General features: G+C 37.1%; 1 protein-coding gene across 1 annotated transcript; it reads right to left on the bottom strand.

Annotated features, from left to right (window-relative positions):
• Positions 1 to 39,347: 39,347 nt before the first annotated feature.
• Positions 39,348 to 107,264, bottom strand: VEGFC (vascular endothelial growth factor C). The gene is made up of 7 exons (XM_058024701.1): positions 107,183 to 107,264; positions 56,959 to 57,172; positions 54,809 to 54,999; positions 47,482 to 47,633; positions 44,456 to 44,565; positions 43,893 to 44,223; positions 39,348 to 40,103 (listed from the first exon to the last, which is right to left on the bottom strand). Exons 1-7 carry the CDS (start codon positions 107,189 to 107,191, stop codon positions 39,989 to 39,991), a joined length of 1,122 nt encoding a protein of 373 aa, XP_057880684.1. The 5' UTR covers positions 107,192 to 107,264; the 3' UTR covers positions 39,348 to 39,988.
• Between the last annotated feature and the right edge of the window lie 36,915 nt (positions 107,265 to 144,179).

Below are 144,179 nucleotides of genomic sequence, written 5' to 3'. Positions count from 1 at the left end.
TTTTTATTAATTAGTGGACCCTTATCAATGCTTTCTCTCTACCTTGTTTGTGTGCCCTTTCAGAAATTGCTCTACTATACATACACTTCTATAAAATACCTTTTATGTGCAACACGTAGTATTTTGTACTTAGGCTCACATGTATATTTAGATGGTGTTAAAACTGACAATTTTCTACTTTTTCTTATCTTGTAGGTTTTCATAGAAAATATAGCAGTTTTCTCTCAAATTTGCCCTAAACCAGGACACCAAGAACGAGATGTTAACTACAGTAAGTAATTTCTAATTTCAGCTCAGATTCACCTTGGTCTCTATTTCATTAGGGTCTTTCACTGTAAGACCTTCAATATACCAAAGTAGTTGATAATGTTTGATTTCTCTAGTTACTTTGGTTTTAAAAATGTAAAGGCAAAAAAAATGTGCTATTAAAATAATCAAAATTCATTGAGTTAATATACTTAGGTAAGTACATGTATACAATAAATGTATGTATAGTACAAATTACTCTATATAATTTAACAATATAATTTAACATATGTGTTAATATTTATTCACTTGTATTCTGTGTATTTTACAATATTTTTTAACCCATCTCAAATATACATAAATTCTATGCTGTTCTAGTACCTGTGACTTTTTCGCTAGAATAATTCTTAGTCACGTTTTGCACATTTGGAGGGATTTGGTTTTTTTTTTTTTCCCCTTCTATACACTATTATTTTCATCAAAAATAAACCCATACCAAAAAACTGTTGCTGTAGAAATATGTTAGTATCATTGGAAATCATTGACTACACTTGACTGGCTTATGATCTTTTCTTGAAATACAGAGAAGTCCAACTCACCTGCCAAGTGTTCTCTGACTAATACGTATGCAGATAACCAAATGCCCTTCATCATGTGTTTTTAAAAGTGATTTATTGAACAGTTTATACTTTTCCTGACAATTTTTTGTCGCCTTTTTCCCACTGAGCAATATTGGAGCAGCTACTTAAAATCACTTGTCACTGATGTAAGACAAGCTAATCTGGTAACATGATGGCTCCTGAAACAGTGGGAAAGTAAGAGTTTTGTGGGATTTGGGCTTGGTTGGTTGATTGGTTTTGGATGGGTTCTTTGGTTTTTATTTGTCTTTGGTTGTGCATTTTGTGTGTTGTTGCGGGGGTTGGGGGCAGGGGAGGGCTCTGATTGGGTTTTTTAAATCTGTGTTTCTGAACAAGACAGTTCCAGAGAACACTGCACTGGTTAACTGATGCTATTAAGCATAATTCCATGGAAAATTAGGACTTAGTACCTAGGTTGGCTGAGATCTCCTTTCCTTTCCTTTGTATCCCTCTAGACCTCTGCCCTCAGGAACTGAGCTGTGGATTTTACTTTTAAGAGTAGGAGGAAATGGGACGTCATATTCTCTTGTCCTCAGTGGCTGAAGGGAGTTCACCTGCAAATTGTTTGGTCTAAAATTTCAAGTCCTGTTGCAAGACATTTTGAAGTAGAGAAAGAACACTGTATAGTGAGTGTCTTCCTCCCGTTGCTTCCTGAGAGCCTTCATTAGCAGCCTCGTAAAACCCTGTGTTTTATCAGATTTCATTCATCTGCATTAAGGATGACCCCATCATGTTTGCCCATTGTCTGCTTGCTCATGCATTAACCCAAGGCTGTCAAACAAGCAATAGGTGGAGGCCCACTGGGCTGGCACTTCCTGCTCCCTTCCAGATGTACTGATAAAGCACTCTTTGCATGGATGTCTCTCAGGGTTTGAGGAGCTGCCAGGCTAAAGCTGAAGGGCTGGTTTTCCTCCTCACATGTCTCAAACACATGTACACACATATCTCCATATCAACAGCGTCAAAGCAAAGCTTCCAAATGTGAGCTTGTTTTGATGCACGTTTTCAGTCAGCATTTCTTCTTTCTTGGGTCTGAACAAAAAGTAATACTCATGTTCTCTTATTATCTCTATGAAACCTCTAATCAGAGGCAAGAATTGCAGTTCTGATTGACAAAAGCACTGCTTGCTCTTTTTATGCTTATCCTCATGGCTGAGCAAGAAAAGTAAATTGAGCGCCACTTATTCTATTCAAGTAATGTTCTTTCTTTCATAATAACATTATAATAATTACAAAACATTACAATACTGAAATATTTTGTGATGTTTCAGAAAATTTTTCAACAGAGATAATAAAAAAATAATATTTAATGGACAAAACCTGCTATTAATTACAGAAATTATAGAATATTCTGAGGTACAAGGGACCCAGAAGGATTATTGAATCCAGCTCAGAAGTGAACGACCCTTATGGGGATCAAGCCTGCAGAGAGGCATCTGAGTGATAATAGGAAAAAAATAATGAGTTTTTATATATTGACATGATTCGAATACTCAATCAATTTAAAAGCTTCAGATTCAGGAACTATATGAATTTTTACATTAAAATTGAATATACTTAATATATCTGTCTGATTAGCTTGCACTATAATAGAAAATAATTTTAGAATAATCTTGGCTCTGGAATACTGTATTGGAACTTGGCAGTTCTCTCTAGCTATTGTAGCATTTGAATTGTGCTGCTGAATCCCCATTAGGGTGTTAACCAACTTTATCCATGAATAAATTGAGAAATTATAGGTAATGATAAATGCACACTGCTGGCTCTATATATCTGCAAAACGTCTATGGAGTTTGAAAGTCTATTGTCAAATTCTTTTTCTGGGAATTAGAGGGTGGGGTGTTTAGTGCTTCAAAAATAAATAAATAAGAAAGGAAATGGGTGTGCTGTTCCTCTGTCAATTGCAAGGCCAGGTTGGTAAATTGGGACCTTTTTTCACTTGGATGTTTGCAATGGATTGACTAGATGTGGACATTTATGGGGAAATGCTAAATGTGCCTGACTGAAATTTTCCCCTAAGGTCTTATATTGCAGGGATTAATGTGCGTTCTACTTAAAGAGATGTGTATCAGTGGTAATAACACTTGGGACAGTCTCTCATTGAGTTCTGCATTTAACTGTAGAAAGAAGTGAACTTCTGTTAACCTTTTCACAGCACACCCAAGAGCAGATATTTACACTTAGGGAAAGTACAAAGTGATGCTTTCCATTACTGATGCTTATTACAATACTGAAGACATTCTGCCCAACTCCAGCCTGGAATGTCAATGTTGTTGATATTTCCATGTGGAATGGAGAGATTCTGTTTGGCTTGTTTGGGAGTCTGGTGCTGAAGCTCATTTGAAGAAGAGATAAAGCATCATCTACTGAGATGGCTCAGTAGATAAAAAAGCAAGGCTGACAGGGAGATGCTGTGTGGTCAGGCACACATCAGAAGTAGGGGTATGGTCTAAGCTAAAAATCAAGAAAAATTGTCATTAAAAATGATTCTATGGATCATAGAACTATATATCCATTTAAAAATCTTTAATGAAAAACTTTTTCAAAGACTGACTTGTTTTTTTCCATCATGTTCCTTCCTTCTGAGTTGCAGAGAAAAGCATTCTTTTTGTTACAGCTGAAATATCAGATGCACTTAGGAATGCAAATCTGAGCTTACATAATAGCAAGCTTGCCATTCAGCAAGAAATTGAACTTTGTGAAAAAAATCTATTGATTTTGTGGGATTACAATTAATGAAAAGTGATCTGCAAGACTTTCAGAAGTATTCTTCCTGCATTTTCAGCGTTAGGAGTATGAATCAAAGATGTATTTCCACTTTTTTAGTATTTGGATAATTTTTTAAAATGACAATATATCTGACTATGACAGATAAGTATGTAGGTATCATCTGAAATTAATTCTGTGGTAGTTTATCAAGGTAGAAGGAAACAGCAAAAAATTCCTTGATTGATGAATGTTCTAGCTCCTCTTTGTAAAAATGGGTGTTTCCAAATATTAATCAGCTTTCATCACTTATATGGAAGTTGAAAAATGAGGAAAAATAGCTGGGCCCATTCTTTCCAAGCAGAGATATTTTCTTGAGGGGAAAATTAAACAGTAAATGTCCTTAAATAAGTCCAAGCAGTTGCTGGTAAATATCAGATGTTGCTTAACAACTAGACTTATTTAATGGTAAAAAGTAGTTAAACATTTATAACAGAATTAAATCTATTTAAATTTGCAATGGAATTTAATTTGTAGTGGTCATTTTCCTGTCTTCTTATGGCATCTGACAGAAGAGCTATACTCTAGCATGTAGAACTATCTAAAAAGGGTTGCTCTTTAACATTTTGTTGAGAAAATTTTAAGTAAATTATGTGACTGTTTAAAGAAGGAGAGCAAAAGACAAAATTTATATGTTTCTTTTCATTTATTCTTGGATTAAAACAGTAGTGGGTTTTTTTCATTTTGAAATGTCCATTTCCAATTTAGGCATCAACTAACTATAAAAGTAAGGGAAGAAAAGGGAAAAAGAAGCTATAACAAAAACTGCATTGAAATGTTACATCTTGAATTAAGCTTAGCTTAGAATAAATTTCTCCTCCTTGCTCCTCTCCTCTCAGTCAGCATTTTTAGAGCTGGAAGGTGTTTTTCCTGCTTATGTCAATCTTAATAGCCAGAAACAGCTCTCACTGAAATTTTTGCAGTTTTGGTACAGAAGGAAAGACTATAATGTAGTTCCATTCATTCTTCTTTGAGACATTGCAGAAGATGATTTATAGGCAGTTACTTTTTGCCTTTCAAAAGCCTTAACCTCTGAAATGCTCAGAATAACAGGCATCATTTGTTCCTTAGGGGTTTTTAGTTTATTTTTTTCCACTTTTAAAAATATTTTCAATTGTTACAGCAGATCTATGGGGGGATGTGGGCTGATACTACTGTAGGTTGGCATTTGTATTTCAAAAGTTTGATTTGTTTTATTTCTTCTTCAGCTGGAACTGTTGCCTTCCTTTACATTTGGCTGATTACATGCTCTGTACAAAAGCCATCTGACTTAGTTGCAACTCAGATGAGTTTGGCAAGGCAGAATCTTTTGAGCAAATGGCAAAATCTGTAGCTTCTCCCTCAGCTGTGAGTCTTCTTGCAAGCTGGTCAAAAGATCTTACAGTAGTTTAACATTTTTCACTGTCATATTTCTTTCTTACTCGAAATACACATTTTCTTTAAGTCCTCTGAGGATTTTTGACTCCTACTTAATAAGTGGCTGAAAGAGAGATGCCTTAGGTCAGTTCTCTGAAAACTTTTGGTGGGCAAACAACAACTAGAAAAGGACTGAACTTGATATATTTGTTCTAAAGAATAAATCATTTGGTAAATAGCATCCCTTAGGGAATTTACTCAAGGTCTTGGGAATAAAGCTATGTTCCTCATATTTATAAGAACCCACTCAGTTTTGATTCATTATTGTATTGCTGTTTTAATATTTTGGTCTAGGTTTTTTTGCTGCTTCTTGATTTCATTTTTAGTCAACTTGATTTGAGTGTTATTCTTGTAATCCTTGATTGCAATAGTACTTTAGAATTTTAAAAATTTTCTTGTTTTCTGTCATATGCTTAGAGAAACTTTTCACAGCAGTTCAAAGATCCAGAAAGTCAAATACACCTCTCACTGATACATTTTCAGGCTTTATTTACAAATCAATACTTAGCTTCTTTTACACAATAGTGACCACAATGTCAAGTAAAAACATATTTCAGCAGGTACTTAGCACATCTTCACAGATGATCCATCTTTCAGCAATGCAGCTACACAGTTTAAAAAAAGAGGGCTTCAGGTTAAAAATAGGTTGTATTGTAAAGACAATTACATCTTCAGTTGCCAGCATATGTTTATACTGGGTGGGCTATTGGCAATGAACTCTTTTATTAAGTGTGTTTTTCCTGTAAGTTCCCTGTAGCTTGTTCCATTTTAGTTGACACTATACCTCAGCTGTCTCTAAGGCAACCAGACTGGTTTTTGTCTTCTAAGAGAGGAAATCATAAGACACACATATGGATACACTAGAAAAAGAGACATCTGTAAGGAATTTAAATACTAACCACAGAATTTTCATTCCTATGCTACTGCCTGATTCTCCTTATTTATTTGTGGGGTCCATTCTTGTTGATCTGACCTGGATGAACAGATTAGTCATAAGAGTGAAGACTATCAAATGATTCAACAGAAAGGTATGCAAGGGATGGAAGGTGAAATGGAGCAGGCATTTCATATACCCTATAGTGGGTAACTTAAAGCTCTCGGAATTTGACTGAAACCACTATGAGGTCGAATCAAGACAGAATAAGTACTAACTAGAGAAAATGTCTTGTTAAACCAGAAAAAATCTCAGACTTCAAAGACATCAGCAAAAATCTGGCGCTAAGGTGGAAAAGGTGTTAGGTGAACAAGTGGTGTATTGTAATTTTAAGGCCTCTTTTAGCAATGGTCAATTCATTACGAGTAAATGATTGTATGACGTGATTTCATTTAGAATTTCATGTTTTGCTTGTAGTTTCACTTAACTGACTTTGCTTTATCACATGTATGCAAAGGAAGGGCATTTATAGTAGGCATTTACATCAGGGAGCTTCCCCAGCATTTTCTGGTAGAAGAGAAAATTAGGAGGAAGAGCTTCAAGTTTTTACCTATGCTAGTGTTTGGATTTTTTATTTTATTCATGTTATCTTCAAAGAAAAACTATTTTCTGTGTGGTTGGATTCTAGTAAATTGGAGGATGGTAAATTTACAGACTAGGTGAAGTTGTCTTGATGCAACTTTCCTGCAGAAATCTGTGCCATCAGGAAAGTGTATTAATAAACTTCTCTATTAAACAACTCTAAGAATTTCACATTCTGCATTTTCTATGGTAAATGATACAGCTATGTTAATAGTTATAGCAATTATTAGGAAAATCATTGAATAATGACTGGACAAACAAAGCAGTTTTGGGCAGTGAATGCTGCTGCAGTGTAGTATTTATATTTCAGTGCAATTCAGTCAATCGTCTTTCTGTTGGAGAAGGTTGCATTCCTGACCCTCATCTGTGAAGATCTGAAAAATAGTTCAAGAGAAGTTAAGTTTTTAATTCAAATATCTTCAATACTATACAAAGAAAAATGGTCTCTCCTCAAACTTTACTTATTCCCCTAGAAAACTTTAGATGAAATTCAAAGACTAGGCACATCTTCTCATGGAAACAGGCTCACAGAAAGGGATTTTTAAATTACATTTCATGGTTCATTTATCTTTAATGAATACAATTGAAAAAAATTGGGGCCTTAGCTGTTCTTAAAATATGTCACTATACTACACTACTGTTGAATATTGCCAAGTTTCTGAACTGTCATGTGGTCTTTGTAATCTTGGCTTCATGGAAAAAAAAATTGATTTCATGCCATATGATGACATATAAATAGGAAGGCCTGTTTCCTTGGAGGATGTAATTTTCTTTTAACTTGAGAGAATATTTTATCATCACAAATAATTCTAAATGTTATCTCACACTTCACGTCTGTTTCTTTGTTTTTGTGTTCTGTCTTTTTTGATGAATATGTTCTCCAGGGGTATTGTCTGCATGCATCTCCTTTCTGCAGGATAAAAATGATGGCTAGATTTGATTTTGATTGTACAACTGTTTTCAGTCTTTATTCAATTTCCTTTCATTGCTTTTCTTTCTTTGCCATGAGTCAAATATTAGTGTAACTCAAAAAAAAAAAGTTCTAGTATATGATTAAACTATGGTCTTTTATATAATTGCATAGTCTCCAGACATGTTAATTTAAGTAATTATTTCCAAATGGGTATAACTGTATTTTTTATTGTTCCATTCTTTCTACACCTCAAAAAGTCCTACTTCATGTATTCAGTGGAAGATATTTTCTTATTATTTATGAATTGTTGCCTATCAGCTTCTGAACAGCTGGCCTTCTTCACCTACTTAGTACTTCAGAAAATTCCTTTTCTCCAAATCCTAAATTGAATTAAAATTTGGTTATCTATGCAGATAAAATAAAAATTATATCATAAAATATTTAAAATAATTTCTATCTTCTAAGCAATTTTTCCTAATCATCACTATTTTTGAAATATTGAGGTTCAGAATCCTTGTATTTGTCAGATTTTAAACATGCAGAAGATTTTCTCTCCGTTTCCCACTTTGTGCTGTTGGGATGTGTTTTTCCTGTTTTCCTTTCCTAAGCCACACTAATAATGTATAAGGTAAAAGTTATGGTTAAGATAAGTGGTGAGTGACCCAATATAAGATAAATGGTTAAGTGACCCAAGTCACTGATGTGATCAGGCATATATTCAAGATAAAACAATTGGTATTTCTGCTGCAAGGATGGTACTATTAGTAAAGACAGTTGGTTTGGGATAAAACTGACCAAACATTTACAACCATAATACAAATATCATAATCAGAATTAGTCACCTGGGCTCATTTATAGGCAGAATAGAGAAATAGGCATTCTATGGCACAGCTAATCTCATTCTAAAATGGATTGAACAAACCACATACTTTCAGTGCTCTCCACTGTCCGTGAAGGGACACAGAGGCAGCTCAGGTAAAGCCGAGCTGTCGTGGGAGGCATCTCCAGCCAGCTCCCCTGCACACCGTGTGGAATTGAAGCCAGATGTGAGTACACACTACTCTTCATATATAACACATGCTTCTATTTTGTTGCTAAGAATAAAATTTAATTAGATTTTGTTTTTTTATTTTATTATATCTCTTTGACCTGCTGGACTTCTTGCCAATAAAAAACCTCAAGAGTAACTTTTTATGAACTTCTTAGAATCCTTTCTTGAATTTGAATTACAAGTACTATTATAATTCTTATTCTGTGTTCCTGCTAGAATTTCAGGATCATGATCCTGCTATGAAGTTCAGGATCATTCTGACTTGCCAATATAAATTTTGGAAATGTATAAAAAGTTATGCATGAAAGCATCTAACTGTGTGGTGGAATAGTGTTGCTCCAGAAATTTATGATCAGTGATGAAAAATAAGTAATTTAGGTAAAGCTGATTATGATGAATGCCATTACAGTCAGGTTTGCAATTTCCCCCTTATATATTTAGGCTGTCTTTGGTCTCTATTTATTTAAGATTAATAAATGACATATGTTTATTCTTGAGAAAGTTGAAGATCTTCGGGTTTGTAATGAAGTAAATTCCATTGAACAGAGGTGACTGCATTTCTCATTCCTTCATAAGCCATTCTTGGGAGCAATTTACTGAGGCATTGAGGATGTGTGCACGAGGGACGCAGTGAACAAAAACAAGATCTCAGAGCTTCCCATGGGAAATGTCTTTCTTGTTAGGTCACACAATGAGGCTGTCACTTGTGTATTAAATACTTGAATCTTTTCAGCACAGATATGCATTTACCAGAGAGGGGAAGGAGACTGGTCCCTTTATAGCCCACTCACAGCTTATCAGTTATGGGGATATGTTGTTTCCTGGAAAGGTGCTCTTATCAGAAGATGATTGCACAGAGATAGGTAGTTCCTACCATTTGCAACTGGTTTTCTTCTTCTTTTAGGCAAACCCTCTAATCTAGAAACCTGACTGGCTTTGTCTTCAGCTTTGGGTTTGAACAATGTACAGAAGCAGCAAAGTTTTACATAATGCCTCTTTCTTCTTAGTCTTTTTTTGAGCAGCAGCCAGTCATGTTTAGCCATAAATTCAATGTATGAGAGCGTAGTGCAATGTCTTGTGCAGGCATATGCCTAATCCCTTTTAGGAATGGCATAGATTAGTCTAGGCCACTTCAAATTTGCGCTTGTGTATTAGGTTTTAGTGGGTCTTGTCAACTTCCAATTTTTTAAATAAATTTAAATAGTACAAAAACAATGTATGTACACAAACATAACATATGTTATGGAATGCTGGAATGATCTGCCCGGGGAGGTGGTGGAGTCAGCATCCCTGGATGTGTTTAAAAAAAGACTGGATGTGGCACTTGGTGCCATGGTTAGTTCAGGTGTTAGGGCTGGGTTGGACTCAATGATCTTGAAGGTCTCTTCCAACCTAGTGATTCTGTGTGTGTGTGTGATTCTGTGTGTGTTTCACAGGTTTTCAGTCTTCTCAGCCTCAGTTCTACTGATCATTCTCATGAAAGGACAAGAACCCTCCACCAATTTCATTTGAAATTTGAAAGTAATCAGGTGGTAAAAGTGAGCTGTGACATCAAAATATGTAAAAATTCAGAGGCTTACACTGTGTCTGTTCTTCCTTTTTAATTCTAGCACTGTTTTTCCATCTTGATAAGTATGTAAATAAATAACCTACCTTCCTTATCCAGACCTTTCACTGTTCTCCCTTGTATATGCACAGCAAACAGAGAAAAAGACTATGAAAGGTAATTTTTCATTATCAAGTATGATTATCAAATTGTGTCCAGGGTTAACTAGGAATATTCTGTTCTGCAGGGTAGGAAAAAGCCCCAACAAGTCGTTGCTTGGTGCAGGGCTTATTCCATAGTGTCTCACAATGCTCAGGATCACCAGAGAGAAGAGGGTGTCCTTGCACTTCTTGAGAAGTCTGAAAACCTGGAGGGCCCAAGTTTGGGTGTTTATGAGGTACTCAGTCCCACTGCTGGAGCATCTCAGTTTCTGCAGACAGGCTCCTCCTTCCATACCTGAAGACTTAAAAAGAGGGTTAGAGGAAAAGAAGGACTCGTAGATCCTTTCATTAGGAAATGAAATAAGTACTTTCTTGGCATCTGGAGTGGGAATTAGTTTAATATTATGTAACACTTCCTCTGGTGCTGTTTTAATAGAGCCAAACTCATGCTGCAACTTTATAAAACAAATTGCAGGAATTATGAAAAACAAAATGATAGTCACTTGATTTCAATTCCAAAGGCAAACATAAATCAAAATTAAAAAGTCACCCCAGGAGCATTTCCAGAGCACACTAGGTGGTGCTGTAATTCCAACAGCAATTGCTGAATGCGCTTTATTTCTTCTGCTTTCCTGTAAAGGTATAACTTATTGCTTTTCTTAGAGTTCTAAGTATTTTTAAATTATAAATCTTTGCAGTCAGTGTACTTTTAAGATGATCTAATGGATCTTTATTTGGTAGGAACAACATTGAAACCTCTATTTTTCATATTTTGAGTTTTGCTATGGCGAAATAAAGTCCAAAGTCTTTCATCCTCATTTTACTTAGGACTAAGGCTTCAGACATGGGTTTTCCTTCTGTTGGGTATTTTTGGGTAAATCCTGGATGTCATGCTCAAAAAATTCTATTGGAGACTGTTATAATCAGTGCCTACATTGGTAGCACAACTTTACCAATATCCAGAGAAGTGGATCACACTGCACAGTCTGGAATGGGTCTGTCAGAGGAAGGAGAACACACGGGCTTTAGATTCCCACTACTACCCGTGTTACAGCTATGTAGCCTTATGACCTCATGTGTAGGACTTGCTATTACTTGAAAAATGCCACTGATCTTTGTGTTGAGCTGGCAGAAGAGCTTCAGGCTTATCTGGCTCTGCCTGGATCTTGTCTTCATCTTTCTGGAAGTTTGTTTTAGCTTGTTTAGCTACTACAGCAATTGGCTAATGAGAAGATGACCATAAACAGCTCATTCTGTCTTTTGCTTAGCTTTGTGCAATTTTGTGGTGCAGTGCTTCTTGTTACGTAAAGTGCCCAATAATGGGCAATAATAAAACTGTTCTATATAGAATGAACTATGATTGACCCTGGAATAAAATGTAGGGTAGAGGGGACAGGGAATGACAGTAAAGCCTTTTAAATTATACTAGAGGCCCTGGTGCTATAAACCACTCTGTGTGGTCAGTCACTGGTCACCACAGAAATGCAGCCTTGGGACTGGTCAAAACCAGTGTCAGGAATTGCAAGGAGAACAGGGGAGAAGTGCCCAATACATTAAAATCTGCTGTGTGCAGGGAATTTGGTTGTACTGTGGAATTGCAAACCAGTGGAACAAGCAATGTGTAGAGCATGTTTAAAAGTGCATCAAACTTGTGCTATAGAGACCTTAGAGGGGAGGAAGAAAACCAACATCACACTTCTCCTTGAGAAGACAAGAAAGCAGTCATCAACTTACAATCTTAATCAAAGGAAGGGTGGGATAACACCAAGAATAAGGTGTAGATACTAGTAACTGGGTGGATTCAATTTTAACTGCTACTTTGGAAGACTTTTCTATAATAATATTTTTTCTTTGATTATTCTCTTTTTTTTTATTTTTCTCCCTGTAATAAGGAGTCCTGGGCTAATAATAACTCCTTGATTAGACTGTTATGATTTGAGATTTACAAAAATGAGGTTTTAAGCCATAATTTTTTTAATCTCATGCAAACTGTACAAGTTGTAGCTCAACAACCTGATGGGCAGATTAGATTGTGATCTGGAAGCAACATCTCCAGCATTTTGGAAGCACTGTGTTTTACTTCCCCCTCTTGGAGATCATTGCATGAGCCAGGGAAAGAAGATAAAGAAAATAATTTCAAGTGGAAATATGAGTGATTGATACTTAATACCTACTATGTATGTTTACAGACAATTAGGAACGCTTTCACAGCACTTTCTCACCCTTCTGTACTCCAAGTGTGTGTATTTAAGCAAATATTCATAAGGTACCATTGGCATACATAATGTGATTAATTTCATTGTTAGTAAGAATGGAAATTGAGTACAACTTTCAAAGCAAAAAAATAAAAAAGTCACTGCAGGGCTGGATGAAATTATTTTGGAAATATTACCCATGCTTCTTCTTATATGTATGGCTTTAAAAAATGATATGCATTCACAGTGGTCCTATTAACATATCAGTAACAGCTGGAAATACTCTCCAGCCTTGATGTGAATTAGGAATCATGTGGGAAGATGTGAGAGCATTCCAGTTCAACATTTAGATTAACAATTTCAGACAGTTTGAACCCATACCCCTGGAACAAATCAAAAGGCATATATAATTTTTAGCTCTACACAAGTCATATATTACTTTACTGTATCAGAGTTTGTTCAGGTTATTTACATAGAGCCTTTCCCTTGTCAAGTGTCTTGTATTAAACTGTAGTTCCATGTTGACATTCATTAAGAAGGAAAGATTTCATCAGATGTTTCCTATCACATCAGAATGACTTTGCTTTGGGTAGGCAAATATTGCAGAAATTATCTCGGCTTAATTAAATCTAAAAATAGTGAAGATTTAGGAGAATACCTATTAAAATACTTTGCATGCCGTCAGCACCGATTATTTTTGAGTTTTCTAAATTGTTTAAAACACAAAAGTGCCAACTATCTTAGGAAAATGTTGCTCCTACTTTTGCCTTTGAGTTTTCTGTCCAAAAACTTGTTTTATCTATTCACCTTATTTATTAAGGGGTGTTTCAATTCACCTTTTTAAAGGTGCTTTCAGCTTATAAAATATTTAATTTCTGCAGAATATTTTGGCTTTCATGTTTGAAATGCAAAACTATGTGCAGTTAAAATAAATGTCTACTTTCCAAATTGAGCTACAAGTGGAGCAATATATCCCATTTTATTATTGCTTTCCATTCTAATCAGAACATAATCATGCAGCAGTATCTTTTCTGTTATTTCAAACTTCATGTAAAAAAATTAAAAATTTCTAGTCAATCATGCTCTCTTTTTCTCAAAAAAATTGACTCAGTTGGCTTGCTTAAACTGATTTTGTAAGACTAATAGAAGCCTCAAGACTATTAAGTCCATACAGGTTAATGAAAATTAACCTGAAAACTGGATATGGGTAATGCTTCCTGAGTTAAATGCTGTGGTATAAGGTTACTGAGACCCATCCCAGAGTAGATTCATCTGTGGGAAAATCCTCAACTCAGTAGACACCTGAACATCTAACCATGAAACTCCTAGCCATAAGGCTGAATTCCACTATTTTTTAAGAGTTTCAGCAATGTGTAAAGGCCTATTATTTTTTCATTCTACAGAGTGAAAAAAGATATATATATATATATATATATATATATAAAATTCTCTATTAATGAATCAATAGAAAGCAAATGTTTTACCCAGCATGCTTTTTCCTACCTGCAAAGATGCTTCTGCTTGAAACTAAAATCTTTACATCAGTCTCTGAAACAAAATGTTTATTTCCAATGTATCACAAAAGCCTAACATCATTCTTTTTTGCATCAGCCTAAAATCAGCTTCCTTAAAGTATTGTGGTGCTCCATGAGAGTTGAGATCATGTATCTCTTGCTTTCACTGTCTGTCTGCCAGGTTGCTCCTCTAGGCTATCTGAGCTCTGTGGCTCACAGATTGCATCCAGTAACTATGAAAATTTATTTTTTTATCACATTTTCAGGGTAATTTCATTAGATGAGGAAAATTAGATAACTTTTAGTTAAGTGGAATGAGATGGATTGTTACATTATGAAATATAGCATGCCAAGGTAAGGAAATGCCATTTCCCCATAGGAAGTTGAAACAATGAACACCTATTTTGAGATGAGAAAGATGCTATCAGCTTATGTAGACAAAAGCTCATCATATCTCATAATTTTATGATTACACAATAAATATCATTAAAGATAAAACAGTCTCTTGTAGATAGTGTTTTTTACTGGTACTTTTCTAACAGCTTAATGAAGCAACACTCAAAAACCTCTATAGGCACCTTGGAAAAGTTCATATTGCATCCTTCCTTGTTCCATAACTGTTCCTGCAAATTTTTGCCAAAACCATTTTAGCTTTAGTTTCATATCCTCTATGTTGTTTTCACTCAGTTGACAAAAGGTGAAAGTTCTTTCTCTTGGCTTAAGAAGTAAAATGGATCCTTAGTTATGTTCTTTTTAAATCCAGATGTGACAACCCTGTAGGGTTTTTCTCTAACATTTTGTCTTTAAAGCAAAGGTTGAACACAGACTGTCATAAGCAGTCACTTCAGGTCAAAGGGTCCATCAGACTTCCTTCTCTTTTGTGCATCTCCCTTTGCTATCTGTCATGGTACTAATATTCTGCCAGAAAAAAAAATCAATACCAGTACAATAAGATTTGGGAATACCTAATGTTTAGGAGAGATTGACCAAATTTATAGAATTCTTTGTGCGAAAGATGGTGAGATTCAGTCATTGCCAACCTTCAGTAAAAAATACCATGTGTGCTTTAGTTTATTTCCTTAGCATACATCAAGGAAAATCTAAGGGTGCAGGGAAGCAAAACCAGAGAAAAATTAGGTGCAGCCTGTTTTTCACCTCCTCTGTCTGCCTCTGCCCCTTTCCCTAGGATTATATATGAGAAAAACAAATATGGCTTTTGTGACTCTAAGACACAAAAGGTTTTGAGAATGCTCAGGCAAGGAGAAGTTTATAGTAGTTATGTTCTTCTAATGCTGCCTTTAAAGCAAATAAAAACATTAGGATGTTATTATCTTCATAACTTGGCATAAACCAAGCAAAACCTTAACCTAAACAATTCAGAGGTCTGGCAATCACTGGCTGTAGGAAGCTTAAGAAAGACAAGTGCCAGATTCTGCACCAGGGATGGGGCAACCCTGGACGTACAGACAGGCTGGGAAATGAGGTGCTAGGGAGCAGGGATGTGCAAAGGGACCTGAGGGTCCTGGCCAGTGGCTAGTTGAACATGAGCCAGCAGTGCCCTGGCAGCCAGGAGAGCCAACCTTGTCCTGGGGAGCATCAGGCACAGCATCACAGCTGGGCAAGGCAGGGGATTGTCCTGCTCTGCTCTGCCTCACCTTGAATATTGTGTGCACTTTTGGTTGCCTCAATATAACAAGAAATATGTCAAACTTTTAGAGAGCATTCAAAGACAATCTACAAAGACAGTGGAGAGCCTGAGGGAGGGAAGCCATAAAAGGAACAGCTGAGGTCACTTGGTCTGTTCAGCCTGGAAGAGACTGAACAGACTGAAGAGACTGAGTTGCAGTGCAGTCTGCAACTTTCTTGTGAGGAGCAGAGGAGGAGCAGGAACTGATCTCTTGTTCCTGTTGACTAGGGACAGGACCAGAGGGAGTGGCCTCAAGCTGTTTAGCTGGGATATAAGAAAAAGGTTCTTCACTCAGAGGGTGGTTGGGCACTGGAACGGGCTCTCCAGGGAAGAAGTCACAGCACCAAGCCTGACAGAGTTCAGGGAGCGTTTGGACAATGCTCTTGGGCACACGGTTTGATTCTTGGGAATATTCCTGTTCAGAGCCAGGAGCTGGGCTTCACTGACCTTTGTGGGTCTCTTCCAACTCAACATATTCCGTGATTCTATGGTTCTATAACAAATCAATTGTTAGCTTGAATAGTAGCAATCCAGATATGCAAACAATATCGTTTCCATCTGAGAGTAGTTTTTAATTAACTCATCTGTTCAGGGATTTTTGTCAAGTTGCCGGGTAACTTTACCTCTTTTCAATTTAGACTTATTAGAAAATAATAGTAAGATTTAAAAAAAACCAGACAACTCTGAGAACAAATCTGCCGCTTTATAGAAATCTGTCAAATTTAGGGCAGGGAAACTGTGTTCAGAATCCATGCCATAACAAAATTCCTAACATATTTTGCACGCTAATCACAGATATCAAGGTGGCCTAAATGTGTTAGTCAGGCTTATCCTTCAGCTTACACTTATTTGAAAGTATAGGTTTCCTCCTTTTAGGTCCATACTTTATTGAAGTTACTTAGAAACTTGCATTATTAATGCAGGATTGCAGTAATTTATATATATATATTTAAAAGTTTTTAAATTTCTTTACCAGTTCTCAAGTTTTGAAAAGCTAGAACCACTGTGAATTCTTAAAAAAAGAGAAGAATTTGGGAACTTAAATTCAGCATTGGGCTCACTTATATACGCCATCAAAAACAATCATCATTACTGCAAGATAACAATGGATACTCAGGCTATGTCATATTTATTACTCTTACATCTGTAGAGACTAAAAATGAACATTCAAAAGCCCTTAGTATAGAAGTCCTACAATGTCACTTTTCATTGATATCACTGAGATGGAGAATGGGCCATAGAAAATTTATTTCTGCGGAAAACATACAATGTACAGGAAATAGGCAAATATACTCATTCTGTTAACAATTTTCATTTGCCTTTCAACCCAGAAGAGCTTGGAAGTTTTAAAACTTTCACAAGGCAATTTCTAAGAGCAACTTAGATCTGAATTGTGGTCAATTTGCCAGATCTTCATTGCTGTGACACTCAGAGTGTTTTACAGTAATTTAGTTTATTTTAAGGTGCCATAAAAGACACGGGATGAAAATACTTAAACTGTTAAACTAAATTTTATTTCTGTGGGAGTGATGGTTATGCATTCACTTTATGAAGAAAACTAAGAAGGATCACTAAAACTAAGAAGATAATTTATTCGAATAAAGCATGTAATATTGCTTTGAATAAATACAAGTTTTAAATATTTCAAGTTCTGAAGGTCAGGAAGTAACTCACATGATCAGTTTAATTTCTTCTCAAAATATGTTAATGGGGTGTAAGCATAAAGTAGGAAGAAGCAAACAAGGATCGAATAAATACTTGTATATATGACAGTTGCACTGGCTTGAAACTTGTTAACTCAAGGTGAACTAAGTATTTTCTGCTTATTCATGAAGATTAGGAATGGACCTTGCATAAATTTGCCATATTTCAGGAGATCTATTGATTTTCTCTTTGATTTATTTCCTAACATCATCACCAAGCAGAACAGGCTGTGGCCCACTTTTTGAAGAGTTTTCTGGCTTGTGCAATCGAACTGCAATGATAATAGTCACAGGACTATTAGCTGGCCTGAAATGTAACCCTGTTAAACATCAAGCAGAGCCTTCCACAGAAGGCTGCTGTGTTCTGCTGGTGCGTGACTTTGCTGTTTACAGAAAGCTGACTGGCTGGTTCTGGCTGTTTACAAAGCGGCTCTGAAGGTTTACTCAGCAGCGGTCTGCTTTCAACAAAGCTGGGTGCACCATTTCCGACTGCTTTTTATTTTTTTTCCCCCTCATCTTTTTGGACTTCCATGAAAAGAGGGAGCAGTTTAAATTTATTTAGGACTCTGTTCCACTTGGTCTTCGAGCTTATTTTGGAAGAAAGCATGTGCCGTTTTAGAGGAATTATCTTCTGGGCACTTTTGAAGGCTTTAGATTTGTTGTCACCTACCTCAGTTTTAAATCCCAAAACTGACCTGAATGGAGCTGCTCCAGGTTTACTTTTTATATTTTAATACTTGCATTTAGTGGGATCTAGTATTGTTAGAAGGTCCTCAGTAAACAAGTAGGTGACAGCAGCACACATTTTTTGACCACTTTCGCCCCACAATCCGCAAGAATCAGTTGTAGTAGTTTGTCTTTTTTTTAGATTCTTCTGAAATGTAATTCTACATGTCTAATGATGTATTTTACTCCTTAAAAATAGTTCTTCACTTGACTGTATTTTTTTTCCTCTTAAGTTTATTCATCAGTTCACAACTCTGTGACATGATACCATGGCTGACCTCTCCTGATATGTCATCTCTCACACTCCTGCAGCAAAATTGTCTCCCCCAATGATAAATTTAGGTTAGAACAGTTCTCTCCATTCACAAATTTGACCATAAAAAAAAAAAAAAAAAAGTCTGTACTTTCTCCTGCTGAATCACGTAGAAAGGGGCTTGGATTGTGAGGAAAAAACCTTTTGTAAACAAATCTGTTCAATTACTCCATTGCATTGTAGGAAGTACCTAGCTCTTATTATATCCTCAATAATATGATTTTTTTTTCCCCTTGGTTTCACAGAAATGAAAGTTAGTCTTTATATTAATTAAGGAAATGATAAAGTGAAAATTGAAGTAGACATGCATTACTTGTTTGTTATTCCATCTCTGATGGAATCCACTGAGGCTCTTTGAGGTGGAGAGGACAGGCTGGAGGCCATAGAAACCTTATTTAAAAGGACCTAGCTGTCATATTAAGTCAGAACTATAAAATAAAGGTAGGTAATTTTATATGTTGTGAGAAAAGTATTTTAGATTATTCCAGTACTTTATTGTTCCAGTACTAAAATTTTAAAATTTCTTAATGTGTGAAGAGTTTTGGAGCATGTCTATTCTTGGATAGCTATTTTGAGATACATTTAACCATGTGACAAAATGTGATGAATGCATAATCTCATTTAAAATTTTTGGTCTTTATTATCCTTATACCTTGGATCTGAGCAATGAAGGCAAATTACTTTTATGAGATACAATATAATTATCATAGAATGTCTTGGGTCAAAATGACCCATAAGGATCATAGTAAATCTTTCAGTGTGTTTGCTGTTTCAGGTTGTGTACCTGTGGCGATTCTTCAAATTTCCATATTCTCTTCTTCTTACAGTATACAGAATGGAAATTTAATTCTTAAAATGTAAAGAAGGAAAAAAATAGTAAATAATGGCAGACATAGACAATTTCAACCTTTGTTTCACAGTAGTTTGTCTCAGATTTATCACTTGGAATCATGAGTATCATATCAAAAGTATGTGGTGGGGAGGGCAAAAAAAAGTTAATAATAAAATCAACATTTGTATTTCTCACCATTATGAGATTAAATAGATTACTGCTTCAAGGTTGATTTATTAAATAGTATTCCTCAATCATCTAACTTAAAACCAATACTACTTGATATTAATTAATGCCTTGAATAACAGAATAAAAAGAATATGTAGGATATTTTCAGATAACAATGACTTAGAAGGAAGTCATAAAGCATAGAGGGTGAAAGATTATGATGTTTTTTTTAAAAAAACATGAAAATATTTCAGAAACGTGTAATAGAAGGAAAAGGTTAGTAGAAATGTTGAAGCTGAAATACATTTACTTAATTAGAAACTATGGCAAAACAATTCAAATTTTTAAAGATAGTAGTCTAGCTCAATACAAATATTGAAGAGATTAAGTATTTTTTGTGAAAAATACATGTGCATGGAGCTGGGAAAAGTGATCTGAACTCACTAGAATGCTGCACTATGTTGCTGACCCTTGGAAAACAGGTGCTCTTCAGCACTGGCTTAGGATGTGTATCCATGTAGCCCTCCATAAAACCAGTTTCAAAGTCATACAAGCGCTGAAATCCCAGTCCTGAAAATTATGTATTTGAATGGTTGGTTAAATGTCATTGAAAATGGAAAATAGCACTGAAATTTAGGCACATATAAAAATCTTGTTGTCAGCCCTGTCCATGAAGAACAATGGACAGCTGACATAGCTTTCAAAAGACAACAGAAGGAAATGCCTTCAAGGGAACTGTTAAAGAAAAGCTTTTTAAAATAGCCCTTAAGACTTTTCTGACTCTGCCTTCAGTTCTGCCATAAGTATCTCAGGACCCGACTGTAATGGTGGTGCTGAGGAGCTTTGTGTGTGGATGTTAAATAATGTTATGGTGCAACTTTAGATTGCAAAGGAGCATGAACTATTTCTTCATGAAGCCACAGGCCCGAAGAGGGAAATTCTAATCCATTTTCCTATGGGTACCAATAGGTGAAATAAAATCAAATCATTGCCCTGAGACTTTGTTTCAGAGGAAGTCAGTTATGGGGTAAGAAATTTGCCTAGACAGAGCCATCCATGTAGTAGGCATCTACTCCTGTTAACCCCATACAGCTGTTGGCATGAGTCTGTGCCACCGGCAGATAACTTCTGCATGCTGCTGTCTAGTGGCAATGTCTTGATGTCACCACAATGTATCAGTATGAAACTGAAAATGTAATTTTGTTCGTAGGCAAGCATAAGGATAAGTTACATAAATTTTGAAAAGTATCTTCAATTAAATTTAAAAAACCCATCAGCTTTTATCAGCACTCAACAGCATTTCTCATCAGACTGTGTGCAATCAGTATTGCCACCTATAACCTTTTGACCACAATTTTTGTAATTCCTTCCTCCTCTCTACTGGGAAGCTTTAAATAATAATTACACTTACTGTCTTTACTCAGAAGAATGTGTACAGGATTTATTGTATTGATTTGGGATTATTATTGTATTTCATTTCTCCTCTGAGCAGATTTTTGAGTCTTTGCTTTTCAAAGAACAGATTGTTACAAGCCAAAGGAGGAAACTTGACGTATTCCTTGCAGTTTAGAAAGTGTATGAAGTTTTACGTACTGCAAATAAATGTGTGTGGTTAGTTGACCCTGGCTGGATGCCAAGTGCCCACCAAAGCCACCTTATTATTCCCTTTCTCAGATGGAGAGGAGGGAGAAAATATAACAAAAAGCTTGTGGGTTGAGATAAGGGCAGGCAGAGATCATTCAGCAGGTACCCTCATGAACAAAACAGACTTGACTTGGGGCAATTAGTTGAATTTGTTATCAAATCAACATAGGGCAATGAGAAATAAAACTTGTAGGACTAGTTGTAGGTAGGATTGTAAATGTCTGTGAAGCCAGCGTGTTGGTTGGGTTCACTTGTGAATATCAGGATTTTGGATAGCTCCATGGGGTGAAAATGAGAGAGGAAGTAAAATCTCTGACAGCATATGCAATGTCTTCTTGGGAGACATTCTGGCCTCTAAAACTCACTTCTAGACTTGCTTTTGGAAAATCATTGAAAGGAATCCTTTACCTGCAAGAAATTAATGCAGTGTAGAGCTTAGCTTATGATAGTAGCTCAGATGCTTAATTTCATTAGCCACATTTTAAATCATGTTCTCCACTTTCTGCTTTATCTGAAAGGATGGTGGATCTTCTGGAAGGATGAACATCTTCAGTTTCTCCTTTGAAATGCATATCACAAATCTCCTTGGCTAAATGTACTGCTCCTTTTCAGGCAGCATGCTTTGGTAATTCTTCCTGCTCTTCTCATTTTATTCACTTTCAAGATAAAAGGTCTACTACTGTGTTTTTTATATTCTTTTGGGGGCCTTTTCAACGTCTCTCATATAGCATGTATGAGATGTATGAAAAAGCTTAGATAATACATGTTCTGGAAAAGCAGCAGCATAAAACATGGCTTCCATTAAAAAATATTTTTTCATTCACTTTAATTATAAATTAAAGTTTAAGGTTAAGAGATTTCCTCAACAGAGATTTGCTTAAATACTTACATTAGTGATTTGATTCTGTAATTGTCTCCAGAAGTTGTTTAATTAAACAAATGCTTACCTTTAGTTTAGGAACTCTCAGAATATGTACTTTTAAAGGTCAGGGCTTAGGTAGTTTCCTTATTAATGTTGTAGGGAGGGAAAAAGAGGAACAAAGCTCACTGCTTAGCTACTTTGCCTTGCTTTGAATGGAAAGAAAAACCCAAACAAACCATAAAGTCTTAACAATCATTTTGCTTTCATCACGTTTTAAAAGGCTTGAGCAAAGCCTTTCTCCTCTGCAAAGCCAAGCAGGATTTGTCCCTTTATGATGATTGCCTTAGAAAATTTAAAATGCAGGGAAACGAGTTTAGCAGCTGTCAAAATTAGTGCAACTCCTGGGACTAATAAAAAGAAAAACTGTAATGTTGACACATCAAATGACATCCTCGGGATGTGGGACAACACCTAATGTGCGTTTTGTCTGACCTACAAGATGTGTGAGTGGCAGCCCTTGTGCACGGTCATTAACATGAAGAGGGACATTATGCTTAGGTCTCAAATTGTATATACTACTTAAAGGAGAATAAACATTATACTGTAAGTGTGGGGAGACCAAAACAAACCCTGAATTTGTTGACAGCTGCATTGCAATACTGATGTGTGCTTAAATGTCCCTTTTAACGTGTGTGTGTGTGTGTTATTTCTTCAGTGTTTGTATGCGGATATGTCTAATAATGCTCATCTTTATAAAATATTTATTTGGCTTAGATACGTATCTATTCAATGCATAGTGAGAAACTATAAGAATTACTAAGTATGTGTTTTTAAAAAAAGATGTTAAAACAGACAAAAAGATCATTAGAAAATATAAGTATGAAAAAAGCAAAATGACGTTTTAAGAGAAATTTGTTTCCAATAAACTGATTTAATTACCTTGAACTAAATAGGTCTAGGGCTCAAATGCAGAAAACGGTTGCAAGTCAAAATGTAAAACACCCCAAACCCATCACCCTTCAAAGAAAGGTTTCCAGGCTTATCTGGATGAATCCTGACCTGAGAAAGAACTTCTTCCCTCCTGCCCTAAAGACAGCATGAAAGAGAGGTTTATCTTGTAGGTCAGAGAAAGTAGGAAGAGGTTAGAACTGCCAGAAGTCAAGCTGAAGCGACCTTTGCAAGGAAATTAAATAAACAAAAAGATTCCTTAGATAAGGAAGAGAACAAGATCTGTTTGCATGAGGTAACCTGTATTGGCCCCAAATAAGAGTAGTATTTCGAATCACTTTTAAATAATGATGCTAAGAATCTGCACAAGCCAGACAGCTAATGATTATGGACATGTGGCAATGGAAACCATCTCCCTAATGACAGTACAATAAGCTCAGTATGTAACATATGCTAAATAGATTATGGGTAGGAATTGGATAAGTGCTCTCAAGAGTTTTGCCATTTCAATCTGGTAGCAGCTATTTAGGAAAATGGGATGAGAAGTAAAGGGGAAAAAAAAGTAGAATGAAGTATAATTTCTGTTTTTCAATTACATGTCTTCCTACAGTAATATAAGCTTAGATAAGATACCCAATCCCATTACCAGAAATAACTTTTATTTTTCTAATATCGCTAACTCAATTCTAGCATAAGGCCTTCTGTGTCAGCTAAGGACATTATGCTTTGTCTTTCTATTAAACATTCTAAACATGCTGTGGAGCAGTGGAGTCTTTTATGGCTCATTTTGTGCTGAGAGAGTTAAAACTTTTGTTTCATGGACTCACAAGCTTCCTTTTGTTGGGTCAGTTTGATTCTGGGAATGGAATCTGATGCCTGTATAGGGTGCTACATAAACTCTCCATTTTCCTCCTACCAAAACCCATGTTCTATGTATGTTCAAGGTCTGGAAGTGCATCTTTTGTCCCAGGTAACAAGCAAAAGGACAAGAGGAAATGGCCTCATATTGTACCAAGGAAGGTTTAGGTATTGGATGTTAGGAAAAAATTTCTTTACTGGAAAGGTGGTCAAGCATTGGAACAGGATACTCAGGGAAGTGGGAGAATCCCTGTCCTTGGAAGTGTTCATAAACCTGTGCCCTTGGTGCTGGGGATGTGATTTAGTAGTGGGCATGGCTGTGCTGTGTTAATGGTTGGACTGGATGATCTCAGAAGTGAGTTCCAACCTAAACGATTCTGTGTACAAACACATAAACAGCTAGCTTTGCCTTTGCTACTGTGGCCCAACTCATTGGACAACTCATGGATACAAAATAATAGTAAACGGCTTGTTGCTTGGAAAAACTAGGCAATGATGCCTGGGAGGGTTTTAAAGGCTGTGTTATGAACACTGGTTATTAGTAGAAGTTACTGCACCGGCTACAGCAAGAAACTATTGTTCTCCAAAGAGCTTGGAGAAAATTTGCTTTCCAAAGGCAGAATTTAAGAAACTGTGGAAAAGAGCCAACAGCTCTGAACTGCTATTGCCTATTCACAAGAAACTGGAGACAAATTTTATTAGAAATTTTATTCCAAGAGGTATTAGCCACTGTATTCAGAGAAAGGAGAGGATAGACAACTCGACAAAAAAAGCTTTCATCACATTTTCACTAAGGGCTGTGGTGCCTGCAAATTTTTGTTTATTTTATTTTCGACAACTATTATCTGCCTGTCAGTATGGAAGTGCCACACAAGAGGGAGAAAGAGATCACCTCCTGTACATGATTAACAGCCAACTTGTTCCCTAACATCATCTAAACTCATAATTCTTACCATGTTTGACAAATATACTTTGTCCTCCTGGAATAACTTCACAGTTAATACATGTTTTGGTGGGATTGACCCTCCTCCTTGCTGTTGACTGATATATGTCCTAACCTTATAACTCCAATGTGTCCTATTGCACACCCTGCCACAGCATTTTAGCACTAGGAAAAGATATTCTGCCTTATCTAAATCTCTGTGCTGTGCTGCTTAAGACATCCCTTTTTTCCCAGATTCTGCAAGAGCCATTTCATAAGGCTGCTTCGTGGGTGGCAGGGGATGCAGGAGGAGTGTGCCTGGTATGCCATTGCAGGTGGGACTCTGCAAAGCTCTGCACTACAGAGAAAAAAAGACTCTCATTACTTGTTTAGGGCTACTTGTGGTATGTCCTTCCTATTCCCTTTTGTAGAGAAAGCTGAGCATAGACTAGAAGTAGTTCAGCACAGCTCCGTCCAGACAAACGATGAACACTGATGCATGGAGCAGGTGAAGCAGTGCAAGAGCTGTTGGGAGTCTTCAAGGAGGGTCTACTTGAGATTTGAGAATTTGAGAATTTGCAAAGCAGGTTTACAGTGTCCTGAATTCTAGCCATTTTCTATACATGCATAGTGGTTGCATATTGGGTGAAAAGCGCATTATCTTTTCTCTCCGAAGTGAAACATTCCAGAATTATCCCCAATTTCATTAGACACAGCCACAACATTCACTGTATAACCTAAAGCTTGCCATTCTCAGAGCCAGCACTAGTAGAGTGCTGCAGGTGGTCTATTGAGGGATGTGTGCTGTAAGCATGATGAACCTTTATCTTTGAGAATATTTTACCTTAGTCTTTGTCACTTTTGTTCATCTACTGATTTATCTGAGTAATACAACTTGCAGGTTTTTAACTGTGGTGTTTAATTGCTGTGGTATGTTTATATTTTTCAGCTTTGGAGGATTTACATTCCAGCATTCCAGACTGTCTCCTATTTAGCAGAAGCTAGGGCTCAAATGCAAGTTTGACTTGGAGGCAAAGCCTGTTGGTATGGTGGTTTTGGTCTCTACTGTGTTCACATTTGGATTAATTATTTTTATGGTCTTCTCATAAATAAGAATTAGCTTCTCATAAATAAGAATTAGCTTGCTTTTTTTTTTTTATGGTGAATATCTGTTTGCCATTGACAGATTCTTGAAAGGGGGTTACACACTAGTTTTGCTTTAAGAATGTTTTAATTTGGGTAATTAGGGTTATATCTCCACAGACAAAAAAAAAACAGAAAAAAATTGCATTGCATTAAATATTTTAATTCCAAATACAATTTTCATTTCAGAAGAGAAAACTATCTGAAACTTTTGCGAAAGAAAATAACTACTGATATGCAGAACATTTTCTGCGCAAATACGCTCCTTGTATGTTTAAGGAAATGAAATTTCATTAATGTTCGGCATATTATATGCATAATCCCATAGAGTTCAAAGTCTTGTTTTACACTTCAGCACTGGGAATCAGGATTTCCCAACACAATGCAGTCAGAAAAAATGAATTAGCACTGACGCAGAGCTCGTGACCTCCTTGGCGCCAAGGGGCTACATTTAGCCAATTTCCTGCAAGGATATAGCTCAAGGAAAATTTCTCACTGATGCCTAATGTAACATATATGATCACATTTACCTTTTTGTTTTAATTTTTCAGGAGTGACTTAAAAAAAAATCAAGTTTTTAATACTTACTTGAATATCATTCCCTTGCTGAAAATAAGATTTATTTCATTGCCTTTGTATATGCCCTGTTTGATGGTTAAGTCCAGTGTTTTGTTATTTCAACAAACTTCAAACATGTCATAAATAAATTTCCACTGGGTTGGCACTTCCTTTTTGCTTCCTGATGTAGGGATTGATTGTTCTTTGCAAGTCTCTTGGGATTTTATGAGCTTTCTCAGAATGACTGACTTGACCACAAATTCAACCATCATAATTTTCAGAAACCGTTCACACAGAAAAGCCAATAGAGGCAATTTTTAGAACAATAGCAAGTGCTACGTATTGTATGAGATCAAATGCCTTCTCAGGTGTAGCAAGAGACACTGACAATGATGGAATATATTCAAAATGTTATTAGTGGCTTAGAGTCAGTAGCACAGAAGGTTTTTAATATGAAAGTTGTATGAGATAATATTCCTAGAATAAGTGTTTCTCACAAGGGGTGTCTTTGTATATGCATAAAAATACTGACGTGGTTAAATAGATTACTTGGCATTTGGGAAGTTTTTCAAGTACTGTGGAGATGAAACAATATTAAAACTACTTAGTCCACTTAAGATAAGAATGTAGTAAAATTTTAATAATATCTAAATTAGTTAAGTAATACAATTGAATAATTATCTCAGACCGAAACAATAAAAGAAATTAATGTAACAAAAAGAATTAACCGAGAAAGTAAAAGTTCAATGTTCAATCCAAATCTTAGTGAGAGAGATGTCCAGTGGCATCTTGAATATCCAAGTGAATCCTGATCTTCTCTAGGCCTTGCATTTATACCGGACAGCCTTGAAGTGTCACCTATGCTTGGTGTCTGAAACAAGACTCTTGCTATGTTTAGTTTAATATTCTACTAACTATTCAATAGTATTGCTGTATTCTGGTCAGTACTTAATGAAACAGCACGAATTAGATCACTTCTGGATAGTTCAAAAGAAGTGTTAAACATCTGAGATTTAATTCCACCCCCTTTTCTTAAGTACTTTTGGCCATAGCTGGATATAATTTCTCTTCTGTGCCAAACTCTTCTGTGTGAAGTGTTTGAGAAGATGTCTGTATCCAAGGAATCATAGAACCCTTTAGGTTGGGAACAAACCTCTAAAATCATCAAGTCCAAACTAAAGCTAGAGCTGCCAAGTTCATCACTAAACCATGTCCTCAAGTGCCACATCTATGTGTCTTTTAAATATCTCCAGCAAAGGTGACTTAACCACTTCCCTGTGTCAGCCTGTTCCAGTGCTTGAAAACCCTTTTGGTGAAGAATTGTTTCCATAATATCCAATCTAAACCTCCTCTGGTGCAGTTTGAGGCCATTTCCTCTCAGCCTGTTGCTCGTTACTGTCACTATAACCCCCTCAGAGAGAGCCAAATCATCTCCCTTGAGCCTCCTTTTCTCCAGGTTAAACATCCCCAGCTCCTTCAGCTGCTCCTCATAAAACTTGTTCTCCAGGCCCTTCACCAGCTTTGTTGCCCTTCTCTGGACTTGCTCCAGCCCCTCAATGTCTCACTTGTACTGAGAAGCCCAGAACTGTGATGGCAACAGATGCACAATGACTTCCAACTCCTCCTGGTTGCTGTACTTTAGTTAGGCTATCAATACCATCATCCTTTATGAGTTTTTGGATGTCTGATTTGGATTTCCTATTGACTTTTGAAGTGCTTTAACCAATTAGAAGGTTTCTCTGGAGCCAACTGGGCACATGTCTGGGTTGGACTGCTATTGCCCTAGAAGATCTTAAAGGCAGCTTTTTTTTTTTTGAAATTTATTTTTGCCAATACGTTGAAGCTGAAAATGAGATTGTTCAGTTATTTCCTACTCCAAATATTGGGTAAAACTGGATTAAATATTTAAAGACAGTAATTGCTGAAAAATATGTTTTGTAATGCTGAATGATGCATAATTAGCATTCCTAGACTTACTATTTAAAATATTTCTGGAAAGCATTCTAATGCAGAACTAAGTGTCAAACATGCATTTAATTTATGTTCAAAAAATGCTGCTGGCACAGTCATCCACTTAGGAACAAGTGGTTACTTTACTACTGAGCAAACGTGATACTAATGAATGGAGTTTAACATCACATAATTTTCCTGTGTTCCTACCACAGAAAAAAACGTGGAGGGCTTTAATCCAAAGTAATCATTTTCCTGTTTTCATCCACAAGTTGTACAGTTTCACCATGCTGTGTGGAAAAGCAGCTGGAATTACATACCCAGTGTAAGTAACTACTATACAACTTTGTACTTGGGCAGTCAATGAGCTCAGAAATATTTATGCATTTGCTTAACAGAGCCAAAACTACTCTACTGATTTTTCAGTGTATTTATGCCCTATATAATCATGAGAATCATGCCATTTTAATCAGAATTTTATGCCCAGTGGCGTAACTTTCAGTCTTCAGTTTTAACTGGTGTGCAGCTAGCACGTAAAATGAAATTGAAAAGGCAAAACTGCATTCAGCAGAGCACTTTCTTATCCTCCTGCACAAATTTAGAAATTTGCTACAGAGAGCAGAATTATGAGTTGCATCTCCATTGCTTAATAACTAATTCAAACTGGGAGAAGCTGTATGTAACATAGTGGGAAGACTGATATTTTCATTAGCACATCTTATTAAAGAGAAGGTGAGTCTCATTAGAGGAGGTGCTAAATGTCCTGCAATGTAAATATCTAAAGTTTAAAATCACTGTGTTCAATTCTGGGTCTGAGCTGCTTCATTAGGAGAGAAACTATGTGATGCCACATTCAGGCCTTTCTTGTGACAGCCTGCTATCACTGTAGGCAGGGAAAATATCCAAGAGGCTGGATGCTCCAGCACTGGCTGTGGTGTAATCCAGGAGAAAACAGCAGCTGGTATCAGTTTTGGAAGTGGGGAGATGAACAGGGAATCATCAAACAACTACAGAAACAATGCTGGGAGAGAAATTCCTATAGAGAGATCGTGCGAGAAATTAAGTGGTGAAGCTAAAAGGTGACAGGAACTCAGAGAGACTCGATGTACCATTTAACATAAAATTAATTTCAGGTAATACTGCTTAAAATGGAATGTCTTACATATGTTCTCTAACCCATTATATAATAATAGGAAAAAAAACCCCATTGTCTGTAAGTCATTCATAATACATACTGAGGAGATCACGTATCATGGGACACACTTGAAAAGGTTTGCAAAGTGCTGCAGTATCTGAGATTATCTGCTCTAAGACCTAGCAGAGGGATCATTTCTTTTCTTAGGTTAAAATTCTCATTATTACTTGTAAGGACATTGTGGTACTTGGAAGGAGATTTTTCTTTCCTTGAAATTTTATTTTTGTATGTATCTGTACTGGTATTTTATCTAGCATTATAATTTTAATAGGAAGGCATTCAAAACAACAGTTTTACCCAAGACTTCCCTTCAAAATCTCTATGATTTTTTTTTCCTCTAGTTAACTGTATATATACTTAATATTTATTTATTGATATATTTATTTCTCTGTTTATTTCTATGGAGATATATTAAATAAGCTTTATTAGTTATCAAAATGTATCTGTAGGAATTTAGCAACTGTTGTTAATATTTAGGAAAAATAGTTATATTCTACACTTCTATGTTAATATTCCATTTTTTTAAACAAAAAATAAGAACATAGCTACTCTCTTGATCAGTCATTGAAAAAAGGACATAATTGTGAGAGGTCACTAAGAACTATGCTATAGTTGAAGCATCTTTTTGCTTGACTTGGATGTTAGAATTTAATTTCTGTCTGGAAGCACTTCCCAATTAAAGCATTCAAGACCCATTTCTTCATACAAATTGACTAAAATAATTAATTTCAATAGAAAGCAATGGGAAGAAAAGAAATAGCCTTACTGAGCTACAATTCTGGCACCCTTGGGGGAATGGGAACAGATGGTTTTACTACAGATCCAGAACTGTTCTGCATTATTTTTCCTCACTGTCTCTTGTCCTGTCTTTCAAAGCAAACTCCTTTTCTGGACCAAAATACAGATTTTTGGTTTTTGGATACTTCTTAGCAAGATGTGTATAGACGTGGGGTTGTGGGCTGCATGAAGCCAACTGAGCCAGAAAGGAGATTGTTGTTCTGCTCTTGTGAAGATACTGGTGCTTCTCTGCTTCTCACAGAAACAGTACCTGCAGGAAAAGGATAGAAATGGATCAGAAAAGTTGGCCAGTGGCTGTATTGAAAATATTATAGGGAATCAGACTGCATACAAACTGCATATATTCTATCTATGATTTAGATATAATATAGTGAGACAGCCTGTCTCACTAGTGCTGGATGCCAGTTTTTAGCACCTGGTTGTGCAAAACTAGAAGTATTTTTAATTCTCATCAAAGTTTGTAGTGAAATAGAGGATATGCCTCGTTCGCATCTTGTCATGGGAATTAGTCTTTTGTTTATGGACTGTCTAGAAAACAGCCTTATTCTGGTCTGAAAGGGCTTATGCAAGAGAAAGATATTTCTATTGTGTTTATTTTTCAATTAAATACACTTTTTCATCTGTTGAAAATGTACAAAATAGATGAATAGTACTGTAATGATGTTTTTATAGAATTATATGAAAACCTTGCAGTGCTCTCTGTCTTATTTGTAGTTAAGTATCTCTAGAGAGTATGTTTAACTTTTTTTTTTCTGTATTATGGCATGAGAGGGAGATTGGATCTGTTAGAAATGCATACTGTTTGGTGCAATCTGGAAGTAAAACAGAATGTATCAGAATTTAAAGAAATAAATTAGCTTTTGTAACATTATTTTTCAGTGCATTAAGGGCATATTTAATGCTTTTCTCATTCTCTGTGTGTCTTAGCAGATGTAATGATCCCACTGAGCAACCTTCTCTGCTTATAGTTTTCTACTCAGCAGATGACAGTTTAGGTCAATGATTGTTTCATTTCATGTAAAGACAAAAGAAAATATAGGCAGTGTAAATAATAAGGATAAATTAACTTTATCAAAGGAAAAAAACCCCAAACTTTAAAGGCTTTAGAGGTAGAAGAGATCACCTCTCATCAATTCCTGTATGTTGTTTTTGTCTTTGAAAGGCAATTACTTTTGTTTTTTCATTTCTGCTAAGACAAATTTGGACATGTGAGTGTTAAGTATTAATTTAGGTCTTGGGTTGGGTCTTGAAGACAGGCAAGCAGAACATTATCTAATTGCTTCAAAGATAATTTTTTTACTGCAAAACATGTCAAATTAAAAGTTTTCTCATTTAACTCTTTAATAGATTTTAAACAATTGAAGTTTAAGTAAAGAGGCTTTTTTATTCAAAATGTTTTCCTTTTAAAAATTGTTTTAGTAGTTATACCTTACTATGCATGAAGATGACAGCTTAAAAAATGGAAATGTATTGCTTTCATCAAGATATATATAGAGTATTAAATAATCATTAAAATAAATAAATTAATAAATTTAATTAATTTATTAAATCATTAAATAAGCATTGTAAACCAAGAAATATTCCATAATAATCAAATGCGCACCTGGCAAGGCAGCTGAAAATTTAAGTATAAACCATTTATTACTGTGTCAATTTACCCTACAAATTAATGAAATCACAGCAAAAATACAAAAATATGTGGAGTTTCTTTGCCCATAGAAGAACCATTGCATCTCACTTTCTCGAAGAAAGCAAAGCATGTCATATCCTACAGAAGAAAAACATGACAAAAGCATTTCCCATGAGAGATGAGAAATAGTCACAAGAACTAGATGAAAAGGATTTATTCCCATATTTGTCACATTTCCAGAACTACTGGCTTACAGCAGGTGGTAACCTCCCGGACAGTTCAGCCCCTTCTCTAACATCTGGTGTTCTCTTACAAAAGCATGATGGTCAAATAAATAGCACTGGGATCCTGGTCAAGTCAACCACACTAGTTTAGAGTATTATGGTCTCCATTTCTGACTTGAATCTTCCTTGCTTATATGAAGTATAATAACTTAAACAGAACTAAGAGAACCTTTCACTTGAGTTTTGGGTGTAAAGCTGTTAGAACTTTGAGTATCTACTGAATTTTACCTCACAGATTAAATAGAGAAGTCATCAGTTTACACGCCTTGATAAGAGTTTAGGTATATACACTGCATTCTAGGCACTTGCCAAAGTGCATCTTCAGGTTAGGGACAATTACTTCAGAAATTGCCTCATATGAATTGGGAGCAAATTAAAGAAGAATCCTTTTGGTCTAAGTTTAGGATTTAGGTATCACTCACCGCGACTATAAAGTCATCTGTGGATCTAATTCATTGTGTTTTTTCCTTTATGTATCCTTTCATCTGTCTCTTCACAGATTCTTCAGTGAGAAGGAGATTTTCAGCACTGACTGGTGAGTATGCTTAAGGCTTAGCTATGTTTTGGTGTGGCATTTCACTGTGTTGCAAACTCTCATGGCAGGGACAAAACAGTGGATGGAGACCACAATTTGGTTTAAGCTGACTGTTTTACAACTTCCCAAACCTCACATGAATGGTTTTGCTGTCAGTAGAAGTTGTTTCAAATGCTCCTAAACTTAATTAACACTTCATAAATTGTGAGATTTTTCAGTTTTCTCTGTCTTATTCTTTCAGTACTTTTTCCATGAGGCATGCTTTGAGGCTCACAATGTTTCTGGCTCTCTCAGGGAGGGCTAACAAGAAATCCCAGTAGATATCTGCTGCTTCATTTTGCATGGAAAAGGAACAAAACTACGGGATGATGTCTTCTCAAGCTAGAGAGTTGTAACAGCTATAGTTACCAATCTGAGAAACCTGGAATTTTCAGGTAAAATATTCCTGAGTAGCTCTTCCCTTCTTCAATAATCAATGATAGAACAACCTGTAAAGAACACGAGTGCTTGATGATATTTACCAGGCCTTGCTACTCTGAAGACTGATCACAGTCTTACAATGAAGCCATTGAAATGAGAAATGCCATTCAGATCAGAAGAATTCAGATCAGAAGCTCATCCTGCAGATGTATTGACTTGTCTTCAGCTAACCTCTTCTTGGTGTTCTTTTCAATTGCTGAGATTATTTATTTATTTATTTATTTATTTTTACTTTTTTGAGTATTGATTTTTCTTCCTGGCAGTTTGAAGAAGCCCCTTAAGCAGCTGATCTTCATTCCAAGCTGGCCCTAGAAGCTGCCTGATGGGAAAGTCACAGAAGAACCCAGAATCTGTCAGCACTGGTGGCTGCAGCTGCATTCCCAATTCTAAACCACTCAGAGAGAAGATGCTGGTTTGGGAATCTGCGTGCACAGTTCTGCAGGACTCTGACTGGAAACAGAGTGAATATCTGAACTGAGCCTGTAGGCCAGGAAAGGTGATGTTTTCTTCAGCCACTGGTTGTTTATCATTGTTAGAGTTACTAAATTGAAAATAGTTATTTTAGAACTGTTTTTCAAATTAAGCTACAGTTTAAGAATATGAGATATACTTTTTACATGTTTCAAAGAACAATGCCATAATAAAAGGAAATGGTAACTTGTAGATATTTGAAACATAAAGACCTCTGATTATGAACGCTGAATGTTTTTAAACTTATTGCAGTAATGTACTGAATGAACAGATAAAATTCTACCACTTGGATTCTCTAAAGTGTAAGCTACTATTACTAATCTTTCAAAAGAATACTGATCTTTTATACATAATACTTGCTGCAATATCAAGACATCTCATTGCTGCACAGCCTGTTCTTTCAAATAAATATGCAAGTGGGCTGTCAGACACTTTCCTGACAGTTAACACCAATATGTGTTTGAAAACTCACTCTCTTATTTTTAGAAATTACATTTGATAAAATATTATTCTCTACACAAAACATATATTTGTATTTTGGTCATAGTTTGGAAGTGGAGATCTTAGTACTAGTTCAAGTTTATTTCAAACTAAGCCTCCAGGCTGTGTATCTGCTCATATGATTAGGGGTTTTTTTTTGTTTGTTTGTGGTTGGTTGGTGGTTTTTTTTTTTTTTTTTGTTTTTGTTTTTTGTTTTTTTTTTTGTTTTTTTTTTTTTTCTTTCTGAAAGCAATACATGTCCAAGGTATTTTTGTCCTTCAGTAAGAGGTTATTTGCTGCACTTCAAAATAAGTGTCTCTTAAATGGTTTACAAAAACTGATTGGATAAGCTGAAACCAACAGTATCTACTCTGATTGTACCCCATGGGCTGACCCAAAAGTGCTCTCCAGCCAAATTACTGGACAGTGTGCAGGTTAGTGAAAAGTGCATCAATAGATATAAGATTCGAGCTTACAAATAGTATCTATCCTTAAAAATAGCATTATCCTTCTGGAAAAGATTCCATAACCCCATTTCATCTGTCTTCACAGTGCTGCAAAGCAAGTGGTGGGTACATCTGTCCTAAGGAAGAGCACAGACCTCGGGGTTTTCGTGGGATAGATGAGAAGTATCCTTACCTGCCCTGGAGCCCAAGATTTTATTCCCCACACAGCATGGGATGTGAATACAAACTCAGTAACAAGGCTGAATTTAGTTTCAAATGCTGCGCTGGACATCGAGGGCTGGGTGAGTGCACTGTTAGACTGCAGAATCCAGCAGAATTAAAACTTGAATTTTTTTTACTGGGAGAGTGATATTATAAACTGTTTTTTTGTTTGTAAATTATCCTTTCTGTTTCAAGTGGCATCTGCTAGGGTGATCAATATATGTGTTATCTTTTTTTGCAAGTTTGCTTTGGGGAGCTCTCAACTGTAATTATATTTATTATTATTATTTGCTTGGACAGATTGGATTTGCAAAATTGGAATGTGAAGTTTCAGACTTTATTTTTAACACTTGCTTTCATGTATGTGTAGTGAAGAGTAACTCTAGGTGTCTAAAATGAGATTAATCCCAGTGTTGGCATGATTATTTAAGAGAGAGAATAAAGTGGTGTTAATGATAACAGAGAAGAAAGCAATGCCATTTTTAGGGAGAGACTGGATAAAAAAGGGAAATAGAAGGGTTAGAGTTAACAGTGATATGTGGAGAAGGCTGACAGGGAAATAGACATTCTCTTACAGGGAGACTGAGATATGGTGCAGAAATCCAAGAGAAGTAATTTGAGAAAGAGAGCAAAGGGGAAGAGCTCAGTGACCACGTACAGCTGATTGTAAATGTAGAGAAGGGATAAAGAGTTTGCTGAAATGCAGTTGAAAGGCAGTGACTGTCATGAATGGATACAATATCCTTACTCAGGATCAGGAAAATTACCTGAATCTATAAGATGTTATTTTCATGACAGGGTTTTGCTGAGAAGAAAAGGGAATAAATGGTACTAAGCATTTACTAGAGGTTTCTGTTGTTTGCCAGAAGCAGAAATGCTTATATAAAAGAGCAAAGATTTTTATGTTTTTTATGTGTTTTAAGATTTTTATTATTTTTTTCTGGAATGTGCTACTTGTAATTTAGTACATTCTCAAGTTGAAATAAGGTCCCCTAATTCACAGATCCAGACTACAGACAAATTATAATTTTTTAATGATAAATTACTAATATTTTTGAACTTTTAATTATAAAATTGCTGACCTCCTAATGTTTTCTACTGCCCACATTCCATTACAACATTTGGACAAGAGAGTAGAGATAAAATGAGTCCAGACATGTGTTCTATAAAAAGGTTGTCATCTCTCCAGAGCTTTTGAGACCTCTAGTGTATTGTGGAGTCTTAAACTTGTATTTAAGTGGCCTAATTTCATTAGTTACTATTAGCCATTAATATTAATTAAATTTAAAAAAATTTAATACATCATTCATTTGATCTTAATATTTCATCACTCAATTAGAAGGTTGTCCTGTGTTCTTTCCCAATATTTTTATCTGAAATGCAAAAGGAAAAGAGAAAGAGAACAAAAAGAAACTATTAAATAATTTATCAACTATTATTTTTATTTTCTTTGAGGAAGCAAAACCCCTGTAATATTAAGAATTCATCCTATGTCATATTTTCTAAATGAAAAAGTTGTGAAAATTCTGAATTGACCATTTTCAAACTTTTCTACCTGACAGCAACCATTTGTACCTCCAAATGACGCAAAATTAAATATACTTATATCAAAATATTTTAAGAATATATCCTTAAATTAAATATAAAATAAATAATATTTGAAAGAACATAGTCTGTTCCTCAGGCTAATCTGTTGATGAGATCACTGACTGCATTAATTATTCCATTCCTGTCTTTTGGTATAGATGTGATGGGTGGTTATGCTTGAAAGAAATGGGAGATATGCTAAAATTCAAGGGCAGCTGGAGTTGTAACTGAGATCTTAAGGCTGAAAATGAGAATACTGAAAGCAATCCTCACACTAAGCCTTTCAAGATGATGCAGTACATATGCAAGATTTCATGCTGGTCTTTCAAATAGAGGTGAGAGACCTGATTTACTATCAACTTGTTCAGCATGAATTAAACAAGCATGCCAGCTGACCAGCAGCACTGACACTGTAAATAGCATGTCCCTCTGGTCGGGCAGGTAGAGGGGGCTTACCCTGCAGAATTTATGGTCTCCCTAGAGTATAGTATTGAAAGAGTGCAGAAACTGCTGTAAATTCCCGATGAAATGCAAGCATAAGTCTGTTTACTATTAAATGTGATTTACTGCAGTTACATGCGCTCTCCCTCTCCCAACCACCTTGTAATTTTTGTACAAGGTACAGGGATTTTAGACAAATAACAATACAAGCTTTTTATTTGGAGTCAGTGCAGAATAACTTGCATATAGAATTATCTATCTAGCAAATCTCCTTTTAAGCTGTATAAACTATTTTTATATTTTTTTAAGAATATAAAGGTTTGAAGTGAAGATGATAATTTCAAAGAGATCATAATCAAGTATCACTTCAAAACTGAAAACAGTGTAGACCTTTAAGCTACTTTATGTAATAAATGCAAGGAAGACCTACCCTAGAGATTATTTCATGACAGTATGGAGATAAATGGAATCACATTTATCATATTGTAGAGTCTCTCCACTAGTAATGATAATAATTCTGATGTTTGTGTTATGTATAATGCATTTTTATAAAACTATGCTCGTGGAAAGTAGAACTGGAGATTTTGATTATCAGAAAATGTTATCAATTGCTTGTATAAATTATTCTATGCATCTACAAAATTTTGTGAATGGCTAACCATTCACTTTGCTCAGACACAAACCTGACTTTGTGGTAACTTTGACAAGTCAGGAATTTGCTCTCTATAAATCTTATTTTACTTAGATTGGCATAATTTATGCTTAAAAGTCTCAGTACTTGGAAACTTAGGAAAAATGGATTCAAGAATGTAATTCTTATTGGATACTAGTGTTTTGTGATAATGTTGAAACTTCTTGTTCACTGGTCTTTTTTGAACTTCCTGCCTTCCCTTCCCTTCCCTACTCAGATGGGTTTTACTATTTTTGAGTGTAGTATGCTCACTCAGTAGAAATACAAGTACCTGCTTAGCCACAATGGGTTTATTAGCTGTTTTCATGAACCCTTTAAAAAAATTTAGACATTTGATCATTGCTCAGTTTTGCAGGGTTTGGTTTTTTTATGTGCATATTGTTTTAACATGCAATTTTTATAATCTCTGTGGAATGTAGATTTTGTTCTGCCTTCACTTGTGCCCTTCTACTTTATAACCAGAAGTATATTTCTGATCTGTTAGTTAGATACCTGCTTACTTAGGCTCTGCTCCTGGTATCAGATTTGGTTTGTCTTTCTCTTCACTGCCTCTCTTCTGTATTGGTCTGGGACAGAAATTTAAAATCTTCACCTACAGTGGGGTTTTTTTCCCTCATGTCTTTTAAAAAGTGTAGTGGTTTTGGTTCATCAATACAAGTCACGGCAGTAATCCAATTTGTTTTTCAATTGTTTCTTAAGGTATTTTAGGCTTCCTTCAAGCAGGTAACCTATAGAAGTGGATGCTTGAATTTTTTTGAATACTGAATTAAATTTCAACATTAACCTCTAGCTATTATGTCAACATTGCCAATTTAGACTCTGATGATTTGCGTGACTACCAATCCTACTGATGGAAGTGTGAGTTGTTATGACAGCTAAAGTTGTACATCAGTGTTAAATTGTCATCCACATTTCTACCTGCATTTGATTGCTGAAGCAATATGGTAATAAAGACATTGTTCAGAATTTGCATGCCTGAACTTCATCCTATTATCCTGTTTGGATAATAAACAGCTGGCCTCTTAAGAAGAACACTGAGAACAGCAGGCAGACAGTGGAAAGTGCTGAAGTCTCAAAGTATCTCTGATCCTGTTACACTGCCTCAACCCACCATGGAGACTGAGTAATCAAAACTTATGAAATACAAAGAATCTAGAAAAGCAACCCCTCCTGGCCAAAGTTCTGGAATATAATACTATTTCATCAATAACTCTTTTAAGAAAAGCTGTTTAGACCCAGCAGAATTATTTTTAGAGCTCTGACCACTCCCATCACAAAAATTTTGCTTTGCAGCTTTGCTTGCTCCACTCTGCACCCAACAAAGTTTCTGTAAGTAAAAAACTTCCTTCCGACTTCTAAGTTAAAAATCTTACCTTGTTTTAAAATTGTAGGTGTTTGATTTCATATTTTCTGAAAGAGATTTTTTCAATGTAGAGACTGTGTCAATCCACAGCAGACTGGTACAAGTCCTTTCATGTTCCCATTGGAATATATTTTTTCCCCTTTAAAATATATTTGCATCTGTATACATTGATCAAGAGATCTGATCTGACTACATAATGGTAAACTCATCCAAGCATTTTGAAAGACTTAGCCGTAAAAATTATAACGTAGCCTGTAACACTAAATAAAAAGCAATCTTGGTATTTCCACTTACATGCCAATAATCTTGAACAGACTCTGTTTTATACTTTTCCTTGACACCAAGAAATAAAATAGGAGATGAATATATTAGAATGTGAGTAGTTGCTGCTGTGCTTTAAACATAGTCCTTATACTTGGGCAATGTACAGAATCTCCAATGTTCTCCTTATTATTAATTATGCCTTTTCTACTTTCATTCTAGAGACAGAAGTACCATTGGCTCACAAAACCCTCAATGTAATTCTGCCACATGGCAAACACAACAGGTACAAGAAAATGTCTGCAGCCTTCTTTCATAAAAGTGCTTTCTCCTTACTGCTTCTTTCCATGTTAAGAATCCAGAAAATAGAGCTGAATCTGAGTTCCTTTTTTAGGCAGATGATTAAACATTCTCACCATTATATAATACGATTTCCATTTTATTTTAAACATACTTTGCATGATATAAAAATATTGATCACAGTGAGCTTTAACAATTGTTACTGCTATAAACAGAAATGCTGCACGATGGTTTTAGTGGAAATAAATTATATAGTCATTATCTCTTAAAAAAAAAAAAATCACAAGAAGGAGAACCTAGGCATTTGGTCATTGACAGAAAACAAGTCCTTATTGAGTTCTTTACAAAACACGAACCCCAGTTGTTTTCTATATTTGCTTTCCACGTCTTGAGAAAAGCACGAGTCTGTCTCTGAAAGCCCCACAGGGTCTCTGGTGAACATTTAATTCCAAATATTAGCAAAGTTTCTGTTGCTCTTTTGTTCTAATGGAAAAGTGTACACCAGCGTGGCAAGTAGTGCTCTCTTGGCTAATTCATAAGTGGTCTTTTCCAATATGTAGGTACACAGCGGCACACTTCTTCGCTGAAGTAAAAGCCAGCGTCGCAGCGTCTCGTCCGCACTGTGCACGGAGGTCTGTAACAACTGAAGAAAGGGGAAGAAAGGGGGCATTAATACAAAACCATTGTTTATGGTTAACTGGAACAGAAAGCTGTGTGCCTTCACACTGCTATTTCTCAACAGAATGTTTAATTCCTACAAACACATATATTTTATGTTCTTACAAACAATGTCAGTTGAACTATTCTTTACAAAAGACAATGAAACAATAACAAATTATACTGAAATTATTCTATTGCAACAGATACATATGGATCTTTTTTTTATCACACTGCTGGCTGTAGTTGCATTCTAATCTTGAGTACTATTTTTTAGCTTTAGTTTGAAAATAGAATCTATTTCTGTACTCAGATTGGTTAGTTGTAACCTACTGCATGCTGCAAATTGGAGGTGGTAATCCAGAATCATGTTATAAACAAATCTCTCACTCTTCTACCCAGGACTGTTTCTCATCTTATTGACTACTTCAATAAGCCTGAGAGAGGTTTGCCTACATATGTTACACTGTGATTCTGATCTTGAAAATGAGAACAAACTTCCTTTCAAACTGCAAATTCCCACAGCCAGTCTCTGAGCCAGTGGGAATATATCTGCATTCATATTGCATCTGTGTGCATTCGGAAGAAAAATCAGAGCCTATTTATCATGTTTCTGATAAATCTTAATGGAGAAAGAACAGAATTAGTATCTATCTGATTAAAGTAAGTTTAATAAGTAATACAGCATTGAACCACAAATCACATCTCCTTGTGCAGCGGCAGAAGTTTTCCTCACCAATTCCTTGACTGAAAAATAGAACTTATACAAAGATAATATCTCTGGTTGTCCCTGAACCCTTCCTTTTCCTATTTAATTTTTCTATTAAAACAAGAACTTGACCCAAAATAACCTTACAATAACAATGCTAAATACTTTGTGGTGTATAATAGAGACAAAGTACAAGTCTGTGATTTTTTTCAGACACTGGCAATGAGTCAAAAGACAAAAGTATATGTCTTGAATTTCAGCACAGTTACAGTTAAAACTTGTATTGAAATTATGTGTGCCTGTTTGTGAAACACTGATATTATGATCTATTACGATAACTTTTACTTGCGTATATACAGCACGCTCAATTGTGCAATGTCACTCTCCTCTTCCCTTGGTAATTCTTGTTTCAGGCTTGCAGCGACTCTTATTGTTGTTGCAAATAAGTTAGTATGTTGCGTGCCTGCTTTGGATACTAAGTTACTACTTTGCAATAATTTGTTTATGATATCAGGTCTCCACTACAGTTACATTAATTCACACCATCCAGTTCAACAAATGAATGAGGAAAGCGATAAGGAATGAGGAAGACTGCAAATGGGACATTTATTAACTAGTCACATCATGTTCAGTGTTTTCAATGTCATTTATCACAGATTAGTTCACCACTGTGGTCTCTGTAATTAAGGGAGTAACACTGTTGTGTGCCACCTAACAGAAATTTGAAATCAGTGTAGTAGCTCATGGGAATCTCTCAAACCCCTAGCGATCTATTGCCCCGAAAATTTGGAAACAGTGGTAAAAGGCAACTAAAAGGTCTGTGGAAGGACCTAATATTCTAAGTGAACAAGCAACCAGCTAGGGGTCCATTCTGGGAAAAAGGTTCTCCACAGAGATGCAGTGGATGAAACATTGAACTCACCTTTTCGCTGTCTCTGCCATGAAAGTTCAGACCATTGTACTAAATGACAGCAAGATTAAATAAGAAGAGAAAGTGGCAAAGCCAAACTCTTCCACATGTCTGTGACTGTACACAATGAAAAGCGCTCATGAAAACATTAACCATGAGGAGTTCACTTTGCTTAGGATTCATGCGTCCTTGTGAACTTCAACTTGCAGCTGGGAGTGCTATATAGCACCTCTCCCATGTGAGTTTGTGTCTAGCAGCAGTCAAGGTCAGGTTACTTCAGTCTTATCCTTATTTGGGACATTTCAACAGAGCAAGAAAGTCCCTCTCCTCCTCTAAAGTGCTTAACAGATGAAGTTCCCAGTTATCTGGCCCAGCCAAAACTGACCAAAATAAATTTTAGAGGTGGTAGCACAAGGTGAATAGCAGCAGAGTCATTGTAACGACATAAAATGTGGTTTCCTTAGGAAACTGCTGAACAATAGACCAGGTCTTTCAAGAGATTTGGTCTGAATGCTGTTTACAGAGTGGTTTCATGTGACAGAAGTCTGTTTCAATGAGGAAAATCTGAGCACACTCGAGCTAAGATAGATGTTTAGTCACTATTCATAGAGCTGGGCAAAGCAGTAGCAACTTTCTCTTTATGGTCAATAATTGTGAATTTTTGCTGTGCAGAATGCCCAAACTGTTACCGTGGGCACTCTAAGAACTCCAATAGACGAAATGAGGAAATACTACTTCTTGAGCAGCATAATCACTTTAAAAAGCAGTAGGCTAAAAGCTTTTTTCCCTTCCCATCCTGTGCTTTGTAGATGATTTTGTATTCCTTTCATCTGAAGCAGGGTGTAACACTAGAGCCAGAGGCATTTAGCTACAGTGCATAAAAATATTACTGCTTCAAAGCCAGAAGCTACAAGCATTACTTGTAGGACCGGGAGCTGACTAGGACTGACTACAGGATTATGCTCATGTCTAGGGCTCACATGTCCAGTACAAATCTCAACACTCCATGTATTTTTAATAAATTTGTATCATAAAAATATTTTATATTTTTATTATATAAATTAAATTGTGTAATTGATGCTGTTCTAAACGAGCAAGGGATCTTTCAGAGATAAAAAGGATGTTGCAGGATTTTTATTCCTTTTAGAAACAGCTTGTGCTGGACAGAACCAAAATGTGAGAAACCTATGCTAAGTCGTTTCTTAAGGAGGAGTGATTGTCCCCTCTAACAGTGCTAACATCTACAGGACTATTGGTTCTAGAGATATAAAGTAACAACATATATAAACCTTGCTTTCCGCACTCAAAGACAAAAGAAAAAGAGCTTAGAAAAAAGGTAAAAGCATCCTATATCATACTGTCCTGGGAAGTGAGAAAATGATTCTATCGTATTCAACCACAACACAACAGAGAAAGGCTGAACTTAATTTCCTCCCTCAAATACTAAGTCTTTAAATCAACAGAGATATTGAAATCAACATCAGATATTTATTATGGCATTTCTTAGCTTAAGTGCCTGACTTCTCTAGTTGTGAATGTTCTTTCAAACTGTTAGTGGGTTATGTTTGTAGCACTGCTGGAAGTGAAACCTACAGTGCAAAGGCTTTGTAATGTGTAAAGCTTATGAAATCAGGCTGGTTTCTTTCTCTATGCAAACATAAAATTGAATTAAAGAGAAGAAATAATTTCTGATGTTTCTAACAACTCTTCTCTGTCACTTAAAAGGCCAAATACTGATAAACAAGTAATGCCAGTTAATAATCTGTTCCCTCACTTTAGAGATTTCAACACAAGTATTTCTACTTATATTTGACATTTTTCTTTATAAAGATGAACAAATGTATATATATGTATATATGTATTTTTTTTTAATTCCAACTAATTACATTTTTTCATTTTCACCAGGGAAAAAAAAAAGGAAAAGGAAGAAAAGTACCAGGAGCAGTCTAAGAGCACCAGAAACTAAATATGCTTTAGGATACTTACTATGTCTAGTAGCTTCCTCTTAGAGATTATAGAAGTCATAGAAGATAAAAACTGAACTGACAACAGGCTTAGAGTTTAAGACTACAAAGCAATTCAACAAGTCAGATAATGTCACAACCCAAAATTTTAGGCCTTGAACACCATAAAAGAAATAAAAACTGTGGTTTTACCTGCATGTCTGGTGATGGAACCTTTTTCCTTTCAAGAAGCATTTATTGGGAGACTCTATACATTCACAGATGCATTTTGCAGGATTTAGCGGTTGATGTCTAGGACAGGTCTTTTTGCACACACACTGGCACCTCTCTTCATCAAATTCCTTGCTGGGCCCGCAGGATGCAGGGATCAGTTTGTTTTTGCACGTGCACTGACACGATGATCTGTCCAACTCTTTGTGAGGTCCACAGCTCGAGGGCCGCACGCCTCCCTTGCAGACACACTGACAGGTTTCTTCATCCAGCTCCTTGTCCGGCCCACAGATATGGAATCCTTCAGATGTGTCTGCAAAAGCAGCAGAGAAGTCCCACTAGTACCAGAATTTTGTGTCTACTCTCTCATCTATCTTTATGTGGAGAAATGAGCAAATCCATACCGTTTATGGTGTTTCAAAAACAAGCATTTATCAAAAGACAGCAACAAGCAGTAGTAGCAATGATACAGAAAACGATACAAATAATTACTACAACTTCTTGTCTTTAGGAGGACAGTTGATGCTTTAAGGGGAAGTGCTTACCAGATTCTCCAAGGTAAGAAGAGAAACCAAAATCATGCTGTGACAAACATCTGCAAATTTGATTATTCCAAATATGATTTTTCGGACAGGTCTTGTTTGCCACATGACACCTGCGAAATTAAAAATGCTGTTGATTTACTACTATAAGAACTCAAGGGGGAAAAAAAACCTATTTCAGTTGTTGATTGCTTTAGTTTCTCACTATTGCAAATATCTTTCTAAGAGTGTCAGCTCATTCATAATTTTGTTTTTTATTCCTGTCAAGTCTGCTACTAAAGTTTCTCCCCACTTCAGAGATTTTCAACCATTTGTTGAAGAAACCTTCTCATATATCAAGTTTTAGCTCCAAATTCCAGAAGATGGCATTTGTACTTTGCTGATGTTGATTTGAAACAGACCTAACCGCAGAACATAAGCCTCATATAGACAAGTATAAAAATTCTTTTGTATGCCAAATACTGCATAGTAACAGGCATTTTCCATGTAGTTCTTTGAACTACAAAAATGTTTTCAAATTTAAGATGTCAAAAGACAGCAATAATAGTTTTGTAATTAATTGTGTAGGCAAAACTTTAAAAAAATAAAATCCGTTTATCAGATTCCATTCCACTTTATGTGAAAGATATGTGCCATTAGCTGACAATTTCTCATCAGTCACTCTCGAATCTAAAGAATTAGACCTTCAGCAGTGATGCCTCTTCACTTTAAAAATAAAGACAATAAACAACTAAACACTTTAGTCCTCTTTTCCTTCTAGAGTTTGCAGCCAAGGTAGTAGTATCAAAGAAAGCAAAAAATCCAAACAGCAGCTGTTGCCTTTTTAAAGAATGAGTGAACTGAGCTGTCTGGTGAATCACTGATAGAATATTTATGTGTATTATCTCATCTTCCTTGCTTGCAATTTCTTTATCACCACAGCTGACATTACATCTTTGAACAAATCAAGCCTAGCTTCATGTATCCGGGCTATGTAATTTATTCATTGTTTCTGTAGTATTTCTAAAATCCTACTAATCTTTTAAGACAACACCTATATTACACATTTCATGCACTTTTCATTCCCCTGAGCACCATTACTCACACATTCAAAAATGCAGGTGCTGGGATATTCTTCCGTGATCATCATTCAAGTAGACCACTCCCCTTCAACACGCTAAATCACTGCACTTGTAAAGACTGCTGTGGTTTAACATCGCCCTGCTTCACCCCAGTACAGTTATAGTTTTATCAAACTAGTGTTTCCTGATTTCATCCCAGTAATGATCTCACTCTTGCATACGTTTCCTTGGCATATGCTTCCTTTAGCCTACCTTCCAATTCTGCTTGAGAAATTATATGGATAATCTACAGACATCTTATTGTATTCCATTAAAAAAAACCCAAACCAAACCAACCAAATTAAACCAAACAAAACAAAAATCAAACCCTCCTGCTTTTTTATTGCATGAAGCCACAGATTTTAAACTTAAATACATTAAGTAACAGTAGAGAAGACCTTTATATATTCTCATCTAGTACTATGTTGTCTTACCTCTGTTGAAGTGTGATTTCTTAGTCACAGGACAAACTGCTGCTACCTGTGAGTGCTGGTCCAAGTCTGGTGTCTGTACTCTCACCTCCCTCAACTACACTTAGCTGTTTCCTGGCTAGAATAAACTCTTGCACTGATCACTTCAACTGCTCTTAACTTAGAAATACAGAGAAGCTGGAGAGAGTCAACACAATTTGACTTTCTTAATGACTCTTGGGTTTGTTTTTTAATAATCTGTTAATTATGCAATTAAACTAATTATGAATAGATTTATTTCCAAGCTACTGTTTATGATCCATGTTTTGATGAACAAATTAGATAGATTATATTCTATTTGAGTTTAATTTATGTTTAGGAACATGTCAGAAAACATCCAGACTTAAACAGATTGAAACCACTGAGGAAAATGCTTAACACCTCTGAGAAATTTGTTCTACTCACTCACCTTATTACAAAATGTCAATTCATTCCAGACTGGCTTCTAGTTATTGACTCTTCCTCAAAGCAACTGCTAGTCTGTTATGTGTTTTTGACCTCCTACATATTTATACATCATAAAATCATCGCTGAAAACTCTAAATTAAGGAAGGAGATCTTCAAGTGTTTTGATAACTTAAAATCAGATTTGTGGTGCCAGATTGTTCTGTGAAATTTCTCATTCAAAATTACACACATAAAAAAATAAACATGCTACTTTTATGGAATGTCAATTAACCCTTTATTTCCCCTTTCCATTCTATTTTATATGCACCTCTGGCACGTGAAGATGTGAAGAAAGATTTGCGAGTTAAAGATTCCCTAAAAAACAAGCCTTTAAAAAAAGCATTCGAAATATGAAAATATAGATTGAGAGAGAAATATTGTCTCCTAATTATTTACAGAGATATTTTTTAGCTTTTCTTTGGAAATAAATTTATTTTGTTGATTTTTTTTTTTTTTAAGTCTCAATTGGACTGTAGCTCTTTCATCAAGCAAATCCCACATACATTACTCTTCAGTTTTAAATCACAGAATCACAGAATCACAGAATAATGAGGTTGGAAGAGACCTCTCAGATCATCGAGTCCAACCTATGCCCTGACACCTCAACTACAGCACCAAGTGCCATGTCCAGTCTTTTTTTAAAAACATCCAGAGATGGTGATTCTACCACCTCCCTGGGAAGAGCATTCCAGCGCTTTATTATTCTTTTGGTGAAAATCTTTTTCCTAATATCCAACCTATCCCTTCCCTGATGTAGCTTGAGACTGTGTCCTCTGGTTCTGTCAGTGCTGCCCTGTGAAATCATGTTGCTCCAGTTAATCTACTGGGTAAAAAAGGTGATGTTAATTTAGTAAAATTGTGTAAACTAATGGCAGCTCCCTTGCAGAACGCATTCTGCTACTGCCACGCATAGCTCGCCTATGTAAGCTGTGAGAACTTCCCAGCGGTATTTTAATTCTGAATTATACAGGTTTGCTCACAAAGTGAAAGGCAAGGCAAGGCTGATACTTACTGAGTTTGTGCTGCTGGCAAGGAGCGCCGTATGATGGAGTGGACCTGCCTGTACACGTCCAGCTTGGACATGCAGCGGCAGGACGTGTGGTTGGCGAAGCTGACGGTGACGGGCTTGGGACCCTGGGACAGCGGCACCGTGATCTCGAACAGCTGCAAAGGGCAAAAAGCAAAACACCTCTGTCACAGATCCAGCTGAAACTAATGGAAGGACATACAAAAAACATATCAAGAATTTAAGCGCAGATTTTTTTGTTGTCCTCCAGCATTCAATTATATTGCTAAATAATTATTATGCGCAGAATGAATATAATAGCTATGGTGTGATAACTAACATTTTTAGTGTTAAACCCCGTTACATGCCAGTTTGCTTACTACAACATTTAATATATGAGAGGAAAATGTACAAAGAACTCATTTCTCTAGAGGAGATGACTTCAAACTGGCAGTATTTTAAAAAAATCCAAAATGAAACTTTAGGAAGGTGCTTTGAAAAACTGAAGAATAATATAAAGAAGACAGTAAGTTGTCACCTAATATATCAGTTGCACAATTACAAAAGATTATGTAACACAGCAGTATAGTGGACCTTGATCACACCAGTTCTGGATGAATAACATTTGAACTACAGCTTACCACATATTAAAAATTTTTAGTATTTGTTTCTGTGCAAGTTATATGCCTATCCTGATAAAATATATCTTTAACTATTCTTTTTTTTTTTTCCCCAAAGTATTAAGAAATATCCACTACTGATAAAATAATCTGTAAGTGAATTAACAAGATCTTAATTTTAGCGGAAATTATAGTTCAACTGGTGAAAGAGAAGAACTTCAGCGATGTCTTGTAGTAAAACTGAACAAGTGATAACAGAAGAACAGTTCAGTTTTCAGTTCAGGACATCTACTTCATCAAATTAAGTAGGTTTTGCTATAAAATTAAAGTCTCAATAATCTCCTGAAAAGCTAGGACAAATACACTAGGTCAAAGTCTGAAAAGCTGGTTTTTGATGGTCTTTAAGAAGGGCAACAGTGCACTGCTGCCTTTTAGGTGCTCAGTCATTCTTCCAAATACATTTGAGAACATTTCTTCATCTTCTGGGGACTTTACTACCTTTAAAAATGGTCATTGGTTTTTTTATTCCAGTTCCACTTGGTAAGATTGTATAAAAAACCTTATTTTTAGCTGAGATGTATTTGCAATGCTCTTTAAAAATCTGTAACTTTAGAGTATGTCATTTACACAGCATGCAAATATATTCAGAATACTGGTAATTTTAAATGCTTTAAAATATAGAATACAGCATTATGGGATGTATTCACCTGTTTAGAAAGCTGATTCTTAGAAAATATGCATGAATTGATGGGCAGAACAAAGAGTATGAACTTAATTACAATATTACACATGTAAGGATAATTTTTTTTTCTGTTCTCTCATGACAGTATGACCTTGCTTTTATGAAGCTGAAATAAAAACCTGCTACAGAGAGAACTGATAAATCTTAGAAAGTGAAATAAGCATGAGTCTGTGAATGGACCTAACTGCAGCTGGAAAACAAGTGCATGTTCTTCCTGTATTCTTGCAGTAGATCAATTTGCCGTGCTGCAAAGTATAGCAGACTCCAGACCACTGGAGATGGCAGCACAGGACGACTGCTACATTTCCAAACCACCTAAAAGAGGTAGGTCCCTGCCCAACAGTCCAATTCAGCTTCAGGAGATCACCGAGAGAAATTTCACAAAAACAGCTGAGACACATCAATCACGGTAATGGAACTGGAAATGATGGTGAACGTGAATTAATCTTAATTTACATTTATCCTTCCACTGTGAAAGGTATCATTTGGAGATGAATATTGCTAACAACTATTCCTATCACCACTTCAGTGGTGCAGTGAGAAAAAAAGTCTAGTTATATAACATAAAGGTAGACTAGCTTCCTTGACCTCCTCAAATTACCCTCAGTTTGTTCAAATAAATTCTCTTAATAGTAACATATTTTACCTCACCCAATAGCTACTACTGTTTATTCAGTGAAACTATTTAAGTGAATAAACTCAACAAACATCAGTTTTGTCTGAACCTTCATCTAAGTAAAACATTACAGATTATGTAAAACCTGGCCATGAACAATGCTTTATGGTTTTGATAACATCTACAATTTATTTTTTGCTCCCCTTCCTCATCCAACAGAGCAATAAGCTCAACATCTGCTGTCACTATAGGGCATGTCTGGCAACATTTAACAACCAAATGTCAACACGTAGAAAGGATATTTCTATGAAAAATGCCTCATAACATCTGTGTATGAGGCTGGTTCTCAATTCCTTTTCTGGCACCACTGTTGGCTGTGGCTACTATTGCTGCTACCCACACGGCCCAAATGGGCAGTTCTTCTTGGAGACCAAATGGCTTATAGTTCTGTTTGATCCTCCATTCTCTAAAAGACTGGATTTACTGCCCAAATCTTCTCTTCCTTTCCAACTTTAAATTTTGATTAAAAACACACTAATTCACTCTAAAGGGAGAAACCATTTCCTTCAGGTACCAATCCCTAAAGATAGATATTCGGTACCAAAGACTACAATGAATGAGCTTAAGTCCCCAAAAGAACATAAGATCTGATAGCAGTAGGGATTAGAGAAGTATTTGAAAAGTGGAGAGCATTTATTGCTCTGAAAAATGTTAGTAGTTATAATAAATAAAACAGCAATTCATGAGTATTGCTCCAGTCAGAGGCAAATAAAAGACAGAAATAGCCTCAACTGGTCCATGCTGCCCTGTGCCTTTTTGCCACCAACACTGCATTTTCAAGAAACCAGTGGAAAGCCTCAACAGAAGCAATAAGCGATTGTATACCTAAAGAATAATATATATATATATAACAAAAATAACAAATCAACCAAAATCAAAAAACCAAACAAACACAAAACTCCCCCCCACATAATCACAAAGCCCTGTCCTCCTCCAGAAAAGCTGCTAATTGTAAACATAAATCAGTTACACATTGTTAATCTCAGAGTACAGCACATACTGACAGAAGCTCTGTGTAATTGAGGAACAATTGAAAGCCATTAATAATTAAAAGTATTTAATAAGAAATTCAACACCTGCCATTCAGCCAGTCTAAGGCTGTTTTATATAAACACAGAAAGCCAGACGGCAGGTCTTCCAGTTTTCACACCATTTCTAGGGTTTCTCTTCCAAGTACTGTCCACAGCCCAGAACATAACATGATTTTGAACTTGAAAGAAAAAAAAAGAATCTAACAGAAGATGGAAATCTCTGAATGTGTTGAGAAAAAGCACTATCAGAACTCCTGAAAAAGCCATTTTCCATATATTCCTTCTCATTGATCCTTAGAAACGCAGAATGGTTTGGTTTGGAAAGGACCTTAGAGATCATCTAATTAGAACCCCTCTGCCATGGGCAGGGACACCTTTCACTAGACCTGGTTACTCAAAGCCCCAAAAGACATAAAATTTTGATCCATGGCCTTGATGGCTTCTTCTTTACACTAGAAGGACTTCATAGTGTACTGACCAGAAAAACTGAGGCTTTTCATACACAGCATTTCTTTGCTTCAGTGGCTAAATTAATTTATTCAGCACTATCATCATATGTGCCAATATCTATTTTGTCATCACACATAAAATTATTAATATGTTCCCTGACTCCTAAAATATATCAAAACTGTTATTGTGTGGGAAGGCCATCATTCTAGATACTTTTCAAATACAGGATTTATGTATGTTTTTTTTCCCAAGATTTACATTAACTACACCATGTTCTTCAGATGGCCTGTGGTTTATTTTGGCAAGTTTCCCTTAAATTGATTGAGTCTAAGTTTCCATCACTTGTGATCTTTGCACTTTCTAAAGTGTCAGTAAAGCCAGCCAAATATAACCAGTGTAACACAGTACAACGTGTCTAGAGGGATTTTTAAACTAAGGACATAAGACTGATTTCAAAACTGAACATGCCTATATTGAAAAGAATGAAAATAAACTATTTGAGAAATGGCACATCATCATAACATTACTGTTGAACTTTCTTGGAAAACTATTTCAAGGCTTATGTGGGATATAACAACAGGTATTTTATATAATAAATTAATATTTGTTTAATATGCTTGGGTTCCTTATTCTATCTTTTTCTATTTTAATTCCTTTCTTTGCCCAGAAATATTAACAAAAAACATTTAGAACTTATATATCTCCCACTATTAAAACTACCTATTATATCACTACAATAATTAATCTAACAGAAAAATGCATGGGAAAAGGTAGAAATTGTAATGTTGAAAACAACTGAATATTCTTATGGCATATCTGTGAATTGTGAAAAAGAACACCAAATACATCCCAAACTGGGCAAACAATTTCAAGCTGTTAACTTGTTTCCTGTGAGAAAATCTCCTCTAAATCTAATTTTGATCTGCTTGGATAGATGTTTTCCCTGGAGGGACTATAACTGTAACTGTGAAACAAGATGATTTAGGACCCTTTACAACAAGTGTTCTGAAAGAAGCCAAAAAAATGGCCATCCTGACAGCCAAGAGGAAGAATGGGATGAAACAACTCTTTGACATCAGCTCTCTGCTTCCCTTCAAGCTACGAGCACGTGTCTGTAGGTGGGGCATTAAAAAGTGCTGCTGAGGGACAGCCTGTAACTGCCCCAGGTACTTCCACAATCCTTGAAACCACTGTTGAATTATTTGTGCCATGGAAACACAGAACAGCTGCTTGATAACAAATTAGAGAAAAAACCCAAACAACCGCACCACAAAATGAAAATCCAACCAGTCACATTTCCCAGAGATCCTTACCAGCCAAGCCACCAGTTAAAAACTGAGCTACTGCAGGCAGGAAAGGACCTACTGCAGTTTGTGAATTAGCCTAGGGAGCCTTCAAATATTGTCACAGATCTTGTACTGTACTTTTAATTAAGAAGTTGTCTCGTATGTAAATCCTGCTTGTATAAATATCCCTTAGCAACTACAAAAACAGAGTTTGGGAAAAAATTGTATTAAAAACATAGCAGAATACATTTCTACTTTTCTCTCAATAAAGTGAAACAGCTAGAAAGGAGTAACACAGCCTGAACTAGAAACTATTGACCTTGCTCAAGACCACTGCCACCAAGGCAATCTGGGAACATCTGATCTGGTCCATTCTGCTGGAAATCAACTATTTGCTCCCTATAAAAATAATTTCTGTGTTTAGTTCTTTCATTTTTAAATAATTTTGATGAAAGCTGATATAATCTTTCTTTATATTTTAATGTCTGGAACCAATGCTAGAGCTTGCCCTCACAGTAAGAACTCCAGCTGAAAAATTAAGTTTCCCATTAAGCACTTTTTCTGCAGGGTGAACAGTATGAAGTTACCTTATGGAGTTTATGCACAAAAAATAAAGCTAAAAATTGGTGAATTATGAGAAAACTATTTGTAGTCATTTCTTTCAGGAAATAAGGGAAACTATGGTGAAAATAGATGTGTAGGGTACCTGAATTGCACAGAAGGTCTTGAATCCAATACTTTTTTTCTTTCTAATTCTCATCTGATATGAGTTAAACTGTGGTCACATAATTTTAAAAAATTTGACATGGTGACAGATGAAGATATATAGCTATAGGTCTGTTCCTTTATTAAGGGTTCTTTTAAAACTGCATTCTGTCAAGGACCAGATAAAACTGGAAATCAGAAGCAAGACAGAAAACTCATAGATACATTTGCTCACTTTTACAGAATAAGTAAGAAAACAAAACAGTGTTATTGCCTCTTCTTTCCAGTAAGACCTTTAACATTTTCCTTTTCAGAGTCTCTCAAATCTTTAACTACTCTACATCAAATCATCACCAATAACAACAAGAACTTCAAAAAGAAACTCAGTGCTAAACATTTTCTACTGGGTAAAAAATTACTTTGCTCAACAGATATGAACAGTAAGATGAAGAGAAAGATTTGATTTGGCCCAAACTGACACAGTGCTCAAAAACCAGGAAATCTTTGTTATGTGGAACAGCTCTCTCTGTGATTAGATAATTCTTTATTTTGGTAAGCTAAATTTTACCAATACATGGAAAGAAAAAAAAAGTCCCACTTCTTGGGTTTTAAAATGAAATTTGTATTTGCATCTTTCAAGCAAGTGGAATTGAGAAAATGATTTCTCCTAATAATGAGAAAAATGGTAAAGCTTGCACAACGTCAGTGTTGTAGTTGTCCTCATTTAAGCTATGTGAGCTACATTACTCCTGTGCAGTGTGGCTGTCTACCAATAGCCTAAATTTAGGATTAAAAATTCTTGGAAAGATATACCATTTCAGACAGAGATTGGTGAGAAATGAGGGCAGAAAATGCACTCTACAAAACTGGTGGCTTTTGCTGTTTTCTTTACATTCCCTTTGTAAGGGGACGTAAAGAAAATTCCCCAATTCCCCCGAGAAAAGGCTCAGAGCACTAAGAAGTTTTTTTATAAAGGAGTGACATTTCTAAGGGCTTCAATTTTATAACTGGCTATGCAGTTTTTGGTCTTCATTATAAATATGTACTGCATCTTCAGCTAGATGAATCCTCTAGAAAAACAAAGCAAGATTTACACTAAAAAGTGAAAAAGCCCACAACTAACAAAAACCCTACCAAATACTATAGTAACAGGATAATACCCTAGGAAATTGTTTTAAGTATGACTATTTTTACATGATTTTTGAGGAAAATGTTGAAAGATAATTGAGATAATTCCTGTATCTACTTAGAATAATGTAGAATATACTGTTTTAAAGGCAGGTCACAGGCTCAGTGCATGAACTCTGCACACTCCTACCTGATCCCTAACCCTGAACTTGAAGAACAAAACCTGCACATACATTGGAATAAGATGCATTACAACAAAATAAATAAATAGGTACATAATGCTAATATGTCTTAATATAGAAAAACAGCCCTCCTAAAAAGGCTTCATTTGAAACATGCATCCTGTCTGCACACATCCTGCAGCAGTCTACACTAATAAAATTACAGGCTAGTTTTCCATGGAGTGCTTGGCCCTTAGAGGCATAAGGTAGATGGGAAAAAGAGAGAATTAAGTTTCATGGATAATCTGAAAATTGAGAATGAGACATCATAAATTATTTTTTCCCCTGAAAAATAAAAATATTTTGGTGACAAGAGCGTTAAACACGTTTTTTTCCCAGGTAGTAGTGTCTTCAGCTGTTTTTCCTGCGCATTTTGGAATCAACTATTTCCTTAGCAATAAGAAAGTTTAAATTATGCACGATCATAAATGTATTTGCAAGGAGTACAAGAACTGTAAAAGTGTGAGAACTTACTGTCTTGCTGATGTAATTTGTGCTGATATTCATACACTGAAGTCCTTCACTATTGCAGCAACCTCCACATCTGTAGATGGACACACATGGGGGTTTAAAGAAGGTGTTTGTAGCTGCTCCAAACTCTTTTCCCACATCCACACACACTTCACGTGGCGTGCACTGAGTTTTTCTCCATTCAGTATCGATACCTGCCAAGTTACAGGGAATTTCACGTTATAAAGTAACTGTTTAAAACCAAAACTATCTTTCAGTAAATCAGGATTCCTTACTAAACTTCAAAACCAGAATATGAATTTCTAGAGTCACGGCCTTTAGTCAGTGAAACACACATCTCTCTCTGCTACCTTCTAACCGATTTTTCTCCTTCACAGGGACATGACATATCATCATGGAGCAGACGAAAAGTCACAGTGGGACTAAAAGGGAATCCAACAGGCAGGGGAGGCCTTAAAGCACAGAATCATAACCTGGCTTGTGCAGGAACGGACCTTTAAATGTCACCTACCACCTAGTTCAATCCTCTTGTAATGAGCAAAGAGATCTTCAAGCAGATCAGGTTGCTCAGAGCCCCACCTAAACTTGAATGATCTTGGATGTTTCCAGGGATGGGGCATCCACCAGCCCACTGGCAACCTGTTCCAGTAATTCACCATCCTTACAGTAAAATTTCTCTTCCCTTTATCTAGTATGAATCTATTTTCTTTAGTTTAAAATTATTACCCTTGTCCTGTCACAACAGGATCTGCTAAAACATCTCTCCTCAGCTTTCTTACAGACCCCCTTAGGCTCTGGAAGGCTGCTGTAAGAACGCCTGGGAGTTTTCTCTTCTCCAGCCTGAGCAGCCCCAGCTCTTTCAGCCCATAGCAGAGGTGCTCCAGCACTCTGAACATCCTCACAGACCTCTTCTGGACCTGCTCCAACAGCTCCACATCCCTCTTGTGTTGTCCCCTGAGCTGGACACTGCGGGCTCAGCGCTGCTGATGGGTCTCACTGGAGCAGAGGGAGGGGCAGAATCACCTCCCTCAAAGTGCTGGCCAGCAGCTGAAGCTGCACGCCTCCTTTCTTCACCTGGGGCAAGTCTCATCTTGAGTAAAGTCTGCACTTTAGCTCTGCACACTTCTGCAAAGTAATTCTAGCCAGCCCCACACAGTACTTCACTTGGATATAAAATATTATAATTTTAAAATTTTATAGGCGTAATGTGAAGTTCATTTAAATACATGCTTAGTTTGTTAACTGGAAGGGTATAATTTAAAGCAAAAGTATTCAGCAATTATGTACAGCACATGGTTTAATCTGATGGATGATTTTTGTGCCCAGATTATCCACGCAAATTTGGGCAAAGACTTTGTATCATGCTATACAGCATTTTACTAAATATAATCTTACACTGAACAGCCCTGAGACTTACAGCTGTAAGTTTATTCCCTTTTGGCACTAGATTTTGGTAACCTATTCAACAAAAATGGAAATTTTGCCTTATGTGTACTTTAAACTCTCCATTAAGGTACATGATTTCCAATATCATGTCCAAAAATACACGTTCTGCCATAAATCCTGCATTCTCTGCCTACAAGCACTGGCTTAAACTGTAAGTTAATACATTTTCATCCAAGCTATCTGAAACACTGAAGGGCATTCAAACACACTGGTTTGAGAACTATTTTGCTTGTTTTAGCACAACATCATTACAACTATCCTCTTGTAACATGAAACAGTTACAAGTGGATTATTTGGTGTTCCAAAGTCGTAATGCATAAGTGAAGAAAGCACTACCAGCTGTGATGCAATTGCAGAAAATGAGAAGAAATAGTTCAATGAGCCCAACTATTAGCATCCTCTTTGATTTCTGCAGAATTGTTATAGCCTCCATGAAGTAGGATTCCTTATACTTTAAGACAAGCACTTCACTTTCTCTACTGAGCCAAGAAAGCAATTTTATACGATGGACATACCTAAATATGTCTGCATTGATTTGCTTCAATATGAAAGGCTTACTATCAAAGATTTTCTAGTATAGAACACACATGCTATCAAACTGCTGAGGTTGGCTTACTGACAATTCTTAGCTTTTAAAGCGTTTTTGACACAACTGAAAAGCCCTCAAAATTTCATTTTTTGTGCGTTGGAATGCGTCCTGTACTTACTTTTCAGGATCTCTGCATTATAGTGCGCTGCAGCAAATTTCAGGGAATCATCTGATCTTGTGTCAAAGCTGGCGTGCTCCCTGTTGTGTTGCCAACCTCCTCTCCTCAACTGACATTTGAATATTTTCCAGTATTCCGGGTAAAGCACTGTCATGAGTTCATCCACACTGGACACAGACCGCAACTGCTCTTCCAGGTCTTTGCTTCCATGACCCTGCCAAAGTAACATGCAGGATTAATTACTTTCTCTGGTACACAAGGTTTGCTGGAAGCTAGCCCGAAAAGCAAGTCATGCATTGTAAAATAAAGGGGTCATCATCATAAAAACTGCTTCTGTCATTCAACGGCAACATTACTATATTGACAAACAATGAAATGTTTTGCTTCTTCCACCACTTCTTTATCACTCTTGCAGTTCAAAATAACTGTGTGAGAAAGGAGCCCACACAATTAAGCCTACACAAACACAGTTTGCAGATGATATCTATTTTATTTTAAAAAAGCATTTTTATCCTGGAAAGGTAAGTTTTTGTGATGAAATTTTGAATGCTTGAACCCCCAAATACTTAAATGATGTTCAGATTATTTAATATCATATACTCCTGAAGTAACACTAATTATTTACCATTTAATCTCTTAGCCCCAGAAAATAGAAATGCCCACAACTGCAAAACCAGTTAAAACAAACCCAAAAAAACAAACAAAACACTAAACAAATAAACTAAATAATACTATTTGGTAGCATTCTAGGAAAAATCTTAATAAGCAAATTATATTATAAAGCACGACTTCCTAAATCAGTAGGACATGAGGTTTTAGGTACCTTGAAGAGTGCAAACCTCACACTCCCTTTCTGTTTCAGGAGTAGCCTTAAATCCTGTAATCCTGCTTTGTTATTCTCTGGCCTTTATACAAACTCATTGCAACTGTAGTTTTCTGAATGACTGAGATTTACATTCTATTTTATCACTTATCAGGAAGATTCCTCTGTTCCTCTTAGATAAAGCACACTGCATCAAAAGACTGGTGCTTATCCCCTGCTCATTTCTCATCCATGGATTGCTGACTTCTCAAAAGTCAGCATGGAAAAAGAGAAGTACTGAAGAACCTTTAGCCACCTTCTCAGCCTACATGGCCCTTAGATGGCAGTATGAGACACAAAATACAGAGGTACAATCTAGTACAAAATCCGTCAACTGGCTGGAGACTCTCTACAGTTTACTACAAAATTGTTGCTCTACTCCAAAAACCTTTAAGAGTCTAAAATATCTAAATGCAGAAATGCGAAGCTACATAAACTGAAATTCACAATTTCTCATCTGACTCCACCACTAACAAAAAAAAAAACTCTTTCAGTTCAATGATTTAGAACATTACATGAGTAAAGCAGGTAGTTTAGAACTAGCCCAGCTGAATCAAAACTGCTCCGTGTCTCATGGACAACTGCAAGGGTATAAAACGGCACGTGTGATTTCATCTAGCCCCTTATCTGGAGTCAAACACAGCAGAAACACCCCAGGATAAGGCAATTCACAGACCTCATTCCTGTAAACACAGCTATATACAGAGCTGTGAAGAGGATGAGGCACTGAACCAGGTCACCCGGAGAAGTTGTAGATGTCCAATCCTTGGAGCTGTTCAAGGGCAGGCTGGATGTAACTCTGAGCAACCTGGTGTAGTGAAAGATGTACCTGCCCATGGTAGGGAGCCAAAAGTTAGATGATCCTTAAGGTCCTTTCCAACTCAGGCCATTCTGTGATTCTATTATTCCAATACCAATTGTAAATTCGTTTAATTTAACAAAGTGTTATGAAGTTCAAAAAATGTTTTCACTTAAGCCTCACTAACCACAGTGACCTTGCAGAGACTGTCCTGGGAGGTTTCAACAATCAAGACATTGTCTCAGAAATATGCCCATACAGGCCTTCATCTCTTTCCTTGTCACCATAGGAAGGACCATCCCTGACCCAAGACATGAATCAAGCAGATTCTGAGACCTTTGACTTCAAATTTAATGGTAACACAGAGAATTTCACTCCCCCTCACCCCTGCTCTCCTTGCAGGATGCCACTCAGGGTCTCAATCAGTGGGTAACAGACAAAAATCCAAGCTTAACAAGCAACTAATTTGGCAACTCGCTGCTTGCACCTCCTGAGAGGTGAGGAGTGCAGGGTTTGAGCAGCCTCATTCCCTGCCAAACTGTTTCCTGAGGGTGCTGCAGCACATGGCCCTTGAGTAATGGGAAGCAAGTTGCTGCAGCAGCACAATGCCAGCGTTGCAGATGTGCGTCTGCCACGTGATGGGAATAGACATGGCACAGCGTGTATATCCTGTCACAAGGCTGGGAGCCAGGCTGTTATGTAAAAGGCAGAGGAATAAAACCTGTGGTTAGCCATCCAGCAGCTGATCCTAGGAAGTCCTAGCAGATCATGGGGGTAACATGGAAAGAGAATTCAACCAAAGCTTTGCCACCTTTGATGAATCCTTGAGCCTGCACAGCCCACAGCAGACAAAACATCACATTGGCGGCTGATGTTGCAGATATTCAGAGTGCAGCCTAGAGCATCAGAAAAATAAGTAATGAAACTCAGTATTACTTTGTTGATAAAAAGTCAAGCATGAAGCAGAAAAGTGAAATTATTAGAAATAATGCATGCTGACTAATTCCTCTTTGGTCAGGCAATCAAGCTGCGTCTTTTCAGCTGGACATAAAATTTTTTGCACATATATTAAATATGTATGAATAAAACTCAAAATATGAAGAAATTCATGCCTTTAATTAAGCATTGTATCAAATATAATAAAGTTTTATTTTACCCTGGATATTCGACAGGCCATAGTGCCATGTGGAATACAACTTGAGACAAGGCAGTCGTGGTTGTGTGTACAGATTAAGGAAGGAGAGGCTGGAGAGCAGCACTCTGGAAAGGGACCTGGATGTCCTGGTTGATGTCAAGTTGAGTCAGCAGTGCCCTGGCAGGCCAACCCTGTCCTGGGGACATCAGGCAAAGCATCACCAGCTGGGCAAGGGAGGGGATTGTCCTGCTCTGCACCAGGGCAGCGTCACCTTGAATATTGTGTGCAGTTTGGGGTGCCTCAATTCAAAAAAAAAAAAAAAAATTAAAAAAAAATAAACTATCAGAGAACATCCAAAGGAGGGTCACAAGTCTGGTGAAGGGTCTGAAGTTATTGAGAACACTTGGTTTGTTCAGTCCAAAGGAGACTGAGGGGAGCCATCACTGTGGTCTTCAACATCCTCTCGAGGGGAAGCAGAGGGGCAGACATTGATCTCATCACAAAACCAGGGACAGGATTTGAGGAAATGGCACGAAGCTGAGTTGGGAGAGGTTTAGTTTGGATCTCAGGGAAAGCTTCTTCCCCCAGAGAGTACTTGGGCACTGGAACAGGCTGCCCAGGGAAGTGGTCACAGCACTAAGCCTGTCTGAATTCAAGGAGTGTCTGGACAATGCCCTCAGGTACATGGTGTGACTCCTGGGTCTGCTGTGCGCAGAGCCAGAAGCTTCAATGATCCTGATGGGTCCCTTCCAGCTCAGCTCATTCTATGAGTCTCTGAGTACTCCCTTAATATAAACAAAAAGGAAAACAATTTCTGGAGCAGACATATAAAATTACTTTTAAAAAATTATCATTATTGCATCTGAAATATTTTCTGCTTAGCTTAATTTGCTTGTAAAGATGGCTTCAATTCAAATTTATACTATGGAAAAACAATCTGTTCACCAGAAGACTTTTGTTCTCTCCCTTCTTCCAATTTAGAAAGAAAAGGAGAAGGAAATTCATATATATACACTGCATCTATTGACCATAATTAGGGAGGGGAAAAAAAACAATTAAAAAAACACACAAACAAACAAAAACAAAACAAAAACAACAAAAAAACTCCCTTGAAATGTTGTTTTTTCAATATGCTTACAGTGCTACCTTGAAATACAGATCAACAGTCTCTTCCTATACAGCTATGTATTTTTTAGCTGCAGCAAATTACTCTCATATTACTCTCATCTGTGGAAAACTGTTTAGAAGAATATATATTTAAGGAACTTGTGACTTAATTTTGTAGAACAGCCAAACATCTTGTTGACATGAACATCAATTGAAATCTTGAGTTCTGGATGATTACAAGAGTGTGTCCTGCACACAGGATAAGCATCAGATCATTAAGGATTTTTAGAGACAGTTTCATACTTTTTAAGGGAAGAATGAATCTGCTTCTGTAAATATAACAGTGGTCCGGAAAGATTTTGATTTTGTGCAAATTTTTGTAATTTGACAAAAATATACTGTCTTGGTCCATATCTTTTATTCTTTGCTCTTTTTAAATTGTGCATTGGCTTGTAGTGTGGGACAATGGATTTCCATTGCAAAACAATTTTGAGACTTAAACACATTTAGAATATATGACGACACAAAGAAAGTTACATCAACAAAAATGTACTAGAGATTAGAGGGGCTCTCATTTTTCATTCTTTTTATGCAAGTGCAGATTAGTGAAGTTCAGAAAGAAATATGGCTTGTAGCTGCACTTACTGCCACCAAGCTAGTTACTCCCAAATGTGAAGTTCAAAGGGAGGAAAAAAAAAGTAATAGAACATTATCACAGGTTGTAATGAGAGAGATTCTATGACTTTTAGGACTGAAGAATACTTTTTGATAAATTTAAACAGACAGTTGGTTTTCATATAATTACAGAGCGCTCCTGATGAAATTGTGGACCAACTGCTTAATGTTTTACTAGCAGGAAATAGAGCCAAGAGTGACTGCACAGGAAGGAGTTTTCTCTATCCCAGGCTTTTCTATATTCTTGGCATTTTCAAGTCAGTTAAGGAATTGGGGTTTGAACTTTTTTTTTTAACCAGCACCACTCCCTTCATAAGTGTTTATCCACTCTGGTTGACCATTCTACTATTTTTTTTGTCATTTTTAGCTATTATCAGTGTTGTCCTGCATGAACATCTGAAAAGGCTAGAAGGTGTATTCTAGAGAAAGACACTGATTAAACCCTTGACTAGCCAAACACTACAAGATGATAGGTGATATTAAGCAAAATAACAACCTGAAAATACAAGTGTGAATGGAGAATACAATAAAGTTACACTTCTCCATTTCAATTATTTCACATTTTTTATGAGGAACGGGGGAAGTGACAAATACATATAAATAAAGGTGCAAAGCTTGATGACAAGTGCTCTCTTGCTATTAATTAACTTCAGAATATTTCATTCTATCAAAGTATGTTTTTCACAACGTGGCTTTCCATTACATGGTATGCCCAGTTTTTCATAAAATTACGGCTTGCAAGGAAAAGGGCAGGACACCAAATAGGCTCTGTATCCATTAACAAAGTCAAATGTATAACAGATTTTCCATGCATTACATTACTTATCTTTCATATGTCCCCAGTGCTTGCCTCTATTATTAATAACAAAGGTCAGAACACTTAATATTTGGCAGCACGCTTGACACATAATTGATGGTGCAATATGCTATAATGGTACCTTATGTATCTGTCCTGACTACAGCTGTCAGCTCATTTCATTTTCAAGGATTTTGTGGACAATTCTGAAGAGGAAAATGCTGTCTATAAACCCCTCTGTTTTAAGATGCTTATATTCTGTATTTTTTGATTGAGTGAAATGGGTTAAAATCAAGTACTTAAATCTGAATGTTGAAATTACTGGTAAGCAAATGGGAATATTACATAAGTATTTATAAACACTTCACTTGCATAATAATTTATTGCAATTTTCATGTATTTCAATGCTAGTATTTTTAGAAGTTGATGCCAATAAAAAAATAAAATAAAAATTTTAGCTATAGTTAAGAATTAAATTCAACTTTTATGCCCACTTCTATGGTCTTACTAGAAAAGCCCTGATTTGAATCTCCCATACACTCATTTGTCACCAGCAAACTTGGATGACTGTATTTGAGAACTTTTAAGTTACCATTCAATACAGTAACAAAACAGAGCCTTACAGAAGCCAAACAGTAACAGTGAACATACATTTTATTTCACATCACTTCAAATAGATGTGATGTGATATAAGTAGAAATAAGTAGAAAGACCACTGCAGTTAATATGAACTAAATCAAAACATCACGACAACAGCAGAGAGATTAGAATCAGTCTCTGCTCCAAAGAGCTTACAAAGCACATCAGACAAACATAAAAAGTAAGAATCAAAGAAGAAAGAAAATAAATAAATAAACAAATCAGTCAGGACTATATTTTGCTTTAAGTGATTTCTACTCACTATGAAATTTTAAATACTAAGAAAAACATCAGGACAAGAAAACAAATAAATGGGAGGAGTAAGGAATGTACAAACTAGATAGGCAAGGAAAAATAAATTTCTTTTTGGGAAGAAATTCGAAAGAATTTGTTAAGAAGGAAGAAAGACATAGGCTATAAGGATAAACTTAAGACTAGAGAAGTGTCACTTCTATATTATATATAATGTATTTTTTCTCTTGTTTTGACCATTTTTTTGACAGGAAGATCATAAACTGCTAGAAAATCATCCTAGGTTTATACTACTTAATATTGCTCCTCCAGTTCATAAGTACAAGTATTTAGGCTAAGGTAATCAGTAATGCAAAATTTCCATGTTAAGGGAAATTAAATTTTATGCATGTCAGCATTTCTATGGCAATATTTTATTTAGATATTCTTAGGCAATGCTGGAACAATACCTAAGTTTATAGATTTGCAAAAGGGTACTTACATTAAGTCCTTTAGTCAAACATTTAGCTGTTGCTGAGGTTCTGAAACATGCTTATTGGCTGGTTCTTATTCTTCAAGTACCTGCATTCCTCAGTGGTTCTCAACCTTTACTAAAAAAATGCAGGTACTTTCATATATTCAATGGGAATTACTTATGACAATACCCTTTTTTTTTTATCTGAGTTCCTTGGGATGCAGAGAGAAAAGAAAAAAAAATCTAGCTGCTTTCTAGAGCAGCACTGTAGGCTGCTGCCTGATTGCTTGAGAAACTCATTTTGGACAGCTTGTTCTCACAGGTTTCTACAAACTTGGGCAATCAATACCATTCCTGACTATAACAGAGAGCAGTTTTCAGAACAAGGATTTGTGGCACCTTAGCTAGACTCCTATTTTGGAAGAAATTTCACAACTAGATTATAGTAACAGGAAAGGTTTTGTTCTCACACACTTCAGCCTGATCTTTCAAAAAAGGTCAAAGGCTGCAAATATGTGGATAACCCTTTGCTGTCTAAGAGCAGCTTCATCTGCATTGTTTAATTGATTCTAAGGCTTGTACTGAAGCTTCCAGCTAGCATTACAGATAGATTTGGAATCAATAAGGATTTGGATTATTGCTGCTGAAAGGCTTACATCTGATTAAACCTTGGCAACATCAGGCAGTGCAATCAGCACCAGATGAGATTTGTGCATTATTCTCTTGGTCACCAGCAGCTCCAGTGACCGAGTGGTGACAAATGTGTGCAGCATCGTGCACATCCAGATGCACAACCAGAAGAAAGGGGAAGCTCTTTGTAAGAAAAAAAAACATTTGTAAAGGGAAAATAAAGGACAACACTGTGATGATTGCTGGGACATCAAGGTGATGAGCAGGCACAGACCCCTGCCAGGAAGGACAGAGCAAACAGAATGAGAATGCCAGCACCCTCTGCAACCCAGCCAGGTTCTGGTGCCGATTGCGTGCGCTGCCTCTACAAGACATCTGGGTGGCTGTCACATGGCAGCTCTGCAGAATCTGACACATTATAAAAACAATATGTTCATTTTGAATGCTTTTAAGCAACTTTTAACTAACATTGAGAGAAGCAAAGCACACAATTCTGAAAAGACAAGCTTGCACTCCTGCTAGAAATCTTCCTCATTAAAATACCTTACTCTCTCAGAAAAAGATAAAATGCCAGTTAAGCTTTTTTTTTTTCTTATACGGGTTGAATGTTGCTGTTTTTTCAAAATACTCTGTAACCTTGTTTTCCTTTCAGCAGTCACATGTATTCCATCAAAATCAGTACAACAGAAAAAACTATCAGGCCATTCAAAGAAGGCTGCTTATTCTCAGTCTTTGCTTAGCTTTCACTGGTATTGCTTTTATTAACAACTATTATTAGCTTTGCCAAAAAAACCAAATATAGAGTCTTTTTTTGAAGATAATTATTAACATGCTAGCACTGCAATGAGCTGCAATCCTGAGCAAGTGTAACACTGGCAGTGAGAATTAAAATCTTTCTCAGTATCAAATGAAGGGTTACTAAGTGGGGAGGTAAGGGGTAAATTAATTTTAAATGAATTTAAATTAATTTTAATTTGAATGCCACACATTCTGAGACACTGTCTGAGCACAGTACCTGCTCTACATGAACACATCCCAGATCCCAATTAGTCAGTGAGTAGGAGCTCTGGCTGTGTATCAAGGGACTGCCTTCAAGAAGGCAGCGGGTAGTTTTTACACCATGTTTTCTATTCTGCAGGACAATCATTCATAAATGAAGGTTGCACTAAGGGCAGGAATAATAAATTGCACATTTGTAATAACATTTCTGAGTTATGCTGAACACATAGGTTCTCACTGTGATGAGACTATTTAGTTTATAATTCAACACCTTTGCTTATTCTTGAATTTTTGAAAATGCAGTCATTTACAGGAGGGAAATATTACATGAACACACTGTGTCTTATTGTTGAATAATTTCTCTCACTACTAAGTAACTCGCCTTTTCACCAAGTTTTTAAAATCACTATTTGAAACACTGAGAAAATATAATTAATCCATAGTCTAAATATTTAGCAACAGGTCACAGAAATTTCTTGAATTAGTTGTACTTTTAAAATGGTTCATAAAACAAATAATTTCACAGGCCATGAAACTACATCATTGAATTTCAAAGACAAACTTGAACTTTATTCCTAAACAAATGTCTTAATCTAAAAAGACCATGATTTCTGTTTTGTTAAACAAATCTTGCACAGTTTACAGATCTGTACAGAAATATTAATTACAAGACCACCTACTTTGTCACTATTACAAAAAAAATTCCAGCCACAAACACAACACACTACTTAAAATTCAAAAATAACTAAAGAAAAGTGAGCAAGTAATAACGCAATAATTCTATTTAAAAAATCTTAGTTTTTGTATCTATGAAAGAGGAAACAAATAAAGGGGCTCAGAAACCTGCACATTTTCTTTCATTTTAGGGTTTCTAAGTATATGTCATTAAAATTATATTATTATTGGCTTATGCTATTTAGCATCATGTTTTTTCAGTTAATTTGACACAAGCCTATTTAATAAGCCAAAGTAACACACCAGACTAACATATCAGACAGGTTTTGGAAATGAAGCTATTAAATTGTGAGATTTCATTAATAAAAAAAGTACCAGAAGATGCTTTTATTTTTTTATCAAGCTATTACTTAAATATTTTATGTAAAGGATCTCTGCTAATCCAGGCAAAAAGAAACAGATAATCTCAAATTTTTTAGCCTGAGTAGTTACACAATTCAGAGGATGAGCTACCCACAATCTACTTGTGCCTAACCTGATAATTTGTGTTGGAAATTTGTTCTACTCTGAATTCTGTGTGAAATATCCTTTGGACCACAACTTGACATCTGTAACAGATAAGTTATGCAGAGACAAACCCATTTGTTTAGACATTGAGCCTGTAATAATTTTCTTTTCCTTTTTACTTTCCCTGATTGCCAAACTTCATTGCAAACTACAGTATAATAAAAATCAGTAGTTCTGTGGAGCTGTCACACCTGTTCTGAATGATGGGGAAGAAAAAATAAAAATAAGAAACAACAAGGGTCTTTGATTGCAAGAAGAGAAATCATGCTTTTGTACCACTGAAGGAGAAAGCTTACTGTACCATGTAAAACCTGACAGGTATTAAGAGATTTGCCAGCAAGGCATGAGAGATAGGGAAAGGCAAATGAAACCCTGAGAATGGCAAATCCAAGAATTAAATTGAAACTTGGTCACAATTCCCTTTCATGCAACTAAATCAGGAGAAATGTATGTTGCCCATTATTTTTGGCTTAAATTATTCTGAATAGCGTATTGTACAGCAATGTTACTTAAAAAGGATCAGGGAACATCAGCAGTATTAAAACAGATCCTAATTTACACTGACAGGACATAAGAGTAATCTGATGCTGAACACAGTATGCTATCAGAAGAGTTTTTGAATGAGGCTTGACTCCAGAATGCAGTTATTGCAAGAAGTATGCCCTGAGGACTCAACTTCTATTGAATGGCAAGACATATAACCCCTGATGGAAGATACAATATTGCATCTTGTAATCCATCATAATTGCCATTAGCTGAAACTTGTCCTATACTACCTTGTTGAGCTGCCTCCATTCTTATCCAGGCCCAGAAACTAATGAAAAATAGATTAATATGGATTATATATATTAAAAGGAGGAATGCAGAGAGCAGGAGAAAGGAAGAAGGAGGCTCTGGTTATTCCAGGTCTCTGGAAAGATGTAAGGAAGATGTTTAAAATTAGGCTAAGCATAGGCATAAGCCCTACTGTTATACTGAAATATTTACTAAGGTTAATCTTTTCATCTGCTCTTGGAAGTAAAGAATTTTTTAATTTAAAAGAATGGGTTTGTGTCATTGCATTTTGTAGTTACTCGGCCACAAAGTCTTGAACAGAAGAACTTTAGGTAAAGAAACCCAGTCAGATTTGTGACATGAAAACAGGAACAGGAGAAGAGGTAAGGGAGTAAAAGTGTGTTGGTACTATGACTGTGTAACACCCATCTCCAGCCTGGAGCACCCTGAGATTTTATTTTCCAGGAGGAAAGGTGCACATCTTGAGTTGACAGATTCTGATACAAAAAGCAGAAAAAAAAACCAACAAAAGGCTCTCAACTTTCTGAAAAAAAAATTAGATCCTATAATTTTCATTATCTTCAAAATCAAAGATTCTAGAGGTTTTCTTAGATTTTAGCAGGAGAAAGGGTCAAAGCAGGAGAACTTATGCAGAGAGAAATTTCAAATTCTCCAGCACTACTGGCAACCTTTCAGGAATTGCTTCTCAAAGCATATGAAACTACTTCCTAAAGACAATCTGGAGAGATTACTTATAATGGTTTTCATATAAAACCACGATGGAATTACGTGCACACAAAAATAATGCAGTAGAAGAATTCCTTTGACTTTTTTCCCCAATAGCTTATGGCACGTACCACAAAGCATACACATGTATTTACAGGATTGCAGTCCTGGACACTGGAATTTTGGACACACACTTAGTAATACCAAGAGCCCATTGTAGTCACTGAGGTCACCATTTACAGGACCAGACCATGAAACAATTTCTGTTTGTTCTTGTATGTTTCTAACATTTCTTTTACTGGGAACTGCAATTTCCTCAATGCTTTAAGAACAGTTCTTTTCAAACAAAGTAGATTCAGACGCAAGGAACACATGTCTCATTAGAGTAACTGGCAGTGAAAATGACATTTCTGAATTAAATTTTGCTTCAAAAGAAAGTGTTTTGTTGATTTTCAAATTTATTTGAACTAGGATCACAAAAGAAGGAAAAATGTAAATGGATGAATTTTAAGAACATTTTGTTTCACACTGAAATAGTTCTAAAATGATTTGGAGAGCAATTATAATTTTAACTCTATAAACATGTAAGGCAAATGCTATTAGATATTTTTATTAATTTAACTAGAGGATATTTCTGATACCTCACACAATAATCTCCCATGCTCTTTTACATTCAAGAGAAGTCAAATAGCTGCCTTTCAATTATAAGTGCCAAAATTTGAACAGTATCTATTAAATTCCTGTTTTTCCTGAGAAGGAAAGGAACAAAGAACACAGAACTTGCTGTTTCAAAAGACTTAGATTACAGAAGTGTTGCCTTAATATGTCTCTTTGCAATTATTTGCATTCGTCATTTGGATCCATTAGAACTTAAACTATGGCATAATTGTATTTCTTTTTTGAGCTGCCATTAAAATTGACTGTGCCTTTAAACAAATGTGCCCAGATGCTCTGGGTACAGCTAATCACAGGCACAAAGGCCCAGTCAAGGTCAGGCTGCAACTTTGTCTCTAATTGCCTGGTTATACATTCCTTGTTCACGCAAATCTTCTACTGACTTCAATGGGATTTTTGTTTAGTGAGGATTACAGGATTCAGCCTCCTAGCTTAACTACTGCATCCATACATCTCTGTGTGTAATATGCTTCAGTCCCTACAGTTACAGTATCTGTAGTTTTACCAGCCCTAAATATCATGTTGAGCTTTTTAGGACTTTTAACGTTCCAAAGCCGTAAAATGCAGCTTCTGTTTTTAATCCTTTTCTTTTTTTGGCTCTTCCACAGTCACCACTATTGGACTTTGAATAATAGTTACCTGGGAGCCCATCTTCGTCTTACTGCTGCTTTACTTTTCAATTCAAACATTCTAATTTGCTTTCTAAACCTGCTGACATAACTACCGTATCGGCCATTCTGCTAAAACAAAGACAGCATGTTTCCTACTCGGTTACATTTCAGGTCCTTATTAAAGCAATCTGGTGATTTTTTCATGATCTTACCAGTGCCTGTAATAGCTTTTGTTGACTTCTCTAAACATTTTTGCTTGCCACAGCATGTTTGTATTATTAATTCCCAATTCCAGTTTTTTTTTTTTTTTACATGTTTACATCAGGTTGCTTTGCAGTCTTCCTAGTTTACTCCACAACATATGTCCATGAAACATTTTTCCATCATTATACAAACACTACAATCTAGACAAAGTGCATGCCCTCATTTTTTATCAGACCAGCTGTACAACTGAAAGACAAGGGTGTTTCTATGTTGTCAGTTCAGGCCTGTTGGTCTCTTCCTCATCCAAACTGAACACATGAGGAAACCCAGACACAGCTGACAAGACAGTTCACTCCAGTGCCTGATTCTAACAGCACAAAACAAAACACCATGAGCTTGTCCCCAGCTGCTCTAGCAAGAAAAAACCCTTTTTGTCACCTCCTGGAGCATGCAACCTGCAGTATCACACTACACAAAGACCTTTCCAAGGGGCTGAAGCACATACTTTGACAATTTAAAATCAAAAATACACTCAAAACCCCAAAAAACCCCAAGTTTCTCTGAACTGATGGACCCTCCAAAGCAACAAAACCAGTAATTATGTCTCAGAGACATTAAACAGGAGCTGAGGTACTGACAAAATGCTCTGACAAGTGTGTGTGCTCATCCTGCTCTGGGCACCATTGACATTGGGCGGACCTATAACCAAGGGGCCTGAGGGCTCACGTTTGCTCTCTACTACAATCCACAAAGCTCACCTAGATGGAGCCTTTCCTTCCTTAAGAAATGCCATGAACATGAGATACATCTGGTGCAACCCTTGCCAAAGCCTTGATTGACTCCTAACACCTCCCAAAGTAAAGCCTCTGGCACATGGACTCCCTGGAAAGTGAAAACAGATCAGTGAAACTACAGGACAGCACATATAATTTACAGCTCAGTAACCTCCCCATGCATCTCATATCACAACAAAGCCAAGCAGCTTCAGAGGGCTACAGTTCAGTCTAATCAAATTTATTGATACATGTTAAATCCCTGCTGCACTTGTGTATTTACCAAATAAATTTTTATTAGGAAATGGGCTTTTCTCCACGCTCCCTCCCCATGCAGGGTCTTTGTGGAAATGTAGCTACCTCAAACTCTCTGACCCCTGGATTCTAAACTATCTGCTGGATTTAAGAAAAAAACATTAATTCTGGAAGACTTTATACGTCACAAACTTAGCCTCTGTCATTGCAAACACTTCAAGCAAAATACCAAAAATAACCCAAGCAAAGCTGTCCAGGTAGAAAGTCAAGTACTCACTGGTCTTACCACAGGGAAACATTACTTGACTGTTTCACACCCTCTGAACTCCCTCACACTTGTAATCCTACCTTGGGTCATGCTATTTATGCTCTTGTTCTCACTGATGTCATCTCCATTTTGCAGCATGACACTTTTGATAGAGACGTAGCAAATCTTATGTTAGAGGATTAATTGTGAAGAAAAACTTAACTATTTCTTTTCCTACTGATTAAAAGGTGTGCTGGTGAGCACTCAATATTTTTATTATGTTAAACATTTATATTTTTAAACCTATAGACTTTATTTCCACCCAGGCCCGAGCTCATATAGGTCATTGGGTAACTTCAAATGTTTCTGCTAGCCTCAATTCTAAATATTAATTTCTGACTTCTGAGCAATATGTCAACTGTGAGCCAAAGTCCAAGAAACTGAGTTCACCGATTTTTGTCTTATGAGAGGCCAATATTCCAACATGCTTTCAGTAGCATTTTACTGTAATTTATTAACAAAATGTATTGAGCAGCAGAGAAAAGATGAAGAATTGCTTACCTGAGGACCAGAAGCATAAACTAAAGTGACACAGTGGGTAAAGCATATTCATTTAGTTAAAAAGTCTCTAGTGAGTTGCAAGCAGCAGCAAATATATAATTGCTGCTCAAGGTTTGCAGTTTCTGTGACATCACTATAGGAGTGATAAGAATACTATTTAATGGCATCCACTTTCAAGGTTACCTTATGTTCCCACAGACTTGGAAGCAGTCACTGCCAAATGACATACAAGCTGGTATTTGTCATGCTTGAAAGGCACATGCTAGTCAGAAGATTGTATCAGCTATTTACTTTAAATGCAAAAGAGCACTTAACTCCCACTGACAAAAAGGGATGCAAACTGGGTAGGTTTAGGACACTGCTACAGTCACCAGGTGCTACCCTCATATGCAGAAACAGCAGCTAACTCCTGGGGCTCCAGCACCAGCCACTGTACTCTTTTTGCCCTGGCATATACAGCTACAGTGAAGAGCACAGATAATTTCCAGGTGAGGTACAGATCAGTACAGATCAGCCTGTGGGCTTTGCATAAGGATTTCTTACTCTTCTTCAGTATCATAGTGCTCTGTCCCATCAAATAAAGGAGGCTGGATAACCCAGCAGAGAGATGCAGTTTAAAGTCTAGACTGCTGGAATTTACATAAAAGCCATGTTAACTCACTATCCTCTCTGTAAGCAACATGAAGCACACACATGGAAAGTATGAATTAGAACTGGTCAATCCAAATTTTGGAAAGTAACAAAGTTCATGTCACCCAGCCAATAAGTGCATGTCTTCAAACTGAACTCAAAACCACGTCTTTTCTCTGAATTGAAATTCTTGTCTGTCTTATTTTGACCCTCTTTCAGTAAAGCCTGCACTAAGTCATGGTACTTTGCAGCCCGCACACAGAAGAGAAAATAATTCTCTGAAGTGTCCAGATGCATACTTTCCATTCTTGGCCTTTTTCAGATTTCCAGCAAATACTCAACATTTAAGGATGGATCCCTGTTCTCTGCAGCCACATGTGGCTGGCTTCCTGAGCTCAATGCCAACATTTCCTTGAGCATTCCTTACGTGAGCTGCCTAAAACTTCTCCCTACCATCTTTAAGACCAAATGACACAGGTACTAAAGTCTCCCAGCTCTGACTGTCAAAGCTATTTGTATTTACTGATTCTGCCCACAGATAGACTCCAGTGCTGGCAGACTCAGCACCCTTCTTAGGGAAAGGCTAAGTGATCCTTCTCAGGGCTAAACACACTTGAAGGTAGTTTTGAAGAGCACACAGACATTCCTTATACGAACAGCAACATTTCATTAGACTCTCCCTGTACAAAATTAGTACAAAAAGCGCATAGTAATCACTTTAGTACAAAATCACACAGAAACTGCAGCAAACACATGGAAAAGGAATCAATAAGTCTTCAGTTCTTAGAGCTTTCCCAATGCAGGTACACTCTGAAGCCCCAAGTGAATTCACTGAGATAGCCATGTCAGGCAAACAGGCTAGCATGCAGAATTATACCTATTTAGCAGTACCTCCAAATTTAAAGCTAAAGAACTTCTGGGAAAAACAAACAGAAAGCAATCTTTAACTTACTATACCAATATTCCTGGCAAAAGGCCTTACATCTGCTAATAAAAGGTAGAAGTTACACTTGGTATCATATCCTGAATCAGAAGGTATAGTATATCAAAAAGATGTTGATTTGCCATTGTATTTGAAGTCATTGCCTCAGGATTTATACTTAATCCAGTTTTCAGAAAGCATGAGCTATTCTAGATAGAAACAGATGTCAGAAAATGCACTGTCAGACAGAAAATATGGCACATTATTCTAAAAAGAGGCTTATGATTTTTTCAAATAAAAATTAAAAAGACAATTCAATATAGTCAAATCCAGCAAAGGTATAAATGACATATAGTTATATGTGTGTTCTTTCATGACTTCAGATTTATCACTGGTTTATTAGTGACTCTGATTTTCATGATTTAGATATATTACTGGGTCACATGGCAGTATTTTTGAAAGTAAGGGAAGACTTAAAAACTTAGAAATATAATTTTAATTTAAAAGTCTTCCAGATTTGAGTCTTGTCAGGAGGGGGGAATGTGTGTAGGTTTTTTGTTGTTTTGGTGGTTTTTGTTTTTTTTTTTTGGGCCAGGGGAATATTCTTTTTTTTGTTTGTTTGTTTTGTTTGCTTTCTTATGGCCAACTAGTACTTTTTACTTTCTAATGCTCCTAGAATAACATATTGGAAAGGTCCCCAATAGTCATCTAGTCAACATCCCAATCAAACTTTCAAAGACAAAAAAATTCAGAATGTCTCTAAAAAACTAGTTCTATTGCTTAATTATCCCCATAGAAAATATATTTTCTTATTATGTCCTTTGGAAGCCTCTCCTGCTTCAAAATACGATAACTGTCTCTGGTTCTAAGCCTGTGCACCTCAGTGAAAAGCCTGGTTCCATAGCTGAAGTAACCTGTAAGTGGAAGACCACTATTTGGTGCGGTCCTCTCAGACCCTTCTCATAGAGCAGATGTTCCAGCCCATCTTGGTGGCCCACTGCTCGACTCCGTCAAGTTTATTAACATCTTTCTTGTTGTTTTGTTTTCTTTTTCTTTTTGCTGAAAACCAAGCACAATATTCCACATGCGGTTTAACAGTCAAGTAGAGGACAACCACTTAGCTCAATTTAGTGGCCAGACTCCTCTTGAGGGAGCCCAGGACACTGTCAGCCTGCATGGCTGGTGTTCAGCTTCCACCAGGAACCCTAAGTCCTTTTCCACAGAGCTGCTTCCCAACCACTGAGCCTCAGTCCCTATCACTGCAAGGAGCACTTCCACCCCAGGTTAAAGACTTGCATTTGTTTTTATTGAATCTCATCAGATTCCAGTCAGTTGATTTTTCCAGTGTACCTGAGTCCATCTGAATGGCAAGGCCTGCAAGGAAGTCTATCAGCTCCACTGCCTCCACACCTCCAGTTCGTTGCTACACAAAAACCATATGAAGGTGGGCTCTGTCTCACCAGCATGTACCCTCTTCTCCTGTAACTCTCAAAGGTATAAAAACATGGTTAGAGCACAGCAACACCAAGGTTGTGGGTTTGATACCTGGGTCATTCATTATTGAGTCCATTAAGAGCTGGACTCAATCCCCGTGGGTCCCTTCCAACTCAGAATAACATGTGAATCTGTGACTGTAGTAAAACAGGACAAATCCCAGGAGAGGGCTCTCATCCACAAACCTAATAATTTCATTAGAAAATGTGATCAGATTTGTCAAGCATGATTTACTCTTGGCATGCACAGTCTAACTCCAAAAATATCCATTTACCAGTTCTCTAATTAAACCCAAAGTTGGCTCTTTTTAAGGGCAGGATGATACTCAGCTACTTGAATTCCTCACATGAGCTTCAGTAATTCATAGTTGCTACAAGCCAAGGCTGTCTTTGATTATTGCCTTCTTGGCCAGATCTTAATTTGTGAGGACTCTCTCGCTCAGATACATTGCACCCTCATTAGTGTCCTTTTGACAGTCTCCAGAAACATCCTGGGCTGCTTTAATGTGTGGCCCTTCCAGAAGGCAGGAGGGAGGCTAAAATCTATCCCAAGAACAAGGGTCTCAGAGCTGCCTAAATATGACATTGTCCTATTCCCACACTAAGCAAGTGATCCCTAAAATAGGCTCACCATTATGTCACTCATTGCTGCCCCTCCTCCGATCCTGATCAACAAGAAACCCATCCACTCAAACTGCTTCTACTTGCAAAGGAAAACTCCCATTCCTCTCTTCTCTGCCAGTCTTCCTACATCCATCCATCATAGTTGTTCCAACAATGCCTTATTGATGGGTCTGCATGCAGAGGTCTGTCTCCTCCTGATTGATTCCTATGCTGTGTGCATCTCTCTGCAGGCAATTCTTCTCTGACAGTCTATAAACCAGAAGATTTATGTTTTGCTTTGGAGTTGTTCTTCCTCAGATTTGACCATCTGCTGGTAGTACTTTTCTGTCTGTCATCCAAATTTTGCTTGTTTTCTTCCAACAAATTTTTTCCTTCTCTTTAAAATCTGTGGCAATCCCTCTCAACTCCAGCAACAAAACATTAATTAAAAAGTACCTACAGACAATCTCACAAAGTTTGTCTGTCAGCTGTCACACTTTCAAATTAGCACTGCTACTTTGGGAGAAGCTGTACTGCTGCAAATTAAAATTATGAAAAACCCATGGAAGTCTATGCAGTAACATGTTCAATCAGTATCACATATGTAGGCAATGGGAGGAAAGGTTTTATCCTAGCCAAACAAAGATAAAATTTCATCTAACAGAGTGAGTTTAAAGACCAGAACAGAATACTGAAAATACTACCTGGAACTGAGCAAACAGCCACATAAGTACAGCTATCCTGCACTGATACTCCAACCACCTCCTTTAAAAGTTACCCTAGGAATATCTAAAGATTGCAGTCCTGAGACTGCCTAACTCGATTTCACTTGGCACAGGATGCACTCTGGATCAGAACATGGGCACCCTAGCTGGGAGGCGCAGCTGATTCCCTTGATGGACAAGAGGCCTTGACAGAAAACATTTCCTGAGACAAAAAAATCAGCAGGGCCTCAGTTCTGCTGAGGATACTGACCAGCAAGACACTGAAACATTAATCAACAGTGAGGATCACCAGCCTCACATCTTGAACTACACTTCCACTTCCTTGGCTAAGCCTGCAGAAGAGCTTTAGAGAATAACAATACAGGCTACCATTTATAAGAAGTGTATGCAGTTTCTCTTCCAGCAAGCCAATTGACTGATGGTAACTTAATATTTGTTTAGCAAATGGAGGTCACTTAAAAAAACAAGATGTTATTGACCCCTACAGTTAGTACAAAAAACCTCTGAGAGAAGGAATAGACACACAATTCAACGTGCTGGAAAAAAAGTGTTAATGTTGACTACTAAATGAAAACTCTACCAAACAACTCCCACTGATGGGTTACTGCTATAATATTGTAAAAAAATGTAGATCACTTGTGGTTCCTCCTAAACAAAATACTCACAATCCAAATTTCCAGTTGAGAATCTTCTTTCATCCAGACTTAATTCTGAGCACATCTTTTTGAATTAAACCAAGAAGATAATCCCCAAGGTGAATATAAAGTGATATAAACAATTGTAGGGCTGGAGTTCAGATTAGCCATAATTTTAAATTTATTTTTGAAAAAAGCTTTCTATTACAAGGTGACTATTCCTATATTTACACACACTCTTAAACAACACATGTAACTGTTAAGTATAACTTCCTATATATTGCTTGGTTAGACAAACTTTTTTTAGAAGCAAGATCACAGCAGAGAAAATGGTATAGAAAAACCAAAAATGCATGACCAAAAGAGGCTATTTCATGAAGGCTTTTTCCAAAATGCAGACAAAAGAAGGTTGTGTACATTATAAAACTGCTAGACTAAAATAAAAATTGTTTCTATAGCTAAGTTCTGCTCCTTTTCAAATCTGGAATGAAAAGGCAGTCCAACCCCTTTGCTAGAAGTGCTTGCAAATAAAAAAAAAAAACATAATTGAAGGAGCCATTTCTGGCTGTTGTGACCAGAGCTACACTGATTTTAGTGGAGTTGGGACTATTAAGAGCAGCTGAAGATCTGGTCTTCCAATTTAAATTCTGTCTTGACTTTGAGTAATTCTGTTGAGGTCACTAGAACAGGGTTACTCAGGACATAAATTTGCCCCAAGGGCTTTTGTTGCCTGAGATATATTTATATTACATTAATGTATAAACAGAAAATGCCTAGCAAGTTCCAGTAAAGCAATTAATGTAATTAGTTTGTAACTTGTGCTCAAGTCTCTCAAGGGTTACTGAGGGTCAAATTAGGGAAACATTTCTGAAAAGCACAGGTCCTAAAATAACAAAGTTTCATCTGACATCTTTAAGTGGTAGCACCTCTGTATTTTGACATCTAATAATCTTTTTAAAGAGTAAACAAATGCAAATGAAAGAATAAAATACATCTGAAATGCTGGAATGTCAAATTTAAAAGCAAATGATAATTTCGTGTGTTTCCAGAAATAAAAATGCTTTAGTTAATTTCTATTTAAACTTCAGAACATTATAAAGATACAAATAACAACAAAAGCAAGATTTTTTTTTCCCCATATATTCTAAAACAGAAAAATTCAGGTGCAAACAAAAAGTGACCACTTTTTACTGTCTGTAACCTCTCCCCATCTGGAGTTTAGGGTCCAGTAAATCTTGCACCATATGAAGCACACACAAGTTAGCAGGATTGGGCCTAAGCACGGAACATCAGTGGACCACAGCAAGCTGTTTAAGGAAACTGATGCCACTTGTCATACATGTGAACCAAGCAGCAGCATGGTTTCATTTAGAAAGGCAAAAGCTGAAGGTTGAGAAACACTCTAAGACACTCATTATCTATAAGAATGTCAGGGAGAATATTTTTTTAATTAACTAAACCTGTCTGAGAACCCTAAACAGCCACTAAAATATAATTAAAATGAACTATCAAAGGTCACCATGGACCATTTGTTCATTTGGATAACAACAGAGGCAGATACCAGCCGTTGATAACTCCCATTTATTGAATTTATTAACAAGCTGCAGGAATGTGCTTCTTGCATTACATGACTATGCATATTGAGCAATTGGTTTATTTCAACTTAACTTTCTTCCATTTTACATAGTTCACAACCCTTTATGCTACGCAAACACAAGACTTTATTTTTAGATCCTGTTATGTCACACATGACATTTATCAACATGTCAATTAGTTACAGAAAACTGAAGAGTATGGAAATGCAGTCTCCTTAAGGGCTAAAGAGACCAGATAAATCATGACTTTACAACAACTACTTGTAGCATGTAGTTCTGACAGCACATCAAAACTGAATTTTTTCACGCCAAATATGTAAATCTGTTATTTAACAGTTCCTAACAAAGCAGGAACTTTCAAAGTGGAGATTAAAAGGAACAGAATAGTAAAGTCTGTCTCAGTTCCATTAACAAAAACACGATGCTTCCATATACAGCTAGAGTACCAAGGGATGTGAGCAGCCAAATCCACATCAGCTTTAATGGAAAAAGACAGAAATACGTATTTCTGAAGCAGAAATGGAAAAATGCTTTTGATCTAGCTCATGAAGGATAACAAACCCTGACAATACACATTTGGGATGCTGCTCTCAGGTTCCATTATAGTATTATAGTGCAATGTTTCTAATTTGTTTGCGTAGATATATTTCTAATTTGTAACTGCAAATACAAAGTTCTTTGAATTAAAAAGGAATTCAAGCAAGTCAGATAGTTCACACTGAAATAAAAGGAAATATTTTTGTTTCTGATTTACAGAGAAGTAACAGCTGGCACTTATTATGTCTATGTACTACATCAATCACCAAAAACACCAACTCCAATAAATCTACCTTATGTCCTTATAAATATAAAGCTGTTTTTCCCTTCCTAGACCAGATTGCTAGCTTATGAAAAGTGGTACAGCTCTAAATCCAGCACTCTATCTTCTAATCAGTTCAAATTATGTACCAGACACAAATTTATCTAGTTTAGCTTTTACAGATGGGGGTGGATTTTGGTCTTGTTGTTGTTGTTTTATGGGGGTTTTGTTTGTTTCTTTTATTTTTTTTAACAAGTGACTTCCACAGAGAGCATGAGACATGGTACCAGTAAATCAGAGTATCAGCAAGTACTGCTTTTTTTTTTTTTTTCAAAGCTCAATCTGCAATAGATGCCAATTTGTGCATCATTATCTCTACTACAGCACGTGTTGTTTTTAAACAGACAATCCACTGCAACTGGATAGTGACAAGAATAAAAAGAATAAAGGCAGTGGAAAGAACGTTAACCACAGAAAGATGAGTAGGACTCGGCCTCTCACGTTCCGACCACCCAATGAATGGGACATTAGTGCTGAGAAACAAACGTGCTTTAACTCTCCCATCTGACAAAGAAAGAATGAAGCAGAACAGATTGTCCAGCAAGCTTCTGTTAAGGGCTTATCACAATTTTCAGTACTGGGGCTAGAGCAAACCACTAGGGAGCAAATATTTCTGAAGTCTACTCAAACTACACGGGAGGATTTAATCCAGACTGTGAAGAAGGAAATAGTTTTCCATTAAATAGAGCATTAACCTTCAAAGGAAAGTTGATCTTCTACCTAATCAGCAGAGGAGCAACTTATGGACAGATGGTGACGAGAAGACATATTTATGTCTTTCAGTCTTCACATTTCATGTTTAAAAAAGGTCAGCGGTAACCAGGCAGCTGACATGGGTAACAAAGTAACAAAGGGCTTCAGCTAAAATGGGGAAAGCGTTCTCCTATGTGTTAATCTGGATGCTAAAATACTTTCAAATTTGTCAGAAGGGACAACAGAGCTATTACTTGCCATCTTTGAGAACAATCAGTCTGGAGGACTGCTGGTTTCCAAAGACTATGAAAGAAAACCAGAGTTCCTACCCCAGGCTCAAATCCAATTGCACAAACATTAGAGCAAATGATAAACAAACAAGTTATTTGCATTTTCTTAGGGAGGAAAATGAAAAACCATCCTTATCCTTTATGCTCCAAAAGATTGTAATCATCTGTTACAACTGTGTGTAATACACTAATCACATCAAATTAATGCCATTATCTTTTCCTGTTATGGCAGGGAAAGGTTTCCTGATAAGGACAGAGCAACATGGATTAGATGAGTTAGGATAAACCTTCTACGTGGTAATAAGCAGCACTGTTGCATTGTCACAAGGGGAAGAGCCAAACTTTCCTTCTGCCTCTTGCCTGCAACACAGCCTCACTGCTCCCTTCTCAAATCCAGATATCCTCTGCTGCAAAAGAGATCACACATACTTTTAAACTCACTATTTCTGCAGCCTAAATAAAGTCAGAAACCAAGCCCTGACAGGGCTGCACATGATATCTGTATAACAGCTTCCCCAGCCCCTGCCCCATGATCCTGCTCCATGATCCACTAAAAGATACTGATTAGGAAGCCTTGCCCTTTATCCAAGGTGTTGCACTGGCTAAGGACTACAGAAATACAAACAGTTGTCATGGAGCTGCACTTCCTCTTACAATTATTCTTCAGAAAAAAAAAACTGTGTAATTTTTTCTGCCAGCTCAGTTTTCTTGGAAAGCTTGTGACCTCAGTGTGAATTAAAAGCATCATCTTGTCCACTCTGTAATTTATTTTGACTTTAGTAAGGCTTTTTCCTTGATATTCTAAGACACAGGAAATGTGGTCTAGAGGAAGTTACTACAAAGAGGGAAGCAAAAGTGCTGGAAAACTGTACCCTACGTTGTTTGTCAATGTTTCACTGTCAAAGTGAACACAGCTGTGCTCACTGTCAAAGTTAACACACTTGTTGCTGTGCAGTTGAACATACTCATTCTGGATTTGGGTAGCTGAAGAGAGAGATGCTTACCAAAATATGCTTCTGACTGCTTAGTGGTAGGCTGTAAAAAGTTTGGATGACAGCACCAGATTAAGAAATATCGATATAAGAAATACAGGGGGAAAAAGGTTATGAGATTTTGTTAGGACACTTTTACCCTTCAGAATCTTTTAAGTTCAGTCCTTCAGGCAGGAATACTCAGCTGGACAAATACAACTGAAGAAGTGACCAACTGCTGCTAACTTTGTAGCAGCTCTCCAGCAAAGCCATCTATGAGTCACAACCTGAACCTGAGTCAAAAACTAAAAAGAGCACACTCAAGAGACCAGTGTTTAGTCTAAAGAAGAGGAGTTTGAGGGAAGTTAAGAGCTAAAGACAAGGAAAGAGGAAATAAGTAATGTTCCATATCCACTTTATCTTGGACAAAGAGTAATAGATTTATACTTGCAGCACACGCTATTTACATTGGATATTAGGAAAAAGAATTCTGGTGAATCAGCTTCTTTCCTAGAGATCTGTATGGGAAGCTATATTAACCAAATTCCCCTTCTGTCTCTTAATAGTCTCCCTTTGCTGTGCCACACAGACTTTTTTTGAGGTTTTTTTGTTTGCTTTGAATCTAGCCAGCATCTTGCTTTCTGTCAGTCTCATTGTAAAACAGAACTGCTGCAGCTGAAGTCAGGAAAGCAATCAAGACAAACTTCTCTGATGGAACTACATCAGCATATCTCATGAGCAATTGTTGTAAACAGTCCAAGTATTTGAAACAAAATAAGGACATGTTGATTCAAAATTTCTTTTACCATGAAGCTTCAGCTAGATCCAGTGCACCAAGTAACTCCTTCAATATTCATGTGGACAGCTCTACATGTGAATGTAGATCCAAGAAAAAGTGTCTTTTAGTGTAATTATATATTAGAAGGAAAACACAGTTAGTTAAAATGCCCAAGAAATAATCCAATAGAGTGATTTTTTTCCTTAAATGTGTTGGATATAACCAGCCAACAAAATCTCTTTGTGAAAATACAGAAAGTACTTCTAGACTATTACTTTGTGTTGCAGTTACAAAACAGCCTAACAAATGTTGTTTGGACACCTGCTCCAAAATCAGGATTCTACCATATTGCCATCCAGTACTTTAAGAGGATGGGGAAGAGGAAGGGAGTAAAAGGGAAACAGATATTTTTCTGACTAATAGATCGATTCCAAAAACTTTGAAATGCAGGAGGCTCTTTCTTTTTTCTTTTGTTTTCTTAGTAGTTGTGCAAAATTTGCAATGACTTTCAGAAAAAAATACACTTCAATCTTTTAAGGCCACATATATAAGTGTATATAAAAGCAAACATGAAAAAAAAGGCAGAAATCTAATTAGGCTTTAAAAAGACAAAACACAAGGGGAGCCACAACAGTGAAATGTAATCTTTCAGTGAGCTGAACACACTTACATTGCTGACTACCTTTCCCAGTCATCAATTCTGATGCCTGAATCCATCCCTGCACTGGGGTACATAACAATGGATCTGTGGCTTAGCTGCAACCTCCTGTGTAGGTTGTTTAATGCAGATGTTCACCAGAAGCCAATTCTTTGTGTAAGAGACACTTGATTTACTTTACAGGGTTGATTTTAAACCATAATTTCTAATTAGACAAACTGTTTTGAAGTTCTAAAAATTAAAAGTATGAATTAATCCCATCAAAACCCACTCAGTACCATATTATGGTTTTAATCTAAAGGAGGGCTATAGAAATCAAATCATTACTTTTTTTGAATTGCATGACAATTTACAGTAAGAATCTTTTATAATCATGAAGTCATAAAAAACCTGCAACATTTGGCTTTTCAGAAAGAACTTCCCCCTATAATAAAGACATTAGCACTGAAGCTTTGATTGGGGTTTATCTGAGCTCAAATATGTTTCTGTTTAAACTACTTAGTTTTAGGGAGAATAAAAAAGAAAATTACTATTGGTTCTACTTTAATACAATTCAATTTTAATTTAAAGCAATTGCTGAGAATTTTTAAGCCCCCCCAAACTCTTAAATTAACACAATTTTAAATTATCTCTGGAACAGCTTCATATTGAATCTTAACTTTAGCTAATTTCTCAATAAATTAAAGTATGAAGTTCCAAAGACTAATCTCATTTTCTGCATGTGAAAAATTTCACTGCAAAAAGTTCCAAACTCATTCTTTCAAGGTGCATACTCCAACAGCTGAGCAACACTTATTTTCCTTTCTATTAATTCTACTCATAAAAAACCTACTAGGTTTTAACTAAGCAGAAAAAAAAAAGCTTTGTTGGAAAGAAAAGAAAGTCAATTAAAATGTGTGATGCATATCAGTTATTTGTGGACATTTCCTTGGCATACATACTAATTTTAAACTAATTCTTGATATCATTGTTTTGACTTTGGAGAAGCTGGAACTTCTCACATAACCCACAATATGATATGTCTGAGACTGTAGGGGCAATGAGCTCTCAGAAGGTTTAAGCTTATGAAGACTTTTTTCCCAAATAAAAGTAGAGATATGAGAATTTTAAAGAGCATAAAATGCAGCTATTATATTTTAAAAAAATTCAAAAGAATAGTGATTAGAATCTCAGAAACAAGTATCTGGACAAAAATCTGATAAAATGCATTAACTAAAGCTGCTTTCATGAAACACTAACGTTAAATGAATGGCTGCATTCGATATAGCACAATAAGTCCAAACTGCAGCCTGGTTTACCCACTTCTCAGGATGTCATCATGGAACAGAGAAGGAACATAGCTTCACAGCATAATAGTATTTTTTAATATTAATATTAATATTTACAGCTCCACTTGAGGAAGAAGGAACTTCCAATTCAGCAACTGCCTGGAAGCACAGAAATCTTGTCTGTCCTCTAAAGCTTACGTAATGGGGAAGAACTGAAGCAGAAAACAACATGGTGAGGGCTCTCCAGCAGTGCCTTAACTTACTTTTGGGGGTTTTTGGAACCCAAAGTTCTCAGAAACATCTGTAAAGCCCTAAGCTGTTCATTGACTCATCTATCTCAGCTGAAGAGAAGAAATGCCTGTGAAAGCAGAAGTTTAAGCCACTGGATGTCCACAGTGTCTGAAAATCCTGTTCTATCTTGCCTTGATATACCTCTCATCTCTTAAAGTGGTTCCTCAACCTACCTTGATAAACAGAAACCTATTCAGACTCATCCTAGTGAGATCCAGGTACAACAAACCCATGAGCAGGGGATTCTTAAACAAAAAAATAATGATAAAACCTCCAAACATCTGCAAATCCAACCAAATAAAAATTGGATCCCTAAAAGGTCAATATTTTTAAATCTGCCTCAATAGAAGCAATGCAGGAAGTAAACTTGACCTTTATTATCAAAAAAGAGATCATTTTGTAAAAAGTTTAAAAAAAAAAATCCAACATATTCATTACATTACACTTCAGGCTCTAGATCTCTCAAGTTTCCCAATGCCTTAGTCCATGCAGAGAGAACTTCCAGGGGCTAATTTAGAATTTGCATGGGTTTATCCTTTGAAGCTGTTCCCTCTCCCTGATCTCTCACAACAGCTCTGGGTGACCAAGTTTCTAAGACAGCACATGGCTAAATGCCCACAGACCCTGGACTGTGTTCAAAATGCAATTCAGTTAACAAGCACACTGAAGTCCTCCAGTGGTAATAACTACTCCTTTGCTCACAAACTTGCAAATCCTTTATTTGCCAAAGATTACTGCGGCTTTTTAGACTGTGGAAAAAAGTTGACACTACTCACTAGAAATTACTCTATATGGCCTTTTAAAGGAAGGACACTAAAAAGAAAACAAGTAGCTTAACATATTTTCAAATATCCCTAGGTAGCTGTCTAATAGCATAAATGTACTTCAATCTTTAACTGGGTCTTGTAAGTAATGGCAAAAGAAGTTCTCGGCAGTAATTTTTAATTTTTATAAAAACTTGAAGTATGCACTTTATTCCCACTAAAATAACTATTTATGTGCACTTGGACTAAATCACAGCCTATTAAATCCATTGTCTTTTGCCAACTTCAGAAACTGAATCAAATCCTGACCCTCATAACTATCAGAGAACTCTGAATCTTCACATACAGAGACATCAGTTCAAAAATATTCAACACAGAAATGTAGCTGGTAAACTCAAAGTGGGGATATCAAAATTACAACTCCTAGCAGAAAAAACCTGACATTGTCAATTTGCAGTTGGCATAGCCAATGCTACACACACAGAGATAAGAAGTACACTTCCACATTTATGCCTTTTTTTTTTTTGAGAACTAGAATTCCAAGCATATACCACAGCTGTTATTCAACACCTGAATATACAAAGCAGGTCTTCAAACCAATAGTGACAAACCTGCATAAAGAGCTTGTCACCTTCTTGATTGTACCTGCCATACATTCAATCACAGCACTTACGTCAAGTTCAAACAGAAAATGAAGGTAGTTTGTGACAATGTACAAGTTAACAGCAAATTAGTTACCTAGTGAAGGCACTAACAGGTGAAGCACTAACAGTGAAGTGGCTGTTGCAACACAGAACTAAGCATGGACAAAATTCTTCCAAGAAACGCTTTGCAGGGTCTCCCAGAGATGCACCCTGCCCCAGCTATGCCTAGAAATACCCCATTACTATATATATATATTTATATGCATATATATAAAAGACACATTATATATATTTTATAATATATATATTATATATACTATAATATATTATATGTTATACCCCAGTTATCTTAAACTGTGGTTCAATAACAGGTTTCCTCTCAAATTCAAGGTACTGCTTTCTAAACTTCCCTTTCCACTATAATCCTTAACTAAAAGGTTGTTGGAAATTACAGAAGCAAAACAAAAGGAGTTTCTTTGGGTCTCCACTTTCTGTAGCAATTATTATGGCTTTATATGTACACATTGAGCAATGCAGCAGTTTTGGGGTTTGTGGTTTTTTGTTTGCTTTCCATAAATAAGAAGATAATTACACCAACTCTCACTACCATGTCCATGACTTCTCCAAAACGAGCTTCTTTCATATTTCAAGTCTCTGGCTGGTGCCCATGCTTCCCAAAGAGGGAATTAGTCTGACCTGGTCTGCCCTCTGTGCATGACACTGCAGCTGCATTTGCAGGCTGGGAAGGGGACTCAATGGCTCTAAGGAGTATTTTCTTGAGCAGAAGTGTTTCATATGAAGTACTGCAGGTTTTTCTAAGGCTCTTAGTGAGGGAATGAAAGAAGGAGGACAAATGCCCACAGAAGAACTTCCACGCCACCGTTACGGTGGCCTGAAATTTCAAAGCAGCTCTAATTCGCTCAGCAAGCTGCTGCACAGCCTGGTAATGTCAATTAGAGGTAGAGGACCTTAAAAGACCTTAGAATTAGAGGTAGAGGACCTGGTCATTACCCTACACCCACCTGTACTCCTCAGAAGGTGAAAACTAAAGATCTCTCCTAACAGTTTTCTTCAGGCCTACGACAGAAAAAAACATACACCAAAGATGCACCTAACACACTCCTATCACATGCAGACAAAATAGCATTCCATCTGGCTGTATTTGCCGGGACAACAAAATTAACTGAAGTTGTAAGTGCATTCTAACCATGCTCAATACCCAAAGGTGTTTCACCACACTTACCCACGCCTGCTTACTAGTTTGAAAGAACAGCATATCCAAGCACCATTTACATACATGAAGTTATCTGGGATTCACAAAGGAGGGTCACCAAGGAGAATCTCTCCAGGAAGCTGATCACTTTGGCACCCTCTGAAAGCTTGAGTTTTGTGCAAAGTGCAAGAGGTGCTTACATCTAAAAATTGCACTTAGAAGAAGGGGTCAGTGACCACTCTTTACGTATGGTCTGATACTCTGAATGCGTTCCCTGGAAATGGGTATCTGTTATCCCAGTAAAGTTTCTATCAGAAGTTTAAAACCATCCAGCAAGTGTTAGCAGCTGCCCAGCCATCAGAATGTCTTGCTTCACACTGGGCAGCTCCCCAGCATCCCAGGGCCAACAGGCCAGCCATGGATACCCTGAGTCACTCTGGATCACAGAATCTGGCCCTCAGCAGCTGGCTGCCCCTTTTCCCCACTTTGTCGCCACAAAGATCAGACCCTTGATCTTCCACCTAAAAGTATAGCTAAGAGTAAAGACTTGAGATTTCTACTGAGGATGTTGGCTCCATATTTTGTTTCTTTCTACGTGTGGGACTGACATAAGTCTGCAGACTGGGACAAAAACATGGGATTGCATTCTGTTTTCACATAAGTGCAAGCCCAGAGTAACTACTGACCTAATACACTTATTTGGGATATAAAACTGAGTAAATAAGAGAACTCAAGCCAAAATAACTCTTAAAGATTTCACTTCTTTAGTTTATGACTTTTATACTCCTTAACAGATCAGAACAGCCCCATATTTTTAATATGCAAAGCATATTTCAGGTCTAGCATGCTCAGTTGAGGAAAAGCGCATTTATATTTAATTATGAAAAAAATTATATTTGTTCTCTAAATACACTGCTTGAAAGCTTTTCTTTTCCTGTTAGCTATATTGCCAAATCTTATTTCCATCTTCAAACGGAATTGTTACTGTTTTATTTAAACTCTTGGAGGCACAATTCAAACTTCCACATATGTTTCCATACAAAGCCCAGCAATGACAAAAAGCTCAAAAAAAATTAAATATTTCTTCCAAAGCCAGAAAGGTCATTTGGACTGAGATGCCCAAGATTACTGACTGGATTTGGCTCACTAGAATAATTCCTTCTGCACGTAGCTACAGCTTCCTCCAGTGCTCTTTTTCAGATATTTCAAGATGTAAATAAGGGCAAGCTGGGGCTGCACGAATTACTCACACAGCTTGCTCCCTGTCATAACATTTATGGAAAGATCACAGCTCTTCTCTCTTCACTTAACTAGAAACAGACAAGCCATGAAGATACCTACTCTGGTTTACTGATCTATGATGGATGAATATACACTCATATAAAAGCAGCATGTGTGCTTGTAAGAGGACAATTAGGGACAAGAAGAGCATCACCTCCAATCATGTGATGAGATATATAATCACTACAATGAAGAGAGACACCCATGTCACTCCCTGATCAGCATAATAAGGCTGCAATGATGTTTGGATTCATCACTTGAATCTGTAGACATTGAAACTGCCTTACTAGTGCCACATGCACAAGAGGGAAGGGGGGTACAATTCATTCTTGTTTCCTTTTATATCTGTGAGATTCTCATAATGCTGTCTCACTGACAACACTGGAATGTAGACATTACTTACTGTGGTTTTAAAATCAATCTTCTAGTACTATTTCACATTTAGTCTTCTATGCAACAAGTATATATAATGTTAAATGTTAGAAGGTAAATCACAGTTTTATTTTAACTACCATGAGATTATATGTTCATTATTTTGCTTTGCTGGAATCACAATTTTTCATATTTGAGAGTGCTGGCATTTTACTGCAGCAGGTAAAAAAGGGTTTTCTATGTGACCCAGCAGATAACAATGACATAGGAAGCACTTCTGCAGCAATAATGTAGATTCGTTTATTGCTCTCCCTATCTTTATAGGTTGTTGTTTTACAGACCATATAAAACACTTGCAATTTATTAGTAAGGCAATTTAAAGTAGCATGGTAGGACAGCTGAACTGTTCTTCCAATTACAGTTTGCAGGCATTCAAGAATACATTTTCTCCTATGCTTTATTTCTGTCAATGCACATTAGCAATCATAAATATGAGACTGACAGGGTCAGGATTATCAAGTTTAAAAAAAATCAAGGTACTGCACTGGATTTAAGGTAAGAGTTTTAATTAATTTTAATTTCCACTTTCCTTTCTAATGAAATTAAGCAGCCTTTTGCCATAAAAACATGAATGGGAAATATAGGAGACTGTATTCAGTGTTCCTCATTTGCCACATTTTCTATGAAACTATCACTTGAAGTACTGAGGCAAGAACTGCACTTCACCTACAAGTCACCTGGGTCTTATTGTAATTGCCATCTACTCAAAACAACTTTTTCTGTTTTAAGCAGAAAGATGAATTCTATTGCACTTCACAGTTCGGGGAAAATATGACAAAAAAAATGAGGTAACTATAAAACACTTTTGACTCAGATGAAATGAGTGCGAGAGAGGTGACTTGGGTCTCATTTCTCCACTCAGAATAAAACTATTAAAGAAAGATGAAGCAAGAAGGCAGGAGGAGGAGAGAAAGAGACCCCACCTTTGGCATCTGAGAGCACAGGCAACTATTTCATTGGCACTGCCACAGGGGCTTCTGAGCTTATCTAAAGGCACATGCATGGACAGTCACATTTAGATATGAAACAAGTTATATTCATGCATGTATTTCATGCAGATAAGGGAATAAAGACCTGTAAAACTCCTTTTATTGAGATACTTTTAAGTAAAGCTACTAACTCAGTGGCTTCTGTCTTGTGCACATCGTGATCACCTTTTATAATATGAAATTATACAGAACACAACAATACAATACCTCAAGTGAAAGCAGTCAGCCTTCTACTCACCCACATCAGAAAGCATGCACACTGTGATTTGACTGTATGATGAGTCAGGCAGCTAACAATTACAAAATCTTTTCTAAATTAAGTCATGATTTTGACATGAAAATATGTTTCACCCTAAATATGAACAGTTGTCTTGATAACACAGATTTGCTGCATTCTACTACCCTGAGATTCCAACTGTCAATGAGTATACAGACTTGAAATCTTATGGCAATAAAGTATTAACAAGCATAAGAAGTAAATATCCTGGAGTCTTAACATACACCTAGGTAAGATACACCAAGACTGCAACAAGTATAAGCGAGGTCCTGAAAAACAGTTTACTAATCTCCAATTTTAGTCTCTCCTCACCATTTAACAGAGTCAGCATCCTACTTTCAGTTGGGAGAGAGCTCATTTCTTCTTAGTAGCTGGTACAGGGTTGTGTTTTGGATTTGGTATGAGATTGACACTGAAAACACACTGTGTTGCTGGGTAGTGCTTAGCCTAAGCCAAGGACTTTCCAGCTTCCCTTGCTCTGCCAGCAAACAGGTGCCCAAGAGGCTGGGAGGGAGCACAGCCACAACAGCTGCCCTGAAGTGGCCAAAGCGATATTCCATACCAGAAAACATCACAAACAGTATGGAAACTCAGAGGAGCCCATCACTGCTCGAGGATGGGCTGGGCATCAGGTGGGAAGCAACTGTGTTGTGTATCACTTGTCTCTCTTTGGTTTTAGTCCTCTCTTTCTTTGTTCTTTCCATTATTATTATTATTATTATTATTATTATTATTATTATTAGTCAACAGTTCAAGTATTAAACCATTCTTATCTCAACCCATGAGTTTTACCTTTCTTTTTCCAGACACTCCTCCCCATCCCACTAGGAGTTGGGGGCAGTGGTATTTAGCTGTGTGGCATTTGGCAGCTGGGGTTAAACGATGACAGTCAGTATAAAAGTTTTAGGCATTGTAAAAACAGGCAGTTAAAAAAATCTAAAATTTGGCAGTAAATACCTGTTTTCCAGACTATTTTAACTTTAAATTTGTTTTTGGATTTTGTGTTTTCTAAACTGAAACTGACCTACTGGAAACAAAACCATAAAACTAGCAGAGATTAATTTATGGAAAAAAATTGAGTAATTTTACTTCAGCTATAGCAGAATTGTAATGTGACAGTTTTAGACACACATTTGTATTCTTATTTTCAAGTTATCTAAAGAATCTATGTGTAAATATAGATATAGACACATATTGTGAATGTGCATGTGTGTTTGTGTGTCTATACATAAAAGGGTGGGAACAGCATGATTATATTCTATAGCTAGATCTAAACTAAGCAACAGCATCCGGATACAGAACAATACCTTAAAATAAAACTATATGATCTCAGGAAATTCCATACTAAAATTATCTCTCCTTCAATTCCACTGTATTAGCACTGAATGGGAATCAAGACAACAGCTGGTGCTAGCAGCCAGAAGCATTGATCTATATAGAGTTTTTTTCTTTAAAAAAAAATTGCATGTGCTTTAGACTCTCTCAGCATATAGAGTATGCTATATAGTGCTCCTACTAACCTTAGTTTCTGCATACATTTTACTGGAGCAGTAGGAATAAAATGGATAGTAGTTCCCATCCCTTCATTGCTGCTTTGCTTTATCTCTTTCACCTTCTCCTTCAGCTACTTGCTATGTGCAACTTGGCACCAACCAACAGGATTTAAACACCAAGCAGATGCTCAATACTGCAGAAACCTGAGCTTGATCTGAGGACAAAAGTTTCATATGCCTCAGAAAAATCCCTCATCAATTTCACCAAAGAGGCTATGGAAAACATGAAATGCAACTGGAAAGTGTTGCTGTTGTTACACAGGATAAATGTGCAAGTGCACACTTATTTAAACCTCCCTCAATTAGCCTGCCCATTTAAATGAGGTAACTTTTGAAAACTGAAATTTGTGAATATACCTTGTAGCTGTGGTTACTGAGGCCATGCAATGTATTCCTCATGGCTGCCAGTCCCTGTCTTGCAGCTACAACACAAGACCAGACAGCATGACTCAGTTGCTTAAACTTTGAGCAGTTACGGCACAATAATCACAGATGTTTTTCAAAGTACAACTACCTTCTTCAAGGCACTTTCTGCTCTAGGGCTATTTTTTCATAGGACATTGTGAAGTGAAAAGCAAACAGGCCCTCACAGCTGGGTTAACAGTACCACTGTGATCTAAGTTATTATTCAACAAATGTCCTAGACTATCCAAAAAAAACCCCACACCCACTCTTTCTATTCCCAACTGCTTATTCATGCCCTCCCAAAAATTCTTGTCTCCTGGGTAGACACAGGCACATGTGAAGCCAAGAAGTAAACCAGACTAAAACAAAACCAAAACAGTTCAACCGAGTACTCCTTAACCTCACACCTCTGCCCAGGCAAGCTGCCACTCAGATCATGTTCCCAGTCCAGCTCCCCACATCTCCCACTGGCACTCAGGAAGGGACAGTGCAGGTGACAAACAAGCAAATGGGCAATGGGAATAAATACCATTTGTGCTGGCAGCACAAACCATGCAGGTTCTGGCAGTTAACTGGAACTTCTCCAGTTTGTCCACTTGTAAGACCTTGTTTCCAGCTGTTTATTCAAAGGTTTTGACAGACTTTAACCTGAAGTTTGATTTTCCACTGAGGAACTGTCCTAATGTCTGTTTCTTGTCCACATTAATATAGTGCAGGCTCCTCAGAGAAGATTTGTAGCACCTTAAATTGACAGGGAGGTATGATATGGAGTGATGAGAGGACAAAGAAAAAATGAGGGTGCCTCAGGGGCATACTTTTAAAATCTCCAGTAAAATTTAGCCAACAAATAAGCCTCACAGCTTATGAATTTCTGGTAGACTTTGGCAGCTTGCTCTGCTAAAACACAAAAAGTTTTAAGGAGCAATCAGGGTATATTCCCTGCAGCTGCTAAACAAGACCTGCTGTGCAGGTAAACCTTTGGTCTGCAGTGGGTGATGAAGCAACAGCAGTGAGAAGAATTAACTTCAGTGTGAAGAAACACAAAACAGGAAAAGGCTCATTTTGCCCTAAGAATAAAATGAGAAAAAGAAAGGACACAGGGAGGGAAGAGAGTGGAGTCTGCAGCTGAAACCTGGATCTCAGAGCAGAGAGTGAGAGAAAGAGGAAAAGAAAGCTGTGATCTGGAGCTGGTGAGGGACATGGGGAGAGACACACACTCCGATGAGGAATATACATTGGCACTAATTTGCTAAAGAAAAAGTGGAAAAGGAATTAAAGAGCCATGACAGCCTGGTGTAACCTCATTCCCATTTATTCACATGAGAAAGGGCAATTAAAAATTATGATTATAGGTACTAAGATGGGAAGGGAGAGATCAGATTATTTCACAGTTTGATGAAGAAGAGAAGCAAGGTGTAGACAAAACACAGTGAGAAATTAGAGACAGATTTAAAACACAGGAACTGCTCAAGAAGCCTAAAGGACACAATCCTGCTGCCCCCTCAGCTATTTTACTACTTAAACAAAAGCAGCCCTAAATGAGCAAAAAACACTCAAAGGTGTTAAGACACACAGGCTTCTGTCTCTTCAGCTGTATCAGTTTATGCATCAATTCACAGTCCCCAAATTAGGTTCAGCATGTAATTCACAGGCTGCAGTGAGGGAGGTAAGTGGAAGCACTTAGGCTGGTGATGCTCCCCAGCTGCCCATAGCCAGCCCCACTCTGTAGAGGACTGGAGGCTGCCCTCTAGGTTTGGATAATACAGATGCAGGCATTTTTGTTTATCTTTTCAAAGTCCCTAAACATCAGGTAACTCCAAAGAGTATCAGAAGTACATCAGAAAAAAAGCAAGTTTTTAACACTAGCATTATCCAACTTCTGAACACTATTTTTACTGAAGTAGCAAGCTGTAGTGTATTCATACACTTCATACATTTGTGGTTTCCATGCTTGTCAGCACTACCAGATTTATCTTGGCTCTAGTGAAACATATTATTTATGTGGAATGACAGCAAGACATTGATAATAAATCTTCATATCACAGCAAGAGAAAGATTCCCAGACTCCAAACTTGTGTCACTGAAAGTCCAAGTACAAAGCAGAAGACAAATAATATTTATATGTCCTTCTGGTAGTTTAGTTATTTCTACAGAAATAATTTTGGACCACTACCTTCACTCAACATAAATAACCAATGGACAGTCTTGTAAATTGCCAGTGCAAGTTCAGCTGCTCGTGAACTACACAGAATTTGTTGCAAAAATTAACCTGTTTACAATTACATCATTAACCAGATCACTTTATCACTACACAGAACACAACCACAGTACTATGTAATCACAGGGAAACCTGAGTTGGAGCTTCATAGCTGTTCCTGAGCCATGCTCTGCAGGAAGCACAGCTGACTAGTTAAATTAGCAATCAGACCAGTATTACCAGCCTTCCACTTCAATATTGCTTATTCTTATCCTATATGTATGTACGGAGAAAAAAAGATCATCAAAATTAGTTTGGCTAATAAGAACCTTATTACCTACAAAGATTAAATGAGAAAGAATTTTATTAGAATAATCTGTTCCCATTGGTAGCCACGGGTCATGAGGAGGTGGTTGTGAAACACTGCATTCAGGTACACAACTACTCTTAATTTTGCTACACAGTAAAGCAAGATCAGCCACTAGGAGTTATTTGCCTGAAGTACTCATAAGTAAACTGTTGCACAGTTACTGTAAATCCAGCAGAAATCCGTGCTGCTACCAAAAGGAGTACTTCCCTCCCCAGCTTCCCAACATGTGTAGAGGAAGGAGAAAGAACCAGGAGAACAGAGACAGGTTTCTGGCTGGAGCTCTCTTCTCTCAAATGAAGTACAGCCTTATTTACCATAACTCATGTGCAACACATTTACTTGTCACTCACAGACACCACCTTCTTCAGCGACCAGGGCTGGACCCAGACAGGCAGGATCAATTACACCTTTCTGTCAGTTTTGCTTACAGAGCATAATTATACTAGAAAATTAGTGTATTTCAGACAACTCTAGTAAAACCACTGCAAACTCAGTAAGGAAAAATAATCAAATAATACAATTTGTCCTTCCAAGGTACAGCTCTGGCAGAGCTTGGCATTAAATACAGTGACCTTAAAGAGGGTGGTAGAAACTTCTCAAACTGTGGTGATCTTTGACTAGAGTCAGAGAGGTTGTGGGGTTTCCTCTTTGGTTTTATTTCAATCTCCTAGCAGACTTTGAAGCCATTGTTGCAGCCCAGCTAAAGCATGTACATATCAGAGTCTCAGGATGCTGGCTGCAAACTAATTCTGATTTTATGGAAGCAGATGGGAAAATTGGTAAGTAGTCGATTAGAGTAGTTCTGCATGAAATTCTGTTGCTTTAATGATTACCAAAATCATTAATTCCATTTTTCTTCCATTTATTAATTCAATTTTTTTTTTAGGATTGCTACTCAGGTATCAGTGCAAGTTTTGTAAGAAAAGCAATTAATTTCATATCTTACTAAGACTTTGCATTTACTTTAAATTCTTCAGTACTGCACTAACTCAAAGTGAAAAGGAAATTCCAATTCTGATTAAACTAATTAGCTAATGAACACAACCCACTCTGGCTCAGAAAAAGCTTTTTTAATAGCTTCCTCATTAGGCAGTTTGAAGGTAAAAAAAAGTATGTATAGTGATGACAAAAATTTAAGTCTTTAAAGAATACATGTGAAATAGTCTAAGTTGGGGCTTTATGATAATGCACATACCAGGGTTTTTGAGGAAGGAAAGAACAAAATCAAAGCTAAATACAATTGTAATTGTTTTCACAATTGTAATAAATATGTGCAGAACAATGACAGAAATCAATAGGTTGGCACAAATATGAAAAAATATTTATAATTCAAAAATGTTATCATGATCCAGAAGAACTTCAATTTTATTCAATATATGACTTGTTGGAAAATATCTCTATTATAACAAAAATTATTTAAACAAATATGCCTCAATGGGACCTTTGGCAAGATGCATAAATTCCTCAAATACAGCAGATCATGGTACTTTTCTAGTGAGCAGAAGAAAAAAATGTGACAATAGCACAAAGCAGAAGGAAAAACAATGCAAGGATAAATTAAAAAAAAAATCCTAACCCTAGATGACTTCATCTTCTTCAGAAGACTACAGACATTTCTGAGGGGGTAACACTCAATGTCTGCTAAAGATCACATTGTATAATCTTTATCTGAAGGGCTTCTCTTAATTCCCTTATCTTCTCCCTCCTCCTAGAAGATGAGAATAGGGAATTAAGGGAAATTTGTGACTCAACTCCACCTCCTTCCTGTAAATACCCTTGCAAGTGTCCCTGTACTTTTCTACGGACTAGGGCATCGAGAGAAGGAAAGGACCTCATGGATTGCCCGTGTACGCAGCACTGCACTACTGTTCATCAAATGGCACTTGGAAGACGGAATTTCCTACTAATGAATCCAAAATAGGGGTTTTCAGGCACCATAAACACCTCAAAACAGCTACATATTTTAATTCTGACCTGGAGGGAAAATATTTCCCCCAAGGTGGCAAAGCCACAGGCAGACGGCAACTAAAGAGACACCTCAGATATAATAAAGGTCTGAAGATGAAAATAAAATCAGTCTCTTAACCAAGAGGGTGAGAGAAATCTGACAATGCACCCACTGACTCTGACTGACCAAAATATATGAGCTAATGAAATTTGTATTTGATTGAAATACAAAATAAAATAATTAAATGACACATTTATGTTTCTTCTTTAGTTTGGTCTTCAAAATTTAAGGACATATATCCCAGATCCTCAAATTAAATGCCCTTTCTTCCTCCCAAGTGCTGAAAATAACTTTTGTGCCTGTGTGACACAAGGTTCAAATTATAAATCTTAATAATATTAATCAAAATTATCTATAGAACAAGTCTTTACATATACTGCAAGTCTACAAAACCAAAGAAACTCCACTGCCCCCAAAGCAGCACCATCATGGTAGGAAGTAGCTCAGAATCTACCAACTGCTAATAGAATCTTCAGTATGAAAACAGACCAAGCCATGGACAAGACATCCTTAGAGAGATACTGAAGAGGCAGAGGGATGTCTTCTAATATCCTCAATCCAACAACTGTGCAAGTTAGGTGAGTAGGAGGGGAGGGTTAAACAGAACAGCACACGCCACTGACACAACAAAGGCCACTTGCAAACCATTAACTTGCCCCAGTGGGGTATTTCCTATATTCTTATGCTTTAGGCTAGGCTTGACATGTATCTAAAAATTTGCAAGCATGGGCAGGTTTTAAAATTTGCTTGGTCATATGCACCTAATTAGTGCACATAACCAAGCCCTCACAAATCCTGCCTGACAGTGACATCTTATTGTTAGCAGGCATAAACAGTGTTTGCAAGACTGCTGACATATTTCACAGATCACACTGAGACCACATCTCATTTTTAAAGAAAAATCATTAAGGACATTAAATATACAGCTCATGGTTTATAACTCAAAAGATAGCTAGTTCCATTAAATCTCTTACTGTGCACATGTGGCAGGCAGAAAAACACATTAAAAGCATAATGAACACAAAAGTCTAAATAATCATACATCATCTTGAAACAGGCCCCTAAGAACAACTTTTATGTGAATTTTGAGGAAGTAGTAATAACTATGAAATGCCTTCCCCCATCCTGTCCTTCAATATAAATATGGGTAGTTCTTTAAAGGAGGCACTTTAATCATACTCATGTCTGACATGTTACAAAATACTGGCATATCAAGACACACTTCTAAAACAAATACACAAGTGGAATTATTAGGAAAGAGAACAAAACATCATTGTGTCCCTACACACATCTGTTGTGTCCCACATATGGAATCTTGTGTGCCCTCCTGGCTCCCCCCTCTCCTTGTTCTGCAGTCTTAGAGAGAATTAAGAAGGCATGAATTCAGGTGATCAAAGGTAAAGAACAGTTTCATTTCAAAAAGCGGGTTACATAAGTGAAAGATCTTTAGCCTGAAAAAGAACAGTGGAGAAAGGAACTCAATAAAACCACAAGTGGCATGAACAGAATTTCCCCCTGCCTTGTCCAGAGGAGGGACTCTGGAAGTTTCATATTTAATCAGTAGGTGTCAGAACCAATCCTTTTGCTTGTCTTGGGCCTTTGTTTGGTTGTTTTTTAATTTACCATTATGTACAGTAAACAGAACATCCACTTAAAGGCATACTTGTTGATACAGAGAAGCATTGATGTGAAAAGCTTCTGTGGGCTCAATGAACACCTGGAGAAAAGTTATCTGAAAGCTATTAAAGAAAACAAAATAACACACACCCCCCATCATTTAAGGCAAGGAAGTTCACCAGCTGCAGCCAACAGCCTGTCAGCATGCAGGGACACTTTCCATTTCTTTGCTCAGAGGGAGGTTGTCAAGCAGATCCTCACTATCACTAATTTGGCAGGGCTTTGGATGGTAAGGGCATAAATAAAAAGAAAAGAAGGCCAGCCAAAAGAAACTAAGAGGCACTGAAAGACCAGAAGAGTGCCTGCAGCCAGGTGCATGTTGCCATGGCTGCCCTTGACAAACATGATGAGTCTGGGGATGCTGCAAAAGTCTGCTGCTGAGTTTTCCAACTGAGGTCCCCAGCTGGCCAAGGAGTGAGCAGCAGGTACATGCTGACACACCAGGTATTTCTCCTGAACCTGGTCTGTGGGATGCAAAGGTGGAAGAAAAAAGTGCAATAGAAATTTCCCAAGTCATTTCCATGTGGTGGTTTGAGGACAAATCAGCTGGATGTTGTGCATCAAGCTCCCTACAGGTGAATCAATCAGGGCAGCTCACATGCTCAAGGATAAAAAAAGAAACTTTTGGGGGCAGGACTCATTGGGTACTGTCTTCTTGCAGGAATAGAGATGGCCATGGCTGAGAGGCAGCCTTCACCTGGAAGGAACTGGAGACAAGGGTGGGCCGGGGGGAAGATGTGACAGATCATTTCTCATCACGTACTGTGTGTGAGGATTCCAACACCACTCTCCAATCATCCCCTGCCGCATCAGTGGGGCACAGAGTGCAAGTTCAGTGGCTATAGAGCATGGGCTCCCCAATCACATTGCTGAGAATGGCACACAGGGCTAATCAGGCATTTTGTCTGACCAGCTACACAGTCTTCTACTCTTATGTGACTTCAATACTCCATATATATAGCACAAGCCAACTAATCATGGAGTAAAGCAGCAACTTACAAGCTCAAAGTAAAAAGAGATCATCCATCTGTCACATGAGATGAGGATTTGAAAATTTCATTAATTTTCTGAAACTGCTAGCTAAGATATCCAAAGAGTTTCATTACTACAAAGAGCCTTTTTATGCTGTTAATCCAGATTAGTAGTGACTGTTCAATTTAGAGTTTGCCTAAATCTTTAGTTCTACCTGATGCAAGAGAACAGGCTAATTCTTCCTTCCTTTGAAGCATGGCCCTGCCCTCTGAAAATTCTTCTCTGCTCCTTTCCCTACTTCCTGCTCCAAATTCATGGTTCATTGTGCTTTTACTGCTTTACAGCCCTTCCACAGATACTTGAAAAAGGAAAGTACTTCAGAGCTCCTCTACAGATTTTTACTTCTTTATTTGTTTTTAGTGATTTGATCACCTGCTGGCCCAGCCACACGGAGAAATAAAAATCATTAATCTTAAAAGTCTTCATCATTTTCATAACTGATACTCAGAGAGAAATCGGCAGCTCTTCTTGGGTAAGAAAAATGAAAGTTTTATTACAAAACACTTTACAACTCTTAGTTTACAACTCTTAGCTGTACAGACTGCCTTTCATCAGGCTCGAACACCGCAATCTTGGAGAGAACCACAACTGTAGGCAGCCCTTCATCAACCAGTTCGCCACTCTGAGGTGGTCTGACCTCAGTCTGAGTCCAGCTGTCAATTTACACTACCTCCCTCAGCACACAAGCACCGAACCCCTCCCAAGCGCTGTTGACACGGCATTCCTGGCAGCTGGGACCAATTGCACGGAGGTACCAGGAGCTGCCCACCTGCCGGGCTCTGCTCGGCCACAAAGGCAGCCCAGGCCACTCCAAACCGCGCGCTCAAAACAGTTCCCACAGCTCAGAGCGTGCCTGGGAACACGGGGCAGAAAGCACAAACTCAGCGCCACTGACACTCCAGCGAGCAGGGAAAGCCTCAGAGAATTCGATTTGGAGCCTCTTGCTTCTGTTGTCTGGCAGTTTAGATGAAATTAAACTTTACAAAGGAGACATGCCAATACCCACCATATTGGGCATCACATCTGTGGGACTTTTGCAGCTGTTAATGTTCTCCTGAAAGCTGTGCCCTGTGGGCTGCTCAACAAGATCCTTGGTATTTTTAAATGAACCAACATTTTGCCCTTCTCTAACCAGCCAGAAAAACCTTTGACTGGAAAGTCAAAGTAATCGTCCTTCCTGGAAAAACAAATTCTCCATATTTCCTGATTGTACTGTGCAAGCCTGCTTATTAACATGACCATCTCATTTCCTCCAAATCACAGAATATTTCAGTACTAATGAACTAAAGGAGGTAAAATTAGAAAATATCCTTGTGGCAAAGAGATATTGGATGCTTAATATGAATAATCTGACATTTATAAGTCAAATGAAACAAAGTAAATTGTTGTATTTGTACTGCAGCAGTGCCCTGCCCATTATGCAAGATGTGCTGGAGAGTGGGTGGGGTGAAGAGGAAGTCCTAGGCTCTGTTTTAATTTGGAAACATCTGTCCCTAGGGAAGGGACAAACGTCAATAAGGCATCAACTCACAAGTTTATTTTGTATTTTCCTCCCACAGTTAATTGCACTGCTGATCTAACCATAATAGTATAATTTTTATAGAACTGCTACTTACCTCCACCAAGACTCTTGATTATTATTACTTTTACAGGCAAATTGCATTTCTGTCAAGTTTATCTGTGGGTAGTTACAAACAGGTAGAACTGGACTGATTGAAGTTCCCTATTTCTAAGATGAAATAGGAGTGGTGTATTCTAAGTAATAGTGAGTGCGCAATTAAGCAGAGATTCTCTCTTCAGCAGCACACCAAATAAAGAATTATCCTATTAGGGGTACAAAATACAAGCACTGTCTGTGACTTTCAGTGAAAGCTTCTATTATGGTATCCTCACAGTCTCCACCTCACAGCAGTCACAAAGCTGTCACACAGTGTGCAGCACCTCACAGTTGTTAGTCAAGAAGAATGACAGGTCAGGACTGGTAAATTCACAGGGCTCCAAAGGCAGCACTTAAAACGAAAATAGATTATTTAAAAAACCAACAAAACAAACAAGAACACGAAAAAAACCACCAAAACTCGCTCAGAATTACTTCCAGCGCTTGAGGTAAGAAATGCTTTCCTTTCTTTTTTTTTCTTAGGGAACAAAGAAAACCAAAGAGACTTTTCCTTAAGCAGACTGGAGAGTTGACGCACCAGCTGTAACTTTCCCTCTCTCCCTCTGAAACAAATACACCCATTAAACAAACTAACTAGCCCTCCAAACATTTGATTGTCCACACAAACATGAGTAAGTCAAGAGCAGATAAGGTGTAAAGCTTCACTTGGCCAGTTTTTCTCTTGGCTCTAAATGTTGTAACCGATGCCACAAGTACCTTCTGGACAGCTGGAGCAGTTCACCACAAATGCATTTGGCCAGCTGAATTTGGCAGTTGAATTAACTTGAAGGACAACAACAGTAGTTTTGCTTCTTTCAAACAATTTCAAATAGAAAATAATATTTCAGTTGGAAAACACCTACACCAATCACCAAGTCCAGCTGCCTGACCACTTCAGGGCTGTCCAAAAGCTAGAGCATGTTGTACAGGAATTGTCCAAATGTCTCCAAAACACTGACAGGCTCAGGGCATCAACCACCTCTCCAAGAATATTGTTCCAGTGTTTGATCATCCTCTCAGTAAAGAAATGCTTCCTGAAGTCCAGTCTAAACCTCCACTGGTGCAGTTTAACTACTCGCACACATCCAACCACTGCACCTGAGGGACAAGAGCTCAGCACCCTTCTCTCAACCTCCTCTCCCCAGAAAGCTGAGACAGCAGGGAGGTCACTCCTCAGCCTCCTTCTCTCTGAGCTGGATGGACAGAGTCCTCAGCTGCTCCTCACAGGACATTCCTTTCAGCCTTGTCACCAGCTTTGCTGCCCTCCTACAACTACATCAAAGGACCTTCACATCCTTGAATTCTGGGGCTCAGAACTGCACACAGAACTCAGGGTGAGGCCACAACAATGCAGGAGAGCAGGGTATCTGCTGTTTCTAAAAATCTTTAGAAATATTAGAAGCTTCCACACATGCTTGTGGGGTGTTGGGGGACTTAATATGGGTCATCTTCAGGGAAAAATATTAGGAAATAGCCAATTGTTGCATCTGTTCTCAGAAGCTATCCCTTCTGCTTAATTCCTCTCTCTTCTCTTTCTCAACAGACCATAACTATTGAGCAAGCAAAGTCAAAGAATGAAACCATATAATTGTGTAAAGGATTTTGTTCTTCACAATTCCTGAAATAACTTAGTGCTTTCTCAGTACTGCTGCAAGAAGGTAGGAGAAGTAACACAGGTGATGTCACACTTGACACCAGACAGAAATACATGTCATTTGAAATACGTGTCATTTGCTCCCCAGCAGCCTTCGGGCATCTTCTTCCAAGAACTGCCCAATTATTTGCCAGAATTTTCCCTTGTCCAGTATAAAAAGTCCTGCTCAATTCAGTAAGGAGGAAGATATAAAATGTCTTCAACAGTTTTTAAGCTGCATTCTGAAGGTCAAAGTATCAGAAAACTGTGAGTGAGTGGGTAAAGTCATTATCTGAACACTATGGAGTAATACAGAGTTAGGGTGACACCAGTGTCAGGTAACTGATGTCATTAACTTCCCCAAGCAATCATTCTTCATTGAAGTTAACCATAAACAAGATCCCAAAAGTTAGCTTCAGATGACATATGGCCTTAGTAACTACATGAAGAATGACTACACACTCATCTACACTCAGTAAAGACTACAATAGTGTCAAAATACAACAACTGCTATGACTTTTTTCCTTTCCTTATCAAAAGTTTCCCCCCATGTTGTCTCCTCCTTCCCCAAAGAACATTTCTCTCGGTTACTTTCCTAAAAAGGAGCTTCTTACTATAATATCAACTCCTTCCACTGACAACTTCAGTCTCTAAATACTTGCAAGGAGTTGTAGCTATCTTAGACAAGCCAGAAAATTTCAAAAAAAAACCCCATCAAACTACTTCAGAGTTAAAGGGATTGATTCATGAAGATTATGATGGAAGAACAGAAGAATAAATGACTTACAGCATAGCTATTTCCTAACTAAATTCTGAAATGCAACAAAGAGGGAGAACAACACAAAATATTGTCACCAAAAGAACTTCTGAAGCAGATAAACACAAAACAAGACAAACAAGTTGACAAAGTCAACAAACAATCCATGCTCCTGTAAGTTATCAATGTTTTAAATTAAAACTCTGGTGCAATTTATGCAGCCATTACTTTCTTTGAAGTAGGTAACACATATGGAGGGGAAATTGGTACTACATTATCACTCTGAATAGAACCAAAGTGAAATTTAAAAAGTAATAAACATTTATAATAGATAGGGAAAACAATCATACCTATCCTACTTACCAAGCAAAATTTAGTACTTTACCAAACAAAACTCCTAAGAAGCAACTTAGTCTTTAAAAGAACTTTCAGGGACAACCTTGCTTGGAATTTCTTATAACTCATTCTACAAACAGCTGTAACACATTTTTTTTACATTAAACAGGATATTACATTTGATAGGAAATCAGTGTGACTTTAGTTGGATTCCCTTTTTTTCCAAAGATTTTTTTTTTCCATGAATCACTGACCACATTTTAAAAAGCAGCAGCAGAAGGTTCTCAACAGATTTCTGTCCTGGATGCAGGGTATCAGTGGGAGATAATTTTTACCATCACCCTCAGCTACAACAGTCTGAAGTCTAAGTCCTGGTTTATTTTTACTAAAATAAGTGGATACACACCATTGAAAAACATTGAAATGCATGGGATTGCTGCTGACAAACAGCTGAAGTCCCTCCCAGGCACACTAGCATGCTTACACCAGACAGGAATGCTCTCCAAGAACCAGAAAGTGCAGCGAGCTCCTTGAGCTTAGTACTGCACTTTAGTCACACAAAAGGCCAGACCAAAGTTTAATATCTATGTTTGCAGAAGCATTGCTTGCTCTTTAAAATAATTACTGCTACCAATGTTCATCCTGTTGTACCTGCTACAAATAACGGTTCTAAAAAAAAACCCAGCATCTTTTTGTGTTCACGTGTCTGAAAAGAGAGTGGCTACACGCATACACGCAAGAAAATTTGCAGCAGACTGAACAGCAGCAGCAGGAAAACATCTTCTCCCTACATGCTCTACTTAGCACTGCTTAAGTACAGGGAGTGAGGTGTGTGCTTGTTTTCAGAACAGACCAGCAGCCTCCTCTCTCACCTGTGCACAGAACACTGAGCAAAGCACTTGGTGAACTCACGGGTGACCATGAAACTGATGGATCTGAGATTGTACCATGGAGATACAGTGACAGCAGGAAAGCCCCGAAACTGACACGCTGCTTTCCCTCACACTCCCACTCACTAACAGTACTTAAACTCTGTTAGCTGTCAATGAGCAGCACTGTATGATTAGGTCAGATTTGAAATAATTTTATAATAATCAAATTTAAAAGGTATATTTCAGGTAGCATCCAAGAAAAATGAAGCTCAAGTAAGTGCATGCATTTACATTGCGCTAAACCACAGAATCACAGCACAAACTGCTCTGTACTTTATTGCTGTCTGTGTACAGAGGGGCCAGTGAAATTTTCATGGATGTGCTTTACAATACATTTTCATTTGCTAGTCCCATTCTAATACAAAACTAAAAAAATTCCACCTAAAAATAGTTTTAAACCTTTTCAAACTACACAGGACAATTGACCAATATTGCATTTGCACAGATTTGCACATAATTCTCAAGGCTATGCAACAAAATGATGGTGCAGCTATGGCAAACCCTGCCAGCTGTGTAGTTTCATTCCAGGTATTGTTACCATAATAACCTATTCCTGCTATTGTTACCTCATTGCCATTAATGAAGTCTAGGTACATGCTACTGCCACACCTTTATTTCAATGACCTAAGAAGTTTAATTCCTGCACAGAATACCCACGTGGTTCCTTCAGTTCACTTTTAAACTTTCAGCAAACGAAGACGAGGGCATTATTTATTTCTTTAAAATAATACTCTCCCAGGTAGAGTTTATACTCCCGCCACGTTCCTTATACAAAATTACCTAAAGTACACAAGCAGGGACTAAACACATTATAAAAACGCTCAAAGCCAGTACAAGGAGCTGAAGTTGCAAAGAGCTCACCCTCCCCTTGCTGCAGCTGCTCCGAGCATCCCTGCGGGGCGGCGGGTCCGTGCCAAACCCGTGAAATCCGGGGCAGGAGGGCAGATTCCCCCGGGCCCGCCTGGGGCAGAGCGCTGACTGAAGGAGCAGGCTGCCCTGACACCGATCTGCCCCGCACACCCATCTGCCCCGCACACCCACCTGCCCCGCACACCCACCTGCCCCGCACTCCGATCTGCCCCGCACACCGATCTGCCCCGCACACCCATCTGCCCCTGCACACCGATTTGCCCCGCACACCCATCTGCCCCCCAGGCGGAGAGAGGGGCGGGTGCGGCTGCCAGGGGGTCACAGCTCCTCGGGACAGCCCCCCCTGTGCTGCAGGAAATCCGCAAGAGGTGGTTTACGGGCAGGGCTCATTCCCATCCCACTGAGCTGACAGTTCAGCTGAAGAGTATTAATCTGGGCCCTGAAAGCTTGTTAAATAAGGAATCATACCCTTAGGCAGAAAAAAAAAATAAAATAGTAGGGGTGGGGGGTAGAAGGGGAGAGGGATGAGGTAGTGTTGCACAAGTTTATCAGTGCCCACTTGCTGCAGAACATGCCCTTGCAAGAGCTGTCTATGAAGAACTACTACTATTTATATCTGTGACACTTCCAAGTTGCTGCAAATCTCTAGACAAGTTTAAGACGTGAAAATTACCTGCTTAAAAACACAATACCCCTATTTTATGGCCAGCTTTTCCTCCTATGTTGGAGGAGCCTCAACTTCATTCACACTTTTTAAAGCGCTTTCTAAATCTAAAGTTCTTAAAATAGGAGTGAAGAGAAATATATTGAATGAAGAGTTGACCCAATGGCCTGTATGACCTGCACTTAGGCATCAGTTTAACATGCAGCAGCACGGCATCTTGATGGGAAGTAAAAACATAGCATCTGTGAACTTCCTTGAAGTTAACAAAGTTCAAGCAGTTGGCTTTATACTGACAATACAATCATATTTTCCTTGAAACAATTATTTGCAGTGTACTTATTTAATCCTTTCATAATTACCTAAGATACTCATCTCAACATTCACAGAAACAAATATGTGCAGTATTCACTCACTCAAACAGTTCCAGCAAAAGCAACAAACTCATAACTAAAGGCTTCCAACATGACTAAGTCTGCTTGGATCCAGAATCATTCTCTACTTACTACTCAGCAGTAGTCAGGCACAAAAACGTTTTCCTATTAACGTAATCGCTTTACACATGCTATCCCAATCTCCTTGGTCTCCTGACCTTTCCTTCCTTTGCTTTGCTGACAGTTCCTCTTTTTCCAGGGAGCACTTGCACTTATACACAACGCACTGCAGTGGCAGCTCCCAAAGACTTCGAGGTTTCTTCAAGAAACAGAGTAACTTTCCACACCATATGCTGGGAGCACAAAAGCATCACTGAGGAGAGTACCCTCACTATCAGCTGTTCTACCTCAGCAGTCTAAGTACACAAAGTATGTGCTATGCTCCAGCTTGGAGTCTCTCTGCCTTTTCAGCATAAGCTATTCCAAGGCTTTACAACTCAAATGCCAGTTTCACCCAGTAAATAACTGACTTACAGGCACGGGTTGGAAGGAGTCGAGGTATTTTTACCCTCCACTAAGTTTTGACATTCTTTTTTTTCTTTTTAATTTTTATAAATAGTCTAAGTGGTAAGAGTGGCAAACTGAATTGATTTTGTGTTCCTACTTTAAAATACTGAAGCGTGAAAAACACTTTATACACTTTTAATCAAAATGACCATTGACAGCGTTATTAGCGCTCAGAATACTGCAACGTAAGCATTCAGCTGTAGTTTAAATATTTTAAGAGAGACTACAGTATAATCAGTAAACTTTTCCATGCAGATTTGAAAAGTATGAAAGTATGACTTCTGTGTACAACGTATGGTGTACAACAGTTTGCATACCTGAAGTGCAGCTAATGCATACTATCAAAACTTGATTTCCTAGGTAGTTACAGTAAAATTTCCCAAACTTTCTAATCAGTAAAGCAAACAGCATAGAAAGAGAAAAAAAAATCAGAATATTAGTTTAAATTTTAATCCACACAACTCCCTTCCTGCCCCATACTGAAATGAATAATGAATGAGCTAGGTCATGATTGCTTTCAATAAGTATGTCAGAAATCTTCAAAACAATGAGATGAGGGTAAGACAGACATCAAAGGTCTCCCTAACAATGCCATATGCTTATACAACCACATACTATGCATCTTTTTCATGCATCAGCATACCAGGAACTGCATAACCACAAGTACCAAAGGTACTTGAGTTTTATGTTACGAAACTTAATATGCAAACAAAAATTAACCGAGAATTTTAAGTATTTGTGTCTGGAATCCGAGAATTTAAGCCCAACCTTCACCATGCGTCTGGGCAGAGCTGAGGTTTTCAGACCGGAGCGTCACCTTACACCTCCCGTCAACTCCGTCACACAGCAGCAGGAGCTCACCCAAAGCGTCAGTAACTCCAAGAGACCTCTCAACAAATGGAAGCTCTGGGGTTTTGCTGTCATGGTCCTCCCACGCCTCCCGGGCCGCTCCGTTCCGGCGCCCAGCTGCTCCCGGAGCGCTCCTCAGCCCGCCCTCCGTCCCCCGTCCCCCCGCACTGCTGCCCAGGGCAGGACCCGCTCGGAGGCGCCCGCGGGGCGCGCCCCAGCTCCAGGGCGGCACCAGCCGCAGCCCAAGGGCCGCTACCGGCCGGGATTGGGATCGGGATGGGGATCGGGATGGGGCAGTTCCCGCTGCACGGCAGGAGCGCAGCCCGCGGGCTGCCTCCGCTCATCAGGTGTTGCGCGTCCCTCTGTAAACGCAGCTGTTCCCCGCGCAGCCCGCCCTCCAGCATCCCCGAAAACTCAGACACTCCTAAAAAAATGCCTTCCCCCACTTTTAAGGAACCCCCCCCGCACACACACACACTTCAAAAAGCTTCTCCCACATCTTTTCCTTGGTGGAATTCCCAAGCCGTCCGTTCGAAGGGACTCGCAGCCTCATGCCCAGAGGAGCTGGCATCTGCAGCGGGGGCACGGGCTTACCTTTGCCTCCCCCGCGTCGGGCTCCTCCTCGTAGTAGCCCTGGCCGGACTCGTAGGCGGCGGCGGCGGCCGGCGCTCGGGGTCCCAGGAGCACGGCGCCCGCGGCCAGGCAGCAGCTCAGGGACAGCACCTCCAGCAAGTGCATGGCGCAGCGACGGCAGCGCGGGCGCGGAGCGGGGCACTCGCAGGAATGCAGCCGAAATTAGGAGGCTCCTTCTTTTCCTCTCCCCCCTCCCTCCCCTCGCAATATCCAAGGCAGTAAAATCCGTGGGATGGAGAAGATGCGGTAGCAGCAGCTCCTATGCGCCTGCAGGGGAGTTCCCAACTTTCCCAGCCGCTTTGCAAATTCTCACCAAAGTTATCCAGAGTTTGCCAGGTAAAAAACCCACCAGGAAACCGGACATCCGAGGCTGCGCTCACTCAGGAGCAGGGGAGGTGGAAAGCTCAGAGAGGAGGAGGAGGAGGAGGGAAGGGAAGGGAAGGAGGGGGAGAGAGAGCGCGCCAGGGAGCAGCAGAGCGGGACCGAGCGGCCGGTCGCAGCCGGGGAGATGCCTTCCTTCGGGCGGGCCGGGCCGGGGGCTCGGTGACGAGGGGCCCCGCCGGGCTGTGCCGTGCCGCGCTGTGCCGTGCTGTGCCGTGCGGGCGGCTGTCAGCGCGGCCGGGGCTGCGCGGCGCCCGGGGCTGCGCATGGCGAAAGCGCCCTCTGCCTGCGCCTCCGCGCGCCGAGAGGGGCCGGCGGCCGCCTTCCTCCTCCTCCTCCTCCTCCTCCTCCTCCTCCTCCTCCGCCGCCGCCGCCTCCCGCCGGCGCCCCGGGGAGCGATGGCCCCAGCGCGGGCAGGAGGCGCCCGGGGCGGCTCTGCCGGGAAGGGGCGGCCGGTCCCGGTCCCGGTCCCGGTCCCGTCCCGCAGAGCTGGGCTCGTCCAGCCACGGCCCCGGCTCCGCCAGACAAACCCCGCGGCAGGTCCCAGCCCCGAGGAAAAAGCGACGTGCCCGGCTCGTTTCATTAGGCTCGGAAGCCAAGGGGTGAAGTTTGGTGAAACTCACACAGAGAAATCATCCAAGGAAATTTTTGTGAATCCTAATCAGTTACTTGCTGAGCAGTGTTGGCAGCTTCACTTAAGACAGCATGCAGCTAGTTTTGGCTGCAGCATAAAGGATTTTGCCGTGTTAGAAACAGTAATCCAAAGAGCACCATAATTATTTGTAGCCTTCCTATCAATGACATTTTGAAGACGTCTTCGAAGAGAAGTAACACCCCATTCAGAGCCCTAAATAAAACTGAGCATAGATCCTGTGTTCCAGTTACACTGTGATTAAAAGTTTAAAAAGAAAGCATATTGCTATCAAAGTACCACTCTACTGCCTGCTCAAATCTCAGCTACGCGAAGGAAAATGTTATATTCCTTATACTCTTATTTTTTGCTTGATTATTGACCCTTGTGTAAATATTTAAAAAGCTTTTAGTTTGTTTTCTGCATTACTTGTGTACATCTTTTGGTAATTAGACTGTATGGGAACCAACTGTGTTGGCAGATCCCTGACTGCCCTGACTAGATGCTGGCAGTTTGCTCATGTTACACTGCTCTTATTCTTTGGGAATCCCATTATGTTATTATTTTGGGAGTTATACATAAAGGTGTCTCTGAGAGGCTCTCAGGTACCTCCTGGGTTTTTTTATTTATTTGTTATCATTTCCAAGATGGTATTTCAACATGCTGCTACACAAATATTTTGATGCTAGAAAGTAATCACTTCATTTGCAATCAGAATGAAATCTAAAGTTTAAATTGGGCTATATTTTAAGAGGTTGTACAGTCATTAGAAAATTTTTGAAGCACTAATGTTTTTCTAAATACTTTCAAGATAGAGTAAAACAATGAAATAAATACAGGGGTAGAAGTTAAGCAGAACAGCTATGAAGATACAAAATAGCATACATAAATTAAAAAGACCATTGTTCTTCCCTGGACCCTTACAGCGCTTCAGATCAAAGCATAGGATTAAAGCCCAAAGAGAGCATAGTCCTGGATGTAAAATCCATCTAAATAGAAATACAGCATTACTGATTTGAGTGTAAATATATTAAAAATCTCTCAGAAGTACCACAGACTGGTTTGGAGAAGTTCATGTGCAGTACTTTAATAAAACCTGCCTGACAAATCAAGCACAGATAATATTATTTCAATAAATGAGTGCTGTGCAAGGAGAAGCCGCGGAACTGAATCACGAAACAGAATGAAACATACCACTCCTGCTGTGCCATCATAATATCAGCTGGCTTCATTATTTATTTCCCCAGTTCTCCAGCACTTTCATTCTTCCCCCCACAATTCATAGAACATCCATCATGGGATCAAAGGCTTTTATGTAATAGAGCATTTCCACCAACTGCCCTGTATAGCAAGTTTCAAGTGTCATAATTGAAAGCTAGTAACCATAGTCATGGGGGCTCAAGTCTCAGTCTAATCAAGGTTTTAACAAGAAAGGGGTTGAAATCTATGATAGTTTATATGTTCAGTGCATAAACACATAAATACTCCATTAGTTCTGGGACACTAAGGTTTTCCTTAATCTAGACTGTCTTTTTCTCCATCCCATAAGAGATGGCTAATTTGAAGGTTTACAAATTAAAATATATTTTATACTTTCTCCACCACCTAATAGTTAATATTTCTCCTCTTGTTTTCAAATTAAGTAGAAATCAGCCTACAGGACAATCAATTTAAAATTCTAAGTGACACTGTGTACACTAACAGTGAGCTGACCTTATAAACATAGGTGACTAAAGAGATATCCTAAAAATGTAGAGACACAGATCTGGATCTGACTGTCCTTTATGCCTCAATGGCAACAACAGCTGCTGTTGAAAAATAAAACAACAATTTTTATGTCAGAAGTAAGAGTCTTTCAAATGAATTCTTTTAATATTGTTTTAAGAAGGAGTTTTAAAAATCCAGGCCCCAATCCCTTGTTCAAGTTGGTGTAATTTATGTCTGCCAAGAACACACCACTCCTGTGTCTAGAAATACCTGATGTGCTCCTTTCAGATACATTGTGCTTCTGAAATGTGGATGCATTTCAATGCCTATTTCCTATCCATTTGTTAGCAGTGTGAAAACTCATTGCAAGAAATGTGAGCAGAAAGTGGGAAATACATGAGAGTTAAGAGCAAGAAAAAACAGTAGCATGCTTTCATAATGAGGTTTACTTGCTTAATGTAGAAATAAATGCTAACAAATGTTTTCCTTTTACAGAATGTGATTTTCATTATCTTTAAATTATTGTGTTTGGTTTAAAGCAATCTCCTTTTCATTCTCCTATTAAACAGACAGAGGCATACTCAAGAGTTAAAATCAGATACCATGGCTTGTTTTTTTTTAATACACATCAGTCTTACTGGTAAGTTTCCATGGCATTTATGTTTAATGCAAATCTCAAAAGTAAAAAACATTGCTCCCTGTGTGCAGCAACTCAGAAGACTGTGGAAGTGCCATTCTGGAGTCATCCCAAAAGATGAAGGCATTAAGTAAGCTTCCTTAGTTCCTTTACAGATGGGACTCCACCATGCTTCCTCTCATGATTTAAAAAAAAAAATCGGGTATTTATCAGTGTCTAAAATATCAGTGTCAGGTGTAGATACCATAAATTAGGGGAAATGTAAATAACCGTAAATGTTTAGGGAAAAAAAAAAAAAAAAAAAAAAAGGTAATTCTGATTCAGTGCCAAACTGGACAAATGAACTGTTCAGTGACACATTTTCTACCATTGAATCATGCAACCCAAAGTTTAATTACACATTTCTTTTCGTATTGCTTATCTACTCAGACTAACCAGCTTTACCGAAGACTAAGCTACTGAAAAAGGGGGGTACTGTGGATTTGAGGCTGCAATCTGCTACTCTACATTTCTTATTTGCATATAATATAATTTAATGGAAATATTTAGGAGTGCTGCCAGTTTTACTGATTATGAGAGCAATGTCCTTCCTCACTCATCAGATGCACATTTAAAGCCCTATCTTTTTCTTGGTATGGGCCCTCATTCAGTACTTCCTTATATAATCCTAGAAAAGGATCTAAGCATGGTGGCTTGGACATCATCAGTAGCTACTGAAATATTTTCTTTGGCTTTGATCAGACATCCTCTCTTGTAAAACCCCATGGGAAACTGTTCTACTTCCAGCTAGGACTCCTGAAATGTCATTTTATCCATTCATTCGCATTATTGCCAGGACAAATAACTTCAGTTCAATGAGAAAGACGTCGTTGCTGCAAGATCATTTTCTGCAATGCTTGACCTAGCAGCCTGCACTTTGTTATCTAGAAATTTGCCTTTTGTTTAGTATAAAAATTGGTCCCTTTTGAAAATTAATTAACAAGACAAGAATCCTTAGAATTCAGCTTTTTGACACCGGTTGATATTCAAGGATTACAGGATTATTGGGATTTCTTTGTTCTCAGGGATTCCCTTTTTAAACTGTTAAAATCAAAACCATCGGCATCTAACATTAGAATTTCTCTGTGTTACAGACTAAATGACTGCAATAGTGTAAAACCCTTCCAACCCTTGCAATAAAGGGGTAGTATGATGCAAAAATGGACAGCACCGGGCTGCACCTCAAGAAAAGTGTTTGAATGAACCAAAGCAAATTACATATCTCTAAAGCTTAGAATGGAGAAAGCCCTAGCACACATTTTATTCAGCTGACTTACATTATGATTTCTCTCTTTACCATAGTTTTTCTTCCCTCTTGTGATGTAAGGTCTCACACAACATCAAGTATCCACAGAACATTAATTTAACATCCTGTAGAGTGATGATGTTCATTGTTATAACCTCTGACTATAAACAATAAAATGACTGATTGCAAATTTATGCTGCCTCTTAACTGAAAGCTGTGCACAATCTAAACTGTGTATAGTTGAAGCCATGTCACTAAATAAACAATCTTAGATTCAACAAAAATATTAGGAGCTAACAGCACATGACCACTAAACATACAAACACTTAGCATGATACACACCTTCCTGCAGTAGTTTTCCAAGTGATAAGCTATGAGATAGCTTTTTCAAAATCTTTTTCTTCCCAGTTATGCTTACAAAATTTGGTAGTATAGCAGGGCAAGACGGTACCAAATCAATTCAACAGAAATAATTGTCTCTTTAAAGAGATGCATTTTCCCCTGATTTTGCTCCTGTATACCTCCTCTTCACTTGGATATCTGCTGCATTCCTTCTCTTTTTCTTCAGCGCTTCTAACATTCTGTTCAACATTTTGCCTATCCTAGAAATTAGGAATATGCTAAACCCTACAAATGTGAAATGCTGAATTATTAAAACCTTAAAGATATTGTCAAACATTATTGAGACCAGTTCACTTCCAAACCCAGAGTGGTATAAATGCATCATTTTAATGATCCTCATTTTTTCTTAATAGGTTTTATTTATAAAAGTCAATTATTTTCTCCTATTTAAAATAGCCTTTTACAGATTTGAACACTTAGCCTTCCTTAACTAATCTTCTAGTTTTAAGCTAAATACGATCAGTGTTTTCAAAGTCCTGAAAAATTTTTATTTTCTGAAGTTGCACTTATAACTGTTATTTGGATAACATTTATCCAGGGGTTCATTGAAAGCTGATGCTCAACATTGAAAGAAGGTACTTCAAATCTGACTGTTTAGGGCAGAACAAAACCCCCCAACCCATTCTTCTGTATCCATGTACATTCCCATGTGGTATTTGCTTTTTAGGCAGATTCATTTTAAGCTTGCAATAGGATGTAATTCTGGTATGTTTTTTGAGGATTTTCTATCCAGCCAGATGTTCCCTTTCCTGTAGTTGTAGATCTGACTCTTCCCACATTGGAACACTCTCATTTCTCAATAGAAAGGGAACTACCTCCTATTTTTTTCTAATAATTTTTATACTTCATGATAATTACTTCTAATTTTAAGTCTATCTGTCTTTGCTGTCCTTGCTCCCTAGGTCCCATCTTTACATATAACCAAGTAGAGATGTATTTCCCCTGTGCTGCCATTGGTTCCTTGTGGTCAGAAAGTGTTGTTATTGACCTATTGCGAAGTTTAAAGGTTGAAATTCCCTCCTGACTTCCTGATCCACACTGCAGGGTTTGCTTCAGCCCATCATACTGACTCAGAAACCATAAATGCCAAAATGTGGGGACATTAAAGACCAAGGTTCTTTCTTAGGTCCAACTTCATTTTTCACACAGCTGAAAATAGTTGGAGATAAACTTAAAAATTATGAAAGAGAGATTTGTGGTTTGGGTTGGATAGTGGTTTGGGTTTGTTGGGTTTTTCTTTTGTTTTCCTTGATATGCCAGGTAGTGAACCTCTGGAATTTGTTGTTACGAGAGGTTTAAACTGTGAGGGTTAAAAATGCATCAGACATAGTTCTGGACATCAGGACCATAAAATGATTTTTAAGTAAAAGGGAGCTGGAGGGATGAAAGAGAGGAGGAGTCCAATGTTGGATATTTTATTCAATGTATACAGATGCTGGAAAAGCATGAAGGAAACTGACTGCAGTAGCAGACACTCACTGTGCTCTTCTTAAGTAGCATATTCAATTGTGACTGTTGGAGACAAAAAAAAAATAGATAAACAGTCTAGACAGATGGTTTATCTAAGCCCATGGTACATATCTTATATATGAGGGAAACTCAATCCATTTCTCATTGATTCAGGTCCAAACCCCAGAGTAAATTTGTTGTTGTCTTACAGTCTCATGTTCAGACCACTATACTTAGTCATAACAAAAATATTTATTTTTACACATCATTATTACACCAAAAGTCAGTCCAACAGATAGGGTTGAAAGGAAGTACACCGGAAATCAAATCTGTAAAATAGTCTTCATATGTTTCAGTGAAATTAATAAAGAGCACTACTGCTATCCTCATTGAAACTAGATTTAATCATTCAGTCAGAGAAAGAAAAAACCTAAACCAAACTCCATGTACCAGCTTTTTGGATACAGCTCACAGAAAAACAGTAAAGCAGCAGTTTCAGATATTTTTTCCTCTTCTTTTTTTTTTTTTTTTTTTTTTTTTAATAATAACAAGACAGACAAAGCAAAATGAGAAACCTGCAAACCAACTTTGCAGCAGCAAGTTACCATTACTAAGTTTGAATTTGCAGCATGCTTAACTTGGTTACTAAGGTTTTGTTCTCTGCTAAACAATTGCTTAAAAAAAAACATGACATGTTCCTTTCAAAATGTTGTATGTTTTGTGCTGAATCAAGAGCATTATTTTTGTTATTAGACATCAGGATACATCCTGAGCACAGACCTAGAAAGATGAGGAACCAACGTCTCTAAGATTTCAAAATTCAATCCCTAACCTTTTCACTTTTCAAAAACTGCTAAGAAAAAACAAGCAAGCAAAAAGCAATGACAGCAAATTAAAGAACAAAGGTACACTGATATGGAGATTGCATCACAGGCCCCAAATATTTCCCTCTTTCACTGTCTGGCCAGAAAATTTAATTTCCCTACACACTTAACACTGGGTGGCAGAGGTCCTTGTTCGCTGTGATATAGTGAAAGCCATGCTATTTTTCCCTATTATCATTAAAGAATTTATTCAATAAGAGACATGCTTAGAGCAGTTATTGACTGCTTCCTACTTTCAGCTCGACCTGTTAATCTGTCTCTGAACAGAGTCTTGATGTTCCACACTTCAGGCTAAACTAGGCAACTGATGCAATTGGTAGAGACCATCACTGGGCAAAGCAGAGCACATCCATAGTCCTTCTGCTTGCTTATCTTTCTAACTTGAATTCAAGCAGCTACTACTGACCTAAAAAGCAGGTAGCATGCTGGGCCTAATCTATTTTTTGAATTCCTATCCCATCACAAACCTACAGCTATACTCCACAGGGACACTTCAACTAATCTGTCCCAGTATAAAATTCTTAAGTGCAAAGGGTAGATCAACAGACCACTTTCAGGAGCAGATTCCAGCTGTGGAACTCAACCTAATCTTCTCTATTGATAATGAACATAAGCCTGAGTGTATTCAAAACTAAAACTAACCTCAGCTTCTTAGTAAGACTCCCTGCAGTGATGGCATCTTCCCATGGTAACCAACTGATCTGGAGAGAGGAGGAGGAGGCAGAGAGACAAGGATGTCTACTTTTAAAAGCTAGAGATTGAAAATGTTTTATTACAAAAAAAAATTACAATTATAGGTTCCAAACTGTGGATTATTACATTAAAATAATTTTCAGAGATGCACAGATGTTACCTTTGCTTACACTTTCTGCCTTATAATTTTGAGTGGTCAAAAATTACCTTTTATTTAACTGTATGGCCATTCAAAGATATCTCACTTAAGCAGGATAGAGCAAAGTCTGAGTCATCCTTTCACCATATTTCTCTGCTCCCTTGAGATGTGAACAGTCAGGAGCAGCACCTCTGCCATGGAAGGACTCTGGGATGAGGGAACAGGCCAGTGTGGCGCTGGGTTCTGAGTTGCCCCAGCTGAGGTTGGACTGTCAGACCACCTGATGATAACTTACTTTAATCTGTTTTATGGACTAGTATACAGTCAAGGACAGCCTCTCCAAGCCCATGAGCTCAGCTACATGCAAAGAGAAGAAACAAGACACGATTTTTTTTTTTCTGTGACCTGGCCATATTAGGAATGTGACCTGAGGAAGCTCAGGGACCCCTAACTTTGTGGTGCTGCTGCTGAGACTACAAAGACAGCTACAAGAGAGATGAGACGAGCTATGTTATAGTTTAAAACACATTTTTCTGCTTCTAAGGCATTGCTTCACCACACACCTTTTGCTCTTGGGTTACTCCTAGTAAGTTTCTAAGATTTTAGAATGAGAATAGGTGTTTACTAGTGGGTCTATGGTGCTCTAGTATTCTAGTTGATAAACCTACACAAAAATCAAAATAGTCCAAAGAAATATTTGTTTCCACACAATTCTGAAACTATTCATTTGACAGGCTAATAGCCCACAGTTTTGCACTAAATTCTTTAAGGCAACTGGAGGGAATTAGGAGCCATAATTAATTGTAATAATATCCTTTTATACTGTAATAGCCTTCTTTCAAATAACATCTTTTTTTCTAAGTCCCTATTCTTTTTCATGCCCTTTTCCATCTATGTTGATCACCTAAGCCAAAAGGGGTAAGACTCAAATGAGAATGAGATGTATTCATGGAAAAGTATGCACAGCAAGGCTGTTAATACTCATAGAAGATCTTGAAAATTCATTTGATTTGATTCCCTTTTTTAAAAACAGAACTTCAAAGTCTAGATGTGCAGTAGATTCAAAGGATTTTTTTTGCATATTGTGTGACCTATTGTTTAGTAAAACTGTGTAACAAATCCCTTGTAAAATTATAATGCTTTGTGCCAGTAGGAATAAAACAACTTTTTGAGTTCAATCTACTCTCAGTCAAGGTCAAAAAAAGATGGGATCAAACTCAGTGAGTTTTCAAAAGCTTGCCCTAAATATACAATATCAAAGTTCATAATTAAGAAAACTCATTTCATCAGTCAACTTCATGCTTGCACAGCAGTGGGAGTAATTATAACACAACTCATTTTTTCAGGTTGGCTTGAACACTTGACCTTATAAGCAAACTCCTTTTTTCACCCTTCCTAAGATGCAAAGCCAAACCATTTGCTTTTAACAAAACAGAGCTGTCAGTTTGACATTTCAAAGCATGTTTAAATGCTTTCTTTCATTAAAAAGATAGATTATCTTTAAATAGACATTTACAGGCTATTTCTACTAATTTTTACCATGCAAAGATTAAAAAAAAATGTTTCTGCTTTCTTGTCATTTTCTTAAGGTCATCAGTTGAACTGTATTTGTTCTAGCCTTTAGAATACATAGAAATCCTCAAATCCAAGCAAATGCCAGGATGCCTCAAGGGCATTGTTGCCTTGATATTCCTCTTGCATCATGCCAACATTTTCTGACCAAAGAATGTGAAATCCGAATGGAGAACTACAATTGTTTTCAGCAGTAGTCATGTGTGGGCAGATATTCATCAAAACTAACTGAACAACAGCAAGAGTAAAACAAATAGGAGAGGACCTCATCTCCCTTCTGTCATCCCAGAATTAAGGCTCCAGCCTAAAGCCAAGCATCTGATGGTTCATTACAGCCAATGAAAAACAAAACAGACTTCTTCCAAAGAGGAAATAGCTTTCCATTTCTTTGGCACTTTAGGACATGTGCTAAAATATTTCTCTCTGTTAGGGACAGAAGGAGACTATATGCTAACTTTGAGATGCCTAAAGTTACAGAAAGGAATCTCATGTTGAGAATCGAAATTGGAATACCTGTTCCTGGGGAGATCCAATGGCATAAGGGGATGCAAAATAATTACAGGCGGAAAGAGGGACAGGACAAGAACTTAGTCTCCAGCATGGCCAATTGGTTATCAAAATGGAGCAAACATTGTAGTGGCATAATTGATAAAATAAGGGGAGTATTTGATTGTTGACTGATAATGCTTTCATACAAAAATTGCTGTATTGTTCATTTTTTGGCTCTCTATTGAGCAAAAATTGAAAGCTGTGATAAAAGGTGCTTAGACATGTCAATGTTTTACTGGAGAATTATCAAATGAGTGAAGGAAAAAAATTCACATTACAATTGATTAAGTCAGACTAAAAATTTGTTAGGTCCTTAATATTGTCATCTTGCCTATGGAGTGATTTCAATTAAAGCACTTTGATTTCTATCTGAGATGTTTGGACTGTCAAAATCAAGCCATATAGAAGTAGGATATTGCTAGATGATCTGACATTCTGATTGAGTTTTGGGATGCAGTCATCTGTTGGGAAATACGCCATTAAAAAAGCTGTGTGATCGACAAAGTGTGAAAGTAGACAGATTAAATGAAGGAAATAACATTTGAGACACAGCAGTGTGGAAAAAGCTTAAAAAGTAGAGGTGGACCAAAAACAGATTAAGAAGATTCCAGAAAGCAAAGAAAAAAATGTATGTTTTCTTTTCTCAAAGAAAAAAACCTACATTTCATCTGATGATTATAAAGTCTTTTTAAAGTAACCCTAACTAGAGTAATAACTTCAGGGAGTCAAAAGCTTCTCGTTCAGTACCCCTAGGCCCAGAAAAACCTGACATGTCCCCCCCCACCACATTTTTTTCCTGCCAAATTTTTAAACTCTGGAAACTAAAAACCAATTTGTCTCTTTTTAGTTAAAGAACCTCTCTTATGGAAGTCTACATTGTGAGACAAACTTCCTAACAGTTTGGTGATCTGAATAATCTGTTACACATAGGTGGAACTGACTCCTTCATGGCTCCTTTGTATTTCAGCAGTAATGCATTCAAAGTATTCTGGTTGCCCAAGCAAACAGATATTGCTCAACAAGTAAAGGTTACAATTTTATCAAGTAGAAATAACATTTTGAGTTTTTTGCCATTAGAGAGAGCATGTCATTTTTCTACCCTTTTTTCTTTGCACTGCAAATAAAAGTTTTTACAATGTGTATTTTTGATAGTCATAACTTTATGAGGATTTTAATGTAATACAGTGAAGTGCCTTGCTGGATTCTTTATGATTTTGCTTTCACTTTTTTATTTTATTTTTTTTAATCTTTTGGGGGGGTTTTGGGTTTTTTGTTTTGTTTTGTTTTGTTGTTGTTTTTAGTGAACTAGAAGCAATTTCTGTAGAACTGTTATGTTTTTTGTGTTAATTCCTGTAATTGCTATTTGTATCACGTTATATATACAAAACATACTAACCCTACAATGTAAAAATGTGGGCAGGTGGGTATTTTAAAGGTCCAATTTTATTGTAGATTTAAAAAAAAGCCATTTAACAAAATCTCACACAGAAAATCTCCGATTTTATCATGGACGACTAACATAGCCAATGTTAAGCATTAAAATCCAACATCACTTCATTTCCTTTCTCCCAGACTAGATTTAGAATTCTGCTCCCAAGAACACCCCCCAAAAACCTCAACCCTGCTCTAGGAAGGGAGAAACATTAAGCATTTTACCTACAATTATGAAATCTTCTGAATTAGCAATATAGATACCTGAGACAAAGTGCACACCTGTGTCTATCTGATTCAAACCATAGTTCGATCATAAGAGGTCTTCTTCCAGTTATGCAGGACAGATTGTATGTCCAGATCAGGTTTTCAAAGACTGTCATGAAATGGTTTCAATCAGAGTCTCAGATTTTCACAAACTAACGAAGCCCTCAGAGTTCCCTTACTCACACATCGCTGCAGTGTGTGTGCTGCACTGCACTCTAAATGTATTATGAGATGGCTTTTTTAGCAAACCAGCTGTGAAAACTACCCACCAGTTGATCCATTCCTTCTGTCGGAACCATGTTTATGGTTTTAATTTAAACAGCTCTTTTTTTTCCTTTGCACATGTCGCAAGAATTAAATGGAAATGAGACAACTGTGTTCCAGGTATTCAGGTATTCTTTCTTTTATAGCTAAATATCAATCATTCCATATAAGTGCTCTGATTTTTGCAAGTATCATGTTTTATGGGCTACTAAACTTAGTTTTTCTGAGTGTAACCCTTGATTTCTCTAATATTTAAAACTCAGAAAATTGTGTCTAATTTCTCTATAGGCATCCTTCTTGTAAATGGTAAATGCCTACCTGGGAATGAAGAAATTCCAGATTTATTCACCATAAGCTTCTTGTGCAGTAAATCCAAACTGTTCAACTGAATCAACAGCAGGCTAGAAAGAGAGCACCAACCAAGGTAGATTTCCACATGAGAGATGTGCAGGAGGCACTGTACTTTTTATCTTGTATATGGAGTGCTGATTGTCTTTTACAAAATTATGAACAGATAATATTTCCACTGATATTTTTTCTCCTGAATCTTGCTGGTCTGCCACAGGATTTTTTTTTAAATGGTACCATGTATGTAACCTTCAGCATTACATAATTAGGAAAATAAAGTAGCACTTAACTTTCTTTTATTAACTACAGAGGTTTCTGCTTGACTTTTATTAAAACAAGGAAGAGGTAGTTGTCTTTACCTTTTTTGCCACCTATTTGAGGTAACAATTCAAGGAAGTTGCAAAAATTAGAATTATATTATGACATTCATTATGTATTCTTACTTCAAAGAAGAAAAAAATGGCATGAAGTAACATATCCTATTAATCACAGAGATTTGAATCCATCTAATCTTTTTCTATAATTTTGGCTAGACATCTATTATAATGTCAAATACTATTAGTGAAGCTTTAGCTACTCAATACTTGCAGCACAACTTCTTGCATGAGAATTGACACAACAGAGCTATAAGACAATAAAAGGGCAGCAGGGCCTGTGGCCTCTGCTCTCCAATTCTGTAATGTGAAGAAAAAGCGAATTCACTAGGAGCTGTCAACTCTAAAACATCTCAGTTCAACGTGATTTCACCAAAGATCAAATGGAAAAGGCTAATCTTGTTTTCTAGACACTTAAATCCCATTTTCCCAGGCAGATTTACCCCAGGTTCATCCAAATGTGTCTTAAGCAGAATATCTTATTCTGAAGTGTCTTTTTTTTTCCTAATACAACAGGCACAATAGCACTGAATACATCAGTGTCACAGTTATTGTTTCCAAAGATCAGGCAGAAGGCCACAAGACATCTATGGAAAGTAGAAAGCATGTCACTAACATGCTTACAGTACATCAGTATTTTATTAAAATATTTATTTATACTTTCATATCAGAAATTTTCAGCATGATATCTTTCAGCATGACTGTAATCATCCTGTATTGGTAGAAAACAACACAATCCTTTAGTAGTTTTTCCTAGGGCCTTTAAGTTCTTTTTGCTTTTGTTTAAATAATAGATTGACAGGAATGCAATTTACTAATACTTGGTGTTTTGTACATGAAAGATATCCTGCTGCTCAGTCAAATGCATGCTACCATAATAGTTAAAATGAGATGAATAAACCATGTAGCCAAAATGTTGCTTAAGATTGGTTACCTACAGAAAAACTGTAAGGATCCTGCAAATATGGGATTTTAAAAATATTTTCCTCTTTTGGCATCCAATATTTAAATCTGACAATTGCTTTGTCCTACTCTAAAGATTTTCCATCTTCATTTCCATTATTTTTTCCCATTTCTCTTTAGTAAGATTTTATTTTCGATACAAAACCCAAAGTTTTAAAATGAAGTAACACCTATGTTGTATTGAATTAGCAGAAAAATTTATCAAGTATTTACCTGCAAATCTGGTTTATAAATGTTTATAAGTTACACTTTGGATATAATTTAGAGCCTTGCGCTCACTTTTTGCCTGGGGGATGGGGATGAGGGCGAAGACAATACTCTGATAGTAATTAAATCCAAAATTTACTAAAAATCAATAAAAAAAATTTTCACTATCCTCAGTGAGAAAGCTTCATGCCTAGTGTTTTGCTCTTTAGGCAGAACATGATGAAGAAATCTGGAAATATTTTGGGTTTACAAATGCATTGATCTTGGCAAAACTGATGGCAACATAGCACTGGTGTTCTGTGTTGCAAAACCAATCACTAATTCTGCATCATGTTCAGTCCTGTATTGAAAGCAAGGGAAGTGTTCCTTTTCCAGCTTGGCATACTCAGCAACATATCTTTCTATTTCTTCATTCTATAGGAATGAAAATGTAATTTAAGGACAAGATGAGGCTTACACTAAGCTGATTCTGTCATTACAAAAGTGCTTCATTTTCCTTTTAAAAATGAGTGCTTATTTTGAATAAAAGAAAACAAGCCAAGAATCTTGACAGTTTGTACTATTTTAACAAACAGCTCCCGCAAGAATACTTCTTTTTAAACTGTGGAATCTTACAGGTGTGTATATTCAGAAGTGGAGGATGAGGTTTAAGTGTTTCTTTTCCCTTTGTTAAAAAAGGACTTGTTTTCTAATCACAACTGATGAAGCAGGGAAAACCTCCTATACCACTCCACCTCTGGAAATATTTATACGTATTCTGAAAGTAAAACAATAAAACTACCAAAATATTCCTCCTCCCTTAAATAAAACATGTAAAATAATGTTTTGCAACTTTGAAGAAGAGGAATAGTAAAAACAAATGTTATACAATATGGGAAATTTGCTAAAAAAAAAAAAAAAAGGATTTTTCTCTTCAGATACCAAGCATCAGATTTTTTTTCTGTTAAAAGAAATGTAATCATTCTTTCTTGAACTTCGTGTGAATAAAAATTTGTAAAGGTGATTTAGCAGGGTTTGCAAAGCCATAAAAGTCCATCAGAAGCAGGGAGTTCTTGCCAGACTCTGTAAAGCTCCAACAATACAGTTAAAGATGACTACTGGGAACACACAGCAAACCACCATGGAGCATGAGCCAGGAACCAAAACCACATATTACCAAGTTTCTTTTCCTTGGTATCACATAAAGTATAATAAGTAAAAATTGAGAAAGATGGAAGTCTGTTATTTTCTGGGCTAATGGACAGTGTACTACCTCAGGCCATAAACTGAAGGTACCAGAGGTTATAAGATTGAACATTTAGTTTTAAGGTTGCATATTAAGTAATTTTAATGGTGCTGCTTTGACTGGGCAGAGAGAAATTGTGAAATGTATAATTTAGTGTTGCAAAGAAAATGCAATCCTAGCCAAGAACTTTTATGTGTGACTCTCAAATTGAATTCTTTGAAAGGAATTTGCATTTGGGACAAAAATCCCAAACTTTCTGGCTGCAAAAAATAGGGAAAATGCCAAAAATACCAACAAACAAAAGCATTCATCGGAATAAAAAAACCTAATAAACTAATAAATAAATAAAGAGTGAATTCAGTTAAGATAAAAATAATATAGAAAGAAAAGCCCAAGCAGTTAACAGATTAAAATATATTTACTTTCTTCATAAAAAAAAAATATAGCAGCTATTTTACCTCCACAGTATTTTAACTTAAAAAACTGTAGAATAAGTAATCAATAGAAGAAACTAGAATAATAACAGTACTAGATTAGGCAACATGTATCAAACTAGATTAATTATTTTGCTGGTATGTAACAGACAGTACTAGAATTTTGGTTTTTATTTCCTACTTAAAAAAATTGAATATGAATATATTGTTGTCCAATCAGAATAACTATGAAAACTATGTAAAAAGTCAATAAAGGAAATCACTAAGGACATGAAACAATTTAAACACATATTTTTTAGAAGATGCAAAATTCTCTCTGATGCAATGCATTAGTCATTTTAAAAGTGATCAAATCAACTTATAACTGTCTTTGCAGATGATATTACTATTTAGGTTAAGTGAGAAATAATAACTTCTTTGAACCAAAAGTGACTGAGAAGCAATAAACATGAAAATCATGAGGCCTTTTTCACACAGCTGTATCCTCACAGAAATGGTTCTTTTTCAGGGAAGAAAGACTTTTTTTTTCTAGAGGTAAACTCTTACAAATAATATACAAAAGGCTTTCCTACATTCTGTTTTCTTCTTAGGTATTATTATTTCTGGAATAGATGCAGCTTGTACGTTGAGTAGAAGCACTGGGGCAAAAGGGTCTCTCTGGCCTATCTTGACCCTTACAGTGACCAACAGCAGGAAGCTGAGGAAAATGAAAGCAAGAACATAGCTATGCTTTCTCAGAATATTATCTAAACCTCAGCAAGATGCAGCTTAAAAACTTCTTAAGGAGAAACATTATCTATTTTTCTATGTAACTGTTCTTATTTTTCTTCCAGGAATCTGAACTGTCATACTTTGAGATCATGTAGATTTTCACTATCCATCACACCATGTGGCAGCTCAATAAGTTGTATGAAGAAACATTTTCCTTGGTTTGCTCTGAATACTACTAGTTTTATTTTAAGCCCCTCATTCTTATGACAGAACTGAAATAAATCCTATCCACCTTTCCTCTACACTTGATTTTGCAAGCTTCTGTCCCTAAATTCTTTAGTTTTCTTTCTTTGTGAAGAATCCTAGCCAGTATGCTTTTTACTCATGAAGATGATGGTTTTATACATTTTGTCATCCTTCTCTAAACTGAGTAAAAAACAATTGTATACACTTATCGTATGTTTGTTGCAGATAAAACTAATCACAGTGGTATTTTCTATTTAATTTCTTTATTGCATTCCTAATATTTTTTTAACATTGGTTTCTTCCTTTATTACTAATCATTAAGTCAAGAAATATTCTCTATATAGTTACAAAAATTTGCTCCTGAAGAGGAATCTAAATAAACAAATGTTTTGCCCAATGACAACTGACAGTCACATCTGTCACAGTCATTCAACTGATGGTCATTTCTGGAAAATTACGTTCATAGGAAAAGACGTGCATACAGGAGATAAAATATTCAGTTGGGTTGTGGTCAAGATGTTTCCTGCTGCCAGCTCTCAAAAGATTTACAGTTTTCAGTTTGAGTTTTCTGTTGTACAAACTCATATTTTTAAGTGATCTTCACTTTGAATTTCAGGTTAGTTAAAGAGTAGAAAATCTAAACAAACCAAGTAAAATGGAGTCTTGTTGCAATCCTTACGTTGCCTTTACTTCAGATATTTGGCTCCAGAAAGCTTAAAACAAATGGAAAAGCAATGATAGAAATGACAGCATTTAATGTAGCAGAGATATAAGACAACTAACAAACTAAAGCAAGTACTAATAAAAAGAAGAAATTGATTTGTAATCAGTGAGAGCAGCACTCATTGAAACAAACCATTACTGAAAGTCCTCCAGTTAGATATAGATATTTTTGAACACTAGATATTTTGAACGAATGTTCTAGGTTACAAAACTCAAGATAAATTCTTACACATAGTGTTATGCGGGACTGATCAGCTTTAAATCTGGAAAACCAAAATAACTATTTTATTGCTTTCCCTCTTCCAAATCCCTGTAAAGTTTCCAAGTAAAACAGAGTATTTACATATCAGTGCTATGTGCATTTTTAATGAGATTACCTTGTTCTCCTAGCCCACAAAATACAAAATGTGTGGCAAGGATCTGAAAGGCCTATTAGCCTTTTCTCAGAAGATATAAGTATGAACATGTCGTATATATTTGTACTTCTTGGCATCAAAAATACTTGGAAAGAGAGGCTATAAACCAGAAAATATGTGTTACTCTTGAAGCTCACAGCACCAGAATTTGTAAGTAATATGGTGTCTGAAATATCAGTACAATTTTAACTGTGTTCACTGTACAAGTCCTGTGCATTTCAAGTAAGAGCTCTTGAAATACAAATTATCAAACTACCACTTGTGGTTTCCTGTACTTCCACTCCCTTGCTTCTCCTTTTCAGTTGCCCAGCATGGAACATCCATAGGAGGGCAGTTCAAGTGACATAAATGGATCCATATGCACTGGTGAACTCACAAGTTAATTTGTCCAAGTGAATAGTAACCAAAAAAGCAGGTCATAAGCCTCATTTTTGCATTTTTTTTTTACTTCTTGGTTTGTATTTGAAGTGCCTCTGAGGTACTACCTAACAAGAAGAGTTCTGAAATGAATACTAAAACTGTGAACTTTATAGAAGTGAAATATAATTAGGAAGAGGAGTCAAGAGGCTCTACTAGCTTTTTGGAATACTCTGACATAAGTTGCCAATACATGTCAACATATGTTCAACCATATATTATGCCACATTGACCACTATGTAAAATGTTTTATGATACAAATTATATCTGTGGTCACGGCTGAAATTCATTAAGTTTTTTTCCACTCATTTATTCTAATATAACCATTTAAGAGTAACTAACAGCTGCTATAGAATGAAAATGCTCAAGTAGTGTGGTCTTCCAAAAATTCATGTCAGAACCAATTCCCATATTACTGTGTATTGCATTCTGCTTGCACATTTTAAGTGTTGTTCCAGAGGAATGCCCGAGTTACAGAGACATAATTGCTGGTGAAACGTGGTGCTCAAGGGGTGAATGGGGTGCAGAGAAACAGGAGGTGTTCACTTCTACTAAAAATAAGGAAACATTACAAAATTATATTCACTGTAACATCTACTTAGAGGTTTATCTGTGCTACAGCAGGGGAGGAAATTATGGTACTCTTTTGTAATGGGTGAAGCACAGCTTTAATATAAAAGACAATGCAGAAATCATAAGAGAGGAAAGCAACTGTCATGGTTGAGCCTGTGTGAAAAGAATGCTTTTGTTTGATAAACATTACAAGAGCTGGACAGTGCATGGTCTGCAGCAAACAGAGCAGAAGAGAGGACTGACTACAAGAGTGGACAAGACTGAGACACTGAAGTTGCCTGCCACAACTCTGCAGGCAGCAATACATGCTGGAACACATCACACACATCAGAGGAACTTCACAGGTGAAGACACCTTGAGAACTTAGTGTAAGAGGGAAGTCCTAAAATTCACCTTGAAAGTCTTCTTTCTGCAAGTGCCAAAAGACTCCAAATCAAAAAATCCCAACCAAATAGGAATTAGTTTACACCGAGCGCCTGACCATTTTTTTTTTCAAGTTCTAATGGAAAAGTGTAAGATGAAGGCTCCATTATGCTAAGATTGATAATTTGTCATTTGGATACAAAGCAGAACAGCTAGAAACAAATCACAACTTCAGTGCAAGAGGCGGTAAGTGCAATACAAGTAAGCATAATGACAAAATTACAATTGGTGAAGCACAGACTCTCCCTCACACCCTTCTCATTTTCTGGTTTCTAATGCTAGGAATCTCAGATAAGAACTGAAAATGGGAAGAAACATTTTTCAAATCATTATAGTGAGTCTATTTACTCTATGCGAATAATCAATGAATATTTTTTAAAGTGATGGTAACAACATTAAGGAGAAAGCATTCAGGGAAAAGCAACAAAGTACCACACTGTTAGGCCATGAGTTAATGAACTTCATTTTGCTGGCCGTAGCCTCCAAAAGACAAAGAAAAGACATTGTAGGGGTCAAACCCAAGGATTTGAATGATTAATTGCCTAAGCCTCAATGATATATAGGCTAAAGGAGTTATCAGGGCATTCAAATTAAGTTATATATGCTAGAATCATGTACAGTAAATCATTAGAATTTCTACAAACCTAGATAATTTTCTAATACAAACAGAACCAGGTCCAACACACAATCTTTCCAGGAGACTGCAGCTTAAACACTGAGCCAGAAACTGGTTACCTAGGGACCAGTAAGGATGGCCTGTTTACATTATGGATGAACAGAGGACATTTGCAAGCAACACCCACTCACTCATTCTCATATATCACATACACAGTACATTGAAAGGGCTAAATGTTCAGCAAACTCAGTATAATGAGCCAAAGTTAGTAGTGGACTGGTAGTACTGCTCCCTAGAGACGTGGAGTGTTTATTTGCTATGTGGGCTTGGGAACTTAGGTCATATTCCTAGTCTTAAAATGACAAATAGCATTACAATTATGGGTATCTTCCAAAGTGAAAGCAGCCCATGTGGTCTGCTTACTACTTGAGTTTCTTTAAAAATAAATGGTAATTTAAAGTCAGCACTGACCTGTAAGTCCCCATCCCTTCAAAGAAAATTAATAGTTGCCTATAATCTATGAGGGACTGAGATCCATGCACAAAAGAGATAAAACATTGTCAGCTATAAAAATTAAAGTTAAGCTGTGACAATCAGTAAAGGCAGAAATGCCATGTCTGTCTCAGAGTTACAATAAACCTGCTTATCCTGAGTAACTTACGTTTTCCATGTAAGACTACACTAGTATCCACTGCCAAAATGTGGTATGCTATGCAAAAAAGGTGGAGTTAGAAAAGCACATTATCTTCCTATTTTAAGCAGTTTTCTTAAAAATAACATCAGAACAAATGAAATAGCAATGTGAATAATTTATAAACTGCATACAGAACTGTATCTTAATTTGTCTGTCCATCCAGTTTTCTGTTGTCAGCCTACCTTTAACCAGCTCAGACATAAAAGAAGCTTCAAGGGGACAGAGACCTTTTAAAATGCCATGAAAAAATACATTCAACCCCACCATTTGAATTAGTTGTTTAACTTCATAAACATCTGTCCAATCACAGGGCTTTACACAAAAAGATAATTAGAATAATGAAATTAACTGGAATATTTTTCCTAATGTTTGCTTGAAGTAACCGGAGCAAAAATGAAACGAACCATTAATAACTAATTTATAACAAGATGCAATCAAGAATTCAACATATTTGCTTTACATATTCTACTGTTAATTGTTTACAGTCACATTTAATAATGATGCTTTTCCTCTCCACTCTTTCCCCAAACATTGAGAAAAAAATTTAAAAGCTTAAATAGTCAAAACATGTTTTTCTCTAGTCACTATTTCCATAAGAAAAAGTTGTGAAAAAAAAGGGAAGCTTGGGAAAATTTGAGAAGGCAGTAGCTCAGAGATTAAACCTACATAAAAACCTAAGTCAAATTGAGTAATTTAATTGGCTTATACCTTAAATCAGCTGAAATAAGCATGTAACTGGAGCAATACAGACACTTTATTCCAGCAAAATATCCATTTAACACCAAGTCTGGGTGACTTAATCTAGAATTGCTACAAGCTCTCATGTGTAAACACTTATCCTGATTGCACTCCACAATCACCTCCTACTGCACATCCTGATGTTTCACCTGGACACAGCTGGAGAGACCAGCACAGCTGTGTAGGAGCTCTTTGCTGGGGTAATGTCAGGGAAAACTTCTCTGCTCAGCATTGAAAGCAAATGTGTATCCTGAACAATTGTTGAATAAAGAGCCTCACTCTTGCTATTAACCCACAATTTGCCACTCTACAGATTAATCAGATTTTCCTTTTAAAATCCTATTTTGTTACCAGCGTCCATTCATTAGTGAAAAGATCTACAAATTGGAGACGTATGGATATTTGTTTTACTGTTTCAGAACTATTTTGCCCCAAAATGGATTTAGGCTATTTCTAATAGGTCTCTTAGTGGAATAACTGTACTCTAGCAAAAAAAGGAATGGTTTGAAAACACTCAGCACAAGGAAGAGCTTTCATTGTCAAGAACCTTCAGAGATCATCACACCATGGTTAGCTAATTTTAAATAAAAAGAGTTAAAATGTTGCTGAGATCGCACTCAAGACTGGGAAGGAGGCTGCACTAAAATCCCTGGTTTTGCCAAATTTTTATCATATTTTTGGATTAACTTCTGTTGCTTGCCTGATCCAGCAGCTGCAGGCATAAATTCCAGACCGTTTGGAAAAATCTTTTCTTCATCTGAGCGATACCTGAAATTGATCAAACTAAGTTATTTTTGTAGGAAACATGTTATTTATACATAATATATTATTGTTAACTGAGATTTTATGGAAGATGAAAAAACCGACAAGGCTAACTACCATAACAAAGCTGCACAGGTAATTAAAACCATGGAGAAAAATACTGTCTTTGAAATCTCAATTTAAGCTACTGTTTTCACAGTAACGTAAGGCAACAAATATTTAGGGAAGTGTATCATTCACTCCCAAAAGCTCAAATGTGACAGTGAAGGCATTTTTTATTCGCCCTCTGGGAGGCCAAGCAGATCCTGCAAGGTACTATTTTTAAAGGAATTTTTGAAACAAATACTCTTGAGAGAAAAGTCGCATAAAGCTGCAGGGGCACGGCACAGCACAGGCACATTCAAAAGGTTTTGAAGTGGCCAAACTTTATGTACACAGAAAGGCTAAACATTTCTTGTTTCTGGGTCACAGGCCATCAGGACCTTTGACCTTCGAGCTATAGATCTCTTACGCAGGCAAATTACTTACACTGCAATACTTCATCAACAACAGGAGCCCTGCGTGTCCCACCAGGCATTACAAATAAGGTGAGGTTACACTCGCTATAGGTTTGATTTGGATGGAAATGAGCCTCCCTGGGAAGTCTGCTTAAGCCTTTTAAATAACGCCTGATCAATGGCATGCCAACTTAGTTTTGGAATTGTAGATAATAATGCTGCTTTGCTATTTCAGGGACTTAGCTGGTATGAGTCGGCATAAATATTACATTCATGTAATACGTGTAATGTGTGCATAAATAAATACTTAAAACATGATGTGGAAAGAGGAGAAAAATGTTAATTAGACTGGCAGTTTGTTTAGGTATGCCCAATTATTTTTGCCACTGAGCCCCATACCTTCTCTTAGTTTATGTATTTAGAGCCTAAAACAACAACAACAAAATGTTTTAAGAGGCAACTAGAAGCCCACACTTCCACCAGAAGGAAGGCACAGAAGCTCTCATTATTTCACTTTTCTCCAACTAATAACCTGGATATATATCCCTGTTACGTTTCCGTAGATGTTAGAGTGAGAAATGGGATGGTTCCTGTTGGAATGATGACTTTCACCCTTTAAGTTGCATTATCTCTTATTAATTTCTCCTTCAATTCATTTTCTTTAAGAAACACCTTAAAGGAAAGAGACATGTCAACATCCAGTACTCTATATTGAGTGGGATACAGAGAATGAATTCACAGGACCACTGCCCACGACTCAGTGGCACTTTGCTCAAAATAGAAAGAGTGAGCTAGGGTAAAAATTTTCCTTTTCTTTTTTTTTTTTTTTCCCCTGCTGTTTTAATGTTTGGTATGTGATTTTTTAGAAGACTGTTAGAAGACTGGCAGTAAACAAACATTTAGGTGTGCTCTTGCCATATTAAGCACATCAATATACATAGAGTTGTGGTCACGTACCTGAGATGTAAAAGTCACAAGATTTGTCTGTTCCCTCAGGAGACTAGTAAATAACCAAATTCAGACTGTATCTTTAACTGTTTTTCTAGAGCTGAAAGAGCTCCTGAAACAGCAGCTAAAGGTTTATTGGATCAAAAACAGGGAACAGAATTTAAAAATATATTTTAAATCTACTGAATGGAAAACTTATTTAGGAGGTGGGAAACACATAATTTCCTTATTCTCAAGGTTTAGGCAACAGAAACCATGTCTTTTCCTTAATACAAAATTAGACACTTTAGAATCACCACTAATTACCAATGCTACAATCTCAAACAAGAAAAACACCTTTCTAATGACCATTTTTCCACTCTGAGAAGAAAAAAAGAACACTTTTCACAGGAAGATCTCATTTCATTTAATTTTTTTCTCTTCACTTACTCCATTCGTTTTCCTTCAGTTACAGATTGTCAGCTGAGGTATTGTTTCTTTCATTTACCCATCCAACTCCTCACTTTAAAAAAAGCAACCCACTACCTACAACTAATTGGGGCACTCAAGTTGCATTAGAAAACATCTGCTATGTCTGTTGAATTTTTTTAAAAGAAAAGTGTATCAAAGTAGAATGATTGCCTGCCTTTTGATTCAGTCACCAAATCCCAAAGGATTATCATAACTTTTCACTGTTCCAGAAATTACCCTGGATCTTATTCTATCTCCCTCCGAATTCCAGAAATATATTCACCAATTAAAAATCCATCAAAAGGCAACTAAAAAAAATTCCTTTCACAGTCTCTCTATGGCACCTATTTAAAACTGGGTTCCACTTTTAAAATCCTATTTCTGTAAGAACAACCTCCATCAGTAAATTACGTAGGGTTAGACATAAGAAAACAGGAAGACTCATCCACTGAGGTGAAGCAGTTTCAGTAATGGCTGTCTGGCTAAGAAGCTAGGCAAGGTAATAAACTTGAGTGATTTTGGTGGTTAGGAAGAGAAAACATAGGGCAGACAGTAAAACAGGGCACTCGTCATAACAACAACAGAGCTGTACTGATTTTGCTTGCAGCTTGTAGTATATAAATAACAACATTTTTACTCCTGTTGATCTATTTAATATCACTGAAACCTTATGTCTTCAGAAATACTGAATTATATTTTTTTTAAGATAAACATATTTCTTGTTTGTGATCTCAATGCTATTTTTTCCTTGATTTTTCTATTTCATGATGTTCCCTGACTTCCCCACCTAAAGGTTCTATGAAGTCAACAAAGCACATAAATAAGAAAACAAGTATTCAATAAAGTATTATACATCATAAGATTTACTCCTAGTTCAAATAAGAGCTTTAGCAAAGAGGATAATAAAAATCAGGTGCTAAATGCACGGGTTTGTGTGAGGAAGTGGATCATTAACAACCTGTGGACTAATTCCTTGTAAGCTTTTCTAAACTCCTTTCCTACTCATTACAGCAAAAATTTTGGCATAAAAAATATTATCCACATTCGTTTACAACATTAAGTAATATTATTTAATTACTAAGTCATCTGTTCTACAGTCTAATATAGATTAAGTACAATTTAATATTCTTCCAGGGACCAAATCATGTTCCTTTTGCAAAAAAGAAAATTCTGTCCAAACTGGTTTTTTGTCCCCAGAGTTTAGTCCATGTTTTCTGGCCATATTTTAATTTAAAATTAGCACAAATGTCAGCCATTTCTAGCACCATAATTTCTCTCATGGAGAGTTTTGACTTGTTGCCTTTTAATCTCACTCTTTTGCTAGAGTACTGAAATATTAAACTATTACAGTAAAAGAGATTCTTCATTACAAGTCCTCTACTTCTATAGAGAAATGAGAATGCCAGTACTGAAACCCATTTAAATGGAACCTATGAAAATTCTTTACTTCACTTCTACTTACTTGCTACAGCTTCTATGCTACATAGCACTGTAATATAAAAGGAAGTGATAAAAGGAAGTGAATTTTAGCTAAATACAGGGACAAAAGGCCCTGTAAATTAGGCTGGTTTTCAGGAAACATAAATACACCAACGTGACTACCATGCTTGAGCTCAAACAACAACAAGATTTTATACAAAGAAGTAATCACTTAACCTAGCCTTACATGGATATTAATCTATCTTTACATGGGTATAGACTACCAGAAACAAACAAAAACATGACAAAATCTTTGTTGAATTAACCAAGGAACTAACCAGTGGAGATGGTGCCAAAATGAAAAGCTCAGGCTTGGAGAAGCATGCTACTTTCTCCTCATCTGGGCAGCTGTGCTTCATCAGCACACAGCAATCAGAAGCAAGTGTCAACACCTGAATCCTCCTTTCCCTGCTGCTCAGGAGAGCTGTGATTGACTAGAACAGCAGAGCAGATTAAAGACAGCTGGTTCTTAATTCCTTCCAGGATGGAATGAAAGTAACGACTTTGCATTGAAACAAGTTTGAATAATACAGATCATCAAAGCTGCTATTTTCTTTTTATTAACATGAAGCAACGTGAGGACTTCTTGTATAGTTTTATGATGCTGGGGAATTTCCTAACAGAAAAATTTATGCCAAAGTAATGAGGAGAAAGAGGATTAAGATATTGCCCTTTAAAAATGGCTTTGATTGTTTTATGACTTTTATTAATTTGATTATCATAGTAATGATTATTAATTTATTTTGTTTATTTTAAGCTTATGATGGAGGTTACAGCTCTAATATAGATCTACTACACAACAGTGAAAAAAAAGTAGAATGTTTACATATGTATGAGGGTAGCCATTTTTACTAGAGTCACCCTCTTACAGACTGGTAAGGTTTTGGGAGAAATGAGGCCTCTTTATTTACTGAGGCCACACAGACTCCACTGGGATTAAATACCTCATATTGTTGCTTATGTGATTTCCCTGTGTCCTCCATTTCTCACATTATAGAAATGGCTTTTTGAGGCAGACCCCAAATACTTATGAAGTTCTTCACAAGATCCATCTCCCTCAAAACTGGGCAAAGGGCACTCCTCCCCTTGCTGAGGTGAGCTGTTTCTTTACTGACAATTTCATTTTCAATAGCATTTTCAAAGATTTGCACTTAGTTAAAATAAAAGGTCCAATTTCCATTATGGGGTAAGGACTCTTCCCATGCTATATTAGAACTTCTCTATAATGCAATTCTTTTCTTTATGAGAGTAACTGTATCCCCCAGGAAGCCATAAGCATTATTCCACTGAATTTTCCTTCAAGGGACATGTAAGCACATGCATAACTTTGTCAGTTATCTAGTATTGTTTGCTTCACTAGATATGTTCTAGTAAATTGCAGTCATACCTAGCAACTAGGCTGGATTGGAGTCTAGCTTGTTGCTGAATATGGTTGTCCAACACTGAAACTTGAATATTTCTAGCAAAAAAAAAAAAATGCAAGCCTTCAGAAGCTTGATTGCCAGCTTTTCTAGGTTAAATAATGTTCTTTGCAATGCTTGTTTATTAGATCACCCTTCCTGTACCACAGGAAAAAAATTGTAAGTGATTAGCACATATTAAAGATAGAAAAAGTCAACTTGGACTTGTAGTTAGATGACTTACAAGAGGGTGATAGAATTGTGTTTCATCAGTTTTGCAATAAAGCCCAGTAAATCTTACATAAACCTTCAGGCTAAGTCTGTGTGAATCTACATGGTTCAAACTGGAGATGGGACCAAGTCATGAAAGGAGCAGTCACTGTCCTTGTCCCAGACATGTTAATTGGCTTCTCAGTTTTGGGTAGCTAAAGAGTTTCTGCACAGCTTTCCCTCTTTCTAAGTTAACATCAGACTTGTGACACAGAAAAATTAATAGCTTGATCAATACCTGTTACCTGAGTGGTCTTCTGCAAATCAGCTTTGTATGTTTATGTGATACTTCATCAGGATTATTATGGAACATGTATTTATGGTTTTCTTACTTAGGTTTTTCCAAATGCTTTGCTAAGTTTTTTCCTTGGAACAATTGTCCATAATCTAATGGTGATTTTCTACATTTTATTAACTGGAAAAAAACATATGCAGAGTGCAAAACCTTCATTCTTCCATGGAAACACCTTCAACTTTGGTTTCATGCTCTTGGCATACTTCACATGGACTTAAAATTTAAGTTCCTGAACAACTTGAACACAAGATTTTGTGCAATCAATAAGAAACTGGGAACTTTTCAAAGAGCTTGGCAAGACAAAAAAAACCCACCTAAATCCATCAGTAAGATCTAAATATTTTGAAGTAATACTTTCTTAGGGTAGTGACCTTATACTATTATGTGTCTGTTAGTAATGAATATAACAAGTTGGTATTTTTCTCTTAATCTTTTACATATCCAAGATACAAACATTGATACTTTTCTTTATCTGTTTCCTTATCTGACCAGAGTAATTGCAGATTAGTTTCTAATGAGAAACATTAGTTTGTCTTTATCTGCTGGAGAGTCAGGAGATGACAAAGACATATGTAATCATATTTTTGTGGAGATGGGTCCAAACTTTATTTAAGTAAAAAACACTCTAAATTGTTCTTGCCACTAAAATCATCCATGACCTTGCTTTTTTAAATTACTTATAATAAATTTATACCAAGGAATTAAGAGCAGTCTACAAAAAGGTTAAATTCATATTCATGTAGGCATCAATAAAAAATCCATCATTGCTTTTTAATTAATTGGATTCTTTTGCTTGATTGGACCTCAGCATGGATAGCAAGAAGCAATAGTTTCTTCAGTGTCACTCTTTATTTTCGATCACTAAGTGCATGCTTTTTCACTCCCTAATAATCTTCTTGCATAGGGTTAAACACATATTTCAACATGTTCCTGAGATCTTTTGATAAATCACATAATAAAAATTGTCCCTCCTTCATTTGAGAAAGGACTTTGGTGGGACTTCTATTTCTCGGGTCTTTCTTTCTTGAAGTAGTGACTTTGTATTATTATATATATGTTAGCCCTATAGAAGTAATATTAGATTCCAAAAGGGAGAGTATGCTGACAGTTACTTGTACCAACAGCCTTTCTTAATATCTCTGTGCTTTCAGGTTCTGCAATGGAGCTGAATATCACTTCTGGTTTGGAAAAGTTTCTTAGTAAGTAAATTGGTATGTGTCTAGGTTTGGGTATCTCTTTATTTTCCTTGATTTCATGGAGTGAATGTTAAATCACCAGCTACTTCCCTCAGTTTGCAAATGATCCTGCTACAAAATTTAAACAAAATACCAACAGCACCACCACCAAAAAACCACCTAAAACCAAAAAATCAGCTCCCCTCAAAAAACCCCAACTCCCCCCAAAAACTAATCAAACAAACAAGGCAAAACCAACCAAGCCCCCTCCCCAAAAAATAAAACAACAACCCAACCCAAACAAAAAACAACTCAAATCCACCCCCAAAAAAATAAAACCAAAACCCAACCAAATGTTGGGTTATAAAATAACAAGCAAAATCTCACATAAATATCTGCCAATTACTTTTGGGAAACATGAGTTTTACCTAAATTTCGGTTAGAAAAAAGCAAATCTTCCTTGAGATCTCTAGAAAAACTCTCAAATACTCATTATAAAATCTTAGAACTGCAGCTTCAGCTACTGCTGAGCACCTAAAAAAATCAATATCTGTACGGGTGTTTTCTGTTTAAGTATTTTTACATCTGTTTCTTGTTTGTTGAAGCAGACCTACTGGCAATAGCCTCCACCATACAGTATTTTGCCTGCTGTATTGGCACAAGTAGGAAAAGAGTTGCTGAGGACTGACATTTATCTCCTCCCCTTTTCTGAGCATTAGCCCAGGTATCACAGCTTTTTCCAAAACTATTCAGTTTTCCCAGTCAAACACTGCTGTGTTCTGCAAAATCCTATGTCTGTGCTGTTTTTATCCCTGTGAAGCACATTACGTGCTGAAAGCAGCCCAGGGTGACAGTGTGAGGCAAGAGTGCCTGCAGAAAGGTGTTAAATGTGCATAAACACATACTTTGTTTGTCTCATAGCACCTGCCCAAATCCTCTTGCTGACATGTCGAGTGGTGAAAAACATTTGACAGCATAACTCTCCAGTACATCTCTCTTCTTAATTCTAATCAGTCAAAAGAGTTTTCGATTGCTTCATGAATGGTTCTGGGCCCATACAACAGAAATATTTTTCATGTTTCTTTAAAGCAACCAGCAACTGTATCTGCTCTTTATGTTCTTCTAGTCAATCTATAATTCAAAGGGTAATAAAATTGTTCAGCCTCTGTCATAGGTCAGAAGCAGCTTTCCTGGGGACACACAGACTCCTTCAGCTTTCTTTAGAGACCCATGAAAAACGTTTCCTGTCTTCTATCTGAGCAGCACATGCAATTCCTAATGAATTCATGCAATGGACAAGGTTTTAATGTAAAAATGGGTACTTCTCACCACTTTTTCTACCCTCCCATCATAACAGAACTAGCATTTTATAAGGATAGTGTGTAGTAGCTTCATCTAGAAAAAGCTTAAATTCTTCCTCATTTTCATCTTGTTGTGGTACCTGTTTGAAAATGTGATGCCTTTCCTGCTTTATGGGGAGTAATGCACAGGTAAGACTTCTGTACACAACTCTTGGTGCAGCAGGTTTGGAAATACGACTTCAAAGAAAAAACCTGCAAAAATGTGATTGTTTAGGCTGAGGAGGAAAAGATGGTGGGCATAAAAACAGTTCAGATACATAAAAGAGGAAGGGAGTAATATATTCTCTGTATAGGCAGAGAACAAGGAAGGAACAAGGGATTTTCATTTGTAATTAGAAAAATCCAACAGTAGGTCATAATTAAGGACTGAAACAAGTTGGAATGTGAGGATATATGGTGTGTCTGTCTGGGCATGTTCAGGGCCAGACAAGCACCTTCCAGGAATCACATGGGATTAGCTGACCCTGTTTGTGTAGAGTGGTTGAGCCTGGTGAGCTTCTAAGTTCCATTGATTCCATCCTTGCTGCCTTAATCTAACAGTTTTCAGTAAGTGGATAAACACCTTAATTAATTCAGCTTGGTCTGATACCGTGAAAAATAATTTTTGAATATTCTCCATATTCCCAAAAAGTTTCAGTTTTTTTTCGCTTTTATTTTTGCCTTCGGGGGTTTTATGTTGGATTGGTTTCTTTCTGTACCAAATGTTCACATTCTACGTGATTGTATGAAGTAGCTAATCTTTTGGGGAAGAGGGATGATTAGTAAGATAAGCATGGAAGATTCAGTGAAAACTTCTGCTCAATAATGCCAGCTATCAGACCAAAACTATTCAACAGAGCATTTTATTATTTTATGTACTTTGAGTAAGATAACTCTAATCTCTGCCAATCCTCCTTGGAGGCAGACTTTGCCTGCTCTTGGAAAGTCTTATCTTTAGGTTAACCTAACGATATGACTGAGGGATGACCTGAAATCATTTCTGAAGAAATACCTACAGTAAGGCTGCTTTTCATTCAGTGGAAGAGATTTGCCAAGGGAAATTACTGTTGTTCCAATATGCCAACCTCAATAAATCATTTTCTTCTTAGCAGCATGTTAGAGAATATGTATCAATTTCACTCTACCTGACTGATCTGCTGCTTAGCTACAATAAAGTCTCACTCATTCAAATTAAAAACAATAAAATCACAGCACGGAGTCACAGCCCAGGAGGATAATTAGGAACTTTGTATGAGAAGTTCTCAACATAGAACATGTCTACTAAAGGGAAGATAGGAGAGGGCATGGTATTTGTATTAAAGATAAGGGGTTTTCTTCCCATTCTCCATCTGAAATACAATTTTCTCAGGCGATAAAGCTGTAAAATACATATTCAAGCCAATAGCAAAAGGCTAAAAGTTCTTATTTCTCAGTCATGTTTTAGAAAGGGAAATAATAAATGCAAATGTAATGTAGTGCAAGAAATGTGAATTTAATGACACTAAAAGAATTAATGCAACTGTAGCTTTCAATCAATAAAAATGTATTTGATAATGCAGAGAAGAAAGAGCTTTTCATTATGCATTCATTAAGAACACTTCTTGTTTAAAAAGAGTGAAAAATCACCCCCAAATCTCCCTTGTTCAGACTGCCTTGGGCGTTTTTTGAAGTTTCATAATGCTTGCAAAGGTCTTATAATGCTACGTACACCACTAATGAAGCACATTTGTTATAATATTATTTAGAAATGTGAACTCAATGGCTAAATATATATTACAATTCTGCTAAGAATGCTGCCAACATTAATCATCATTCCTTTTACTTTCCCTATGGAAGGAAAAAAAATATGCTGAGGGCTCACAAGAACCATTCAGGCAAATTCCCCTCCTTTTTTTTCAGGAGAAAATTTCTTTTTATTATGAAGATGGATTTTACCTGGAATTTTTGCTTCAAGTATCATAAAACTATTTTTACCCACAAGCTTTACAAAGAGTACACATTTTTTTATTTCAATTAGTCAATCTTTGCCTACAAATTTGAATTCAGATGTTTAGGTGGATATTTTTATTTTCTCTGTTGTGAACAATAACTCCATTAATTACAAAGATTTTTTTTTTTAACTTTTTATTGGAATAAGTGAGTACCTTGCACCTTAAGTAAACATTTTGGCATGTTGTGATATTACTTAGGGTATCTGAGGGAGAAAGTAATTCATCTGGGACCTAGGACCCTGTAGGAATGCTTGTCTCCTAGACAGTGCTTTGCCTTTCAAAATTAAAAGGCAAAAATCTGCTTTGGGAGTTCTCAGTTTCTTCTGCTGACATCCTTCTGATCTGAGAAAATAACTAAGAAAGTTGTGGGACAATAAAATGTCCCACACTAATGTGCTTAGAGTAGATTTTAGAACTGTAAATTACTGATTTAACTTAGGAATTTCCCACATCCATTTTGTCTCCACCAGATCATTTTCTCCCTTACTCTGTTCACTTCTACCCTCATTAAATGCCTATGCCCCTGCTTGGAGAGTCATGCTGTAAACTAGATCACTGGAAAAGCTCTGATTAGCAACAACAAAGATAAATACTAAAAAGGAGTTTTAATTGAGTACTAAACCCCCCTCCTTTATGTATATTTCTAGTTATTCTTCACTAACTATGGGAAAAAAAAAATACTTTACCCAGCCAGGTACATTTTTCTGTAATGAACTGATACTTAAAAAATGGGCAGCCTAGAGAGCTGGAGTGGCAATGGAGCTACTTCTACAAGCCTCTGATCAACCATACAATGAATTCATATAGCATGGAGATTTCTCTGTAAACCGTGGATTATTTTTTAAGGCAGAAACCAGGTAGAAACACGATTCAAAATTTGCTTTTGGATGACTTTTAAAGCTAGAAAAATTGATGTCAGGGAGAACAATAGGAACAAAACATGCTGAGTTACAGTCCTCTTTAGTCTTGTTCTCTGGCTAGCTTTACAGGGATAAAGATCCTGAGAACAGAGTATTGCAACAGACAAGAGAGGATACAGATTTACAACTTTTCTTATTTCAGTGTCCCACAGTTTTCAATACTGTTGCAGATTTATTTTAGGTCTTCTGTGGTACAGTGATGTTTCTTCATGATGGCTTGCCTAACTGCAGAGGTCGACTGCTTTCTGTGGGACTGCATGGCTCAGAAGGTCATGGGTGTTTTGTGCTTGACTAAATCTTAAATTGCTAATGTCAGTGAGGATGAAGGGAATAGCTGCAGCTGGTATGCCTTCCTTGTATGTGTTTTCAGACAGGATCCCTCTATACATTCCATAAATGCTTTCAAAATCGGTTCCCATTAAACAAACCAGCATGTGCTTAGGGATTTCAGTAGCTGGCTAAAAGTAATTTTCTTCCAATCAAGTCAGTGTTTAAGGGTATGCGTTTCCTCTATTATAAACATGCTGTTATGCTTTGAGAGACAAAGCCCCAGTTTCCCTCTCCCTACTGCTCCCCCCCCTTCTTGAGAATACTCCCTTGCTCTGGAATGCAAGACTTTTTATTCATGTCTTCTTTCCTTCCCAAGTTTCCAGAGTTATGCCATATTGGTGGGAACAGTGAAGTCAGGCTGGTTATCAGGCTCTTTGAGCTATGGTTAACTTTCACTTAACCATAGCTCAAAGAAGACAAAGATACTGAGTGCAGGATTGTTTCTTGGAACCAGGGAATGTTCAAAAATAAAGTCTGTCTTTCCTCTTGCTACATTAAGCTCATACTGTAAATTTTTTAAAAAGTAATGAGATAATGAGTAGAATGATTAATAAATAATGAAGATAATAAAAGCATTTCTTAATTAATGGATTTATGGTATATAAAAAGTTACATTTTGGTGAAAATAAAATTACTGCCATTTTAAAATTAGAAATATTTTTTCCTCAACAAAACAATTTAAATGTTGTAGAATTGCTATTTCTAAAAGCACCCACGTGAAAAAGAAATAAAAAGATAAGAGAATTTAGGAACTGGGATACCTATGAGTTACTGTAGTCATAGTGTTTGAAGAAACACCCAAGAAGATGGATTTTTATTATTTTTTTCCTCATGACCTGGTTTTTATTCTTCATAGACTCCCGATTTGGATGAGAACCATGACACTCCTTAAATACATGTCTAATTTGGACTGTAGTGCACGCCATGATCTGTCCCAGCAGGAAGATGTAAACACAGCCACAGAGAGTAGTTGAAGAGAGGATATGAAGTAACAGTTTATTTATGTTCCAGATCACGGTAACTTAAATACTCATCTTTTCACATTCAGTAGCACTAATGATACCTCTTGCTAATATTAGTGTGGTGCACTGCTAACAGCTGGAGGCCAATGCAGCACTTGAGAGTTCAAGGACAAACTACACAGTACAGCGCATTTAGGGACCAAGCTTTATTGCCCATTAAATGGCTATTAAGCAGCAACAGAAAAGCGAAGACTTTTCATCTATGTGCATACTGCTTGAGGTTAAATTTCAGTTTTAAAAGGAACTTCTTTCTATTTCAGATAAACTGTACATATAATACTTCTAACTGGAAATCTGGAGCTTGTTCTGTTTGGATATACAGAGTGGGAAAGATGTTCATACCTATTTCAGATTTATCCTCTCAGAATTCAGATATATCAGATCCTCTATTACATTTTTTAAAAGACGAAATTTTAAATTTTCATGTAAATCTTTGAGGTTGATGATTTTGAATTTAGCAGATCAGTTTTATTTTGTTTACAATAAAAAGTCATCTAAGCAAGGATTAGTGACAAAACCTCAGTTACAAAACTAATATTGACAACTACAACTAAAATTCATGCTTCCTCAGGCAGATTTTCGGAAAAAAAAACCCCATCTCCTTTTCTGTTCCATATTCTCTACAGAATGCCTTCCTGAACTGTTGAAATTGGTCTGGTTATGAAATAATAGTACTTAACTTATTTTTCTACCATTCATTTTCAACTGCTGAAGGATTCTTTTCATCCTGTTCTAAAGCACTTTGCTGCTATTAAGTTTAAGAGCCACTAAATCCTCTGGGGATAAAAGTGGCTATTCAAGTGCAAGGTCATTAGGAAGACCTGAAATTTCCCAGTTAGTTGTTATGCCTTCTCTTAGGAAAAAATATCTTTAAAAATGTCTTTTAAGAGACATGAAATCTTAGAGGCAGCAGCCAAAACCCAAAATTGAATGTGTTAATACTGATTTAATGGCACAATGGAATCTCAATTCCAAACAGAAAAGCAACACTGTAAGAGTACAAAAAACATGATTTTTTTTTTTAATTAAGAATTGATGATTCAATTACTCAAATTCATTAATTCCTCTGAGAACTCTGTAACATTCCCTTCTTACCATATTTGGTTTGGTACATTAGTGGCAATTACCTCTATTCTTAATCCCAGTTGCAGAAAATATCTGATTTCATTGGGCAGTTCCCAGCAGATGGTAACACCTCATTTACTCTCAAGAGGCATTGAGGCTAGAAGAAATATTCCTGAACAGCCCTTGGTAAGAAGGCTGTCCTAATTCTCACCCTGCCTGTTTCTAGTTTTAAGGGTTACCTTCAACTTCCTCTTAGTAACCAGCTTCCTCTTCCCAAAACCTTCTAGTGAACACTTAGGGAGGTCTTGTATTTTCTCCTTTCTGCAAACTAAAAGTTTTACCTCACTCTACTCTAATGAACTCATCAGTGCAAATGGCTCACATAAATATTCTCCTTGCTGAGAGATACAAAATGGTGAGAGAAAAAAAGTACTACAAAAAGTTTATTCCAAAGTAGAAGTAGATTTTTTTTTGTTGCATCTTATGAATTGTTATAGCAGCACCCTGAATAAACTGAATATTAGTATTCGAACTTATTTTTATAAATTCTTGATTGGTTTCTGAATCAGTGAGCTCCTTGTCAGAATACATGCTGCTCATACAAACAGGTTTATACAAAAAAGTTTTTAAAAAGGTTTATGAAACTAATTAATTTAGCAGTTGAGTGAAAATACAGAATTAAAACCTTTACTTATTGTAGAGAAAGATCCAAATTGCACACAAAGTGCCAGATTTTACTATTAGCCTTTGCCTGTAAATAGCACATTATTAGAAGTTATACAATCCTTTCACAACTGGTCAGCTGAAAGCTGTGTTATACTGTTAATGTAAGAAGCTTAGAAAAGCAAAAACTAGTTTACATTTATAAGATAGTATTATATGAGTGTATTATTTGGAATAAATAGCCATGAAAGGACCTGTTGCTCAAGCTTAGTGATTC

Source organism: Melospiza georgiana, chromosome 5 (genome assembly GCF_028018845.1).
Source record: "Melospiza georgiana isolate bMelGeo1 chromosome 5, bMelGeo1.pri, whole genome shotgun sequence".
In the NCBI taxonomy this organism is placed as follows: domain Eukaryota; kingdom Metazoa; phylum Chordata; class Aves; order Passeriformes; family Passerellidae; genus Melospiza; species Melospiza georgiana.
Note: the sequence above shows the minus strand (reverse complement) of the source record. Positions and strands in the feature narration are given on the sequence as shown.

What these genes read in the sequence shown, in the direction of transcription:
- VEGFC (XM_058024701.1), bottom strand. An exon ending in TTCTTACCTTGGAGAATCTG is followed by an intron (nt 44,224 to 44,455) that starts GTAAGCACTTCC and finishes CTGCTTTTGCAG; the next exon opens with ACACATCTGAAGGATTCCAT. An exon ending in TTCCATCACCAGACATGCAG is followed by an intron (nt 40,104 to 43,892) that starts GTAAAACCACAG and finishes CCCTTTCTTCAG; the next exon opens with TTGTTACAGACCTCCGTGCA.